A 144,179-nucleotide genomic window follows, 5' to 3' on the forward strand; every position below is an offset into this window, starting at 1 on the left:
TAAATTAAATGAAAAAAAAATTCACAAGGACATACATCTATGTAATCTTAGGTATGACACTTCAACATCAACCCTAATGGCGTAGTGGGTTCAGAACTGCACCTTATTGTCTTCTTGAATTTTCATCTTCTCCGGTTCTTCACTGTTCAAGGCAAATAGTGAGACGCAATGCCACTCTCTCCAAACTCACGACTCAACTCTCTAGCCTCCACTAAGGATGTAAATGGATGATCGAAAATCCGTATTCGATTTGTGTTTATATCTGTTTACTAAAATCAGTTTTCGAAAAATTGATTTTTGAAAAATTTCCAAACCCATTAATAAACTAATCGAATACAGATATGAATACTGTTATATTTGATTTGAATTTGATCCATTTACATACCTAATTTGCATGAATACCATTTATTGTGTACTCTCACATAACTGAAACTTGACACAAGGACCTAAGGTTCTATTCGCTACAAAATTTAGGCCACTATCTAATCTTCTCATGTGGTCAATTATTGACATTTAAAATAGAAAAGATACCCGAAGCAAGTGGGGTTTATGAACTTGGTTTCCCTGCATGAAGTGATCTCACTCTCTTCATATGATCGATACCATTTTGTCATAACCCATTGGTATCAAGGTTTTAGTCCACAATATCAGATTGGGTATCGATCACCTTTAAAATCAATACGGATCATGTTTTTTTGACTGTTGCATTAATACGATATCAACATTTTATCAAGGTTGATAACTAGCGATACTAATACAGATCGCCTGCGATTGATACCAATAATTCAAGCCATGATTGGTGCCGATCATTTCACGCGTGACTGTATCTCGATACAGCTACACATGGCGCCCAGTGAGCGGTTAGCGTTCTTTATCCCAATAAATTTTAATCCCTCTCTCACAGTTGGGCAACTTAAGAGTTAGTTTAATTAATCGCATGCATGTGCTGATATGCAGCGAAAGGGACAGCGATACGCACTGACAACCTTCCTCGTTTCCTGTTTTTCATGGTAGGATTAGAGATTCTTCGTCCCTTCGTCCTCCTTGATTGACTGATTTATATTTCTTTTTCTTCCCACCCAAACAGGAGGCTAGGGAGAAAATAAATAATAAATAACTCCCCTTTCCTCAGCCTGAAAAAACCGCAAATCTGCGGTTTTCGATTCCATTTTTTATATAGAAGATTCTCTTTACTAGTTTCTCTGCGCTTGAAACCCATACCTGTTGTCTCTTCTCTACAGAGAGTTCAGAGAAGATCAACGTAGACGTTTCCTGCAAAGAGAAAATCTCTCTCAGGTGATGAGTTGAAGGTGTTCCTATTCTTTTTCTCTTGATTTATGTGGTTGCAGAGAAGATTTGTGGATTTTCAGGAGTTCATTGAGAGGATCATTGGATGTGCTATGCAACACGGAGGACTAATTAGTTGATAACTCGAGAAATCTGCTTTGTGGAGGAACAATGGACCTCTAAGTATGACAATGTGTATGAGTCATCGTCAGAACATTTTTTGTGATGAAATGTTGAACTGAAGATTCAATAGTGTTGGAAATCTGAAATTTTGGAAATCGTGTATCCTGGGATTGACGAAGCTTGAAATAATATTTCCCCAAATCTGGTGGAGAGTGAAATGTGAGTTTTCGCTTGTTACGTTCTGCTGCTGTCTTTGGAGATAGAGTACCAAAATCGATTTTTTACTTTTTTTCTTTGGAAAAAAGTAGTACAGTTCAAGTTAGTTTTCGAGAAGGATCAACAGATAAGAGATCTTGAGATTTTCCTTATCTTTACCGCTTAGAAAGCTCCTTTTGTATCCCACCTTTTCTCTTTTTGTTATCTTTCGTCCGGGGGTGGTACAGATTTGCAGTGGAGGCTGTATTTGAGAGTTCCTGTATAACATTATTCGCTTGTAAGGTCGGTTAGAAAGCATTGTTGGGGAATCGTCTAAGTTTTCTCTCTATTAGGAAATAGAAGCTTTGGGCCTTCGATCGAGTGAGCGTGGTATGGATGTAAAAGAAGCACGGTCGTTGGCCCTGACCCCGACGTGGTCTGTAGCTACTGTGTTGTCTGTCTTTGTTGCTGTTTCCTTGATCGTGGAGCGCTCCATTCACCGCTTAAGCCATGTAAGTTTTCTCTTTTTTTTTTTTGGAATTTCCATTCTTATGCTCTCTATCTTTGTTGAATTGCACTCTTCCTCTGTATGGAACATTGAAAGTGTATTTTATTTGCCAAAAATATGTAGCACGAAAGTGTATTTATTTACTTCAATCATGGTTCAATCATGGTTCCAACGGGGAAACTGGTAGCTGAATTGAGCTCAATTATATGTACATATATTGTGCGTGCATATGTATATATATTGTGCTCCAAGTGTGATTATACCTTTGGTGGGATTTACTCTAGTGGATCCAGATTTCTGCCGTGTTGGGGAATCTAGTGTTTTTGAATTGCTTATCATTTGCATGACACAACTCACACAAGGGATCTAGATATGGAGATCTCCGATAAAGATAATGGTGATTAGATCGTGTAAAGGTTAAACTTTATTTTGCTATAATTAATTTGAGTCCCAGTTCCGTTTAAAGTTCTGTTGATTCCTCATGGCTGTGTCTTTTCAAAGATCAAGGTACCCTTTTTGGGAAACTTCGTGGAGCAATAGTTGCCTAGGTTTGCCTATGAATTGAACAATGTTCAGGTACCAAAGACCTAGAAGTGAATAATTTCATCACCATTTAGTTGCCTGGCCTGCCTATGCTTTTTGTCTGAGCCTCCTGTAGAAATCTTCCTTGTGGTTGTACCCATGATTTACCATTGTTATTTCCCCCAATAGGCAATCCTTCCAAGCAGGTACTTCTTAGGGTAGTTTACTAACACCCTGGGTAGCCCTCAAATTTTATTAATCAATAAATAATTGAACGAAATCCCCGGGGTGGGGGGGTGGGACATCCTACCTTACCCCAAACTGGTTAACCACCAAATTTAACATTATCAATAGTCAACCAATTTGATGATGGCCATGCTATTACAACAGATCAGATAGCCACTGTCTATTTGGGAACACTAAAAACAGGACTAGTAGGGGTATGGTTTAGGTCTTTAGAAGTATGTTCAGAAACTTATGTCAATGTAGCTTATTACTTAATCTACCAATCATTATACAGCATGTGCATTAACCCAATACATCACAGGTATGAATAAAAAATTTCAATTGCTGTAAAGGGAAGACCATATCATTATATAGCTTCTACATGTTCATGCATCTAGTTAGAGTTATTGCTGGAAGTCTGGAACTCCAAGGTTGACAATGTACTCCTTTGCTATACTTCTATATCTCTCTTTTACTCTTCTCCCATTTCATTGTAATGTTTGTCTTATTGTCATAGATTTTTATTTATTGCTTGCGTGTACAATTACGACATATCAAATGAGAACATAAAGGTCACTGGAGTTAGTATTTTCATTGATTTTGTGGTTTAAGATTATAAGAGGTTGAAGAATTGCTTTTGTTTTGCCCAAAAAAAAATGAAATACTTTTTTTTTGTGTTTTATTTTTGTGCTTTTACTGGTGCACCACAGTATATAAAGCATTGTACTTGAGATTCAGTTTTGTACTTCACGTGTAACTTATAATGTTCCATTGGTTCAGTGGTTGCAGAAAACTAATCGGAAACCTCTATATGAAGCTGTGGAGAAAATGAAAGAGGGTAAATGTCATGTTCTTGACAGATTTTAAAGCATCTTTTGACTTTTGTTCGGTGTTAATGAAAATTTGGTACCTGTGCAAATACGTTAATTTGTTTGACTTTTGGAATCCCTCTTCTGAACTTAATTTTTTTTTGGGATTCCGTGTTGCAGAGTTGATGCTGCTGGGGTTAATATCTCTTCTTCTTACTGCTACCTCGAGGACGATTTCAAATATTTGTATTGAAACAAAGTTCTTTGCTAGTAGATTCGATCCATGTTCTGCATCAGAGGTGGAAGCTTCTGAAGCTGATAATTCTACCCACGACCGTAAGCTGTCTATGGGTTCAATTCTTCATCACTCATTTAGAAGCATGCTGAGCAGCTTGAATCAGAATACCTGTAAAAAGGCATGTGATTCTGTTCGTGGTTCCATTTCTAGTTGTCGTTTCCCCTTGCATATGGAGATTCATGGGTTTATATGATAATGCTCAACAAAACAATGCTGTCTTATGTCAGCTTGAGTTTTCAATGAGAAGGGGATTTCCCACAAACGATTGTGCTAGCTTAAATTGTGATGGGCGGTCTTCGTTGAACCTCATGTACAAACCTTTTCAACTTCTAAGGACATTGGGATTGCATATAACCATATCAGCCGACCACCTCTCTTGATATTACCTTATTATCCATCTTTACCAAACCAAAAATCCTATCCTATTAATGGATTTTTTAAGGTAGTTGGATGCTTTTGGGAATTGGTTTGAAATAAAACTTTTTATTTGTATCTATAAAAAAAAAAAAGTTCTATTTGAATGCGTATTTGGAGACCTTGTTTGAGTGGATGGATAAGTTGAAACTTTATCTGTTATGCAGGGTCATGAGCCATTTGTTTCATATGAAGGCTTGGAGCAGCTGCATCGCTTCATCTTTGTGATGGCAATAACTCATGTATCTTATAGCTGCTTAACAATGCTTTTGGCAATTGTAAAGGTTAGTGGTAGTTGCATACTTGCAATCATAGTTTTAAATTGTCCAAACATCAGTGAATACGTTTCTGTTGAGATAACTATGCCTAGTTGTTGTAGATAGGGACGCTGATAGACACCTTACTTATTTATTTTGTTCGGGTTGTAATTTCATTATAAACAAAGTTGACCTTTGTCATTATTGACAGGTTGAATTCATTCCCCTAATCCTCTGATTCTCAACTTGGTATTAGAGACTAAAATCCTAAAAAGTTTTTTCTTTTCCCATCTCTAGTAGAGTTTTTTTTTTTCTTTTTCCACCGCCTGTGGGGCTATCGCCTCCTTGTCTAGCATGGTAGACTAATGACACACCATGCCTCATTGACCCTACTAACCAATTATGCCTTTTCACCATGCCTTCCGCCGCCTCTCTTCTCCGGTGAACACTATTCACTGCTGTCATTGTCTCCGCCATGTCTATAGAAGCGCCTCTCCGCCACGACCTTAAGTCATTGCGTCAGCCGCCGCCGCTGCCTTCGCCGCGATCCTTTGTTGTAGCACCTCACCGCTGCGATCTGCCCAGCGTAGCGCGGCCATAGCCGCCTTTGTCGCGCCTTTGCCGCGACTCCTCTTTCGTCTTAGTCGTGACTCTGCTGCGACTTCTCTTCCTCCCTCGCCGTGACCCTCTCTGGTTGCCACGCCTCCCGCAGCGACCCTCTGTCATCGTCGCCATTGCTATTGTGCCTTATCGCGAACTCCAAATCACTTTCCACTGTCACCACCTACTGCCGCGATTTCTCTAGTTGCCGAGCCGCATTGTTGCTACCCCTGTCGCTTGTGCTGCCGCCGCTGCACTCCACCGTGACTTCTCTGGTCCCCGTGCCTCACCGTAGTTGATGTAGATCACAAATCCTTATGTACTCGCAGTAACAAGCCCCAAAACCAGCCCAACAAGGTTGTGGGATTCGACTATTGTGAGAGGCAGCCTAGTCTGATGATGTGGCAAGTTTTTGTTGGTACGATGGGGCATCACCTAAGGCAGCCCCAGCCCAGAGGAGCATGAAGAAGATATGAGACCGAGACAGAAATTTGAGAAAAAAAAAAGAGAGTTACTGTTCACATGAACAGTACCCAAGTTACTGTTCACGTAAATAGTGATTTGGGGGCTGTTATGGATAGCTGGTGTGAAGATTTGCTACTGGATGTTGGTGGAATATTCTATTAGAAGCTGCTATTAACTTAGTTTCTATTTTTGTAATAGTTTTTTAGTTAATAAGTCTGGGTATCTAGTAGTTTCTAATTTTCTTTCTTTCTTTTTAGTAGTTACTGTATTTACTAGTTTCTAATTTTGTTCTTTATATGTTGGTTGAACTATAAAGCCTGGTTTCTATTTTCATCAGGTTTCTATTTTTAGAAGTTGCTTTTCTTTTAGAAGTTACTATTTCTTAAGTTTCTAATTTTGTAAGCTGACCTATTCCATTAAATAAGCAGCCCTTCTTGTCCTGCAAATTAGGGTTTTAGCAAGAACAAGTAAAATCTGATCTTTTACATCAAACGAACATCATCAGTCCATAAAAAGTATTCACAATGATGTTTGTGACTTACCAGAGGAGAGGAATAACCAACATCATCAATCAAAACCCATACAAAGTCAAAACCTTACGCACATAGGTCATAAAACAGAAAACCCTAGCATGCGATTAGGGCACTTCCGATAAAGAGCTTCCTTCTCCGATCACTTAAATAACAAAAATGATGGAACACTAGTTGTGCATTTTCAAGAAACTAGGGTTCTAATAGACAGAAAACAACATAGGTGGCTGTACAACAAAAGGTAGGGATAAAACCCTAACCACACTCAGAACAAGAATCAAGGAGTCCCAGATACTGAAATCAATGCTCAGATACCATGTAACAATAACAGAAATTGAATCAGTACCCGGTCATAAGAAAGAAAGAAAGAAGAGAAGAGAGGAGAAGGGAGAAGTCAAAGAGAAGAAGAGAAGATGAGAGAAAGGAATAGAACACAGCCCACGGTTTGAGTAATGGTCAGAATACTCAAATCTTGGGTTGGGAGGATCTATTTATAATAAATAAAGAAGCAATTACAGCCTAAACCTGGGTCCACACCATCAATGACTATAGTCACAATACTACCCTTAACTTAGAGAACCGACACACACAACCCCATAAGTTGACAATACATAATAGTTTTCTTATAGTCATTTCTTCCTTTCTTTGCTAAATAAAAGAAGATTTGGTCTAACAAATATATATGTCAAGCATGGTTCGAATTTGGTTTCGACTGAAATCGAAATGGAATGACTATTGAAATCACAATGTCAAAATGGACAGAAATTTGCTAAATGGTCCAAAATGGACCGAAATTTCACCGAAATGTTTTGGTTTTGACAGAATGCAGAATGAGGTCTAAATCCGAAATTTCAAACTTTTGGTGTCAAGTGTAGCAAAGTGCATTCTGGGAGGATATCATTCTCTCAAATATGTATCCATTACTTATGTTCCAATTCGCTAAATAAGTAACAGGAGTTTCAGTATCCAACGATCCATGATTTAACGTGTAAAAAAAACTTTATAAATTATTGTTATTAGGTTTCTCACATATTATTTTATATTTTGATACTGTTGCAGATCCATTCTTGGAGGACGTGGGAAGATGAAGCTCATATGGACCAGCATGCTTCATTAACTGGTGAGCTTTACGACTCAGCTTCAGTAAAGCCTAGCCCTTACAAAGATCGAGCTCTGCTCCTGGCCTGTCCCGTTTTTGCAAGCACATGTGAAAAAAACCTTCTTTTTGCTTGCAACCCATATCCAAGAAGTTTTGTTAGAAGGCCCATGAATGAAAACCCACCACTCCCATGAGCCCATTTTTGTGAGAATTATGGACCATGGATGGCAATGGAGTTGGTTAGATGAGACCCCAGTACCCCATCCTGCCCCTCACTGCACCTAATAATTGAATAAGACTGTAGTAACTGCACATAGATATGAGATGAGATGGATCACTAGGAATTGTAGCTGACTTCTATTTCATCCATTAGCAAACAATCCATGATTTTGTTGTTGAGACGCAACTGGTCCTGTTCTTGAATATGTTGAATCCAACATTTAATTACTACGAAAATAAAAAGAGAAATTATTTGGTAAAGCATGACTTTCTTAAAGTGATCTTGTATGACATTATAGATTTTCAGATGGGAGAAACAACACATGATATTGTATGGCATGTCATAGATTTTCAGATGGGAGGAACAACATGTGTATCCATACTCATAAAAATGTCAAAGACTACAGAAACACGCAAATGTAACTGTAGTTGAATTTTCTGAACAATGGGAATGAATCTTAACTGGACAATTTTAAGGTTTAACTTGTTTTGAATCCATAAATTGGACTACATGAAATCATAGTGCATATCCATGCTCTGATTAATCCACTTGTAGAGTTAATACTTAGTAGGTATTTTTGACTTATGAACTTCATGATTATTTTCACTTTTTTACCTCGGAGATGATATTCTGTTCTATTCCATTTTGTGTAGGAACAACAAGAGAGTCAATATTGCAAAGGCAATCTACATTTGTGAAGTTTCATACATCAAATCCTTTGGGAAGAAATAGTTTTCTTGTTTGGATGGTAGGTGGAAAAACTCTTCTCCTTTGGTTGCCTTTATGCTTAGCGGTTTTTTACTTTATCTGTGTTGCAATTTGTTATCACTTCTCAATTGTCTTTAATTTTACATAGGCGGGCTGCTTAAACTAGAACTTAAAAGTATAGAGTATAGTTCTACTTGTTATGCTAAGTTAATTCTTTGATTGATGTAGGCATGGGATACAACCATAGTTCAAAAACTTGTTTCGTCTTGGTCGAAATCTTGAATATTTCAAGTATTTCGGTCGAGTCGAAACGAAACGCAAGTTCGAATTGAAAAACAATGCAACATTTCAAAATTTTCGGAAATTTCGGTCATCTCGTTTCGGAAATTTCGAAAATCTCGGTAATTTTGGTCATCTCGTTTTGGAAATTTTGCTCATTTCGACATTTTACACCCACAAATGGCCAAGCAAAACTCATAGAAAAAATACCATATTTCAACGAAATTTTGGTATCTCGGAAATTTCAGTCAGACCGAAACACTGAAACGAAACGAAACGAGATTTTAAACCTTGGATACAGCTGGTGTAGCTATAACGAATATTTTAATAGAATTTTCAGATTTTATCTTTTTGGTATGGGTAACATCCTTATTGCAGATTGAACTCAATTTTTTAGTTGTGCATTTAAATGATTGTGATTAACATCTTAAGAGAACTATGCATCAATTTCAGCTCATCATCCATCAGTTTTTTGGTATGTTATGCTAATATTTATAGCGTCAACAATTCAACCAAAAATGTATAAATTAGCAGTAGTCGTATTAGGTGCATTTATGTGATGTTAGATGGGGACCCATTGTCTTAATTAGGTTTTTGATTGGTAAAAGATAGTTCCAGCTATTTGGACCATTTGGTAATGGGTACTCAAAAATAATTGAGAGGGAAAAGGATGATCTTAGTATTTGGGTTTGAGAGAAACATTAGGTTATGGAAGAAATTAAAGAACGGGAAAAAGTCTTTGAGCTGACGCCGTAGGTTACGCCAGCACTCTCTCTCTATCTCCTCCTGACACACTCTTTCCTCTCCATCCCCTATTGACGAACTGTCTCCCGCCCTCCATATTGGCTGGCTCCCAACCCCGCCAGGCCAGAGAACACTCTCCCTCAAAGAAAATAGGTCTAGCGTTGACGACATTTTGTGAAATTTGACATGAGTGCTTCGAAGAGAATCATAGGGTGTGGTCAGGAGATAATGGTTTTGTCTGTGGGTTTAAGTGGTTAGGCTGAAGGCAAAAATGGTGATGGTCTTGCAAAAAGTCAAGGTTTGGTGCATGACAAACTTAATGAGCTTGATACTAAAGCATGAACATTAATTGGTTGAGTGAATACTGTAAGACCTTGATGAAACAAGATTATGATACATTTCTTACTGAATCCTTTATTAATTCTTGAAAGCTTCATCAAGATTGAAAGCCTGGATTTAGAAATCTTTCATTTGGACTTTGAAATCAGCGATTTGAACATCTAGATATGAGCAATAAGACAGTTGGAGTTCTTTTTATTCTTCTTCCTTTTTTTGGCCCCTGTGTGTGGTGGGGCGGGGGGGGGGGGGGGGAGGGGGTTGGGCAATGACCAACGGTCAGCAATTTAGTAACTAGTAATTGATGACTTCACAAGAGGTGTTTTGAAAGCATTGAGGTGGATATTTGCAATCACTGATTTGTGATAGACTTATGATTGGGAACTGGTGACCTGTGACCAGACAATTCGAAGGTTGGCTTTGGGGGTTCAATAGAAGGGCATTGACCTAAGATCCCTCCAATGGAGGGCTTGGAAATAAGAGTTGTTAGTTGTAGAATTCTAACATGGGTTTTAGGGGTTAAAACTTAAAATGCCATTCTCAATTTCATAAGGAATTGTACATTTCATTCAATTGTTTTGTGGGTAAGTTTGGGCTTGATGGCTCTGCATGGCTCGGGGATTTTGTTTTTTACCCAACTTTCTTTAGCTAGACAGCAAAGAAGAGTAGTTTTCCTGCAGGAAACAGTGACTCCAATCTCCTTGTTGTAACCGTAGTGATACGAGGACCTGAAACCAGTACCTGCAATTGTGAAGAGAGAGGAGAGAAGAAAACGATGGAAGAGGAAGAAAAGATATCCTGAACAACGATAGATTCAGTCTACTTCTATTGTGGTACCCTATAGCTTTATTTATAACACAACAATTAGACTCTTAGTTGAAATCATACTAAGAGCCGCTGTCTAATTACAATAGGACGCAAAGTAAGAATTAAACTAACAATAAACTACTAACTACGCTAACCTATTTCACGATGGGACACTCCCCCTATAGTGACTAAATACTAAACAACTAATGTACCACAGGACAGTAATACTCATGCGGTACATATCTAAACACTCCTCCTCAAGCTGGAGCATATAAATCAAAGGCTGCAGCTTGGAATAATAAGAATAAATATCAACTGCAGAATTAGTCTTGAACATATATGGCAGTCGTAGACGCCAGTAAATAGTAAACACAGAGAGAACTTCATTTTGGTAGCAATATCAAGTCATGCACATCCGTCATCAGTAGCAGTAGTAGGAAAAAATTATTTGTATCAAATAAACCCAAACAAAAACGAACAAATTAAGTGGCAGAGAACACCAATTGCAATCCAAAATATCATAGTAGCATCAACAACGACAACACTATAAGCTCTTCTCAATGAAGGCAGGTAGTAAGTAGTAATCTCCATAAAGAAGACAGATAAAGCTGCAAATATCAAGGTGTTAAGTGTTCACCAAAAATAGGGCAGTAATGATGTGATTAGTGATCACATGAATAGATATCTGATTAGTAAAGATCAGATGCACTTATTAGTCCAAATAGAGGTCACAAATATAATTGCATATTTGCAGCATATGTCGCTGCGAACCATTGGTAAAAGTGCAGTATAGGTTACTGCGGACACTGATAAAAAAGCTGTATAGGTTACTACGAACTAAGTAACAACATAAGGTTGCTGGAAACCACAAGTAGCAGCATAAGGTTGTTGGGACCATTGATAAAATGCAGCATAGGTTGCTGCAAACCACAAGTAGCAGCATATTGCTGGGGACAAAAAATTAACACAACATACGGTTGCTGGGAACCAGAAATAGCAGCATAAGATTGTTGGAAACCAAGTGACACTGCATAAGGTTGCTGAGAACCAGAAATAGGAATCTTGTTGCTGAATACCATAAATGACCATCTTCATCAGATAAAATTGTTGCTAATGACACGAGCAGATGATGCAGCGTACTCACTGCGGGGTCTGGGGAGGGTCATAGACTCATAATAACATGAACAAATGATAATAATCTTCAAATAAGTAGATGACACGAGTAGATAATAGTCTGCAGATAATAATAATCTCCAATCTCCCCCTCATGTGTAGCAGTACACGCGGACAAGTAATGCAGAGGATGCACATAAAGAGCAACACTAACTGGCATCACGTAGGGTGAGCATCACATAAATCCCCACAAGAAAATCCTGATCTGAAGAGAACTCGAGAGCCATCAGTACGAGAAATCAGAACTGAACCTTTAAAAACCCAGAAATTGGGTGATTTTCAATAGCCAGAAATCCAGGTGTCGGATAAACACAAAACCAGGGTCGAGTGACCTCCAATAGTGGGGCAACCAAGGATTTAAGTATCGGTATCGGGTATCGTATCGGTCAGGCGATTTTAAGAGACGTATCGATACGTATCGGAGATACGTATCGATCGGTGCAGAAACGCATGAAAATGATCAAAATACACATGAAAATACACTTTTGGACACAAAAAACAATATAAACAAGCAATTTGTGTCATATATCATGCATATATACTAAGAATTGTGAATAATTAATAACCAGACAAGTGCGGCACTTTGAAATTGTTATAAAAGATTAAAAGATGAAATTCCTTACATGTAGAGTCACTCTATTGCCATGAAGAATGTCGGGGTGGATCAAAGTCATGTCTGTAAGGGTCTTTAACAATAGGAGCGACTAGGATGATGTTGTGTACTGTCTGAACATAAGCACAATACTGAGCCCAGTCAAAATACTGATGGTAGTGACTCTCCCACTCATAGTAGAATCGTGTGTATTGCTCTGGAGTAGCTAATGTCACGACAGCACTAGGTTGTGCTTGTGCTTGATTCTCTCCGTATCCATAACTTCCATACCCTACAGTAGTCAAAATACTGATGGTAGTGACTTAAATCCTTGGTTACAGACCCACGAAAATCTCTGCAGAACTCTTTAATCACAGATAGACTCAAGGATGAAATCTGATCTTCAGGCCTTCTTCTCAACTGGATTTTGATGAACTAATCTTTAACAACCCCAGCACTATTAACAGTACCTTTCTCCCTCTTTGGTAATGTATTATTTATGAACCCAAAAATAACAGTAACTTTGAATGCTTCACTGATGCCTGAAGTTGCAGGTTCAACAAAGAAATAGAAGGTAGGATCGATGGAGAAGAAATATAAGAAGAAGATGGGCTAAAGGGTTGAGTATCTCATTCAAACCTAGGCTTCTCATCTCAAGGTCTCTCACCTCTCAAAGGACTCTTCTGAACTGTTTCTCACAGCCATTGGCAAAAACCAAAATTCAAGCTTCAGTAAAGCGTTGGGAGGACTCTTAAAGGTCGATTACATATATAGTAAATGTAGCTAATATCAAAAGAAATTAAAACAAATTAGGAAGTCCCTTACAAGACACTATTGGGCCTTGTATACTTAGCAACCTAAGATAGATTATAAACTCAAAATAAAAAGCATCTAAATGCAAGATTACAAAATTAAAACACTTAAACTGAACCCCACGATCTGGTTTTGAGTGAACCAGTAACACCCTACCCTTTTGGGTTGGCCCAAAGGTCCACGAGCCTGGTCCACTTAAGTGGTAACATGGACCTGGCCCCTTAGGTTTCCTGCAGCTATATTCTGGCCCAGGAACCTCTCTACATCATGCTTGCTACTAGCCAACGTGGGGCAACAGTGGTGACACTGCATGGGCAATGTGCCGTAGATCTAGCCAACCTTCGGTGTGTGTTATGGGGGAGCAAGGGTGCTCCTTGGCCTATTCGAGTCAAGGTCCGAAAACTCGGGTCTCGGAGCCATCTCGGCCCAGCCCAAAATCGAGTTGGGCTGAGATCTCAGCGAGTTTGTGCATTTTTTTTTTTCCGACTCAGAAGCCCATCTCGGTGGGTTTTAGACCTCTTTTGGGTCTGAAAATCGGTATACAGCCTATTTTAGGCCATTTAAACACAATGGCATTATCAGATTTTGCAAAAACAAAATGCATATAGGACTTTTACTTAAGCAAAAGATTCAAGTTTTTGTCAAAAAACTTACCTAACCCTTGAAGAACAGCTTTTGAATTCGAATGTGGGCTGTTAGATCCACCAAATGATGTGATTTCAGCTCCTCTAAGTTCGTTTTTGGCAAAGAATTGAAAGCCCTCAAGAAATCTTACCCAAAAAGTAAGTTTAAATGTGTTTTTGGAAGGGTTTCTCAAAGCTGGGAAGAGCTTTTTTCCGCCAGGACTGCTAGAAATCGAGTTTTAGGTGAAAAGAATGAAATGGCCATGTGTTTTTTAAGTTAATGTTACGTATCGAGACGTATCGAGTCATCTCGATATGTATCGGTATGTATTGGTCGATACATATCGAGACGACTCGATACGTCTCGATACATATCGTTTTTTAAATATAATAAAATAATTTTTTTTAAAAACTCTCGACTGTATCGATACGTATCGATCGTATCATATCGTATCGGTACGTCTCGGTCGATACGTCTTGATACAGTCGAGACATTTGCATTTAAAAAAAAAAGATACGTCTCGGCCTGTATCGTATCGACCACGACCGATACCGAGACGTATCGGCCGAGACGATACGATACGGTCCGAGACTTAAATCCTTGGGGGCAACAATGCCCTAAAATCTCTAGTGGATCTGATGGACAGATCCTGATTAATTTATAAAGTCGATTCTATCAAAGTTCTGCAAAAAAACAGAGCATCACTTTTGCTGTTGGAAAAATCTGATTGCAGAAATTCTGAGGCTCTGATCAGCCCAAAAAGGTATTGAGTATCCTTACCAGTGGGTTCAATCAAACCCTGAAATGATAAGGGACTCTGCTGACTCAAAAGACGATGAAGGAGGATCTCAATTCTGCCAATAAAAATAAAGGAAACAGGGTGCTACCATCTCTGATTTGATATAAATTAATTCTTGTAGATGTATATCTTCATAAAAGACCAGAAGTTGGTAGTATCCTTCACGTAAATAGCATAACAAAGAGGAGATACTAGTTTTCCATTGATATAAACTAGATCTTCATAGTAGATGGTTGCAACAAAGGGTGGCTGCACACTACCAACCTGGGAACCCTAGTACAACTCTCAAAACAGATATCAAGGTGATAGTAGATATTGGTTACAGCTTTGATACCATGTAGTGAAATCAGGACCTGAAACCAGTACCTGTGATTGTGAAGAGAGATTAGAGAAGAGATAGACGGAAGAGGAAGAAGAGATGATTGATGAACCACGATAGATTCAGTCTACTTCTATCGTGGTACCCTGCAGCTTTATTTATAATACAACAATTAGACTCTTTGTAGAAATCCTATTAAGAGCCGTTGTCTAATTACACAAGGAACCAATGTAAGAATTAAACTAAGAATAAACTACTAACTTAGCTAACCTATATCACGATGGGACACTCCCCCTATCGTGACTAACTACTAAACAACTAATATGCCGCAGGACAGAAATACCCATGCGTTACATATCTTAACAGTAACCCAGGTTTCAAATACTCTCAGCGCTACTGTAGATGATACCCTGGTAGACAGGTTCCTGGGCCAGAAATATCGCCATAGGAACATAAGATGCCAGGTCCTTGAAACTAATTAAGTGGACCAGATTTGTGGGCCTTTGGACCAACCAGCCTTGGGCTGGGCCAGCCATGCGACTGAGTGTTTCTGGTTCACTCAAAACCAGATCGTGGGGGATAGTTATTTTGTAATCTTTGATTAGTCTTACTTTTTATTTTGGTTAAAAGCTAGGAAATTAAGTTGTTATTTAGTTTTCTTGTTGTACAAGTCCCAATATTGGATTGTAAGGGACTTTCTAATTTCTATTAGGGAAAAAAAAGGCGGTCTGGTAGCGTGCAGCTTACACCCAGACAGCCCACCCCCCCCCCCAAATGACTGCCCCGCCCCCCTACAAAATGAAAAATCCTCCCCTGGTCGCGTTGCCCCTGCACACGCTCCCAGCGCAGGGGCCACACAGCCTGGTAGCGACCTCTTGCTCTTTCTGTTATTTCCTTTTTAAACAAGGCAAAGCCAAGCTATGTGTATTGGTCTTTGAGGAGGCCTCCCCATGATTTAATGAAGAAAAGTTTCGGGTTCTTACCAATGTCTGTGTGAAACAGTGTGGTGAGAAATTTAGGTGAGAGTGAGAGACTCAAACCTTCTATACCCTTCTTTTCTTTGACTCCTATTTGTTTTCTATTTATTGTTCTGTGGATAACCTGTAACTGAGTGGAAATTGAAGTCCTAGAATACTGGTGGTATTGCTATCCAGACCTTTGAAGTTCAGGCCATCAAGTTCCACTTGACAAGATGACCTGACGATCAAGTCCTGTTGTAATTTGGGTTTAAGGGTATTTCAGGTATGCTTGTAACTGTTCGTTGTATTAAGGGTATACTTGTTATTTGCAGGCTTTTGGTGTATCATCTTCTTCACAGAATTTGAAAATGAAAACACCATTTTCTGGGAGGTAAGTATCCATGGTCCCTTAGGTTAACCATTGCTTAGTTAGGGACGACTTCACAATATTGAAGTGCAGTCTGCTCCCAAGGAAGTGACCTACCAAGCAGTTCTTCCATTTGGAGATTCCAGAGTCAAGAAGTCCCTGACAGGCAGAGGCCGACTATATTGTCACCTACAAGGGAAGGTGGACGAAGTGGAGGGGGTGACCCTCCCTAGTAGAGGAAAGAGCAGGCCAAGAAAAGAGAGTTCCAGGCCTTAACGCTGGTGGCAGGGAGGAAGGAAGGAAGGTTGGAGGAAAGGTTAGAAAGGGGGGGGGGGGAGGTTGGGAGAGGGAGGAACTGACGGGCAGGGCCGCCGGAGGGAGGTCAGACATGGCGGAAGCTACATCAGACCATCCAGTTCCGCATGGTGCATTTTCATCGTGATCTACTAGTAGTATTACTCTGGACTTAGGACTTAATCTATTAGTAGTATTACTCGGGACAAAAACTGTAAGGTCACCTTTTCCATCTCATTGTGTGTTTCAGGACTTGGTGACGGGGCGAACGATTGGTAGTGGTAGATTGAGTGGTGGTCTATATCTGCTCGAGGACAGTGCTCCTACAACTTCAGTTCTTACTCCAAAGACTCATCAATTGGATTCATTTGCTTCTGCTTCTGCTTTCGCTTTATCAGAGTCACATCGGTGGCATCAGCGTTTAGGCCACCCATCTCTTAGGACTTTATCTGTTGTTTTTCCCAGTTTATTTCAGAAGTGTAATCCTGATGACTTCTTTTGTGATGCTTGTGTCTTTACCAAGCATACTCATGTTGTTTACCCTTTTCCAGAGAATATGAGTACTGAACCGTTTGTTTTAATTTACTCTGATATTTGGGGACCTTTTCGGTGTGCCTCTATTTCTGGTTATTGGTATTTTGTGACTTTTATTGAATGTCATTCTCATGCTACTTGGGTTTATTTGATGCATCATAAGAGTGAACTATTTCATTGTTTTCAGCTTTTTCATTGTATGATTAAAACTCAGTTTAGTGCTGTTGTTAAGGTCCTCCACAGTGATAATGGTCGGGAATATTTTGAGGGCTCTTGTCAGTCTTACCTTGCTATTGCAGACATCATTCATCAGACTAGTTGTGTGGATACTCTTGCACAAAACGGTGTCACGGAACATAAAAACCACCCTCTTTTGGAGGTGGCACATGCTCTAATGTTTGAGATGTGTATCCCTAAACACTATTCGGGTGAAGCAGTTCTTACTACTGCCTACGTAATCACCGCATGCCTTCTCGTGTGCTTGGTTCCCAGTCACCTTTGGATGTTCTCCAACACCGGTCCTCTTTTACTCTCCCTCTGCGTGTCTTTGGTTGTGTGTGTTTTGCACGCAATCATTGCCTTGCAAGCAAACTTGACCCTTGGGGGCTCCGGTGCATTTTCCTGGCTATTCTACCACTCAGAAGGGCTATAAGTGCTACCATCCACCTTCTCGTAGGCCTGTAAACGGATCGGATTTGGCTCGGATACGGATCGGATGTAATCGGATTCGGATAATTCCTGGTCGAATATGGATACCTCTAAACGGATTCGGATGGATTCGGATGCGGATCGAATTCGGATTTTCGACCATCCATTTACACCTCTGCCTTGTGTAACCCGAACCTTCCTCCCCCTAGTGGATACAATTCACTCTCAATCCATAGTTTTAGATCATGATTCTCTTCTCCTCATAATCTAGAACCTGTTGAATCTTCAAAAACCCTCAAGATCGTTATTTACTTAATTTTTTATAATTAAGTATTCGGATTCGGATTTTTATCGGATTATTCGGATTTTTTTCCGGATATCTCTAATCAAATACGGATGCCCCTAAACGGATACGGATGTGGATTGAATTCGGATTTTCGGTTATCCATTTACAGCCCTACCTTCTCCTCGTCGTATGTTTGTCACTATGGATGTCGTGTTTCACAAGTTTGCTGCTTATTATTCTTCTTCGGCACCTCTTTAGGGGGAGCTTTCTAGTGACGATGTGCCCCTAATTGTTCCTCTTTACAGCCTCTCATTGTCTCTTCCTATGCTTGATGTACACCCTCTGTGCAGGGGGAGCAACCGAATACTGACAATGTACCAAATACTAAGCCATTTCAGGTGTTTACTTGCTCTCGTTCTCGCAAAGGTACAACAAATATTACCACTACTACTGCTCCACCTAGCCAATCGCTTCCCTCAAATCTAGGGCCACCTATTACCTCATTAGAACCTGGTAATCTTCCCTCTTCTAGTGATTTTGACTCTTTGAATTTGCCTATTGCTGTCCGTAAAGGGAAGAGGATTTGTACTCAACACCTTATTTCTCATGTTGTGTCTTACAATTCCCTTTCTTCTTCATATCGTGCATTTGTGTCTTCCTTGTCTTCTATTTCTATTCCCCACTCTTGGCAGGATGCAATGGCAGATTCGAGATGGAAAGAGGCTATAATAGAGGAGATGAGGGCCCTTGGAAAAAATGTTACTTGGGATTTAGTTTCTCTCCCTCCAGGCAAGAGACCTGTGGGCTGCAAATGGGTGTACATAGTGAAACAGAGAGCTGATGGAACAATGGATAGGTACATAGCTAGGCTGGTTGCAAAAGGATTCACCCAAACATATGAGATCGACTACCAGGAGACATTTGTACATGTTACAAAACTGAACATTGTTGGAGTTATCCACTCCTGTGCTATTAACTTGGGTTGGGAACTACAACAACTTGATGTTAAAATGCTTTCCTCCATGGCAAACTTGAAGAGGAGGTATATATGGAAGTTCCCCAATGATTCTCGAGCAAGTAAACTCAAGGGGCAAACCTATAAAAAGTAAAAAAAAAAAAAAAAAAAAAAAAAAAAGTAAACTCATGGGAAGGTGTGCAAACTATAGCTTGCATTATAGGGCTGAAGCAGTCCCCTAGAGCCTGGTTTGGGCGGTTTCATAAGGCTATGGTCACACCTGGATATACTCAAAGTAATGCTGATTACACCTTGTTCATTAAGCGGTCTGATGATCACATTATGGTTCTCATTTCTATGTTGATGACAGTGTTCTTACCTGAAGTGACTCAACTGAAATCGCAAAATTGAAATCCTATTTGGGATAAGAGTTTGAGATCAAAGATTTGGGGCAATTCCGGTACTTCCTAGGAATTGAAGTTGCTCGTTCTTCTAAGGGATTCTTCCTCTCTCAAAGGAAGTATACCTTGGATCTTTTATCTGAGAGTAGGATGCTTGGTTGCAGCCCTGTTGATACTCCTCTTGAGGCTAACACACATCTAAAGAGCAAAGATGGGGAGCCAGTAGACAAATGAGGTTGTCAACGACTTGTAGGACGGTTGATATATCTATCTCATACTCGACCAGACATTGCTCATGCTGTGAGTCTGGTTAGTCAGTATATGCATGACCCACACTCTACTCATTTAGATGATGTTTATCGTATTCTAAGGTACTTGAAGTCAGCTCCAAGAAAAGGGTTTTTCTTTTCTCCCCACAATCACATGTGTATAGAGGCCTTCACGGATGCTGATTGGGCAGGTTCCCCAGATGATCGAAGATCCACATCTGGCTATTGTTCCTTTGTAGGAGGACGTTAAAGCTTCAATGGATCGATTCTAATGGAAGATTAAAGAATTAATAGCAAGGATGAGGGAAAGGGGAAGAAGAGAAGAAGAGAAGAGAAGAAGAGTTGGGAGAGAATCGGTTGTGTGTGTTGAGTGATTCTCAACGCACATATTACTTCATTAATAAACTCTTGCAAATTACACAGACCTCCCTAGGGAGGTTAAGGGAAATAAAACAAGAACAAGAAAAGTACAACTTGGTCGTGTCTTATAACAGGACAATGACAGAAACCCTTATACAAGATATTCTAACAACTCTAATACTCCCCCTCAAGCTGGAGAATAAATGTCATACATTCCCAGCTTGCACAATAAGGTACCAAATAGACTAGGAGTGAGACCCTTGGTGAAGATATCTGCTACTTGATCACCTGTCTTCACAAAGGGAGTACAAATGCATCTAGAATCCAACTTTTCTTTGATGAAGTGACGCTCAACCTCAATATGCTTGGTTCGATCATGCTGAACCGGATTATGGGCAATGCTTATAGCAGCTTTGTTGTCACAATAAAGTCTCATTGGCCCTTCAGTTTCAAAGCTCAAGTCTTAAAGAAGTCTCTTTAGCCATATAAGCTCACATACTCCATGAGCCATGGCCCTAAACTCGACCTCCGCACTGGATCTAGCTACAACTGGTTGTCTCTTGCTCCTCCAGGTAACTAGATTACCACCCACAAAGGTATAGTACCCAGAAGTAGATCTCCTGTCAGAGACTGAACCAGCCTAATCAGCATCTGTGTAGCCTTCAATTTGCAAATGGTCATGCCTGGCGAATAGAAGACCTTTTCCTGGACAGGATTTCAAGTATCTAATGAAGCAATACACTGCATCCAGATGTCCACTCCTGGGAGCATGCATGAACTGACTCACCACTCCAACTGCATAAGAGATGTCTGGTCGAGTCAAGGAGAGATAGATTAGTTTCCCAACTAATCTTTGGTACTTGCTTGCTTCTATAAGAGGAGAACCACATTCATCACCAAGTTTATGATTCGGATCAATGGGGGAAGTGGCTGGTTTGCACCCCATCATGCCTGTCTCTTTCAGAGGATCCAAGACAAATTTCCTTTGGCAGATGTTGATTCCTTTCCTTGATCTAGATACTTCAATACCCAAGAAGTAAGAGTCCAAGGTCTTTGATCTCAAACTGTTTAGGCAAATAAGATTTCAATCTGTTTATCTTAGTAACATCATTCCTAGTTACCACAATGTCATCAACATAGACAATGAGAGCTGTAACTTTACCATTACTTGTCCTGATAAACAAGGTGTGGTCAGCTTGACTCTGATAATACCCATTCTTCAGGATGGCTTGTCTAAATCTCTCAAACCAGGCCTTAGGAGACTGTTTAAGGCCATAGAGAGCTTTCTTCAAGAGACACACTTTCCCTTCAGCTGAGGGACACTTAAAACCAGGTGGAGGTTGCATGTACACTTCTTATGCTAAATCTTCATGAAGAAATGCATCCTTCACATCTAATTGGTACATTGGCCAATCTTTATTGGCTGCCACTGAAAGAAGAACCCTGATTGAGTTATGCTTGGCTACAGGAGCAAAAGTCTCCTAGTAGTCAATGCCATACACCTGACTATACCCTTTTGCAACCAGCCTAGCTTTGTACCTTTCCACTGTACCATCGGATCTATACTTGATTGTATAAACCCATCTGCATCCAACTGGAGTTCTCCCCCTGAGAAGATCAACTAGTGTCCAAGTATTGTTCTTCTCCAGAACCACCATTACCTCAGACATTGTTTGCATCCATTTTGGATCCGATAAGGCCTCTGTGACATTTTTGGGAAAGGAAGAAGACTCAAAGGCAGTGGAAAAAGCAATACCTGTAGGAGAAATGGAGTCATAGGAAACAAATTGAGCTATGAGGTTAGTACAGACTCTCTTTCCCTTTCTCATAGCAATGTGAAGATCTAATTCAGAAGGAGAAGAATTACCTGACTGAGGAGGATGAGACTGAGGATGTGGATCCAAAGAGGCGTTTTGGCAGGGTTGTTTATACCATGGTTGCTTCCCTTTTCCCTTCAACAAACATTCACCTCTTGTGAATACGCCATCTTCTTTGAATCTTATTCTCTTGTATTTTTCTTTCCTGCTAGCATCACTACCACTGCTAGCATCAATATCAACAACACCATCAGCATCAACATCATCAACAACATCCACTTCTTTGTACTTTCCAATATCAAATAAGAATGGGGAAGTGGAGGTTGGCAAGGGAGATAGAAAAGGAATGACATCAGCATTCTGTTCACTGCTAGTACTCTCCCCCTGAATAGAATGTTGAGGGGAAGAAAAATAAGGGATAGACTCAAAGAAGGTGACATCTTTGGAGAGAAGTGGCCTTCGGGAAGGAGGATGGTAGCACTTGTACCCTTTGGTTGAATCAGAGTAGCCCAAGAAGATGCACTTGAGAGCTTTGGGATCAAGCTTGGTATGGGTTGATTTGTTGACATGAACATAACAAACACAACCAAAGACTCTTGGAGGCAAGGAGAAAACTGAGGATTGAGGAGAAAGAAGAGCCAGGGGGGATTTGGAGCCAAGGAGTGGAGCTGGCATCCGGTTAATAAGAAAGGCAGCGGTAAGAAGTGCATCAGACTAGAAAGTCTTAGGCACATGCATACCAAAGAGAAGACCCCTGGTGATTTCTAGCAAATGACGGTTTTTGTGCTCAGCCACCCCATTTTGCTGTGGGGTGTCAACACAAGCCAGTTGATGGATGATGTCATTATCAGTAAAGAACTGTTGGAGCCCCCCATACATGTACTCACCCCCCTTATCAGACCTAACAATTTGGATTCGAGTACCAAACTGAGTACTGATAAGTTGATAAAAATCCTTAAAAGCATCACAAACATCACTCTTTTGTTTCAACAAAACAGTCAAAATGGACCGAGAATAGTCATCCACAAATGAAATAAAGTAACAAAATCCAGATAAAGAAGTGGTAGGGGAAGGTCCCCAAACATCAGTATGAACAAGGGAAAAGGGTGTAGTAGTTCTATTACCACGATAAGGATAAGATGTGCTACAATGTTTAGCAAAAATACAAGATTCACACTGAAAAACTTAAGATGAAGGGAAAGAAGTAACAAGTGGGGGTAACTGTCTCCTCATAACAACAAAAGAGGGATGACCCAAACGTTGATGCCAAAGCAGTATAGACTCCAAAGTACTACGGTCACTCCGACCACAAACATAAGCTGCAGCAGTTGATTGAGCAGGTAACCGTGGTTCAAGAAGATAGAGTCCTCCTTTTTCAGTCCCACTGCTAATAACCCTCTTTGTCTCCAAATCCTGAAAAACATAATGGGAAGGAAAGAAAGTGACACAACAATGTAAGGATTTGGTTAGGTGACTCACTGATAATAGGTTAGTAGCAAAATCAGGAATATGAAGGACAGACTCAAGGGAAATAGAAGGAGTAACTCGCACATCACCCTTACCAGAGACAGAAGAAAGGGAACCATCAACAACCCTTACCTTTTCCCTGCCAGAGCAAATGGAGTAGGAATCATAGTATTGTGACATACTAGTCATGTGATCAGAGGCTCCAGAGTCAATAATCCAGGTGGGTGCAGTAGGAGGAGCAGACGAGACTTGCAGAGTTGAGGCAGAAGTAGTAGACCCCCCAGAGGTAGAACCAGTAGCAGACTTGCCAAGGTGAGACATCAGCCGGCGGAGGGCTGCAATATCATCTTGTGAGTGGGAATCAGGAGCCGGCTAGGGTCCAGGTGGCTCAAACTTAGATGTCACAGGGTGAGCCCTAGCTCCCTCTCGCTTGCCTCCACGGGTACTAGATGAACCACCACACATACCAGGGGGCTGTCCATGAAGATCCCAACACTTGTCCTTGGTGTGTCCAAGTTTACCACAATGATCACATTTAAATCTCTCACGGTGATCTCCACGAGGTAGCCCTTGGCCTTTCCCCCCACTTTTCCAGTCTCTGTGAGAACTAGAAACAAGTGCAGATCTCTCTGTTGATGGTGCAATATCCATAGTGGTTTTCCTGGTTTCCTCATCTTGCAAGCAGCTGCAATCTTAAAAAAAAAAAAAAAAAAAAAGAAAAAAAAAAAGAAAAGAAGAAGAAAAGTAGCTGCAATCTTCATCCAGAGTTGGAAAGGGAGATCTTCCTAAGATTTGTAGGCAAAGAGGGTCATACTTTGGGTTAAGACCACCAAGCAAAATAACGATCCTTTCCTTTTCTTGGCTCCTGTAGACCTTTGCTTGATCATCAGAATTGGACAACTGGAGGTTGTTATAGTGATCATATTCCTCCCACAAGCTAATAACAGAGTTGTAGTACTCAGATATACTCCTATCACCCTGCTTCATGTGGATGATCTTTTGGAGGATTTGATACACCTTTGTTGCATCTCCAACTCTATCAAAAACTTTGGAGACACTGTCCCAGATATCTTTCACAGTCTCCTTACTCATAAACCTCCTACCTATCTCAGGTTTCATGGAGAATATCAATCAAGTCATAACAGTGGAGTTCTCAGTCTCCCACTTGAGATAGCCTGGATCAGTTGTAGCAGGAGCTGTGATAGACCCAGTAATGTATCCCAACTTTCCACTACTGTGTAGGGACAACTTCACAGGACGGGACCAATCCAAGTAGTTGGTATTGTCCAAACTCACAACAGAGATTTGGGTGTTGGGGTTATCAAAGGAAGCCATGGTTGGGAAACCACTACTCAGGCTGTCAGCTGTTGTCCAGACACAGTAGACATAATGGGCAAACACTTCAACAATCAATATAGTGTTTTTGCTCAAGTGGGGAGTACACTCAACCCAAACAAAGGAGGCAAACCAATACACAAATAGTGCTCAATTAACCAAATCACTAGGCTGAGACCAAGCCTATAAAACAGCCTGCATACAGAGAGCAAAAAACTTGCATAACTCAAACAAAATCCTTCTAACAGCCAAGGAACTTCAGTTCATAACACCCAACAAGTGTACCAAGATGCACACATTCCATTCTCAGCAACAAACAATCATCCAATGCAGCAATCTTCAAAAAAAGGTCAAACAAGAAGCAGAAACAGAGCTGCTAATACCTGTACAGCAGCAAAAAAGGCAGCAACAGTCTTCCAATCTTCCACCTTCAAGAACAAACTCTTAGGGCTTCAAAACAGCACTCCCATGCGACTTGAATGAGTCAAGTTCCAAGGCAAACCAATCTGCTAAAGGCAGAATCGAATTTGAAATAGCCCACTGCCGGCGGAAAAAACTGGGTTTGCTTCCAATGCTTCACAAATGTTGGAAGCTAAGTACCCTTCCTCTCAACAACCAAGAGGTTAGGGGTCTGAGATAACATCCCTAGGCGATTCAAATGCACTAGGTCTCATTCCAAGAGATGGAGAGGAGAAGGAGAACCAAGGCAAATGCTTCACAGGCTGGCGGTAGCTAGGCAGGTATCTTCCAAAGCTTCAAAAACACTTCAGCAGCTCCTAAACTCTCTCCATATGGACTTGGTTTGAAGAATACTACTCCCAAGACTGTAAGAAGTATAGTATCTCACATATACAGCCTCTAATGGAACCCCCTTTACATTTATAGAGTTCCAAAGAGAGGAGAAGACAACTACTGAGCTGAGCCGACTCTCAAACCAGAGATGCTAGCTTTGATACCAAGTTAAAGCTTGAATGGATCGATTCTAATGGAAGATTAAAGAGTTAACAACAGGGAGGAAGGAAAGCGGAAGAAGAGAAAAAGAGAAGAAGAGAAGAGAAGAAGAGTTGGGAGAGAATCAGTTGTGTGTGTTGAGTGATTCTCAACACACATATTACTTCATTAATAAACTCTTCCAAATTACACAGACCTCCCTAGGGAGGTAAAGGATAATAAAACAAGAACAAGAAAAATACAACTTGGTCATGTCTTATAACAGGACAAAGACAGAACTACCCTTATACAAGATATTCTAACAACTCAACAGAGGAAACCTTATGACCTGGCGCAGTAAGAAACAAGCTGTGATTGCTCTTTCAAGTGCAGTGGCAGAGTTCCGTACCATGGCACATGGCATATGTGAATTGTTATGGCTGAAGGATCTTTTGCAGGACCTTAGTATTAGTTCCAATTCTTCCATGATATACTGTACTATGATAGCAAGTCTGCTATTAGTATTGCCCATAATCCTGTTCAACATGACAGGACGAAGCATGTGGAGATAGACCGTCATTTCATCAAGGAGAAGCTTGATCAAGGAGTTATATGTATCCCGTTTGTTCAGTCAGGTGATCTGTTGGCTGATGTTTTTACTAAAGGGTTTAATAGTAAGTTTTTTCATTCTATTTTGTGCAAGTTGGGCATTTGTGACATCTATGCACCAACTTGAGGGAGAGTGTTGTAATTTGGGTTTAAGGGTATTTCGGGTGTGCTTGTAAGTGTGCGTTGTATTAAGGGTATACTTGTTATTTGCTCTTTTTCCTTCTATTATAAATAGAGCATGGCTGTGCTCTCTTGAGAGTTGAGACACAAGTCATTATTCTCACCAATCCATTTCATCAAGTCCCACTGTTGGTAGAGATTTCTGCACAGAGGTTTGATGACTTATAACTCCAGATCAAATCCTCCGTTCCAGCCCATCTTTTGTGAGTGTAATACCCTTCAAGGGACTTATCTTCGATTGGCTTTTCAGCTCCATTCGAGGTGCTGAGTTACTAAATCTGTTACTATGTTTTTTCTGGTTAATTTCTCTCTTGTTCTGTCTGCTGATAGGACCAATTCTGGTCTTGTCTTGTTCCTCTGTGATTGGTTATCAAACCAGGGTACTAAGCTTTGTTGAGGGCTTATTAAGTTGTATACTTCGATATTTACTTACTGTTAAGATGAACTGTCGATTTCTGTTGCTGGTAATCTGCTGGTATTGTCAGTATATTGATCCTCCTGTAGAAGTGGTTCTTAGTTGAACTGGTTTTACATTACCTGGACCCTTTAATAGATTAAAACTGATCCTATTCTGGTAGGAAAGAGACTGAAGATATGTGGTGGCTTTTAATTTCTCTCCTACTACCCTAGGATATGAGATACACCCTTTAAACTTACTAAAGTACTCTAGGACCATTACCAGTTCTAGACATGACTTGATATAAACCAGAATTTTGAAAAGTTGCCCAAATAAATAATCCCCAAGCCTGAACAACAGAAGACCAATCTCTCACTTCACACACATAGTTCATCAGTATTCTCAAATGCAATTCAGTGATTCTGTCGTTTTTTCTTCACGTATTTCAGTTGTCTGTTGGACTGAATCTCATTGGTGTATAGTTGTGGGAGAATGACTCCTAACCCTCTTGTGCGACAGAATGTAGGGAGATGTAGATGCTTCCGCATCAATACCTCCACCCTGGAAAGAGTTTGACCTCAAATGTAAAGATTAAGATTCTAAATAAAGTAAGTGTCTAACAAAGTTGCTTCTTTGGACTCTTTGGATCTGAAATTGTCAACTAGTCAACTGTAGCAGGAGAGCACCTGAGCGCATTGGCCTCATCTAGCTCCATAGTTGCCTTGCCTTGACAACTGAAGGTAGAAGCAGAGGTCGATAATACAGAGTTACGCCTTTCTCTTCCTCCTCCTTCGACAGCTATAGCTGCTGGTGCTGTAACTTCTTTTTCATTGTCTTCTTAATTCTTCTCTAGCGTCAGTGGCATGGTGGCGAGACTGCTGCACTGCAAGCATCTTCGTCTTCCTCCTCTGTGGCGGTGGCAGCCTGGTAGGTGCTGCCGCTGCTTCTTCTTCATCTGTGGGCCTTGGTGCCTTGAACAAAAAAGTGGACTGTCGCCACTGGAACATGTTACATAGAGAGGCAGGGAGGGAGAGAGAGGCTTAGGTTTATGTCTGTCAAAGGGGAAGGGAAAGTGAGCATGCGACTCATACATCATGCCTCTGTCACGCATAAAAGAGAATATTTTCTTAGTGATATATTTAAAATATATAAATGGGTGTAAATAGTTCACCAGGGACTACGTCTAAACATAGTTCAAGATCTTGGTGAGATCTCGCTTTTAACTTGATCTTGTAGGATGTCAAGACAAAACGCCATGCGATACACATATGTCATTATCTCGCTCGCGATCATACCGAGATCTCGAGCTATTTCTCGTTTCGGTTCGACTCGGTAGAACCAGAAAGCTCATAATACACCATAACTTGACGAGATCTCGATTCGCTCTCACCTATCTCGCCTCTGTGAAGGTGAAACTCCATCTTTGGGTCATTTTTTTCATTTCTTTTGGCAAATCACACCTCCAACACCTCATCAAAGCTTGATTCATTAAAGATTGAAGCTACTAATCTCCTCCAAGCTGCATCTCAAGAACCTAAGGTAACTATTCATCTCAAAAACTATATTTTTCGTAGAAACATGATCTAAACTTGTAGACTACCAACTTAGGGTCCGTAGTCAAAGTAACATATTGGGTTTGAATTTGTAAAACTAAGGGTTCCACTGTGTTTAGAAGGCTTAAAATAGGGGGAATGTCAAGTTTCAGCGCCTATCTTGGCCATATGGCCACCGAAACCTACTATCGAGTTCAGGAAAAAAAATACATGATCTCGTTGAGATCTCGGTTTCGTGGCCTGGCAAAACCAGTGGCGAAACCGAGACTTAAAACCTTGCGTTTAAAACTATGCACCTTAACATGGATTCACCCATTTTTATAAGGATGCCTAGGCAAATGCCAAGATGCCTAAGCACCGAGCAGCTGGTCATCACATTGGCCTGCCTTTCCACCATGACAACCATGCTTGACACTTATGCTATTATTTTTTATTTTTTTTTTGGAATTCCTGCCATATCATGCTTTTGAAACAACAGTCTTGCTTTTGCTTTCCTTTTTTTGCATTTAAAAATTGGTGAGTATAGAGGTCCAACGTCACATGTCCAGTCATTGCAATAACTCTTTTATATTTCTACTATTAAGGACTCTTAAGCTTTGATGTTACCTTGCTAATGATGTCCCTTTTACACATCATGATATTTCGATGAGATCAAAACCTTGTCTAAAAAAGAATTGATTATTTCTTTTCTTGGACAGATTTGTTTATCTTTGCATAATCTTTCATTGTAGACAAACTAAAGGAGTTGATTGGAGTGTACACTTGGGAAGCCAAATTTGCTTGTCTATTTCTTTAAAACCTTTTCTGCAAGCCTGTTTAGGCAACTCATTGGAGTATGATCAAATTTGTCTGAAGTTGCATGTTAGCTATATTTTTTGTGTTGTTTTGCTTTTCAGAATTGCTCCATCTCTAGTTTCTTTTCATGCTTTCCCAATGCAGCATGACCCGGAAGGAATTGTTTCCTTCCAAAGCCACATGTGAAATTTTGAGACCTAATTATGTGCTTTACAACAAGCAAACAAGTGGCATGTGAAAAGACTGTATTTATGATGACAATCATTAGAGGTCAAGCTTTACAAATTGCATGGTTTACACCCTAAAATGACTATGAGGAGAAAAATTAATTTGCTTCCATTTACGTAATCAATTCCATAATTCATTGCTCTGAAATCCTAGAATCAGTTGATATTGATAAAGCTGCTCATTGTGCAGACTTGCTTCTTCCGGCAATTTGGACATTCAGTGATTCGTGCTGATTACCTAACACTCCGCATGGGCTTCATCACGGTACCTATTATTCTGAGACTTAAGAATACTAATAATATGCCACCTTATGTTTTTTATGAACATCTTTATGCTTTAAAGTCTGCTTTCTTCGCAGACACAGAATTCCGGCCTTTGTATGCTATGCTTCCTTGTTTGTCCATTCTATTACTTGTAAAGTATCATAGAGTTTTACATAAATCTCTCTGATTTTACATAATATAGAACAGAAAAAAAAATTTGTTTGTTCAACAGTATACAAAAAAAAGTTAAATAGTGTTATGTGTGTCTTGAATTCTTGTACCCGTTTCGATGATTGGCCCACTCCGACATTTTTGGTGGCGACCCGAATGGGATTTTTTCTGAGGTCTGTAATGGTAGGGGAGGGCTTGGGCCAATACGTAGTTGTGTAATTCTGGGAGAATGTGGAGTTCAAAATTAGTGGTCCTTCTTCAAACAAAGCTCAATCTACTTCAGTTCAGCTACCTACTTTCTAATGTAGAAGAGGTTCAAGTAAGAACCACTCTACAGTAGGATCGATGACTGGTTGCAACAGAACATCATAATAGCAATAAAACCAGAATTAGTTACTTAGGAGGTAGAAATCAAACCAGCCTGTAGAACAGTATCAAACTTAGGTTGAGTGAAGATGGAGGTGAAGGGATGCTACACTCCAAATTTTAGCCAAATGCATATAGAATAGCCAACTCAGAAGGAGAAGAATGAGCAGATTCCGATGGCTAAAAACTGAGATACAAAGATAACCAAAATCAGAAGGTTATGGAATATCGTGCAAACCAGCATTGGGTGTGGGCTCCAAAGTGGATCGAGTATCAGACTTGATGAGATGAGGCTTTGCTGCAAGTTTGGTTTAATTATGATGGTTAGAAGTGGAGATCTGAGTTGGTCTTGAAAATAGAAGGTAGGGCTCAGAATTAGAAGGTGATGGCCTGCAGAGCAATCAAGCCAACAGCAAGTGTAACGACCCCAGACTAACCAGACATAGCTGGGACCGCACAGGGTAAAACCATACCATACAGCAGCAATATGAATCAAAGATCCATACCAATAACACATCAGAGTATAATACGAGCGGAAGACCTGCAATTTATTTTAGGGTTATTTACAATCCGTACAAAACTGAGTAAAATCTGATGGCAACACACTAAAAAAACTTACTTAACAAAGTAAGTAGCATCTTCTATCTGATTCTTTAACTAACATTTCATATATATATATATATATACATTCATTTGATCCCAAAAAGTAAAACAAAATAAAACTTCTTATGATTCTTCTTTGACAATTCCCTTGCCCTTGACCATAATCTTTTGATCTACATATTCGATATACAACATAGGATGAGCTAACAGTTCAATGAGTGACAACATATAATCATGCTGAAGAAATAATTGGAATGGCTTATCAATGTGATAGCCCTCCACGATTTATTTATAATAGATATGGAGAAAGTTCCAGAATAGGAACAATTACAATAATACCCTCAAGAGTAACTAGAATAGAGAAAACCCCATGGGTCAACCATATAACACGGGTCGACCCATGTTACATTAATACCCATATTCCAACACTCCCCCTCAAGTTGGCGCATAGATATCAGTCATGCCCAACTTGCACAATAGAGGTTGAAAAGTTTTTCCAATCCTTTGGTGAACACATTTGCCAATGGTTCCCCAGATTGAGCATAGGGAACACAAACAGTCCCATTATCCAGATTTTCTTTGATAAAATGACGATCAATTTCTATATGTTTCGTCCGATCATGTTGAACTGGGTTATGGGCAATACTTATTCTTGATTTACTGTCGCAGTGGAGTTGCATTGGCAGAGTGATAGGAGTACTCAAATCTTGCAACAAGGTTTTGAGTCACAATAGCTCACAAATGCCAAGAGCCATAGCTCTAAATTCAGCCTCTGCATTGGAACGGGCCACCACTGTTTGCTTCTTACTGCGCCATGTAACACAATTTCCACCCACAAATGTACAGTAACTTGTGGTGGATTTTCGACAATGAGAACCAGCCCAGTCCGAGTCAGTGTAGGTCTCAATTTGTAGATGATCATGAGGAGACAATAAAACCCCTTTACCAGGGGCTGACTTAAAGTATCTCAAAACCTTGAATACGGCTTCCAGATGGTTAGAGCGAGGATCATGCATAAATTGACTAATAAGACTCACAGCATAGGCAATGTCAGGCCTAGTGTGAGATAAATAAATTAGTCGCCCGACTAACCTCTGATATCTCCCCTTGTCCTCTGGTTCACCATCAGTGTTTCGAAAAAGAGTATTGGCCTCAATGGGAGTATCCACAGGAGAACATCCTAAAATGCCTGTTTTTGAAAGAAGATCTAGAGTATACTTGCGTTGAGATAAGAAGAGTCCCTTAGAGGAATGGGCTACTTCAATTCCGAGAAAATAGCAAAGTATTCCTAGATCCTTGATCTCAAATTTCTTGGCCAAATAGGTCTTCAACTTGGAAATTTCTGCAGAGTCATTTCCAGTTACAACTATATCATCTACATATACGATGAGGAGAGTAATAACGCTGCCCCGTCTTACTGATGAACAAAGTGTGATTTGCGTTACTTTGTTAATAACCAAATGTCACCAGTACCTTCTGAAAGCGACCAAACCATGCACATGGTGACTGTTTCAGACCATACAAAGCCCGCTTGAGTTTACAAACCTTGCCATGAGTTGCAGCAGATGAGAATCCGGGTGGCACATCCATGTACACTTCCTCTAATTCACCATGGAGGAAGGCATTTTTAACATCAAGCTGTTGTAGACTCCATCCAAGGTTCACAACACAAGAAAGAATTACGTTGATAGTGTTCATCTTGGCAACAAGCGCAAAAGTCTCCAAATAATCTGTCCCATATGTTTGGGTTAAGCCGCGAGCAACCAATCTTGCTATAAAACGGTCAACAGTTCCATCATCTTTCTGTTTAATCACAAAGACCCATTTGCAGCCAACAGTCTTCATTTGTGGTGGAAGTGTGACAAGGTCCCACGTACCACTCTTCTTAAGAGCTTGCATTTCTTCGACCATGGCCCCTTTCCATCTAGCATCTGCAAATGCCTCTTGCCAAATCTGTGGTATGGAAACAGAAGATAAAGAGGAAACAAAAGCATGAAATGAGGGGGACAAAGATTCATACGAAACAACCTGAGAAATTGGATGTTGCGTACAAAATCTTTTTCCCTTCCTAAGAGCAATGGGTAGGTCAAGTGATGGATAAAAAATAATAGGAGGTTCGGATATAATATGAGAAGGATCCAAAGGAGAAGAATCTAAAGGATTAGAAATATTACCAGAGAAAGTCTCATTCGGTCCTAGATCAGAGGACAACTCTCGGTCTGGTATTGATGTAGTGGTGGACTTTAGTTGTCGTTCCCCTTTTTTCTATTGATAATACTGCTGACTAAAATATTTCTTTGGCTGAACCTGCTGCTTCCCCTGGACACCACCATCATCTAAAGGTACATGATAATCATCGGTGGGCTCATGAAGGGGAGGAATAGTAATTGACACATCTTCTAGAGTAGATGTAGACTCCCCCTGAAGAGGTGCCGATGAGGGATAAAAAGCCACAGCCTCATGAAAAACAACATCCATGGAAACAAAAACACGACGAGATGGAGGATCGTAACATTTATAACCTTTTTGTGTTGGAGACTAGCCAATGAAAATGCAGCGGAGACTGCGAGGATCAAGTTTACCATGGGCATAGTGGTTTCGAACAAAACAAACATACCCGAAAATTTTTGGAGGAATGATATAAGAAGAAGACCCCTTTAAAAGATCAAGGGGAGACTTATAGTCAAGGATCCGAAAGGGCATTCTATTGACAAGATAACCGGCTGTTAGAACAGCCTCGCCCCAAAAATGAGAAGGGACATTCATTTCAAACATAATGGAGCGAGCTACATCAAGAAGATGTCTATTTTTGCGTTCAATCACTCCATTTTGGGGTGGAGTGTCAACGCAACTAGTTTGATGAATGATACCTTGAGTAGCAAGAAATACTTGAAATGCCCCGTCTAAATATTCACGACCATTTTCACTCCGAAGAGTTTGAATGGTTGCCTGAAACTGAGTTTGAACCATGCTATAAAAAACCTTAAAACAAGAAAACACTTCACTTTTGTGCCTCATTAAATAAACCCAAGTGGTGTGTGTGACAATCAATAAATGTGACAAACCACTTCAAATCAGAAATAGAGGATGTGCGTGAGGGACCCCAGACATTAGAATAAATCATAGAAAAAGGTTTGGAACATCTTTTATTTGAACTAGAATAAATAGAACGAGCTTGTTTTGCAAAAACACAAGCCTCACATAATAAAGTTTGAGGATTACAATTCTGAAATAAACCAGGAAAAATTTTAGCTAAGGTTCCTAAAGGTGGATCTCCCGATCGGCGATGCCAAAGATGTAATTCAGATAAATGGTCAGCGGAAGTAGCATTATGAGCCTGTCTAGATATGGCTGCAGTACTAGAGGTAAGATCATCGTCAAGCAAATAAAGGCCACCACGCATTTTGCCAGTTCCAATCGTTCTCCCCGTCCCCAAGTCTTGAAAGACACAATGGGAAGGGTTAAAAATAGCTTTACAATTGAGATTAGATGTCAAACTACTGACAGAAAGCAAATTAGAAGTTATCTTTGGGACATGCAAAACAGAGGACAAGGATAAAGAAGGAGAGCAATGGATGGCTCCCTTCCTCGATACAGAGGAAAGAGAACCATCGGCTATTTTAATTTTAACCTTGCCTGAAGAAGGAGAATAATGAAAAAATAAATTTGAGGTACCAGTCATGTGGTCAGTGGCCCTGGAATCGATTATCCAAGGATGAGATAATGTCAAAGCAGAACAACCACCAAAAGAAATACCTGGTTTGGAGAAAACAAGGTTGGATTCAGAAGAGGGAACCATAGTCGAGGTAGAGGTAGATGCAGATGATGATGTGAGGGACCCAAAGTTGGTCATCGTACGACGAAATACAGCAAGTTCCTCTGTAGAAAGTGTGGTATTAGGAGATGTTTCGGTTGCTTTAGAAAGATTGGCCTGTGCGCCACCATGGCCACCATTACCACTACCACGATCTCGGCCACGGCCTCGACCATCACCACGACCATCAGACAAATCAGATGGCTGACCATGCAATTTTCAGTAATAATCTACAATATGTCGTTCCTTTCCACAATGGGTACATTTAAGAGGTTCCTTCTCAGACGAGGAACGTGTACCAGTATTAGAAGAGCCACCCCCAGAAGTAAGTAAAGCTGATCTCTCTGGCTGTGTGGGTGGTAATATAGTGGATCGACGAGTATCCTCCAATTGTATCATAGAGTAGGCTTGCTCCAAATTGGGAAAAGGGGAACGACTCAAAACCTGAGACCGAAGCTGGTCATATTCCACATTGAGTCCAGTCAAAATGGTGTATACTCTGAATTTATCCTCCCTTTGCTGAAATTTTGTAATATCGGAAGGGCAATCAAGTTGAAAGTTATCATACTAATCTGGCTCTTGCCATAGACTACGGAGTTCAGAATAGTATTGTGACGAAGTGAGTTCTCCCTATTTGGTTGCATGGATTTTATTTGAATATCATAAACTTGTGCATCATTCCCTACCTGGGAATAGGTATTTTTAGCAGCCTTCCAAATTTTGGCGACTGAGTCAAGCAGCACATAGCCACGGGCAATGGCTGGAGTCATAGCACTGAGAAGAAAAGACATAACCAGTGAGTTACTTGAACTCCACTTATCTTGTAATGGACCAGCATCACTTGGCTTAACAGTACCATATAGCCCCGTGAATCAATGGAGAGAAAAACTAATGTAGGCCAGAGTAGGTAATTTGTGCCATCGAGCTTCACTGGGCTGGCTGGAAAAGAGGGATAATCATGATGATTCCCTTGTGTAACAGATGGGCCAGTAGATGCTGTGGATACGTCTGAATTAGGCATACTGATGATAGGTGCGCACTATCGATCACAAAAATAATAAAGGAATAATAGCCCAAAGCACAAAGACGATGTGCAGAAAAATTGCAGGTATCGTTTTCTGCAAAAAGATGATTCTCGGTTTTGTTGTAGAAGACCTGGAATGAGACTGATCCTTTGTGGTGTCGATCTTAAAGTGCAGAAAAACTAGAGTGAAATAAGGTTGACGCTGTTGGAATATGTAATCAAGAATACCATGGGGGTATTCTGGTCTGGTCTTTTTTGGGGTAGTTTTATTCTTCTTATATTATTAAGTTTATGTCGGCTATGTGGGTTTTAGTCCCACATCGCCTAGTTTAGTCTCCTTGTAATTTCCCCTGTATTATAAATAGAGGGGCTTACCTATCAATGAATACAACACAATATTTTCTCTCATTCTCTCTTTCTAACCCACGATTCTACCAACAGACGCCAATAAAAAATCTGGAATGCCGAGAACTTCAAATATCGAGAACTTCTGTAAAAAAAATTGCAGATCGTGGCTGAGAATATCTTGTCCCAAAAAAATCTGCAATGTCTTCAATCTTCAAATAATGATCTCAATCTGTATGGAGATCATAAATAGGATAGAAAAAAGGAGGTAAGATCCAGGGCAGGTACTAGATCATTATTTGATCACCTCAAAGTACCGCCCCCATGAAACAATGGAGACTAGAGGAAAAAAAAAGTCTCGGTTGTAAGGTTGGGTTAGGGTTTTAAAGGAACTAGAAGAATCAATCTAAGAGGGATCGATCTTGAGGGGAAGAGATGGGTGAAGGAAAAAATCAAACTCAAGAAGGGAGATCGATTTTTTTTTGGAATTGGGATTTATTTCTTAGGTATCGGTTTTGGCTCTAATGCATACTCATTGATAGAATTTCAATGTCACAATGCATTATTAATCAAAACATTGCATCATATGCATAATGCATGACTGCCATCACTCCCACTTCATAATTCCTTTGGGAAGTATCTCATTCCTCCCCCCTACTAAATGAGATAACAACTCAGTATACATCTCACTTCCTCCCCCCCTGCCCCGCTAAGTGAGGTTTAATGCATGAACATGCAATTCAATACTTACCCCTTATAGGCTTATAGCAATACAAGCATTTCTAGTGGCATTCTTTCATTCATTTAGCTTGCACTCAAAGTTATTAAATAACTTGCATGCTAACATACATCATACAACATATCCAATTCATGCATGACCGCAGCGTATAGCATTTATTCATACAATAACAGTTCATTCTTGTGAGCATTCACAACTCAATATACAAACGTACTATTCAATCTGTTATTGATAACATGTCATTACACACATTCCATTCATACATCACAATATACAATAACCATGGATTATATAAATCAACTCACCTATACTGTACTTGTGAAACACAAACGTCAAGTATAGTTCCAACAAATGTGCCTCAAAAACCAATTCTTCTCTTCAAAGCTTTCTTCAACACTCTAACCTTTCCTTCTATTTTCTTTCTCTTTCTTTCTGGTTCAGCAGAACACTCTTTGTTTCCTTGTAGAGAACCCAATTCTCTTCTCCTTCAATCCTCTTTTCAAATTTCCTAATTTAACAACATAAACAGCAACTCCTCTCTCTTGTTTTTCTCTTCTATTCCTTCCTCTTTCCTTGCTAAGAATTCCAACCACTATTTTCAATCTCCAACTCTTTCTCCTTAGAATTTCTTTGTACAACCAGCTCCTTCTCTTTCCTTTCCTCTCTCTCTTCTCCTCCTCTTTTTCTTCTTTTCCTTGGCTCCACAGCAACATAGGCAGCTCTACACTTCTAGCAGCAATTCTTCAAAAGCTGCTCCTACTTCCCCTGCTTCTCTTTTTCTTCTTCTCTTTCCTTATTCAACCTTCTTTTCCTTGGCTTTAGAATTCCAGCAATGCAGTTCTCCCTCTCTCCTTAGTCAAACTAGTGGCCACCAGCTTCTACTAATACACCTCCTCCTTGTTACTTGGCAGCAGCCCAAGCCTGACTCACTCCATCCTCATCCCTTGGGTTCAACCGAACCCATGGCTGGACCAATGGTTCACTCGAACCAAACCCAAACCAAACCAATTATAATATTATACTATTATATATGTATACATGCATATTTCAAAAACTCGTTTCATTTCGGTGGAAATTTCGAATATTTCAGTCAAGTTGAAACGAAATGCAACAACGAATTGAAAAAAAAATGCAATATTTCGGAAATTTCGCTTATCTTGTTTCGGAAATTTTGGAAATCTCAGTAATTTCGGTCATCTTTTTTTCGGAAATCTCGCTCATTTTTTGCATTTTACACCCACAAATGGCCAAGCAAAACTCATAGAAAAATACCATATTTCAATGAAATTTCGGTTAGACCGAAACACCAAAACGAAACGAGATTTTAAACCTTTTATACATGTACATATATATATATATATATCCATTCAACCAATAATATCACTTCATTAAGAATCTTCTATTTCAACAATGCACATTAATATTAATAATATTCCAAACAATGTAACACAACTATGTAGTGTCCCATACCACTACACAGTCACAGGACAATGTCCAAAACACTCACCAAACAATAGTCTTCATCCCAAACTGGCTTCCACTAGCAATTCCTTCACTGCACCTGCCAACACAGGAATAAAGTTATATAAATAATACTGTGGGGCAAGGTTTAAAGTATCGGTATCGGGTATCGTATCGGTCGGGAGATTTTAAGAGACGTATCGTATCGTATCGTTTCGGAGATACGTATCGAACAATACAGATACGCATAGAAATGATCAAAATACACATGGAAATACACTTTTGGAACAAAAAACAATATATATAAGCAATATATAATAAGTGTCGTGCATAAACCTAAAATGGTGAATAATGTATAGCCAAACAAGTGCATTAAATTGAAATTGTTATAAAAGTTGAGGTTTCTTACATGTAATCGTGTATAGCCATGAAGAGTGTTGGATGATGCAAAGGATGATGTTGTTGCACTCTTTGATTCGTTTTTTTAGTTTAAAAGTGTGAAAAACCAAGATTAAATGCAAGATTTTAGACTCTTGGTTGAGAGTTTTCCTTCAATTTTTGTCAGATTAAGAGTTGTATCGAGTCTGTGAGTGAAAATGGCTTTTTTTATGGAATGTATCGATGGTATCGGTACGTATCGGTGCTTATCGGTATGTATCGGTAATGTATCGGTATGTATCGGCCAATACGTATCGATATGTATTAAACCAGCCACAGAATCTTTTATTGGACGTATCGATGGTATCGATACGTATCGGGCGTATCGTATCGTATCGGCCCGTATCGGTCGATACAATTCGAGATAGTTCATTTAAAAAAAGGAGATGTATCGGTATGTATCGTATCGGTATCGACCGATACCGATACGTATCGGTCCGTATCGTATCCTATCGGTCGATACTTTAAACCATGCTGTGGGGCCTTACATCAAGGGCTGGAATTAATATCGAGTGCAGCCCCAACAGCAGTGAAGAACTCCTCCAATTCTTAGCCTGTTCTGATCACTGGAATGGAGATATGAGACACAGAAGCTGCAGCACTAAATCAGATTGCAGGAGCAGTAGCAGCCTTCTATTGATGATCAAGGATGGATCCTGGCCTTCACAGAGGTATCAACAACAGCAGGTTTCACACTTACAGAAATGGTAGTAGCAACAGATCAATGGAAAGAAGTTAGACAGGGGAAGAAGGGAAAGGGATAAGGAGATTCGGCTCTCTCAGCACTAGTGGTTTTGGCTCTCACTAGCCAGGCCTCACAGCCCTTCATCCACACAGGGGATAACAGAATCTTCATGCTTCAAAGCAAATTGCATTCAACTATTCACATCGTTGGTGGGGGGGCCTCTGAGGGCATTACATATTTATAGGTAGCTATGCTTGTCTTTCAAGTAAGAGAAAATTAGAAACTTGCAAGAAAAAGGAAACAAACTAAAAATAGAAACCTCTAAATAAAAGCTAAGCCTACTTTCTAAATCTGAAATTAGAAACTAAACTGAGCTAAGGTTGCTTAATAGACAACCACAAAATATCTAAGAGAATAATTCTGAAAATAGAAACTAAACTAAACTCCTAATTCCCCACGGACAAAATTGACCCTTCTAAAAAAGTCTTCACATGATCTAGTTATGGGCCCCACTGGATTTTCTAGTTGCATTCTCACCAAGTCAAATATGGGGCTGTGACAGTATTCACGTGGGCAGTCACGTGAACAGTGTTTTGGCCTATTCTTCTTCATGTTTTGATGTACATCACTTTCACTGAAGAAGATGATGCTCAAGGGGATCGAGAAGAAGAGGTGTATAGCATTGTTAGGCATAGAGGAGGAATATTAGACCAACAAAAAAGTATGGGACTGCTGAAATTGTTGCTTATGCATTGTCTATTGCAGATACAATTGAAAATAGTGAGCCTGCAACATATTCTGAAGCTGTTTCTTCAGTTGATTCCACCAAATGGTTGTTTGTCATGAATGAGGAGATTGAATCTCTCCATAAAAGTCAGATTTGGGAGCTTGTCAAGCCGCCAAGAGGGAAGAAAATTGTTGGTCGTAAATGAGTCTTCAAGAAGAAGGAATCCACCTTAAGTGTTGAAGATGCTAGTTACAAGCCACAGTTGGTTGCAAATGGCTATTGTCATGTACAAGGAGTTGATTTTAATGATGTTTTCTCACCTGTTGTTAAGCATAGCTCTATTCGTATCTTGCTTGCTTTAGTTGTCATGCATGATTTGTAGTTGGAGCAATGTCATAACTCTATTCGTGTCTTGCTTGCTTTAGTTGAAGTACTTCTCATGTGTTTCATAATGCAGTTGTTTCTATGATGTATGCTATGGTTTGCACTCGTCTTGACATTTCACAGGCAGTCAGTGTGGTGAGTATATACCTGTCATGTCCAAGTAAAACTCACTCGGAAGCAGTGAAATGTATACTTCGATATTTGAAGGGGAACTCTGGTGTTTGTTTGGAGTTTGGGAGGAATGGTGACAATTTATATAGTTATGTTGATTCAAATTATGTAGGTTATCTTGACAAGAGGAAATCGCTCACAGGTTATGTATTTACTTTTGGAAGATGTGCGGTCTTGGAAAGCTACTTCACTGGCTACAATCGCATTATCTACTACTGAAGTGGAGTATATGGCAATGAATGTGGCAGTTAAAGAATCTATTTAGCTTGGATGTTTGTTGAGAGAGCTCAGTACTGTTGTCCACTATGATAGCCAAAGTACTATTCCCTTGACTAGAGATCAGATGTATCATGAGAGGACGAGGCACATTGATGTTTGGCATCATTTCATTAGAGAGATAATTGCTCAAGGCAATATCCAAGTGTTGAAGATTGGTACTGAAGACAATCCAATTGATATGTTGACCAAACATTTATGTGTTGGTAAGTTCGAGCATTGCTTGAACCTAATTGGTATTTGCTGCATTTGAGTTCAGCCCTTGGAGGGGCTAGTGGAGAAGATGAAGATTTCCACTATGTGTTTGCTTGTTGGAGGAGAATTCAAGCCAAGGAGGAGATTTGTTATGTGTGTCTCGAATTCTTGTACTTGTTTCGAAGATTGAGCCGCTCCAACATTTTTTAGGGTGACCTGAATTGGATATTTTTCTGAGTTTTGTGATGGTAGCAGAGGGCTTGGATCAGTTAAGATTTACAGATGATCGATCCTAGTAATGGAGGAAGGGTTTACAACATGAAGGAGAAGAAGAAGAGAGGAGAAGAGAGGAAGAAGAAGATAGTTGGAGAGAATCGTAGAATGTTAGAAGTGGCTACTCCTAGCATCCATTTACTTCGTTAAACCATTCTTAGGAAATTATAAGGACCTCCCTAGGGAGGTGAAAGAGAAACAGACATAAAAGTTAAAAATACATCTCTAGTGACTTGTGACATAGACATGTTCTAAAGTACCCCTAGTACATAAACTCTAACACTCCCCCTTAAGCTGGAGAATAAATGTCATACATTCCCAGCTTGGACAATAAGGTACTAAATATACTAGGAATGAGACCTTTGGTGAAGATATCTGCTACTTGATCACCTGTCTTCACAAAGGGAGTGCACCCAGAATCCAACTTCTCTTTGATGAAGTGTCGATCAACCTCAATATGTTTGGTTCGATCATGTTGAACCGGATTATGGGCAATGCTTATAGCAGCTTTGTTGTCACAATAAAGTCTTATTGGCCCTTCAGTGCCAAAACTCAAGTCTTGAAGCAGTCTTTTTAGCCATATAAGCTCACACACTCCATGAGCCATGGCCCTAAACTCAGCCTCTGCACTGGATCTAGCTACAACTGGTTGTTTCTTGCTCCTCCAGGTAACTAGATTACCACCAACAAAGGTACAATACCCAGTAGTAGATCTCCTGTCAGAGACTGAACCAGCCCAATCAACATCTATGTAGCCTTCAATCTGCAAATGGTCATGCTTGGTAAATAGATGACATTTTCCTAGACAGGATTTCAAGTATCTAATTATACGGTACACTGCATCCAGATGTCTACTCCAGGGAGCATGCATGAACTGACTAACCACTCCAACTGGATAAGAGATGTCTGGTCGAGTCAAGGAGAGAGATTAGTTTTCCAACTAATCTTTGGTACTTGCTTGCATCTATAAGAGAAGAACCACATTCATCACCAAACTTATGATTCGGATCAATGGGGGAAGTTGCTGGTTTGCACCCCATCATGCCTGTCTCTTTCAGAAGATTTAAGACAAATTTCCTTTGGCAGATGTTTATTCCTTTCCTTGATCTAGATAGTTCAATACCCAAGAAGTATTTCAAGAGTCCAAGGTCTTTGATCTCAAACTGTTTAGCCAGATAAAACTTCAATTTGTTTATCTCAACAACATCATTCCGAGTTACCACAATGTCATCAACACAGACAATGAGAGCTGTAACTGTACTATCACCTCTCTTGATAAACAAGGTGTGGTCAGCTTGACTCTGATAATACCCATTATTCAGGATGGCTTTTCTAAATCTCTCAAACCAAGCCTTGGGGCCATAGAGAGCTTTCTTCAAGAGACACACTTTCCCTTCAGCTGAAGGACACTTAAAACCAGGTGGAGGCTGCATGTACACTTCTTATGCTAAATCTTTATGAAGAAATGCATCATTCACATCTAATTGGTACATTGGCCAATCTTTATTGGCTGCCACCGAAAGAAGAACCTTGATTGAGTTATGCTTGGCTACAGGGGCAAAAGTCTCCTGGTAGTCAATGCCATACGCTTGACTATACCCTTTTGCAACCAGCCTAGCTTTGTATCTTTCCACTATACCATCGGATCTATACTTGGTGGTATAAACCCATCTGCATCCAACTGGAGTTCTCTCCCTGGGAAGATCAACTAGAGTCCAAGTATTGTTCTTTTCCAGAGATACCAATTCCTCAGACATTGCTTGCATCCATTTTGGATCAGATAAGGCCTTTGTGACATTTTTGGGAATGGAAAAAGACTCAAGGGCAGTGGAAAAGGCAATACCTGTATGAAACCCACCTCTAAATTGAACTTTTTCGAATTTGTGTGATTACAGGTTCTGGTTCAGTGTCCATGCTTGCCTCTATGTTGTGGGCTGCATCGGTGGTGGATTCGGAGCAATCTATTGACTTGCCTATGGAGGATTCTGAGGAGCCAGCACAGCTAGTCATCCTTGAATCTGAAGATCCTGCCGGGTCCCAGCACATCAGTTTTATATGCCAAACATTCTGGATCGAGCATATGCAGAACCTCACAATTTCCTAGGCTGGTTTAGGTAAGAATCTGTCTTTACATATAAGACTGTACTTTTAATAGTATATGGGGGCAAAAAGGGTAAATTTACCCTAGTGGGACCCACACCCTTTGTGGCCTAGGGCTGCCTGTGTGCCAGCATGCCTGGGCCCACATCTATGGTCTATTAGGTCTAAACCATAACTTAAAACCTAGTCTTCGGTAATTAACTATCTTTTATAATCAGTTTTGAGAAATACATTATAAAAACTAATTCTATTAACTCAAACAGCCCTTAGTACTAACCTTATATATATAACTACTTAGCCAAAAATCATTCTGTCCAATCCATAAGATTGATTCAGCTAAGGAAACCAAGGAGGAAAAAGGGAAAAGGAAGAAGAAGAAGGAGAGAGAAGATTAGGGTTTGGAAATTTCTTCTCAAGTTGAAGACTTGGAGCTTGGAGAGTACTTTGGTGGAAGTCTTCATCTTCAATACAGCAAGGGTAAGGTAAGGTGTTTACAATTCTGGAATCTCTTTCCTTCATCTCTTCTTCTTTGATTTTTCCTCTAAACCCATGGATTACCCAGCCCTATGACTTATAATTACTTAGGATGGTTGATTAGAGCCTTAAACCCTAACTTAATTAGACTAATTCCATACTCTAGGGCATCATCCCATACCATTAAAACCTTAAGAACTCGGTTCCAAATGGAGGCAGCAAAAGGGCAAGTGAAGAAAAGATGATCTATGTCTTCATGCCCGTTCCAACAGAGGCAGCATCTAGGAGAGACTTGCAAGTGGCGGTGGGAGAGGAATGCTTGAGTTGGGAGGTAATTTGCTAGGGCATGCCAAGTAGTAAAGCTCTGTCTTGGAATGTGACCTTTAAACCAAACCACTTTTTGCCAAGGACAAGGGGTCCCTCTGTGTCTGACCATGTCCCAAGCGGAGTGGGAGCTGAATGTGCCTGTGGTGGAGGGGAGCCATAAGATGGTGTCTCCTCTGCCTCTGTGTCCAGGTGGGATAGGGGGAAGGGAGCTCCAGAGATCCACTAGAGGGGGGGGGGGGGGCGAGAGAGGAACCAAAAGCCGTTGGTAATGATAGAAGCCACATGGATAAATCTGTCCAAGCCGGAATCATAGATGGCACGGTGGCTGACTAAAGAGGCTAAGACACCTGAAGGGTGCCAATTGTCAAGCCAAAGATAGGTCTGCGTCCCATCGTCAATTCTGCAAGAAATAGCACCCCTGACTATGTGTCTCACTTGAAGAATTCTGCGCCATATCCAAGAAGAATCAGGGCTGGAGCTGACCGTCCAAATAGAGTCTCTACGAAGAGGCCCCGCATACACCTGGGAAGTCCAAATGCTGGATTTGTTGATGATGAGCTTCCATAGCAGGTTGAGAGAACCAGCAAGGTTGACAACTTTAATCCTTCTGAGACCAAGACCTCCTTCAAATTTGGGGAGGCAAATAGAAGCCCAGCTCTTAAGGTGGAGGAACCTGGCAGAGTCCACACATTTCCAAAGGAAAGCACACATAATGGCCTCGGCAGCCTTGATTGTAGCCTTAGGGAGGCCAAAAACAGTTGCAGTCCTAGTTTTGGTTCCATATTGTTAGGGTTTTTACTTAGGATTGTTGCTGGACCTAATACATGATGTGTATTGATTATCTAGGCTGTATATCATCAGTTGGCGAGGTTAAGGTGTGAGTTGGAAATCTCTATTGCCTAGGTTGTATCTCTAACTCCAGGTAAGGGGATTTTGACTTTTATTTTATGGAGTGTTTACTGTTGTCTTTATGTTTACGCCTACTGCACCTGTTCATACACCATATTAATTGTTAAGGTTCATTTAGGTTTAAAGTCTTTTTCTTTGCATTAGATATATGCATGATTTTAGGATGCATTTCATATTGCATTTGCATAATTATTATGTTCTGTGATTGTTGTGAATGAGATGATGATGGAACTGAGTTACTACCTTCTTATTGCTTAAACATATGACATCATGATAGAATGTATATGGTTAGGTTATCATAAAACCCTGTGCTACGACCCTTGCCAACAGGGGTGAGGTGTTGGATAACCCGTGGCATGTCTGAAGGGTACATACCGGAATGTCATTCACTGTCCCAGGTCTGAAGAGTACATACCAGAATGGGAACAGATAGTAGGGTTAGCATTAAGGGTTCGTCGGGGTCATCTGTGTTCATTCCGGAACCGGCTGGTCTTCACCATAGTAGAGTGGTATTCCTGGGTGGCCGATGTTTGGTTTGCGGTTCCGGGACTGGGAATATCATGCCTACTACAGTAGTACTTATACCTCATGAGACTTAGAACTGTTGCTAGAAGCATCCTTAGTCTAGGTCATGCATCATGGACTATATACACATGCTTGCATGTTTTCCCTTGCTGGGCTCAGTGGAGCTCACCCTTGTGGATATCCCTCTTTTTTCAGATAGTGTGGCTGGTTTTGAGAAACCATATGATGGACTTTTTACCGCTTCGGACTTCCACACCGATGAGGGTCATACGGTGCAGGAGTTTGAAGTTCATGAGGCGTCCTGTGGATGTGATGTTTGCGCATTCGTGTGCTTTAGCCTAGCGGAGCAGGCTATTCCCTTTTTGTGTTTATATATTACTTTTGTGTAGTATAAGCTTCAGATACTGTTACACTTTTGTCTTGTATTACTGTTGCAAGAACTATAACGATGTTATGCAAAGTTTCAATCAATATAAATATCTAGTTATCACTTGATCTCTTTATTTATTGTTGTTATTATTACTTCTTATTCTCTTCTACTGCGATGAATTACTATGTTATGATGAATTGTGAATGGGAGTACTACACTTATGATCCTGGAAGATTGATTGGGTGCCAGTTGGCATCTGGTTACACCATGCCCTTATTAACTTGGCCAGGGTGTGACAATCTGTAGGAGAAATAGAGTCATAGGAAACAAACTGGGCTATGGGGTTAGTACAAGCTCTCTTCCCCTTTCTCATAGCAATGGGAAGATCTAATTCAGAAGGGGACGTATTACCTGATTAAGGAGGATGAGACTGAGGATGTGGATCCAAAGAGGGGTTTTGGCAGGGTTGCTTTCCCTTCAACACATACTAGGGTTCCTTTCCTTTTCCCTTCAACAAGCATTCGCCTTTTGTGAATACAACATCTTTGAATCTTATTCCCTTGTATTCTTTTTTTCTGTTAGCATCACCACCACTGCTATCATCACCACCACTACTAGCATCAATATCAACAACACCATCAGTATCAACAACATCCACTTCTTTGTTATTTCCAAAATCAAATAGGAATGGGGAAGTGGAGGTAGGCAAGGGAGATAGAAAAGGAATGACAGCATCCTGTTCACTTCTAGTACTCTCCACCTGAAGAGGATGCTGAGGAGAAGAAAAGTAAGGAATAGACTCAAAGAATATGACATCTTTGGAGAGAAAGTGCCTTCAGGAAGGAGGGTGGTAGCACCTATACCCTTTGGTTGAATCAGAGTAACCAAAAAAGATGCACTTGAGAGCTTTGGGATCAAGCTTGGTGCGGGCTGATTTGTTGACATGAACATAGCAAACACAACCAAAGACTTTTAGAGGCAAGGGGAAGACTGAGGTTGAGGAGAAACAAGAGCCAGGGGAGATTTGGAGCCATGGAGTGGAGTTGGCATCCGGTTAAGAAGAAAGGCAGCGGTAAGAAGGGCATTAGACCAGAAAGTCTTAGGCACATGCATACCAAAGAGAAGACCCCTGGTGATTTCCAACAAGTGGCGGTTCTTTCTCTCAGCCACCCGATTTTGTTGAGGGGTGTCAATACATGCCAGTTGATGGATGATGCCATTATCAGTAAAGAATTGTTGGAGCCCCCCATACATGTACTCACCCCCCCTTATCATACCTAATAATTTTGATCTAAGTACCAAACTGAGTACTGATAAGTTGATGAAAATCCTTAAAAGCATCACAAACACCACTCTTTTGTTTCGACAAAACAGTCCAAGTAGACCTAGAATAGTCATCCACAAATGAAACAAAGTAACGAAATCTGGACAAGGAAGTAGTAGGAGAAGGCCCCCAAACTTCAGTATGAACAATAGAAAAAGGTGCAGTAGATCTATTACCATAATAAGGATAAGATGTGCGACAATGTTTAACAAAAATACAAGATTCACACTGAAAAACATAAGAAGAAGGAAAAGAAGTAAACAAGTGGGGTAATTGTCTCCTCATCACAACAAAAGAGGGATGACCCAAACGTTGATGCCAAAGCATTACAGACTCCAAAGTACTACAGTCACTCCGACCACAAACATAAGCTGCAGCAGTAGATTGATCAGGTAACCGTGGTTTAAGAAAGTAGAGTCCTCCTTTTTCAGTCCCACTGCCAATAACCCTCTTTGTCTCCAAATCCTGAAAAAGACAATAGGAAGGAAAGAAAGTGACACAATAAGTTAAGGATTTGGTTAGGTGACTTACTGATAATAGGTTAGTAGCAAAATCAGGAACATGAAGGACAGACTCAAGGGTAATAGAAGGAGTAACTCTCACATACCCTTACCAGAGACGGAAGAAATGGAACCATCAACAACCCTTACCTTATTCCAGCTAGAGCAAATGGAGTAGGAATCATAATACTGTGACATACCAGTCATGTGATCAGAGGCTCCAGAATCAATAATCCAGGTGGGTGTAGTAGAAGGAGCAAACAAAACCTGCAAAGCTGAGGCAGAAGTAGCTGACCCTCCAAGATGAGACATCAGCCGGCGGAGGGCGGCAATGTCATCCTGTGAAAAGGAATCAGGAGCAGGCTGGGGTCCAGATGTCTTAGACTCAGATGTCACAGAGTGAGCCCTAGCTCCCCCTCGCTTGCCTCCACAGGCACTAGGTGAACCACCACGCATACCAAGGGGCTGCCCATGAAGATCCCAACCCCTGTCCTTGGTGTGTCCAAACTTTCCACAATGATAATATGTAAACCTCTCACGGTGATCTCCACGAGTTGGCCCTTGCCCTTTTCCCCCCACTTTTCCAGTCTCAGTGGGAACTAGAAACAAGAGCAGATCTCTCTGTTGATGGTGCAATATCCATAGTTGTTCTCCTGGTTTCCTCACTTTGCAAGTAGCTGCACACTTCATCGAAAGATGGAAAGGGAGATCTCCCTAAGATTTGCAAGCGAAGAAGCTCATATTCTGGGTTAAGGCCACCAAGCAAAATAAGGATCCATTCCTTTTCTCGGCTTCTGTAGACCTTTGCCTCATCATCTGAATTGGACAGATGGAGGTTGTTATAGTGATCATATTCCTCCCACAAGCTAATAACAGTGTTGTAGTAATCAGATATACTCTTATCACCCTGTTTCATATAGATGATTTTTTGGAGGATTTGATACACTTTTGTTGCATCACCAACTCTATCAAAAACCTTGGAGAAACTGTCCCAGATATCTTTCGCAATCTCCTTACTCATAAACCTCCTACCTATCTCAGGTTTCATAGAGAATATCAGCCAAGTCATAACAGCGGAGTTCTCAATCTCCCATTTGAGATAGCCTGGATCAGTTGTAGCAGGAGCCTTGATAGAGCCAGTAATGTATCCCAACTTTCTCCTACTGCGTAGGGACAACTTCATAGAACGGGACCAATCCAAGTAGTTGGTATTGTCCAATTTCACAACAGATATTTGGGTGTTGGGATTGTCAAAGGAAGCCATAGTTGGGACACCACTGGCTGGAATTGGTCCACTGACCTGAGAATCAGCCCCAGACATAGTAGACATACTGCTAAACAACTCAAGGGAATGCAAAATAAAGCCTTGTATAAATGGGGAGACACCTCAACCCAACCACAATAAGGAGAACAGCAAGCAACAGGCAAACCGAGAGCATACAATTGATGAAAAAACACAAACTAAATGCTTCCACAAACCAAACAACAGCAGCACATATCATCCAAGGCCATAACACTAATCAAATCTGCCACTCACAGTAGCTAGGAACCACACAAGATAGCACAGCCTCAACAAAGATCTTCAACAGAAAAAAATGAAAGAGAAAATACCCTGCTGGCAGAAACAGTGCAGCATCGTGGATGAGAATAAGGCTCTCAAACCTGCTTCATGTACCAATCGAGACCTTAGGGGCCTTAAAGAGGACCTCTAGGCGACTCAAAAGGGCCCAGCCCCAAAGCAAACCAAGCTGCCAATCCGGCAGAATCGAACAGCGAAGAGAAAAAGCTGGCGGAAATCTGGGCAGCAACCTTTGGAGCAGCACTCCTCGAACTGCTTCTCTCTTCAACCGAATGCTGGAGGGGTTGAAAAAACACCCCTAGACGATCCAAATGCACCAAACCTCATCCCAAAAGGTTGAGAGATGAGGGAGAAACGAAAAACAATGATACAGAGGCTGGCGGTAACAATGGTGGAGCTGCTAGAGCTTCAACTCTTCTTCATCAGTATCTGCAGTCCCTCCATTTTATATTGAATCAAAGAATGGAACTCCAAGGGATGTATTGCTTCACATTGTACAGCCCCTAATGGAACCCTAAAGGGAAGAAGGGTTCCAAGAGAGGTAAAAGAAACAAGGCTGATCCTAGCTGACTCTCAAACCAGAGGACCTTGAAGCTCTGATACCAAGTTAAGATTTACAGATGATCGATCCTAGTAATGGAGGAAGGGTTTACAGCATGAAGGAGAAGAAGAGAGGAGAAGAGAGGAAGAAGAAGATAGTTGGAGAGAATCGTAGAATGTTAGAAGGGGCTACTCCTAACATCCATTTACTTCATTAAACCATTCTTAGGAAATTACAAGGACCTCCCTAGGGAGGTAAAAGAGAAACAGAAATAAACGTTAAAAATACAACTCTAATGACTTATGACATAGACATGTACTAAAGTACCCCTAGTACATAAACTCTAACAGGATCGACCCGACTTGGAGGAGTATTTATTTGTCAAGTCAGAGAGTGAAAAATAAGATTTCGGGTTTTTTCGTGTTAGGGTTTTTTGGAGAGAGTTTTTGCCGACCTTTGGGTGTTCTTAAGAGATCTTCGTTGTATTTTGTTCCATTACATAGTGAATCATCTTAAGTTTTGCCCGTGGACATAACACATATGTTGGTGTGTGAACCACGTTAAATTTTTGTGTCATCTTTGCTCTGTTTTGTTTCTTTGTATTTCTTGATGTTTGTTTTAACAAATAATAAATTCGTAAGAATATCGGCATCAACCATGCCTTCTCTGTTTTGCTTTTAACTTTTAAGTAGGCTGGGAATGTTGTGCTTTGTTCCTTATAGAACAATATTCTTGTAAGTTTTGTGGCTGATAAAGATTTTTAGGTTATGTGAACATGGGTACCGTGTCAGATCAGAAAGTTTCTGAAATCTGGAACTGGGGAAACCATCTATATATTTGATATATATTTCTGTCACATTCCAAGATCATGCTAACAGGTGAAGGAGCCTATGTTTAAAAAGTTTGGCTTAGATTATGGAGAATACCTTTTCATGCTCTTGCTTTCTGGTCTTCAATATATATTCACTGTATTGGTTCAAAGGCAAGTCAATTGTTAGGAAATTAAGGGCCATATGTGCACATATATTTAGGTGTATTAGATGCTGGGTAGATCCATAGATCTGAATAGATTCTCACTCATATAGGAAGAGTACGTGTGCTAGCTTACATGTTTGTAAAGCAAGTAGTCATTTACTATAATACATGTTAGTAAAGTGAGTGAAAGGTACACATTTATGAGAAATTAAGGAAAGAAAGGAACTGTGATCTGGAAAGTGGAAACACACAACAGTATGCTATAACTAGGATAAGAGTAATTTGAGTATCTATATGCGATAGAGACAAATCTATTTCCAAAAACAATTATCTAGGGGTGTCCAGACACTCAGACACGTTTGACATGATCCAGGTGGCAGGTGCAAGGATCAAGATATTGGGACCAGGGATTGAATTTGTCCTGCCTGATCATGATCTGGGTTGGTTCAAGTAGCCAAGGCACACAGTGAATCGATCTATCTTGATCTGGATGGGCTGACTCTTAAAACCTTCCATGGATGGATAGATGAGAATATATGAAGGGGATATCTCGTACAAATCATAGATTTTTACTCACACCAGAGTCAACTCAAATCAAGATAATAAAGACTCGATGAGAAAATGAAGTTTTACCCTATAGTATTTTAGCAATGTAGACTTCAGATTTTATAGGTCTTTTTATGGGGTTCATATATATAGTTGTCAAGGCGTCGCCTAGGCGGGCGCCTTGGATGCCTTGTTGGTGTCGCCTTGATTTTTTACCCTATCCAACACCTTGGGTCGCCTAGACGCCGTGATAACTATGATATATACTACAAATTGTGATTATCATCTTTTTGTCCAATGGAATGATAAGATTTTTTAGCTGATCCCAAGAAAAAATTGTAGAACACAAACTATTCTTAGCTGGAGGATTTTTTAACCAGGGTGATAACTTAGAATCTTGCTCCCTCTTGAGTACCTCAAAACCTCCTACCCTGCCTTAATTTTTCTCCTACCTATCTTTAAGTCATTATTTTCTTTTGTTACATAGGTTTTTATTTTTTCTTCTTTTCTAGCTTTGTTAATTATGTTTGGATACTTTGACATGTTTTTCATGCCTGTATAATACAATATGCTATCATATACCTTTGTACCGGCTAAGTTCATGGGCTGGAAATAAGCGGACTTGAACCACTGACATCTGCCACAGGGTAAACCACCACCTCTCAGGCCTCCCCGACTTATTCTACTATAGAGACCAATGATAGACAATAACCCCCCCGAACACAATTTTCATTGTACTGGTGCTCTCCAAAGAGTAGATCTTCTGAAAATTTCAAAGGAAATTCCAACAATTTCTCCCGCTCCTTAGAAGTCCACGGAGACAGAGTTGATGGATGCTCCCATATCCATACCATGAGTAGTTGAAGCAAGTGAATGATTTGAATTAGAGTTATTTCATGGGATGACACACGTATATATTGAGCTTGTAATGGCACCTCGTAATTCAAAACTCTCTACGGCTGAAGAATGATATTGTTCTTGGGCCACCATAGAAAGGGTCGACGACGGAATGAACGACAAAATTTTATGATAGTTTTTTCATACACCTTCATATGGCTATATGGTTTTTTCATTTCCTGTTGTACCAGTGATTGTTTTCCTAACTTGTACTAATTTTCTTACCCCCCCCCCCCCCAAAAAAAAAAAAAAAAAAGAAGTAAATAAAATTGCATAGTATGTTAAAATGAAACTTACTATAACATTTGCAAATTGCTTGTAGTTTTCTTTAGTTTTGCATGGTAACACCATAAAGTGATATTTATTAGAAGAAAACATAACAATTTAAATTAGGATATCAACATTGGTTGGTATATCACTTTGCATGTCAAAACAGTGAGCTAGGAATTAGGATCGCTTTCCCCCCCCCCCCCCCTCTTAATATGTCATTAATTTGATGCCAATATATTTCCAACAAAGTTTTAATGGCCCTATTCTTACCAATATTGTGTTTTTCCTTTAGATAGCCATTGTTGATAAGATTCTCATAGTTGACCGCCTATTAACTCGATATAAAATAGTAGCTGACCTTTTGCATTATCTGTAAATTGTATGTGGAGTTGTTTATCTATGTATTTCTTTATCTCTTTTGAGTAATGTATATTGATATATTATCATCTTTTTAGTGTCAATTAGGCCAGACTTAGAATTTTATTTTATTTTTTGGTAGCAAATTATAGGTTGGTCAACTCAAGCTTTTGATTTAAGGGTTGGTTTCTTGGAGGTGTCACCCAATTGGTTGTCAGTGCTTCTTGAAAGAGATGACCAACTGAATGTTTGGGGGATGGATACGTAGCATTTAATTTAATTGTTGAATAGTCATTATATATTTAGCTTTCTATACCCAAGGAGACCAAGAGGATTGACCTCTTTTCTCTTTTAAATGATTGAAATGGGATGGTTCTTGGTAATCTTGTAGACTTATTGCTGCCTGGTAGTGTTTGTCTTTAACTAATATGAAACAAATGTGTCTTTTATGCGTATGCTCCTTCTTTCACTAATATTACCCTTAAATTTGCCACAGTATGGAAGTATTTACATTTTTTTTTATATTTTCAATGTTTCGCAGAACCACAACCTTACAGCAAAATTTGATTTTCACAGCTATATGGTTCGCTCTATGGAAGAGGAATTCCAAAGGATTGTTGGTGTGAGGTTAGCTACAACCTTGTTAAATTTGCCACTTATTTGGTTATTCACATGACCTTAAGAGATGCTACTAATTTAGTTTATTCTCATGGCATATGAGTCCATATCACTAGCAGAACAATGTTCAATTGCATTCTTTTGAGGTCCGACTCCTCTCCAATACTTAAGGAACCAATCATCTCAAGTTAAGAGAACAAGGAGATGGTACATCTTCTTATCCCAATTGGATGGCTGAGATTAAACGACCCTTTAAATTATTATTTAGATTTTTTATTTAAAAATCTAAATAATCGTTTAGATTATAGTTGGAATATGGTTCCTTAAGTATTGACGAGGAGCCGGATCCTTCTTTTTGTACCCCACAAGTTGTATGTTACTGTAGCTCACCCCCCCCCCCCTCCCTCTTTTACTGTTAATGCTCCTTTGTCGAAATTTCAGTTTTCTCTTATCTGATAAAAGCTAGCATAGAAATGGGAAACATTGTCAACATGCACCATTAACCACTCACTATAGAAGTATTTGATGGTTAATGATCTGAGAGATATGGGAGGAATTTTCAATATCATTTGTATTTTCTGTTATTTATGATCGAGTGACAATCTAATACGGAGTGGTTTTGTCCAGAAGGTAGAGTTCTTTTTGGTGGTTAATCTCCATTGATGTTCAGAGTTTTCATCTCAACTCAAGAATGGCCTTAATATGTGATTTTACATAGTTGAATCAAAATTCCTAATGTGTTTCAAAAGAAGATGGTACTTGATTGTTGGAGTTCACATTGGCCAAACTACAATTTAAAGAAGTTTCCAATTTATCCAGATGGTTTAGGTCCAGAATCGTGAATTTTGTTAGGTTTTTGGTCTCCATTGACATTTAATCTCTTGGTCTCGACTTGGCAACTGGCTTGTGATTCTAAGTTTTACCTAGTTGATTTAAACTTCTTTATTTGAATTAAAATAAGATGGGATCAGTATTTGGAGCTCAGGCTAGCCAAGTTACAAAATCTATTGTTATTTTTTCTCATTCCATGTTTGTAGGTTGGATGTGCTAAGTCTACCAAAAGATGGAGGATATTTCCATGTTGTAGCCCTTTCTTGCCTTAATCAGAACAGTTGCAACTTTAGCAACTACATATATTCTCTGGCTCCATCTGCAATTTGCCTGGTCAATTGTTCTGGGCAATCTACACATTTTTTCTGTAATTTACTGTTTGTTTTAGTGTTGATATTTGTTTGAACAGTAGAATTTTCTTCTGAGCTAACCAACTAAAATGCCTGAATGTGGAATGTATTGCAGTGCACCGTTGTGGGGATTTGTTGTTGCTTTTATGCTGTTTAATGTGAAAGGTATCCTACATTCCTACCTAATAAATTTATTTTTATTTCCTTTTGTGGGGAGTGAGAGGGAAAGGTGGTGGGGGTGTTATTTATGAGATGGTTATGAATACTCGCATGGTTAGACTTGATGTGATTATCACATTTCCAAATCTTATCCAATATTGTATAACCCATCAAACATTAATATCTTAATTTCCTCCCACAACCTTCCTTCTGCAAGCCCCTTTCAGTTTATGGTCTTACAAAATGCCACGTTTAGTTTTAGTTAACTTTATTTAGTGAACTCATGTTTCCATTGGTTTTGATATTGGTTCTGCAGGCTCTAATCTTTATTTCTGGATAGCCATCATTCCTATTATTGTAAGTCCTTGTTCCTTGATTAGTAAAAATAAACTTATAAAAGTAAGTCCTTGTTCCTTTGTAGTGATAAGTATGACAGACATTTGTGCAATTATTGTGCGAAATGTGATTATGTGAATCCATAAAAGTGAACTTATACACACCTTATATGTCAACATGTTTGGAGTATTTTAATTTTCTTCAAGACTAGAAGAATACAATTTGATAAATGAAAGCTGTCATCATACTAATCTTTAGTTTATTATATGTCAGGATTAATTAAGGTATCCAATTGTGGCATCTTTATCACCTCATATTTGTTTTGATTCCCTACATTATTGTGCAGCTTGTGCTTATGGTGGGTACAAAGCTACAACATATTGTTGCAACTTTGACATTGGAGAATGCAGGCATAAATGGATTCTTCGGGGGAACAAAATTAAAACCTCGAGATGAACTTTTCTGGTTTAAGAAGCCAAAATTATTATTATCCTTGATCCATTTTGTTCTGTTCCAGGTTGGTTTTTTTACTCTTTTAGAACAGTTTATTTTCTTCTGTCTACCAATGCACAGTAGGAAACTGAATTCATGTATATGTTCATTTTTTTTTTCTCTTTTTGGATGCAGAATGCGTTTGAGCTCGCATCCTTTTTCTGGTTTTGGGTACATTCTCTTATGGCACTGATTTTGTTTACATTTTGAAATATGGGAACTGACATTTTCCTGCATAATTTCTGACGAACTGAGATTGGTTTCTGTTAACAAAACAGGAATTTCGTGAATGGCTTGAATGATCAATGAGATCAGTCAAGCTCTCTATTTATAATAATAATAATAAAAGAGATTACAAAGGGAAACACTGTTCACAATACTATGCACGACACTGTTCACGATACTGTTCACGTGAACAGTGTCACAGCCCAAATTACAATCCTACCCTTGTTCAAAAGTACATAAATAAAGCATAAATAAAAAACCCAAAATACCCTTATAATATCGGGTAACACATCTCAACAGTTTCCTGATTTCTGGGTTCATAATGGTCCTTTTTTGTTAGAACTGTCAGACGATGGTGAATTTTACCTGAGATGATATCAAATCATCAAGACAACAATCCAAATAGGAAAATAAAGCTTTTAAGTGTAGGAAAGACAGAAGAAAGACAAAAATGCAAAACTAAATTCCTCATTTCTGGGTTCATCAATTATCATGGTCTAATTCTGCAAAAATTTGCAAAATATGATGAATTTGCCGGAGATGAAAGAAAGTAATAAAATCAAGGGCAGACCTCGGCGCAATGGTAAGGTTGCGACCTTGCAGTCGTAGGTTCAAGTTGGGAAACAAACTCTCTGCAAAGCGGGGGTAAGGCTGCGTACATTATGACCCTCCCCAAACTCCGCAGTGGCGGGAGCCTTGTGCACTGGGTACGCCCATATGAAAGAAAGTTTTAAAATCATTTTGCAAAGTAATTCTTTTTAAATGCAAAGATAGGAAAATATTTTTTTTTGGTAACTAGTTATTAGTTTAAATGTGGAATCTGTGGTTTTCATTTCAACCGTCTTAATTTATTTTACAGTGGCAGTTTGGGTACGATTCATGCTATATTAGGAGCCACTTTCTGGTCTATACCCGGCTGATTTTGGGGTATGCAGTTAACCCATTGACTTTGTAGTTTTGTAGGTTTGCTCATTTGGAGTCACTCCATCAGTTTTTCATCAATCACGCACTTCATTGTAATTTGTAGGTTTGCCGGACAGTTCCTCTGCAGCTACAGCACCTTGCCACTCTATGCACTGGTTACCCAGGTAATCCACTAGATAATTATGATCTTTTTCCTGAAAGAGGGGAAGGAAAATTAAATTATATTTAGGGAAATAAAGTCCCAAATCATTATGGTCACGAATTTTATTCATAAGGCTTGGTCATGATTTTTATTGGCTTAGTTGCACTAACAAAAGCATTCCTGCCTCTTCTGAATCACATCATTCCTAGATATTCTTTGGTCCTGACATTTCTACGTTGTATTTTCCATTTTTTGCCTCTTTTGGAATGAATGGATGCTATAAGGCTTTTTTCAAACATCCATGATGAATATCTCATAGAATTAGATCCATTCCTGATATGTAATTTCATTTGTCTCTGCAGGACTATTACTTGTAGATAGTTTAACTTAAATTTACTGGTAGTCATAGCCACTGTTGTTCAAACTTTGTTAATATAACAAAATATTGCCTATACATCCTGGATTTTAAATTGTACTATACGAAATAATGGCATTGATAAGATGAGTCATAATTATTTAATTTTAATTATTAAATAAATGGTTAGTATGCGAGCACGACATATATGAATAAGTGTTTACATACACTTAGGCACTAGTTCTCACCGAGTGTTGGCTGGCCAAGCTTGGCTAAATTTTGGCGGTTTGATTTGGGTCCAAATGTGGGTTATTTCTCCGAGCTGAGCCTATTATCTAGTTGAGGGCTATGCTGACAGTGGCCTGTTTGACATCTGGAATCCTATAACTTTACATGCCCCAGTGAGAGAGAGGAGGTTGAAGCTCTGCCCGGTAAAGGAGGTAGTAGGGCGATTTTTTATGTGAATGGTTGGGTTTGTGAACAGTAAAAATATGAAGGAACTTGGGTATGGCTTCTAAAGTCAAGGCGTGTGGCGATATGATATCTGCAAGCTCCGTTTTGTCTTGTGGCCTCATCGAGTTATCAGAAAGCTCCCTAAAGTGGGTTATGAGGGACTTGGAGATGCTTTCCAAGGAAAGAAAATTATGATAATAAGAAAAGAACATATGAAGGACAGTGGGACCTTGTGTAGAACCTCTTCTAATTCTTTCTACTTTTTATTTATGTAGCCAAACTTCCCTTGATAGCTGATACGTACAGATAATGATAGTGACCTCCAATGACTGAAATACCCTAAGAAATACGTTAAATTTTCAATTCTGTCTACCATATTCTAAGACAAAAGTACATGCGGCTGGGTTATTCTTCAAGGAGATTGTGAGGCTGCATGCTCCTACCACTATGGAGAGTGATTCATTAGCAAGAAGGGCTGTATTTCAGTGCCATTCATGCTTTGCAGCGTCCTGGGAGTGGAGTTGATTCATACTTGGGGAACGTTTTTTTGCGCGAAGGAGCTGCCTTAAGACTTGAACCCATGTCCGCAAGCCATCAGCTTAAACCTTTACCTTTGCACCAACCAAGTAATCATTACTGAAGAGGCGATTAAATTAAGTCTTGGAAACATGCATTTTAGCTGGTGAACATGTGATAAGTGCGGGATGTGACATTGTTGAGATGGACGACTTTACCTGATAGGGGTAATTTAGTCCTATTGTTTTATTTGTTTTATGTTTTATTTTTTATTTCTTTTCTGTATTTTTCCCTCTATCCGATCTCTATTTGGGATTCCTAATTGGAGGGGGAATTCCTAATAGGAATAGGACTAGGGGGGCATTCATACTTTGGTTATGATTTGTGGTTATTATAAATAAGGGGCTGGATGATCGATTCTGGTCATTTAAGCATTCACTCAGTTCTGGTTTTGGTAACATGCTATCAAAGCCGCCTTCTCTGATCTAGGGTTTTCAAAACCTTCCCCCTCCATCGATCTTCTCCACCACCCTTCTCCATCGATCTCTCTTCTCTTTCTTCTTCTCCCTTCCTTGGTCCCTTCCATCCTTCAAGGGCAGAACTAATGAGGTGATCCCATTATGATCTAGTTGCTGCCCTCCATCTCACCTCAAATTTTATGCCCCAAATTCTGTTCACGATAGCTGCTGCCTTCATCTACCTGCGATTTTGGACTGCTCTTGTTTTTTGGAAAATCAACCCTATCGAATGGGAGGTTGATTGTTCATCTTGGAGCATTGCTGGAAGACCTCTGGACAGCACCTACCACAGCTACATCAGCATATTCTGAAGACCCTCAAGTTCCAGCCTCTCTTTTCTCTTATCGATCTCAACTGTCAGGGTTTTGACACCATATCGATTTCTGTTTTTGGGCTACTTGCTTGGGGAGATTTTTTGAGGGACTGTTTCCCTATCACATTGCTACACTCGACCTGCTTATCAACCTCATCTGCTGCAGTTTTTTTGAAGATCTGATTCTTCTTAATTATTGGATTGATTCCTGCTCGGCTGAATTATGGGTGACTCAGAGATGACTACTGCTACTTCTGGAGGAGATGGTTAGATTAGGAATGACTTTCTTCCCTATGCTGTTGCCATTAAACTTGATGGTACAAATTATTTAATTTGGGCCAGGTCATTGTCCTTGACCGTGGCTAGTAGGGGACTCACTGGCCATCTTACTGACACCATCAAACAGCCTACTGAAGAAGGTGCTGCCCGTACTAAATGGGCTGCCAACGATGCTATGGTGATGTCATTTGTTCTGAATTCTATGACCACTGACCTCTCTAGTCAGTATCTCTGCCTTGACACTGCTACTCAGATATGGACTGTCGTCAAGGGAACTTATGGTCGATCAGGTAGTGGTGCTCAGGTTTATGAAATCAGGAAGACACTCCAAAATACTACTCAGAAGGAGATGTCTGTCACTAAGTACTATGCTGCCCTCAAGTGTTTATGGCAGCAATTGGACCATTATGCTCGGTTTCAACCTACTACTACTGCTGACATTACTGCCTATCACTCTTATGTTGATCAGTTTTGGGTCTATGATTTCCTGGCTGGCCTTACTGATGATTATGATCCTATTCGGGTACAAGTCCTTGGTCAGGTTTCTTTCCCCACTTTAGAGGAGACTTTTTCTTATGTTCGCAGTGAAGAGACATGAAGGGCTGCCATGATGATTACTCCCAAAGTTGAGAGATCAGCCTTACAGACTACTGGCTCCACCCCAGATACTTCTTCTGACAGTGTTGCTGCTACTACTACTGCCAAAGAGCCTGTGAAGTGTGATCATTGTTACAAACCATATCACACTAAGGCTCAGTGTTGGAAATTACATGGGAAGCCTGCTGATTTTGAGGCCAAATGTGGTCGTGCTAACTGCTAAGTCTAAAAACAAAGCCAATCACACTGAAAGTGTATCTCCAACTCCCATTGCTGATACTGATTTCTCTCAGGAAGAACTCCAGGCTCTCTGACGTCTGTTGAACACATTTGCTGCCTCTACTACATCTGCTGCCAATTCAGGTTCCTTCTTTGCCCGTACAGGTATTTCCTTTGCTGGTCATTGTGCATCAGTAGTTTCCACTCCCTGGATCACAGACTCCGGTGATACTGATCACATGACAGGTTCTTCTAGTCTTTTTAATACTTATTCTCCTGCTTCTGCTAAGGATAAAGTCAAAATTGCTAATGGGTCCCTCTCCTCCATCTCAGGGAAAGGATCCATTGGTTATTCTCCTTCTCTTACACTGTCATCTGTGTTGCATATTCCAAAATTTACAACTAACCTTGTTTCCATTAGCAGTATCACCAAATCCCTGAATTGTAAAGTGACATTTTTTCCCACTCACTGTGTTTTTCAAGAACTGGACGCGGGGAAGACGATTGGATCGGGTAAAGTGCATGGCAGATTGTACCTGCTTGATGGAGATCCTACACCTACCCAGGCTTTACCTTCTAGGTTCTGTCACCCGACATCTTTCTCTTCTGAATTACACAAATGGCACTCTAGGCTAGGCCATCCTCCTTTAGGTACTTTATCAACTTTATTTTCAGCATTTGTTAAAGACTGTAATAAGGAAGATTTTTTTTGTGAGCCTTGTGTCTTGGCTAAACAGACACGTTCAACTTATCCTATTTCTAATAAAAGATCCTCTTCCTTATTTCATGTTATTCATACTGATGTGTGGGGTCCTAGTAGGAAAGCTTCCCTTTCTGGTCATCGGTGGTATGTCACTTTTATTGATTGCTATTCTAGGTTCACTTGGTTCTACCTTATGCACACAAAAAATGAAGTTTTTTTCATGTTTTCAGCACTTTCATCAGTTGGTTAAGACCCAATTTAATGTCACTCTTCAAATTTTGAGGAGTGACAATGGGACAGAGTATATGGAAGGTCAGTTCCAAAAATACCTTGCTACCCATGGAATCCTCCATCAGACCAGCTGTGTCGACACTCCAGCCCAAAATTGTGTGGCTGAGAGGAAAAACCGCCACCTCTTTGAGGTGGCTATAGCTCTTCTGTTTGCTCGCAATGTCCCTTCCCTTTATTGGGGAGATGCTATCCTTACTGCAGCCTATTTAATTAATAGGCTGCCCAGTCGGGTTCTTCATTCCAAAACCCTTATTGAGCTATTACTTGACTCTTCTTCCTTTTTAGTCCCACCTAAGGTATTTGGCTATGTTTGTTGTGCCAGGGATACAAGGTCCCCTGGTAAACTTGAACCCCGTAGTCTCCGCTGCATTTTCTTGGGTTACTCTGCTACACAGAAGGGGTACAAATGTTATTACCCTCCATCCCGCCAACCTTTTGTCAGCATGGATGTCGTCTTTCATGAAAGTGTTTCATATTATGTGTCCCCACCTCTTCAGGGGGAGAGTGTTAGTGAAGATGTGCTGACTATTGACTCTCTACCTCCACTTTAGTCTGTTTACCACGAATTTGAACCAGTTCGGCCTGCCCCTAGTACTCCCCCTGAGTCAGGGGAGAGGTTCCTATACAGGGGGAGACTATCTCTATTTAGGGGGAGCAATCTACCCCGGTCCAGACTTCTATCCAGAGGACTATTAGTGAATTTCAGAGGAGGATTGATGACAGTACTGTGAAGACCTATGGAAGGAAACATAAGCAGGTTCAATCAACTGTTGCACCAGTACCCATCCAATTGCCGAACCTGGATCCAAAACCTGCCTCTCCACTTGGTAATGTTCCTTCGCTTGAATTACCTATTGCTCTTCGCAAAGGTGTCAGGACTTGCACTCAGCATCCCATATCTCATGTTGTTTCTTATGACTCCTTTTCCCCATCCTTTCGTGCTTTTGTTGCCTCTCTTTCTTCTGTTTGTATTCCTAACAATTGGCAGGAAGCTCTATCAGATGGAAAGTGGAAGGCAGCTATGATGGAAGAAATGGAGGCCTTGAAGAAAAATAACACATGGGAGCTTATGGTTCTTCCACCTGAGAAGAAAACCTTTGGATGTAAATGGGTGTTTGTGGTGAAATAGAAGGTGGATGGCACTGTGGATAGGTATAAGGCACGACTCGTGGCCAAGGGGCTCACTCAGACATACGGCATTGATTACTAGGAAACTTTTGCACCTGTTGCAAAGATAAATGCTATTCGTGTGTTATTATTTTGTGCAGTCAACCTTGGATGGGATTTACAACAGCTAGATGTAAAAAATGCCTTCCTAAATGAAGCACTGGATGAGGAGGTGTATATGGACATTCCACCAGGGTTCTCTTGTGACAGAAACCAAGGAAAAGTATGTAGGCTAAAGCGTGCACTATATGGGCTGAAGCAGTCACCTCGAACATGGTTTGGCTGGTTCCACAAGGTCATGATTTCTGTGGGCTATAAGCAGAGTAATGCTGATCACACACTCTTTATAAAGAGGGCTAGTGAAAAACTCACTGTTCTTATAGTCTAAGTTGATGACATAGTGGTTACTGGCAATGATGGTGATGAGATCAAACGGTTGAAGACCGTCCTTGTACAAGAATTTGAGATTAAAGATCTAATGAAACTATGATACTTTCTTGGGATTGAAGTGGCCAGATCTTCTAAGGCATTTTTCTATCCCAAAGGAAGTATGTCTTAGACTTATTGGTTGAAACCGGGTTGTTAGGCTGCCATCCTTCAGATACTCCTATGGACCCTATTGTTCGGCTCAAGGAAAAAGAGGGTGAGCCTGTTGATAAAGGCTGGTACCAAATACTTGTAGGGAAGCTGATTTATCTCTCACACATAGTTGTCACAGCGTCACGGCGATCCAAGTCGGTGGAGGGGTGTCACGTCGATATATCGACAAGTCGCCAGCCATGGCGTTGCCATAGCGAGCATGTCGACCATGTTTTATTTTTTATTTTCTCTATTTTTAATGTTTTAATAGATGTATACTCAAGCCATATTTTATTTTTTCTCTATTGTTTCTCAAGTTTTAAGAAGAAAATCAAATCGAAGAAGAAATCGAAGAGGGAAAGAAGAAATCGAAAGAAATCGAAAAGGGACAGTAGAAATCGAAGAGGGAAAGAAGATAGGAAGAAGACATCGAAGAAGAATTCGAAGAAGAAATCGAAGAGGGAAAGAAGAAATCGAAGACAGGAAGAAGAAATCGAAGAGGGAAAGAGAGACATGAAGAAGAAATCAAAGAGGGACGCCATGGCGTAGGTCACCATGCAACCTTCTCCAGTGCCAGGACGCCATGGCAGCACCATGGCGACGCCATGACAACTATGCTTTCACACACTCGTCCTGACATTGTTGTTGCCGTGAGTACTGTGAGCCAGTTTATGCATGATCCTTACTCTTCTCATATGGAGGTTGTTCTTCGTATCTTGCACTATTTGAAGTCAGCTCCTGAAAAAGGAATTCTTCTGTCTACACATGGTCACCTACTGATAGAAGCATACACTGATGCTGATTGGGCTGGTTCTGCAGATCGCAAGTCTATTTCTGGGTATTGCTCCTTTGTAGGTGGAAATCTTGTCACATGGCATAGCAAGAAACAAAATGTAGTTGCTCGTTCTAGTACCAAAGCTGAGTTTCGAGCTATGGTACAAGGTATTTGTGAGTTATTCTGGCTTAAAGGTTTACTACAAGATCTTGGTGTTCCTATTCGTCTTCCTATGATGTTGTACTGTGACAACAAGGCTGCAATCAGCATAGCACACAACCCAGTACAGCATGATCGTACCAAGCATGCTGAGGTGGATAGGCATTTCATCAAAGAGAAGTTAGAAGATGGGCTGATTTGTATTGCCTTTGTGACATCTGCTGATCAACTGGCTGATATTTTCACCAAGGGATTGTCTGGGAAATTGTTTCATCCCAATCTAGTCAAGTTGGGCATGATCGACATCTTTGCTCCAACTTGTAGGAGAGTGTTGAGATGGGCTACTTTACCCGATAGGGGTAATTTAGTCCTATTGTTTTAGTTGTTTTATGTTTTATTTTTTATTTCTTTTCTGTATTTTTCCCTCTATCCGATCTCTATTTGGGATTCCTAATTGGAGTGGGAATTCCTAATAGGAATAGGACTAGGGGGGCATTCATACTTTGGTTATGATTTGTGGTTATTATAAATAAGGGGCTGGATGATCGATTCTGGTCATTCAAGCATTCATTCAGTTCTGGTTTTGGTAACAGACATCATTGTAGGCAGATTTCAGTTACAAGAACTCTTAACTGACCCATAAAGAAGAGTTCATTTGAAGGCTGCATATGAGCATAAGCAACATGCTGTTGATCTAGTTCCTTCACCACCTAATATATGATTTTGAAGATGTTGAGATGCTTATGCGAACTATAGAAGGTGTATTCAGTTGGAAGAGTAATTATCTGTTAAGATTGGCTACTTTACCCGATAGGGTAATTTAGTCCTTTTGGTTTTGTTTGTTTTATCTTTTAGTTTTATTATTTTTTCTGTCTTTTCTGTCTTTTTCCCCTAGCCGATCTCTATTTTGGGATAACTAGTTGGAATAGGAATTCCTAATAGGAATAGGCAAGGGGGCATTCCTACTTTCATTATGAATAAGTTGTATTTTTTATTATTATAAATAAAGGGGGCTGGATGATCGATTTGATCATCTAAGCATTCAGATCTCACAGCTGTTTACATGGTATTAGAGCCTGTTCTGATCTAATAAACAGCCTTCTCAGTTTTTTTGGTTTTTTTCTTTCCCTTCCCCCCCATGGTTTATAGCTCTGTGTAGGGGTATTTCTGTCCCCTTTGTAATTTTCCCTTTATTATAAATAAAGGGCCTATCTGATCAATTAGATCATTTAAGCCATGCACTCAAGCATTACAATTTTCTTCCATCTTTCTCTTCTCTCTTTTCTTCTCTCTAAAGTAACTGATTACAAGTCCTAGGTTTTCTACATGGTATCTATTGTAATTTGAGATTATAAATACAAGCATTATGAGGGAGATTGATTAATTTAACAGTTCTCTCCTCTTCCTCATCTTCTTCTCTTTCTCTCTTCTTCCTCCATTCTCGGTTCTGGTTTTCTTCATCTATACTCTTTAACATGGTTTCAGAGCTGAAAATCCTATTGGTGACAATTCCCTTCAGGGGGAGATGACTCCAGTCCAACAAACTATTAGGGAATTTCAGAAGAAAATTAACACTCTAATCTCAAAACCTATCATAGGGGACATTCCAAATACAAGCAGCTCCCATCCACTACAGCACCAGCACCACCACAGTTGTCGACCCTGGAACCAGATCAAACCCCAAGTAACATATCTTCTCCTTCTTCTCCTGATTTACCTATTGCTCATCATAAAGGTATTCGGGCTTGTACCCAGCATCCCATTTCTCATGTTGTCTCTTATGACTCCCTTTCTCCATCCTTTCGTACGTTTGTCTCTTCTCTTTTTTCTATTCGTATTCCCCAAAATTGGCAGGAAGCTTTTACAGATGGAAAGTGGAAAGCAACAATGATGGAAGAAATGCAAGCCTTAAAAATGAATGATACATGGGAACTTGTGGTTCTTCCTCCAGGAAAGAAACCAGTTGGATGTAAGTGGGTGTTTGTGGTGAGGCAGAAGGTAGATGGCACTGTGGATCGATACAAAGCACGTTTGGTTGCAAAGGGATTTACTCAGACTTATGGGATCGATTATCAGGAGACTTTTGCACCAGTTGCGAAACTAAACACCGTCAGAGTGCTACTTTCTTGTGCAGTGAATCTGGGCTGAGAATTACAACAATTAGATGTGAAGAATGCCTTCCTCCATGGAGAACTTGACAAGGAAGTATATATGGACATTCCACCAGGTTTCTCTTGTGATAAAACTAGCGGGAAAGGTTATAAATTGAAGCGTGCTTTATATGGGCTGAAACAGTCCCCCCGTGCTTGGTTTGGACGATTTCACAAGGCAATGGTCTCTGCGGGTTATAAACAGAGCAAAGCTGATCATACCCTGTTTATCAAGAAAAATGGTGAAAAGGTAACTATCCTAATAGTTTATGTGGATGATATTGTGGTTACCGGGAATGACAGTCATGAAATCACCCAGTTGAAGACTTACCTTGGGCAAGAATTTAAAATAAAGGATCTGAGAAAACTAAAGTACTTTCTAGGGATAGAAGTTGCTCGGTCTACTAAAGGCATCTTTCTTTCTCAGAGGAAGTAAATCCTAGATTTATTGATCGAGACTGGGATGCTAGGGTGGCATCCTGCCGATACACCTATGGATGCTACTACCAGACTTAAAGAAAAGGAGGGGACACCGGTCAACAAAGGTCGCTATCAAAGATTGGTTGGTAAGCTCATTTATCTGTCTCATGCAAGACCTGACATAGCAGTATCTGTAAGTATGGTCAGTCAGTTCATGCATGATCCACATTCCTCTCACATGGATGTTGTTATTCGGATAATTCGGTATTTGAAGTCAGCACCGGGAAAAGGAATTCTTTTGTCTCCAAATGGTCATCTTCGTGTTGAAGCATATACTGATGCAGATTGGGCTGGTTCCTCTGATAGAAAGTCCATTTATGGCTATTGCTCATTTGTTAGTGGCAACCTTGTTACATGGTGTAGTAAAAAGCAGAACGTAGTGACAAGGTCTAGTGCTGAAGCTGAGTTTCGTGCTATGGCACAAGGTTACAAGATATTGGTACTCTTGTTCCTCTTCCCATGATGTTATATTGTGACAACAAGGCTGCTATTAGCATTGCTCACAACCCGGTTCAGCATGATCGTACCAAGCATGTGGAGGTTGACAGACATTTTATTAAAGAGAAGTTGGAAGGAGGGCTGATGTGTGTTCCTTTTGTGCAGTCTGCTGACCAGCTTGCTGATGTGTTCACTAAAGGCTTGCATGGGAAGGTTTTTCACCCTACTCTTGTCAAGTTGAGCATGGTTGATATTTATGCTCCAACTTGAGGGGGAGTGTTAAGATTGGCTACTTTACCCGATAGGGTAATTTAGTCCTTTTGGTTTTGTTTGTTTTATCTTTTAGTTTTATTATTTTTTCCGTCTTTTCTGTCTTTTTCCCCTAGCCGATCTCTATTTTGGGATTCCTAGTTGGAATAGGAATTCCTAATAGGAATAGGCAAGGGGGCATTTTTACTTTCATTATGAATAAGTTGTATTTTTTATTATTATAAATAAAGGGGGCTGGATGATCGATTTGATCATCTAAGCATTCAGATCTCACAGCTGTTTACATTATCGTTATAGGTTCTAATGCAGTGCTAATCCCGAACCAGTGAAATCCAGTGAGAGATCAGCTTGCGACAGGATCACTTGTATAGGGATAGAACCAGGTTTGAGAGAAAACCAGATAATTCAATTTCAATCATTCTGATCAGCCTGAAATTCTAGTTGAATCAACAATTCATGCAGTAGATCAAGTCTGTAAAATTTGATATGAATCTGATGGACAGATTTGAGGTAATGAGAGAATCCTTCTGAGGCTAGGATTCTTAAAACCCAGAAAACCAGGGAACTCAATAGCAGAAATTTTTTGCCTCTTGAACCGAAACTGAAATTCATATGCAATTGTGGCAAAGAAAATAAAAGACAGAAAATATTTGATCAGGAATCGCCAACTGATTTGCAGGTCTGGGATCATTCCCAGTACCCCAACCTTGGTATTACCGCCAAGGGTCCTACTCAATCACCACAGCGGGGAGCATTCTGAATCACTGCAAAAGACAAAAACCAAGCTTTCATTCATGAAATTCTTGTGCAGGGTTGTAGCCCCTCACAACCTTATATGAAAGAATCAAAACAGGACTTAAACTAAGCTTAAAATTCCTCCATCCAATAGCTTGTTGTGGAAGTAGTTAATTGACTAAAACTTTACATAAAACAAAGCAGCGTTAAACAAGGCTAGACTCATAGAGATCTATTCCAGCATAATTAAAACACTTAAAATTAGAGTGTCCCAGTGCATGAGGCTCCTGCTACTGCAGGGTCTGGGAGGGGCAAATGTACGCAGCCTTAACCCCTGCTTTGCAGGGGAGAGGCTGTTTCCAAATTAAAACACTTAAATATATATATTTTTTTGGTATAATTTAAAACACTTCAATAACAATTAAACAAAAAATGACTCTTACTAGCCTTATTAATGAGTAGATCCGTATTCTTACAGTTACCTCCTACCCATATTTTAGACCCGTTAAAGAGGCCTATTACAAAGAAAACCCATTGGACCAAAGGCCCACCACATATGTAACCTAACCCAAAGTCCATTTCTGTGTTTTATCTACATCACGTTCAACCCTGAGCTAAAGAATTCACTGAGAGCCTATCACCAGTTCAAGTCACAAATAAATGCATGGCTATTGTTGGAAGATAACATCAAAACTGGTAAAGCATTTAAAATGTTTTCCAAAATATGCTTTGTAATGATCCAATCTTTTGCTCTTACTGTCTTAGGATGTGTGATTCTACATTAAGAGTTTGAGAGTATCCTAAGAAGTTGGTAACTAATACTGAAAATTTTCAGTGTTCACACCGAAGGTCTCTTTCTTGTTTCCTGGTTCCACTTGGATGATGGGTTGATCCATACTTGTAGGGACTGGACTATTAATGTAGGGGGGGTTAGGCTGCAAGAGAACAACACTAACACTTCTACAGAAAATCAGGATCGCAATGAATTTACACACACAATCTAAGAACAGAATATGAGAAATTAAATAACTTGATAACCAGCAATCAGATGTGGCTGAAAATCAGGTCGAATAAAATAGGGATTCTGCTGATTATATGCTCCAAAAATAGGGCTGATCCAGCGGACAGATTTGCGGTAAACTCACAAAACCAGAATTAGAAAGTAACAAGAAACAGATCAAACTCCCAATCAGCTAAGCTGATGGACTTCAAATTTTAGACATAATTAACTCCAACAGCAAGGAACATAATATTAAAAGGAGGACTCAATCCAAGGGTTGCATTGTCCAGAACAGAAAAGTTAATCTCTGCAGCCCAAAATATAAAGTAACAATAACTGTATTCAAATCTCTTCTGAAATAATGGACAACAAGAATGTTTGATGGACAGAAACTATGGATTGAAAGAAACAAGATCAGTCAACACATGCAGATTTGAGACTTGTCAACCCAGTCAACAGATCAAAGAACTTTGATCTGCTAAATCGAGAATGGATAACCCAGAACAGAATCCTGCAGCAAAGGTTAGTTAAACAGCTGTGACAACATTTGAGTAAACCAAGGAAAACAACTGTCAGTTGCAGGATTACCTTGCTGGAATGTTTAGCAGAAAATATGAGAAAGAACAAGAGAAAATAGAATAAGATAAGAAGGATAGGGATAGGGAAGGGCCTCTCACTGTTGTTAACTGTCTCTCATAGTAACGGTATCACACAGCACCAGTACAAAGCCATTCCTTTTTTTTTTTCAACATAAAAACAGATGGGGCTAGTCCACCTTTTTTTGTATTTATAAAATGAATCAAATACAAAGATGGACTCTTCCATGCGTAAGCCATAGGCTGCCAAATCCAATCCAATCTAGATCCCCCCCCCCCTCTTTACAAAATAGAAAGTGAAAGAAATAGAAACTCCTAATTGTGAATTACTAACTAACAATTACAAGGAAATATAAAGTTAATTGAAAATAGAAACAAAATTATAGCAGCATTAAGATAGGATCTTCCTCGTCCCAATATCCCCAATGGTGCCCACAAGATTTCCTAGAGGTCTTCCTCGCACAAGGTGGATTCCATCCCCTGAAATATCTCCCACGTAATGCTGTCCATACACCACTGTTCATGTGAACAGTAACCTCCTAGAACTGCATCAACTATCCTCAACCAAGAGAGAATAAATGAATCCTGGCTGCATGTGGTTTCCCCACAGAATTTTCTTGGAGGCATGGTTGTCAGACCCGGGCTGCTCCATCCCATTAAACCGTCACCAGCCACTAGAATGAAATGAATCACCCTTCATTTACTTCTTCCCATTAACTGGCAAAAACTGTTTACCAAATTCTGTTTTCCGGAACTCAGCTGAGCTGTTTTTTCAACCTTTTGACCTGGCAAAGTTTTCTGGTTATAAATTTGAAATACAGACGAGTTTTTATTATGATTTCATCCAATTTGAAAGTTTTATCTAATAGTAGACCATTTGACCCAGGACGTGCCAGAAAAAACAGTTAGGTGATTGATTGAAGTCTGATTATGATAACTCTTAACTTTGCTCACTAACTAATACTGTCTGCTTGGTTGGTTAGAGAATATTTTTACTACTGTACTGGTTAAAGTGAGAATATCTAAAGCTGTCAGAGTTTGATGGCTATTGTGCAAGAATTGAGTTGTTCCAGAATCCTTGCAAATTAATAAATAGCACAAGCAAGCTTAACTATATTGCCCGAGGACAAAATGGCCTCTTAAGTGTATATAAACAAATACAAGAATTATATGTAGGGAATGATTGATTGATACAATGCTGTTGTTCTCTGAATCCTCCTTAAATCATTCCAAGTTTATTAGATAAACCAGTCGGATGGTTACATGTTCAAATTACAAGTTCTTTGTTGTATTTAAACCCTATAAACAAGATCTTTCATTAAATACGGTCGGTGCTTTTCAGATGGGAACACACTACAAGGCAGCCTTGATCCCACAGAGAATTAGAGACACAATCCATGGTTGGGGAAAGGCAACAAGGAGGAGGCGACGGCATGGACACGTAACTGATGATTCAACCATACACACGGAAGCAAGCACAAGGTTCTCCTGCCTCTCCATAGAGGAAGATGATCAGCTGTTGGTTAAGAGCCCTGCTGCTGGTGAGTACACTGACATTGAGTTGCAACCCATTGCAACTACGACAGCTAGTCCCTCTCCAGTTGCTAATGAGACTTCAAGTTTGGCTGGTATGCCTCTCTTAAAGGTCTCAACTTCTCTTTCGTCCTCAACCTCCGTCACTCTTCATCAAGGCAGAACTCCCAGATCCAATTCAATGCCAAGCAGGAGAGGATGAATGTACTGAGGATCGCCATACATCTTAAGAGTGCTGAACATATAGAGATTGTCCTAGTCCGTAGATGTACAAAGGAATTTATGTAGGAGCTTTGATGGTTTACAAGGGAAATTTTGTAGTGCTAGTTCACAGTTGTATAGGAAGGAAATGCAGTATGGCATCCATTGTAGTCTTATACAGGTGAAAATATAAGGACAAACTGGTGATATTTTGTAAGTTTATCATACTTGCATTTATAGCTGTATTCTTAAGAGACAACAAATGAAACGACTGGAAATATATGACTTTACTATCTGTATTTTGCATCAATAATGGACATGATGTACAAGAAATTGAGAATCATGTAAACTGCAATTTCTTATTCATGGTTGGTGCTTTCCATTCAATGAATGAATCTCTTTTTGAGTCAGTCAGGTGTAGACAACAAAAATTTACTTCAGGTTGTGAAGGTTTGCAGAAGTCTCTGATGAGTTTTGAGCTAAACAAAATTAACTTTCTGGGTAGAGAATATGCTTCCTGTGCCACCTTTATGAACACTGGGAGTTATAACCGGAAAGGAAATCGAGAACAGTTACTAGTTCTTCTTCTTGTCAGTTATTGAAGCTCTGCCTCTCTCCTAAACCTGGTCAGGTTTATACTCTGTTCAAAAACCCTTATAAATATAATGAAAACATTCATTTTGATTTGAAAATCTTTCTGAAATTAAATTCTATGGCTGTCATGTTAATAGCTTATGGTTGTAGAGAAAGCATGGACTCCGTGAACGTCACGCACCCTCAGAGAAAGAAAACCTAAACTAGAACCGCATTCCTTTTGCGTGCAGATGTAGATAAGTGTGTCTGACTCTATTGGTCATAGTTCCCTGTTGTTGCAGCTGGTGCTCGTTTGGGCGCGCGTGAACCAACCGAACAAACCCCTTCCATCACAGCCTTAATGAGTCTCACTGTCTCACATCATTAATTCTGTTGGGTTCTAAATTTGGTGGACAAGTTTCATCATCATCTACAAATATTAAAGCTCATATATCATGAGTTTTATGGTTGAGATAAATTAGTAAATATGATTTGTGGCTTATCAATGAAACCATCCAAAAAGGCCATCCTAATTACTACACATGGTTTGAAGAATTGGAATCGGTGGTGGATCAGAATGGATCAATTCCAATTCCAACCACCTCGAATTGAACCGATTTGTACGTACTTGAACCATGATCCTACTGGGCGATTTAGAGGCTCCCTAACCAGGTGCGCAGTATCCTCTAGAAAGGATTTGTGTCCCAACAGGGCAAGATTTTAAAAACAGGAGTTAGGTCGGAGTTGGGGTCGGCCTGAATCGGTCTGATCCAGCCGATTTTATGCTGTTTGGAGTTGAAATTGGATTTGGTTTTGAAATCAGGAAACGGATCAAGAATCGGTTCAATTCAAGTTGTAGAGTTGAGAAAATTATTAGGAATCAGCCAATAAAATTCTGATTCAAACACTAAGGATTTGGATCGGTGTCAGCCGATTCCCGATCCAATTCAACGATTTTTTAAATCCTGCAACGTGTTGACCCATCCAATCAGTCTAATGGGCAGAAAATGCATTTAAGCTGTTTTTCATTTGCTTGCTTGCCCACCTATGTATTCACCAGAAGAGGAGGGAGAGAGAGAGAGAGAGAGAGTTTGTTGGATATTCAGAGTTTGAAAAGAAAATATAGAAGCGACGCGGAAGGAGGAAAAATGATGCTCGCACCTCGGCCATGGCCGACAGTATTTCCTTCTCCTGCTAAAGTTAGCGGAGGTTTGAGCAGACCACCATACCTCTCCCAAAGTGCTGCTTTCGGTCACAATATTTTCTCCTACTATAACTTTAGTAGCAGAGCTCCTTCCAAGTGTTTTTGCACTGAAAATCAAAAGGAAAATGAAGATTTTGAGGTGAGGAAAGCATCCTTCTTTTAATTTAGTTGAAAATTTTCTTCATTGATTTTATCCCTTTTCGTCCACCCACTAATTTTCCGATCAGAACTTCGATTGTCATCTTTATCCAAGCAAAAAATCATTCTTTCTCGGCTGACAAACCCTTCTTTGGTTTTTTTCGATGATCTGGGTACTATACAAATGTAGATATATTGTTTTGGATCCCTCGAATTTGGCCAGAGCTTAGTTTACACAGGCACACACACCAAAAACATTTTTATACAATAATGAAATTGAGTGAATGCAGAAGCATAACATACTAAATTGGTTCCTGATGAATTGCATTGTTTCCTTTTCATAACAGGGATTTTGTGTGCTCTCCTCCCCCGATGCTCCATGGGACAGTGGGAGCATCTGGAGCACTATGGCTTTGTACTTCTTCAGTGTTCACATTCCTTTAAGTTTTGGTGGGTTGTCTGTTGTTGCTGAAATAATGCATCAGCCTGTTCTTGATCCACAAACAAAGGTGACTCTGACTGATATTCTTGCTCTTCTCCTCAGAAAAGAAAAATATATATGAAACTACAAACTGGCACTAACCATAGAAGTAATGAATAAATTATACAGAAAAGGTTCTAACTTTTGAAATAATAGCTCTCCTAGATGTGTCCTTGAGCCCACATGTATTTTGAAGCTCTGTAAACTTGTTTCATTAGATTACTTATTGTTTTGACACTATCTCTTTTTGGAACTAGACTATTGATCATTGGAAAATGAACCTATATGTGGTGCTAGATTGGTCATGTGATCTGATGGATCATCATGAAATATTTGTACCTAAAAGATGCTTTTAACTGTTCAATGAGGAATTAAAAGGTATAGTAAATCAATGGCTAACTATACTGTTGGATGGTTAGAACAGATTGTTAGATTTTGGGCCATGTCTTGTTGAAGAAAGAGGTGGCCTTATGAATGGTCCAAATTGATGGGATAAATGAAACAGTTTTTATTTCCTTCATGGACATTAGTAGAGGAGTACTTTTGTGGATTTTATAATGTCTTGCGGTTACATTTCTAATAACAGATGTATTTAAGTTTCAAAAACCTTAAGAATGATTACATTCAGACATCAGGACTGCCTTTTCTAACTGATTGCAGGCAACATCACTACTGCTGATAGAAAGTATGGAGTTTTGGGGGGCTCTAGTTCTATTAACGTACACAGCGAAGCCACAATATAAGCTTTCAGATTTGTTTGAAGCTGTCAAGTTTCCAAAACAAAGAAACTGGGTACATGCATCAGTCATGGGATTTGGTTTTCTTATTTTGTTAGTTTTGCTGACATCTGTCCTTGCTGACAAGATAATTGGGCCCAAGGTTAGTGAAATGCACTTGTTTCTCTCCCTCATGGTCATAGATTTGCATATTATTGATGATAAGTAAATTGTTTAGAGTAAAGTGAGAATTGTGTTGCTTCTGGTAGGAGAACTGATGTGGTTACTGATCTTCTCAATATCAAGGTGCCACCCTTGACCTGGCCGCAGAGATTGATATGCAAAAACAGATATGTTTACCAGTCAGTGGAAGAACCGACATAATTAAAATCAGTGATTTTGTTAGAACGACCAACTTGGACAGAATACATGAAATTAAAGTTCTAGTCTAGAGTAGTAAGGTTGACATAATTAAAATCTATGATGTTGTTAGAACAACCAACTTGGACAGAATACATGAAATTAAAGTTCTAGTCTAGAGTAGTAAGGGTTGATGGTTTTGGATCCATCAAACGTTGAAGTAGTAGGCTCAGTTGTGTGTGTTTGGACTGATTAATGTAATGGCCAAGGCTTCTTAAGCAAGGAGTTTTGGCAACCTTGGCTGAATCTTCTCATGCAGGCAGTGTGTCAACTCAATGAAGAGCTTGTAGAGAAGCTTCTGGTGTGTCATATGATTGGTAAATTCTATTAGAACTAAAATAATAGATTTTGTTAGATGGTTATGAATGCTTCATGGAGTTGAGTGTCCAGCAGAAATGAAACAATGTTTGAATGAACATTGTGTAGTTCAGATCGTGATGGTGGTGGTATAAATCACTGGGAAGGCGAGAATCAGGAATGAGAAAAAACTTTGGTGTGGCACCAATAAACGATAAGATCAATTAAAGTCATATGAGATGGTTCGGCCTTGCAACGACGATGGGTACTGTTGAAAGACACAGGGAAGGCCAAAGATGACCTGGGTAGAAGTGTTCAGGAATCAATGCTTGATTATAAGTTAACAAAATTTATGGCATAACAGGTTTTGTATGGTTGACACTAGGTAGTGAGTTTACTTCAATTAGACCAAAATGGCAATAAATCCTATGGTTTTATCATGCTTCATATCTACTAGAGCAAGACTGCAATTATTAATCCCAGTTTCTCCTATAATTGAAGGAGTTAGCTGGTCTGCTGTGAACTAACTTGCTCTTGCAGGTTCTGAACAACTCCATTCTTCAGGAGATCCTTTCGAGTGGATCCATATCAAGAATGGAATGCTTCCTTATCTATTGTTTGATCGCTCCTCTACTTGAAGAAACTGTCTACAGGGGATTCCTATTGAGGTCCCTCAGTACAACGATGAAATGGCATCACGCTGTCATTGTGAGCTCTTGCATTTTCAGTGCAGCACACTTCTCTGCTGCAAATTCTCTACAGTTATTCCTCATTGGGTGTATCCTTGGGTGCTCCTATTGTTGGAGTGGAAACTTGAGCTCCTCTTTGGTCATACATTCCCTGTACAATGCTGCAACTCTGATGGTAACCATTTTATCTTAAGCTCCATTTGTTTCCATGTAAAAAGGTGGAAAAGAAAATTTTTCCTGTAAAATAGGATTTTTCACTGTCTATTTTTATGTAAGATACGAAAAAAGGCATTGAAAAAATAGAAACATTTTATTTCATGTAAAATTTCATTTGCATGAAAAATTTTACAACAAAACAAACAGGGTCAAAAGAGTAGAACAGAGAAAATGTCAAGTTTAACGATTCAAAATGAGCGAGATGCACAACTCAAAATCTTCCTTTCCATGCAAAAGAAGGGAGATGTATCCATTTTTCAAACTCTCGGAGCATACTTCACACTAACTAAATTGCTTTTTCTCAAAGAGGTATCCAATGCATGAGGCTCCAGCCACTGCGGGGTTTGGGGAAAGTTATAACGTTTGCAGTCTTACCCCTGTTTTTATAGAGAGGGTGTTTTCAAACTCGAACTCCTGACCACTTGGTCACAATGGAGCAACCTTACCATTTCTTTTCACATGAGTTGAAATAAAAAAAATATAAGATTTCATGGCTCCCTTGCAAGATGGAAAGGATCACCCCACGCCTTCAGTGCTTTTTTTTTTTGGTTTTAATGAAAGTGTAATCACACAAACCCCACACCAATCCCAAAAGGTTAACAGACTTTTAGGACTGTGAAATAGCGGATATAACGTCTTCAGTGCTTTGCTCATAAGTGGGGCGAGGAAATGGAGATCTGAGCGATATATCAAAAGATTAGTTAAAAGGACTATGGAATGGAAAGAAAAGACCTGCATTCAAAAATTCTTCAATATCAGTAGCGATTCTATTCTATTTTCCTTTTTTTTTTTTTAATCATTCGCATATGGATGTCTCCTATTTATAAATCTATTTTTTTTATTTGTTAATTTATATATAAAAATAATCAAATATCAATTTATTTTTATTTTATATTTATGTTTAGGGAAAGAGAACTCCACCTGGTCGTGCATGCTACTCCTGTGCCTAGACTGTCACATCCCTGATCATTTCCATCTTTGTAGGGGGTGTGGCAGTCATTATGCGCGTCTAGCGCGGGGGCGGCGTTGCACAACCAAGCCTTTCTCCCTTATATTTATTTAACAATCCAAAAATTCACAACCTTGATGGAAGTTGACCATCTTTGACCCGAGTGCATTTGCTGATTTGCATCATGGCTTCTTATTATATTTTGCAAGATAAAAAAAAAGACCCAAAACAAACTACCCTGGGCGCACAGTTTGAGCAGGTGGGTCGATTCCAAATCCAAAAACTGGGAGAGATTTACACGCTGCTTGTTTATATTGGTATCTTATGCATAGGTATCCACATATGTATTGAGAGATGGATGAGAGGAGAGATTATGAAAGCGAAGTACACACTGCATACACCTCTTTTCCCATTGTAATTATACCAAGTGAGAAAGGTTCTCTAAGTTGTCAGGGGAGGATACGGTTGCAACCTCACTTTCTCTCTCCTCCTCAACTGAAAATACCTCGCTGCCCTCCTATGTGTGAGATTTTTCCATCGCACTTTATTGGTGCACTCTTCTATGCCTCTGCTTAGAAAACTCTCTCCCTTATATTAAAGTTCAATCAACTGTTTATAACCTTCAAAAAGGGATTTCAGTGTAAATCTCACAAGGATGAGAACCCTTTACACCCAAGGTATACATACATACATACATACATACGTATTTCAATATATAATTTTCTTTTCAGCATGCATAAATTTGCATTACATAAGAAGTTATAAACTTACAATCTAGTACTTTGATTATTTCCAAAAATTGGCCAGTCATATGATGGAATCAGAAGATAAGTATTGTTATCTTTATAAATTTTAGACTTCAAAATTGTTGTTTGTTGCTAGAAAGGAAAAAAAAAAAGGAGAATATCAATATGATAAAAATATAATTATCTATCATAATAAAATAAAAACAAAGGAAAAACTGGTCCCGGCGGGGCTCGAACCCGCGACCTTCGGCTCATAAGACCAACGCTCTAACCAACTGAGCTACGGGACCACGGGTTTTATAATGTCAACTTCTAGAAATAAGTACTAACTTTGTACCAAATAGCCTGATTCATAACCAAAATCACGTCCAATGCCCACTACTAAATCGGATCCACCACCTCCATGATGGAAGTCTACATGTGACATTGCTCCAAATGGTGTGATGGAGCCGGGCCTGTCTGTTTTATGCCCGTCCGATCCTTTGGGTCCTTGAGAATCCTATAAGTGGAGCAAAGCCCTAGTTAAAACTTAGAGAAGAAGGAAATCCATCATATAGATTAGGGGTGTCAATCGTTCGGTTTGGATCAATTTCACCGATTTCAATGTGAGAATGAGTGAGTTCAAAACATGTTCCAATAAAGGTGCATCGGTTTCAGTTCAGCTTGGTTTTAGTTTCTTATCAGTTTCTCTTCGTGGTTTGGTTTCAGTGTACCATATAAATATACTCGTAAGTATGAAAGAATTTGTGTTTTATTTTTTTAAATGAATTTTGGGCTGCTATTGGTTTCTTATTAGGTCATTTCAGTTTCGATTCGATGTCTTATCGGTTTCAGTGTAATTCGATTTGATCTCGGTGTCACAAATCACCAGCATGAAACGTAATCTAATAATCTAATAAGTTAATATCAATTTTGTTGGTTCAGGCTAGGTTTTGACACCCCTATTATAGACAAATCTGATAATTGGTGCGATCTCTCTACCAACTGTTTTGATATGCTTGAAGGTTGGATGCTATTTATGTGGTGAATGCTCCAACAACCTAGTGAGAAGATAGTGGTACGAAAATGTTGTTGAAATTGGTTTTACATGTAACCAAATCCCTTCGGTATTTGTTTTCCTTACAACCTGGAGCTAGCTAGGAATAATCGCAATCTATGTTTTTGAGAGATGGATTTAAAACCCTGAATCGGATCGGTCAAGATCAATGAGAAATCGATAAGAATTGTCTTAAATATGCTCTAATCCTAGGCTATATATGTGGAACGCATTCTAGGTCAATTTTGCATTCTTAGACGATAAAAACAACTATTTTTATCATTCGAGAATACAAAATCGACCTAAAATACATTCCAAGAATGCATACCAAACACAGCTCTAGTTTTTTAAAGGAGATCTGGATTAACCAGAATCAAGATTTGCCTCGTCTGTTTCTGATCCAATTTTGATTTTTGAAACTCCTGTTAGAAGGCATTCATTATGATGAGATAGATGATCATGTAGGCTCTCAAACTAAGTGCTTATGTCTTATGTTATCTAAGCATCATCATCTAGTTCATATGTCACTATTCACTCTTATCGGTTCCATCAAATTTAATAAGAAAGGGGTAATTTTGATTTCGTCAATAGGGATGGGAATATAATGATGATCCGAGAGTCCAATCACATTGTCAAATTACACTAAATATGCTTAATGTATCTTTTCAATTTAAAAAAAATCACTTTTCTTTTCACAAAAAAAAAACAAATTTTTAGTAGAAACTTATCACAAAAATACAATATATATTATACTAAAAAGGTAAAATATTAAGGTTAAGATTTTTTTTTCACCAACCTAGGTTACCAAAAAACTTTCCCAATACAAAATATGAGTTATGATGACAAATTTAAAACTAGAGGAACGGGTTAAAGTTCAGGCTAGCTATCATTTGAAGCCAAATCTATCTTACATTTATATAAATAAAAAAATTTTAAACAGGGCTATAAAGTCAATAGAGATAAGTTATCATTTGAAATGATCAAATAATGGCTGTGGTGGTTGGGAAGGTCTAATGAATCTCATCTCCACTTGCCATGACGAGGGACCTACTGTGGACATATCTTGAAGCCATTGTTAATGGCACTTGGGGCAATTAAAGAATTTTATCAAAGTGTTTAAAACTATGAGAGATAGGATTGAGCTAAGAGAGCAGACCTCAACACGATGGTAAGGTTGCTCCATTGCAATTGAGTGGTCGCAGGTTCAAGTTGGAAACAGCCTCTCCTTGAAGCATGAATAAGATTGTGAACATTATGACCTACCCTAGACCATACAACGATGGGTATATTGGTTTGGTATCTAAAGATTGTTTTCAATTATTCCAAAATTTTCATATACCATTGGCTCTTCGTTAATTGTATAATCCATCATGAATTACACAAATCATTATCTGAATTGAATGATTTACCCCCAAAAAAAAAAAATTTGAGTGAAATAAATGTCTTAATGGACCCCCTCTACTTATTTTCACTCCTTAATTGTAATCGGCCCATCATAGTGAGACCACTGGTTGCAATCAAACCCCTCTCCCAACCCCAACATAAAAGCTCAAATCTCCACTCAATTCCATCTCCACAACAAAAGAAAATTTAACTTTTGCATCCATATCATCATCTGATGGGATTTCCTAATTACTAATCTCTTCCAACAACAATAAAGAGGTGGGTGGTGAGAAACTTGATCTGAGAATCAATTATGCTTAATGAAGTGAGAAAGAAAAGAGGTAAACCAAATAAATAAATAATTAAATGGATTGATGTTTTCTGTGCCGTAGCGCAATCTACGGTCAGACACATGGTGATGCAGTAGAAGAAGGGCGGGTTAGATACCATTCTAATACAAACGACCTTGAATCCACAAGGTAAGAGAAAGGGACGAAAATGTTAATTTTCAATAGATTTCAGAATGATCCTTACAAACCCTAAAACGACCTTTTATAAAAGCGAATACAATTCAAAATTCAAAAATGGCGCTACAATTCAAATTTCAAAATTTTCGACTGGCTTTATCGCCATTGAAAGTTTGAAACGCGCCCGGATGACCAAAACCCTTGAAAAGCTCCTCGAGATCTTTGATTTGATATATGATTCGATCCATCTTATTTAATACTTTCAACCACTTTGGGTGGACTTTTTTTTGTTTAACCAGCTCAAGTATTTTTCTGATATTCCCTCTACATCACATGGACCTGCCATTTAAAGGGACACGGAGGTCATTCACCCACCCAATGTGTCTAGGTGCAACCTGCGCCCCAGCACGCGGCACAGAGAACATTTTCCCTAATTATATATAATTAATTCTTTCTTAAGAAACAAATCAGTCGTCGTACACTCATAAGTCCCTGGCCTTTCACCAATTCAAAAAAATTAATAAAATATCATCAATAGTCCACTTTACTTTCCCCACAAGAACTCTGGGTTGGTGAGAGCCCACCTGACAAATCCAATAGAAGAAAAAGAATCCATTCGAAGTAAAATATTAGTGAACTTCAACCTTTTCAAGACTACAGCTCAGTGTGGGACCATTTTAATTTTATCCTAGCTGGCAATGATTCATTTTCTACCTTTAATTTTAGGGAAAATTTCACAGACACCCCTTAAAAGTATCCAATATCTCAAAAATTAACCATACTTGGTCAAAATGACACAGACACCCCCTATTTTTATGAATTTATTTCAATTTAGTCCACTCCGTTACTCTCTGCAATTAAGTGTCTGTTAACTCTTTTTAAATGGTGAAATTACCCTTATCATAGTGAAATCCCTATAATACCCTTAATGATGAATTAATGATGTTAGAAGTTAGTTTTTTAAAAAGACAATTTTGCCCTTGTTTTTATTCAATCCTTTTTTTTTATTCCTTTTTTCTCCCCTTCTTCTCCTTCTTCCGCTTCCGCGCCGCCGCCGCCGCCGCCGCCGCCGCCGCCGCCACCCCCTCCAGCCCTCCTTCTCTTGCTCCCCTACGACCCCGCCACCACCCTCTCCAGTCTCCTCCGCCTTTTCATCTCTTCGTTTACTGTTTTTTACTTGCTCGAATGTCCCGTAACGAATTACGATCGATAACTTCAAAAACCAAATTCAACTTCAACTTCAGATTCTTCTCTAAAGATGAGCTCCGAACCCTAAATCTCATTTTTCTGGAATCACTCTCTATCTCTCTCATGGTTTCTTCTTCTTAGTTTTCAAATCAGATGCTTCTTCGAAGCTAGAGATTCAGCAGCAGATCAAGATGAGCTTCGAACCCTAAATCTCAGACCCTTTTTCTAGAATCACTCTCTATCTCTCTCATGGTTTCTTCTTCTTAGTTTCAAATCAGATGCTTCTTCGAAGCTAGAGATTCAGCAGCAGATCAAGATGAGCTCCGAACCCTAAATCTCAGACCCTTTTTCTGGAATCACTCTCTATCTCCTGCTTTCTTGATGAAAGAGAGAAACAGAAAGAGGAGGAGGAGGAGAGAGGTAGAACTTAGAAGAGGGAGGGAGAAACCACTTGTAATTCGAAGAAGGCGTTGTTGACGATGACGATGCTAAGGAGAACATCGGAGTTGCAGAGGAAGCAGGGCGAGGTTTCACAGAGATGGCATCGGCCGTGGAGGGAGCAAAGGAACCATCGGTGGTATCTGAAGAGAAAATCTACGGAGGATCGGCTCTAGGTTTTCCCCTAGCTCAGGGAAATCCATCCCTGTTCCAGACTTTTTTTCTCCTTGCCGCTAGTAATGGTCGTCGTAGCCGGAGCAAGTGATGGTCGCTGGAGCCGCAGCCATAGAGGGAAGAAGATGAAATGACAGTTTTGTCCTTTTATTTAAATAACTAAGGGGTAAAATGAATATTTCACCTTTGGGTACTAACTGTGCTTAACGTTTGGGATGTCTGTGATATTTTGACCAAGTATGGTAAGTTTATGAGATATTGGATACTTCTAGGGGGTGTCCGTGAAATTTTCTCTTACTTTTAATTTTTCAAAAATAAGAATAATTTCCTTTACACTTTTAGGGCTTTGGGTATTGGGCCTAATTAATAGGCCCATTAGTTTGCTGTTTCTTGTTGCATACGTAGTTTGTTAAACCTTTTCTACCAATCAGCCGAAATAAAAGGGTATGCCAGGTAGAAAGTAAAGAATTAGATTCCCACCCAACTCATAAGATTCTTGACTAATCGACTAATGGATCCATATTCTTGAGCCAACATGGACCCACCATAAAAGCCCAAAAAAAAAAAACAAGGACCGGACCACACCGTCAAGAGATTAAAATTTTTCTGAATTATATGGTATAGATAGATACTAGATTGGTTATTGGGCTCAGTAATGGGCTTGTGAAAAATTCAGGTGGGCCCATAGTTGAAGATGACCGTTGGAGTAACAAACGAATCCCCGTGATCAACTCCTACTTGTTTCTTCATCAGTTATCTTTTTAGAGAAAAAGAAAACTTTTCTAGTAATGTAAATCTACAGCTAATTCTTCTCAATTCCGTTTAAAAAGGGGTTTTAAAGAAAGAAAGCTAAAGTCGGTTCTGTTCGCTACAAAATCCCCCAAGTACTTCTGTGTTTGAAGTGTTTCTTGTTAGTTTTTTCTCTTCTTTCTCCCTTTCTCTGTTTTTGTGCTTCGCGTGTCTTTGACGACAATGGCGGAATTCGAGAAGCAGTTGAAAGAGAGAGCGAAGGAGCTCAAGTCTTTCTTTAAGAAGAGCGTGAAGATCATTGAAAGCTCTTGCAAGAAAGGCTGGCACAAGGTGAAGCATATCAGAGGTTGATCTTTTATGATCTCTTGGATGGATTACCCTTTTCGAAAAACCCTAGATTTCTTTTAGGTCTCAATGTAAATCTCTATTTTAGTTCTTCCGTGTTTTGGGTTTTGATTTTCTATGCCCCTTTCGTTTATTTGTTTACATACCTAATCTCTTTCTCGTTGGTTTATGAGTGTCTGATAATTTCTGGTTTCTGTAAGCCTCTAGTTGTCCAGATCATCAAATTGGATTCTTACGTTTATTGATAAAGTTTGATTTTTTTTAATAGTTTACTTTCTATTGTTTGGCGTACAATTTTGTTTATAGATTTTAATTTTGATGTAATGGCGTCTAAACGAGAAAGCATCACCGATTAATCGATCGATCGATCAAGTGATACTCCGATTAGTAAAAAGATGAATATTTAATTTTTCAGTAACCAGTCGCTAATGCAGGAGATTTGACTAGACCTTTACCTGTGCTGTGGATCTATAACTGTTCAGAAATCAGACTAAAACCCATGGAGGAGGTTGGATTTCTTGGATCTTTTTTGGCGATTGTAGTAGTACAAGTAGTCACAGAGTCTTCACTAAATTAATAAAAAGTTTTTTTTCTGGCGATTCTGCTCTTTTGAGACTTAAGATTAAGATTTTAGGGTTCAGGCTTTCAGCTGCGCCGCTGAGAGCATGGATATGTGGTGTATTTGGAGCCATTACTGTGATTTCTCTATCTTGTAACTTCTAGAGGCGGTCGTGGAGAGAGTCGTAATCTAGTAGTCTTCTATTCATAGTAAGGATGTCACTAATTGAGTGTTTTTTAGGTTCCTGATTGATAGGAGTCGTGGGCGTTATTTTTATAGTTTCCTTGTAAGAATAAATTGGTATAAGGGTTAATATTGTGCCGTTCTTAGTAGATTCCTTATTGAAGTGGGCAGGGATATGATCTATTGGGCTTTCGGTTGTTAATGGATTGCAACATTGTGATGATGTGGTACGATTTGATTGGATGGTTACACTAGGATGTAACAATTATTTTTTTTTTATGGATAAATTACATGTCAATCCCTAATTTTCAAATAAAATTCAAATTATCTCCTTATTTTTTTAAATACTCATCCGTCACCCTCTAGAGTAAAGGTGTTAACTTAAATCAAACCAAAAGATGAAATGGCATATTTAACCTGAACCATCCCTTTGTATACCAATCCATCCAACCGACCCAACCAAACCCATCTCTCTCTCTCTCTCTCTCTATCTCTCTATCGCAACTCAGCATTATCTGGTTTCCGCTTCCCACCGTGAGATTGCAACGCAGGGTCTCACATCGCAGACGTAAATTCGTCGAATTGATTCACTTCTACTTCATGCCAGAGATCGACTGATGTCTCTCTGCTGAAGTGTTCAGTTTCAGTTCAAACGCCTCTGTTTTCTGGTTTTTTCTTCTGATCAAAGATGGGTTTACAGCAGAAGCCTCAAGTAGATGGAGGACTAGAACTTGGGTTATTGCCAGAATTCCATTATGAGCTAGCTACGTTGAGAAGGATAAGCACCAATTAGAAGGACGATGGTGCCCAACGAGGGCGACCTTAAATGGGTGCCCAACAAGGAAAAAGGGAAAAAGGGGTTTCAGGCTTTCTTCACCGAACAGGGAAAAAGGGGTTTCAGACGGAAAGGGATTTCAGGCTTTCTTCACCGTAATTTAATCACATCTCAAAGCTTCTCCTCTGCTTCACATGGTATCGATCACTTTCTGATCGATTCTAGGGTTAATAATTTCTCTCATCTGGTTTTCATTTGTTTTCAAGAATTTATTCCCATAGAAATCTGCGATCTCTCAGTCTCTCTCCATAGTCTGTCCAGTTTGGTTTTCCTATTCAGACTTTTGGTAAACAAAATTTGACCATTGTCGCCAGAATCGGATTGTTCTTCATTGCTCTTGTTTGATTGCTCCCGCCTGCGGTGTTGGTGTTGGTGTTGGTGTCGGTGGGTTTAGGGGTATGGTTTTAGGGGGCAACAGAGATGGTGACGGGGCCGAGGATTGCAGGTGGGAGGGTTATCCAAGGAATCCGAATGAAGAATCCTATAGAAAGGATGGTGCAGAGCACCTGTGACCGACAATAAATTCGAAGTTCCCAACTAACCAGATCTCGAGTTTGATCCCACCGGAGCTCGGCATGTTGACGAATCTGAACGTTTTCTTTCTTCTCTCCGGTGAAGTTCTGCTTGAGATTGAGTTGCAGGTGTGAAGAAGAAGATTGAATTCGGGGTTTTCAGTTACAAGGGTAAAATCGGAAATCAACACTAATCAAGGGTAGTTTAGAAATTTAAATTTATTTAATTGGCCGACATCATCACTTAACCATATAAAACTAACGATTTGAGTATTTTAAAAAATCAGGGGTGTTTTGAATTCCCTTTGAAAAACAAGGGGTGACGTGTAATTTATCCTTTTGTTTTTTTCCTTTGATCTACTTGATACGTGTATGATGAATCATGATAACTCCATCCCCATGTGGTAGTAATGTCAACCAATGAACCGCACTAGTTAAACCAATCTGGCCCAACCGATTATTAATTGGGCCTATCTTGAGACACTGAGTAGTGTAGTAACCAATCGTCCTCGGTGTGTGTCTGTTGCCGGTCAGGTAGAATTTTTATCTTATGCTGTTACAGCATGGTGCTGTACTACATCGTGCGGCTGCTGCAGAGGTCATATGCACCATGTGGGGTCCACTATGCCACATGGCCTCTGTAGCACCACACGATGCAATACAGCACCGTGCTGTAACAGCAGAGGATAACGTCTCGGTCCGGTAACAATATTTTTTCTCTTCTTTTTACCTCTATTGATGTTTGATGATTCACGTTTTATATGAAACTACTATAGTTTAGATGGTACCTGAAATCAAATACAATAGAATAATTGAGCTTCATTTAAATGGATTAATAAACAAACAATCCCAATTGTATGTAAAATTATGGAAATGGATTTCCAGCTTCTAAGCATAAACATGTCCATCTTCTCTACCAAATAATCACTGTTACTTCTGTGTTCGGAATCGGACTGAAACTACACTGCAAGTCCTGAAAGTGATTAAAATGTCAAAAAATGAAAAATGAAACCTTTTTAGGGCTCCTCTTCCTCACTAGGGGAGAGAGAGAGAGAGAGATTACAAGCCCATCACGGTTACCTTAGTCCTTGAGCACTAATATTGGGAACGAATTGGATGTAATGAAAAAATTAGGGATATGGGCCCTTAGCCCATCAATAAATCTTTTGAGAAATTGATGGGCCTACATAGGTAGCCCATTAAAGAATGCCATATTATGGACCCATTGGCATGATTATGGACCAAATCTGCATACCCAATTGTAGCCCGTTTAGCAGTTGCCCGATTATAGGACTATTTAGCCCGTTTAGTATGAGCTCGATTATAGACTCGGTAATAGACTGTTTGTTTACAAACAGGAAAATACCTAGCTTATGAGGACCAATTACTTAAATAAGTTGACCACGATCTAGGGTCTTAAAGTGGTGGAGATCAATTAGCTAGCAGATACCACCGAGACTGACCAAGAACGACCGATTGACACCCCTACGGCATGTGATATGTTCAAAAACCATGTGGATGGATGTCTTGCCTTACGGTAGAGCTGAGTCTCGTTTTTAACTATTTTATATTTTGTTTTGGAAAGAGAAAAAAAGGTTAAGGAGCGTTAATACTCTAAAATAGAAATGTAAACAGATTGAATGTGATCGGATCTGGATATTCCTTGATTGGTTATGGATGCGAATCGAATTCGGATTTTGACTATCCGTTAACAACACTATAATTCAAATTTTCCTCCCCTGGTGAATATGATTCGCTCTCAATCCATGTCTCTCAGTTGTCTTAGCTCTTTTGTTCATTCTCTAGAACTTGTCGAATCTTTAAGAACCCTCAAGATAATTAGTTACTTAATTTTTTATTTTTAGTTAGATATCTATTAGATAATGTTCTGTATTATCTGAATTCATATCCAAATACCCGTTGACCGGATACTGATACCTCTAAATAGATAAAAATGAGAATCAAATTCAGATTTTCAACAATCCGTTTGCATCCGAGTCTTGAATAGTAGATGAATTTAGGCAGTCACACGCAGCGTACGCTACCCCTATGCCAGACACAGGGCATGCATAATGACCACCGGAGCCCTTGGAAAAATGGAAACGACCAAGGATGAGGGGGTCATTTAGCATAAGAGTTGCGTGAAAAGCAATTGTATGAGGGAATATGAAGGGTAAGGAGAAGAGAACAGGCCCAGTCGACACAGATTATTTTGTTTCATCAGCACTTGTTCTTTGTTTATGTGAATTTTAATGTCATTTTCATTTTTGGCTCCAAGTATAGAGCTTTTCTTGTAATTTCGTTCTTCTATTATGACCGGAGATCTCAGTTGCTCAATTTATTTCATTTACTCAGTCTTCTCTACATTAGTCCCTCTGATCAAGCTTATCACTTTGCTGGAAGTGTTGATTTTGCTCATACAATCTGTCCATCTTACTCAAGTTTGTTGTTTTATCTTTCAAGGCCCAGAGCTGAAAGCAGTGCTTCTGATTATCTTGATAGCGGAATTTCACCTAACATATGAAAGGGGTGTTAGCTGTAGTATTGTGTAAATATATTCTCCTTCCTTGTATTAAGTTTCCTTGTTTGTATATTGCCATATTAGATGGCATTGTTGTGTACTTCTGCCTTTGCACTCGAGGGTCAATCTACGTCTGGCCTGAGGAAACCTTTGCACACCTCTGTTACCTTTTGGGAGGCCTACGTCCCATAGAAACTATCTACTTGAGACTGTCCCTTGGCCCATAGGTCCTGAGTCTCCTGACACCAAGGATCAAGAACTTGGGTCTCGACCTGGTTGAAACCGAGTTTTAGTCAAAACCAACCGAAACCAGGTCGAAACCTGGTACTTTCTCCCATAGATGGGGAAACCTTGGTTGGAGGGGTTTCTATCGAAACCATGTCAAGATATGCCTTTTTCAGTCGAAGTGAGGTATTATATAGGCTTAGTTCAAGGTGGTTCAACCAAAGTTGAAACTGTCGAAACTGGTCAAAACCACCGATACATGGTTGAAACCTTGCACTTTTAAAAATCCACCTCCAACTAGTCTCGAAAACCTACGAAACCGAGATATCTCAGTGTTTTCGACAGGTTTCAATCGAATTCTTGATCCATGCCTAACACAAGGTTAGAATTCTAGTTCTTCCAGAGTGGGTACCCATCTCTTTAATGACATACAAACATCATTCTTAACTATTAACGAGGGGAACCACCATGGAATTCATCAGATCTGGATAATGCAAATTCTGAAGCAAGATAAAATGCCATGATTAGGTACAAGGAGAAGAAGATGTAAGGCTTGTCAGTTAGTTCTAAGTATCTTTCTAATACTTATGCAAAAAACTCTCTGATGTTTGACAGTGTTGTTGGCACCCGCACCCAAACCAGATCGACCGAATAAACTGATTGAACTGAAAAGCTAACCGAACCAGATAAAAAAAACAATCGAGATCAGACCGATATTAACCCAATATAAGAAACCCAAAACCCTTTTCCCAATGATTTTTTATGTATACATGTAAAACTGAAACAGGATCGGACACGATAGTAGCCCAATTACAAACTAATAACAAAAAAAGATAAGAAATCAGACCAGATCGGACCATATCGAACCAAAACTTCCATAACGGTTTGGTTTTAAGTTGGAATAGTAATAGAGCAAAACCGATTCAGCTCGATCGAAACCGGCCAAATGACATCCTTTTTTGTTTTTTGGGTAAAGTATACGTACCCCCCCTATAATGCACCCAATGTTCCTCGTACCCCTCTAAGCGGCTCAATATTTCACGTACCACCCCTCAATATTCCACGTACTACCCCTACTTTACCCCGCTAATGCCACTTAAGTCCTCACTAAGTGTTAAATGTTAAAAAATGACCAAACTACCCTTTCTTCTATCTTTTCTAAAATATGAAAAGATTTAATTGCCCTGACCTATTTGTTAAAATTTGAAAATACCAAAATGCCCTCATTTTCCCTAACTCATTACTTTCTTTTACATACCCAATACCACCACCACCCACCCACCCACAATTCACACCATCACCACCGCGAACGGGTTGGAAGGAGAGTGGGAGATAATAGGGGAGAGAGAGAAGAGGTGGGTGGTTTGTAGTTGTGAAGTCGGGGAGAGAGTTGCAAACGACAGGTGTGGGGTATTGCAATTTGCAATTCACAACCCAGAATCTAGATCCGCCTGTGAAAAAATCAGGTCTCTTCCTTGAACTTCCAATGTCCTAAATCAAGCTCCGAAGATGAAATCCAAAGCCAAAAACCTTGTCACTGAAATACCCTATGACTATACAATAAATTGTAATACACTATGGATAAAGCAAGACAAAAGGAGGTGGGTAGTTGTTTACCTTTTATTCAAAGAATCCCTTCCTGTACACTATTTCGTTCTTTTTCTTCGTCATGCTGCCTCAAAGAATCTTTGCTCTTGAAACCCAAAAGATTTGAGAAAATATCCTAAACCAGTAGAAATCAAATCAAGAAACCCCCCCCCCCGCCTTTTCCCTCTCTGTAACTGTTTCTCCTCCTCTCTCCCTCGTTTTCTCTTAAACCGAAAAATCAAAAACAAGAAAACCTTTTTTTCCCTCTGTTCAAAGTTTAAACCCCTTTTCTTTTTTGAAGAAAGCCGAAAGATGATGAAGAAGAATGAAGAAATGGGGAATGGTAAGGACTAGTAGTGCGATGCAACGAAGGTTTGGGAGGACAAAACTTTCTCGTCATTTACAGTCTTTTATTTTTTTGGATGTCTTTTTCTGAAATTATAAAAGAAGTGATTAGTGATTTTGGGTAACCGATTGACACAGATCAGGAACATTTTCCAAAGACGCCCAGACAATGGGAGTAAATCCTATTTCCAGATTCCTGGAGCACATTCATATACTTTCCCATATGGTCCCTGCCTTCAGATTTGCAGGTGAAGAGATTCTTTGGTTGGTCCTGCAGAGTGGAGAGATTCTTTGGCTGGAATTTCTGCAGGAATGTTTGAGCTGGACCCTTTGGCTGGTCTTGCAGAGTTGGTTCAAGGGTGGATGAATGTGCTCCAGGAATCTGCTCACACCCCAATGTAAATGATACAGAACTGTCGGAGAAGAAAGGGGCGGAAGGGCATGGTGGAGGTGGAGGTGGAGTTGGAAAAGGGTTGAGTACAAAAGATGGGCGGGCAGAGATCTGCTCCCCTATTATCTCCCACTCTCCTTCCAACCCGTTCACGGTGGTGATGGTGTTAATTGTGGGTGGTGGTGGTGGTGGTATTGGGTATGCAAAAGAAAATTATGATTTGGGGAAGACGAGGGCATTTTGGTATTTTCAAATTTTAACAAATAGGTCATGGCAATTAAGTCTTTTCAAATTTTAGAAAAGATAAAAAAAAGGATAGTTTGGTATTTTTTAGCATTTAACACTTGGTGAGGATTTAAGTGGCATTAGAGGGTAAAGCAAGGGTGATACGCGGAATATTAAGCCGCTTAGGAGGGTATGAGGAATATTGGATGCATCATAGGGGTACGTGTATTTTACCCTTGTTTTTTTGATGAAAAATGACACCCTTATTTGATAGGTTTGGGAATGGCTTGCTAGGTCATGACCCGTCAAATTTGGGGACTAGTCTCAAGTATGTGGCCCACCATGTGTAGAAATTTTGCTCGACTTTTAAAAGGTTTGTTCTTATATATGTTTCAAAAATTTTCTAAAACTTACACAATTGTGTATGCTTAGATATGTTTTAAAATTTCTTTGGTTTCTTCATGTGAAGGATAACAGATGGGAGGATGGAGCTTCCGTCCTTTCTAAATGAAATATCAACACCTGACATGTGTAACATGGTTTGAGGTATCGGTAATACTGTCCGATTTTGAGGGTGATCGATACCGAACCTTTATCCCCTAAAGTTCTTTGCCCGGTACAATTCCTACAGTTTTCTAACAAGGGGGGCGAAATGATCATTCCAACCCCTGACCGAACACACTGCCTGGATGGGGTCCACCCCCTATTGTTAGAGGACTATAAGAATCGTACCAGACAGGGAATCATAGACGATAAAAATTCAACCGATACCCGATCCGATGTCATGCACTAAAACCATGAGACCAAGACGAGTAAGAAGTTCAAGGAAAATGCAAAGATCCGTATCAAACACGTTTAATACATGTTTTCCGTATAAATCGTTTAAAAAAACGTTTCTTTATTTAAGAAAAAAAAATCGTATATTCGTATTCGCAACCCGTAACCGCCAAAACCCTTTCCCTGACCTCTGCTTGGTCTCTGCCGGAAACTCCCAAAACCCTTGCGACTTGCATCATTGTCGCCGTCTCCGTCTCCGCTTGCCGTCGCCAGCATTGTTTCAGCCTTCGCCGGACTCCCTGGCAACCCCTCTCAGTGAGGTTACTCTCTCTCTCTCTCCCTGAATTTCCCTTCCTGTTTCTGGTTGTGCAGGTTCTGCGGATAATGTTTGGTTTTCAATTGTTTAGCCTATGGGATACAGAAAGATCAGATTTTGTTTCGTTTTTTTTTTTTTTTTTTTTTAAAACTAAGATTCTTGTATACTGAGTATTGCTTGTATGATGAGATTTTTGTTTGGCCTATTAGTTTTCAGAGTATTGCGTGTATACTGCTTGTATGGCTTGTATACTAAGATTTTTGTTTGGCCTATGGGTTTTGAGATTATTGCTTGTATACTGAGATATTTGGCCTATGGGTTTTCAGGGTATCATGCTAGGCTTAGGATTCAGTTAATCTGCTTCTCTTCTTATTCATGCAGGCCTGTACATTTCATGTCATTAAGGCTGCATTTGGTAACACTCTCTGGAAGTGATTTCATTGATTTCTTGCTCACCCCAAGCATATTGTGAGCAGAATTGTGTTTGGCACATTGGTCTGTTTTTTTCTGTTTACAGAGAGCAATTCCAGTTCAAAAAGTACTCAGTGAGCACATTTGACAGAGCAAAAAATTAATGCTTTTACTGTGCCCCAGCATTTTTTTAAAAAGCGCCCTCTCTCCCATCGTCTTCCCCAATAGCGCCTCCCTGTTACAACTCTCGCTTGACTGATTCTTCATTGCCTCTGTATGCCCCATTGGGACTCAGGTTGTGGTGGGAAATCTTCATTGCCTCTGTATGGGAGATCCTTAGCGCCTGTAAGGTGATGGCTGTCAGAATTATCTTCTCACGAAATAGGAGCCTATATCTTTCCTCTTTTAACCTCTTTATTCCCAAATCACCAAAATCCATAGAATTGGTCTGTATATTATCTCAGCTTGTGCTTCAGATTTGGCAGCCCCTGCTTTTCGCTTTAGATTATCCCTGTTTCAGAGATTTTCTTCACAAACAATAGGATTGGATCCAAACATATCATCAGCAGAGGACGTGAATGAAATTTGCAGGATGCTGAGTGATTTCCGTAGCCTACATCACAACATAGAATCTGCACTTGCTTGTTTCTCAGGAAAGATTTCAACTGATTTGGTTGAGCAAGTATTGAAAAGGTGTAAGAATCTTAGTTTCTCTGCGCACAGGTTCTTTATGTGGCCTAAAAAATTGCCGGGTTTCATTCATAGCATAGAGAGCCACCACATTCTAGTTGATATTCTTGGCAGTAGTTAACAATTTGCTCTGATTTGGGATGTTCTTTCTGAGATGAAAGATAGAGGTCATGAAATCAAACCCAAAATTTTCTGGATTGTCTTTCGAGCTTATTGCAGAGTTGATTTGCCATTGGATGCCATCCGTGCTTACAAGAAAATGCAAGATTTTGGTCCTAAACCGAGCATTGATGATCTTGACAAGCTGCTCTTCATGCTTTGTAAGCGGAAGCATGCCCAAGAATTCTTCAATGATGTTAAATACAAATCCACACCAAGTGAGAAAACTTACAACATTTTGATGAGGGGTTGGGGTGAAATTGGCGACTCTACGGAGGCTTGGAAACTGTTTGATGAAATGCTTGAGCGGAAATATCCTATAGATGCAACTGCCTACAACACTTTGTTGGAGTGCTTGTGCCCAAATGGAAAGACAGAAGAGGCATATAAGCTCTTTAGGGAAATGGGGTCTCATGGCTTTCAGCCAGATGCTTGTAGTTACGCTATCTTCATTCATGCTTATTGCGAAGCCAATGATACTCATTCGGCCTTGCGGGTTCTCGATAGGATGAGAAGGTACAACTTGGCACCGAATGTGTTTACTTATAACTGTATTATCAAACTATTTTGTAAGAATGGTTGCGTGGAAGATGCTTATCTGTTGCTAGATGAAATGTTTGAGAAGTGAAACCAGATGCATGGAGTTACAATGCAATCCTTGCATTCCATTGTGATCATTGTGAAGTTAATCAGGATTAATAGAATGGATATAGACTCTTGTTTGCCAGATTCTCATACGTACAATATGGTGCTCAAAATGCTGATCAGGGTCGGAAGGGTTGATCGGGCAACAGAAGTTTGGGAGAGTATGGAGAGGAGGGGTTTCTACCCTTCAGTTTCAACATATTCTGTCATGATTCATGGATATTGTAAGAAGAAGCATGGACTTGAAGATGCATGTAGATACTTTGAGATGATGATTGATGAAGGGATTCCACCATCTCTTAGTACATGCGATTTGTTGAGAGACCGTCTCTTACAATTAGGATTATGGGAGAAGACACAGATACTGGCCGAAAAAATGTGGCAAAGCACATTATGTTCAATTCAGGAGCTATCAAGCACAATGGAAAGCAATAAGGCTACTGCAAGATTGAGATAATTTGGAAGTGAAAATCAATGTGTTTGACCTATTGAGATTGTGTGTAAACTAGATGTTTGCATAACAATCTTTTCAATGAGTAAATTTTTTAGGCTATAGTTGGATATCTCTCAAGAAGGCTCGTCATTTTTTTGTGCTATGCCCTGCCCCTAACACTCTGTATTGCTTTTGTTTTGGCCAAGCTCTTTCTGGCATGGATTTAGTACATGGTATAGGCTTCTATATGCATGGTTCATTTAAATGCCCCATTGTTTTATATTTAATATTTGATCTGGATATTTGGTCTAAGTGCAGTATTTGGTACTATGTATGGAAGTACACCACCCATGTGTTCATGCCGAAATGGATGCATGGTTATGAGGATGGCACAGACGGAAAAAAAAATTTGGGTGTTATTTTTATACATGTCTAGCAGTAGAGGATCATGCGTAGTCATTTATTTGGGTTGATGAGTACAAGCACGGATTACATGCAGACCACGACATCCATGTATGTCCTATGTGAGGCCTCTTAGTCTAGTTATTAGTGATGTGTCCATGCTTTATGTTGTTTCTTGTTGCATAATCATCTTATTCACATGAGTTCTTATTTTAACATGCATTGTTATTCACATGACTACCCGAATTTTATGATCTAATTTCAAATTAAAACAGCTGACCCCATTTAGTTGGGATAAGGCTATGTTGTTGCTGTTGTAATTTCAAATTAAAACTAAAGACATGGACAATATTGTAACTTCATTATGTACTTTTATGAAGCATTTTTCATAATTATTACCAGTATTCTTAGTCCAGTAGTGCGATATGTGACAATGTCAAATTTTTTTTTTTAAATATGGTAATTATATAAGTGAGATGTTACGGTGGCATTTTCGTAATTATGCCCTCTATCATTGGTCCAATGGTGCTATATTAGAGGTAACGGCAAATTTAATAAATATAGACGAGTGTTGGAAGTGATTCCATTAAAGTGCCTATCAAACGCCGTTCTATTTTCTTTCTATTCCAGAAACACTTTTTCACCAAGTTACCACAATGCTAATCTACTCCCTATAATTACTCTATACGAGTAGAATCAGGAAAAAGTACTTATGTACCAAAAGTTCTTTCTGAGAGCAGAATTGCTACCAAACACAGTCTAAGGACACTAGTGTTCAACTAATGTACTTCTCCTCTCTCATTCATGCAGGCCTGTAGATTTCATGTTAAGGTCACATCTCGGCTCCTCACATGGGACTTCCTTGAAAATTTTGATTTCAAGCAACAGTTTCCTACAGCGAGAAGGCATTGTTCATGCAAATCACTTGTTTGATGAAACCGTGGACAGAGACTTGTTCTCCCTAAATGCTCTCCTCAGTGCCCATGTTCGCAAGGGCCATGCTCAAGATGCATGGCTTCTCTTCCATCAGATGCACTGCATGCACCTCAACCTCAATGCTTACACTTTCACGTCCATTCTTGGTGCATCCTCAGCTCTTTCAGATGTGAAGGGAGGCCAACAGGTCTATGCCTTGGTCATAAAAACTGGTTCAGAATCTGAAACTGTTACAAAAACTGCCTTGGTTGACATGTACTCCAAGTGCGGCCTCTTGGGTGATTCGGTTCGTGTCTTTGAAGAGGCAAAGTCCAAGGATGCCAGTGCATGGAATACCATGATTTCAGGCTTCCTCCTCTATGGCCTTGCTTGGAATGCCCTTAAAGCTTTTGGAGCAATGTGGAAGAGTGGGATTCAGTTTACCAGCTTCACACTATGCTCTGTTCTGAAAGCGTGTGCCTCTCTGAATGCTCTTCAACAGGGAAAGCAGGTTCATGCTTTGGTGATTGTTATGGGTAATGATTTGCTTGTTCTTGGTACTGTTCTCATTGATTTCTATTCCAACTGTGGATTATTTGGGGAAGCCATGAAAGTCTTCTGCCATTTGAATTGCAGGAGAGACAATGTTATCCTTAATTCCTTGCTTTCTGGGTGCATTCGAAATCAGAAGTTCGATGAGGTGTTTATGCTTATCAGACAGATGAAACCAAATTGCATTGCTTTTACTTGTGTTCTTGCTGCTTGCTCAGAGAAATCAGATTTATCAACTGGAAGGCAGGTACACTGTTTGGCACTACGTCTTGGATTTGAGTTTGATACCCAGTTATGCAATGCTTTGTTGGATATGTATGCAAAATGTGGAAAAATATCTGTTTCTCATTTTCTGTTTGATCGAATCCCTTCTAAAAGCGTGGTTTCTTGGACCAGCATCATAGATGCATACGGAAGTAATGGACATGGGGTTGAAGCTTTTGAGTTGTTCAAAGAGATGGAGGAGCAGAGTAGTATTTCACCCAATCCTGTGACATTTCTTGCTATTCTATCTGCTTGTGGGCATTGTGGACTGGTGGAACAAGGACAAGAATGTTTTCTTCTGATGAAGGAGAAATATGGGTTTGATCTGGGTCCAGAGCATTATGCTTGCTTCATTGACCTTTTAGGTCGGGCAAGTCGGATTGATGAAGCCTGGGGTCACTTACATGATATGGGTGAGAGGGGCACTAAGCCTACAGGTGAAGTATGGGCAGCCTTATTGAATACTTGTAGAACTAATTTAGATATCAAGAGGGGTGAATTTGCAGCAAAACGGCTACTTGAGCTACAGCCAGAGAAGCCTGGAAATTATATTTTGCTTTCGAACTTCTATTCTGCCATTGGGAGATGGGATGTTGTGGAGGAATTGAGGGGTATGATGAGGGAAAGAAGATTGAGGAAGGAGGTGGGGAGTAGCTGGATCACTGTTGAATGCCATGATAAAAATATTGATTGCAATGGAATGGCAAAAAAGTTTATCTAAATGTGGTGTAGGCTTCATCTGAACCTCATCATCTTTGTACATGAATCACTGTATTGGTAAGCTTTTGGATCTTAAGCTCATTATAAGTTAATCATTTGAATGTTACACAAGCTTTTGGGTCTCTAAGAATCTTGGTAGTTGTCCTACACTCCTACGTCCAAATTTTAGAGGAAAGTAAGTAAATTTTGTCATTGATCTCTTGGTTTTTAGTTTATGAATCTCTCTGCTTGGAATTCTTGCTTAGCCCATTTGAAAACCCTTCACATAGTGGTAAACCACTTACCAAATCTGTCATATTTCTTCCATGGAATTAAAATCTGTGTGAGAAATAAAGAGAAGTAAAAAAATCCCTTGTATGTGGAATGCTGGATTCAGGATTTTTTTTTGAAAGTAATGAAGCCAAGTTGAAGCTTTGCAGTCTCTCACTGGTTGACCTTAATCACCCTGAGTGCCTGCATCTGGTGTTTCACTATCATGCTCTGCATCAGTTGATTCATCATCATCCAGAACATTTGGTATATTCATGAGCCTCTCAAAAAACTTAATCTCAAACATCGCTTCTATTGCATTTGTGCCTTCACAGTAGCATCCCGCAACCTGTACCCCTTTGATCCATCTGCGTAGTTAAGAAAAATATACTGCTTGGACTTTGATCCAACTTAGTTCTCCACACATAAGCATCCCAATTGAAAAAATGGAGACTGGAGCCCTATTGGATCGACTATATTTAGGGGTATCAATTTGGCCCGGCAAACCCAAGCCCGCCCTGAGCCCAGACCCTAGGCCTGTCTGGTTTTTCAATCTACAAGGCGGGCTTGGGTTAACCTTTTTCCTGGCCTTGGCAGGGCCGGGTTGGGCTTGGGCTGACTTTAACATTGTTAGTCTTAAACTAACAAAATGGGGGCATGTGTTAAACTTTTAAGAAACTCAAGGATACATGCAATTTCTCAAAGTTAAGGGGTGTTTTTATAATTAGGTGATACCTTAGGGGAGGTACATGAAAATTTCCCAAAAGTAAAAGATCTTTTATGTTAAATATTACATGTAATGTAGGATTAACCCATTTGGGGGATATCAATCAGGGAAAAGCGTTAAAAGATAACTATTTTTTAGGGAAAAAAAGGATTTTAGGTAGGTATCAAAATTCAAAACTCATAATGCGTGAAATCAATTTTTTAATGCTATGAAATCATATATGTACAATTATTACCAAAAAAAAATCATATATGTACAATCGGATTTTTAGGTGGGTATCGAAGGAACGGACTATACCACGTTACAAAGTCAATACCAGATCTGATTCGTGCAACCGCATCAGTATCGCTCAAATATTGGGATCAAGGTTAAGCAATACCTATACAGATTTGGCCGATACGGATGATCCGGTACTGATACCTCAAACCATGTTATAATGTCTACTTTGTGGAAAGGAGGCAATTTTCCTTCACCAATGGTCAAGGGAGACAAGGGGTTCGGATTAGGGTTGCAACAGGGGTCAGGTTGGGCCAGGCTTTATAGAACCCTAGCCCAACCTTGAATCCCCTTAGCTGGGCCCAGGCCTGACCCGACCTTGACTCAGGCCCTGAAAAATCCAACCCTAACCCGCCCTTAGGGTCGGGCCGGGCCGGGCTGACCCTGATTGGCCTTGATCATTGGGAGGAAGAAGGAAATGGGCCGGGGAGAAAATTATCGATTTTACGTAAAATAACACTATTATAAATGTAGGGAAAAAAGTTTTCTGTCCGAGAGTGTGGCCTACGCCAGCACTCCTATAAGTCTATCTCTCTCCTCCCCATGTGAAAAGACACCTCTGCCCCCTTGTTTTAAGGAGGAGAGAGATAGACACATGGGAGTGCTGGCGTAGGCCACACTCCCGTACAGAAAACTGCTTCCCATAAATGTATTATATCACTTCTTATCTTCATATATAATATATTATATAACAAAATGTTGTTTACATTTAAAGTGTATACTATATATATTATATCAATATATATTTTATAATATAACTTAAAACAAGGTAGGGCCGGGCTGGGCTAGGCTTAGCCCGAGGCCTCAACCTTGGCCCGACCCGACCCGACCCTGACTCAAGGCCAGAAATTTTTAGCCCTGACCCGTTCTCAGGACCAAATATCTCAGCCCAGACCCTGTTCAGGCTCAGGGTGGGCCAGGGTGGGTTCAGGCCGAGAAGGCCAAACTTGTACCCCTAGTTCGGATGGTGTGCATTATCGACTTTATGCTACAAAGGCAAAACATTTATGACTATTGATGGGTGTACGAACTTGCAATGAACCTAGATCGAAGGATTTAGTTCACAGTGCTTTATCCTCAAGATTCTGATATATTTTTTTTGTTATTATTTTACCCTCTGCTTTATTTACCATAGATCCAGTATCAGTCGATACGGCGAATCCGATCCTAGATTTGACTGTATTGGAGAAAATGTTTAAATTAGGTTCCGTTTGATTGCAAGGGGATTTAAAGGAAAAGGAAGGGAAGGGAAGGGAAGGGAAGAGAAATTTTGCAAACCTAAAAAATGAATTTTTGTAATCATTACCCATGTGATTGTATAAACTACTTAAATTTCTTACCATATCCAGTAAAGATATATTTTACACGTAATATTTATTTTATATTTTAAACCAAAGGGAAATGGATGCAAAGTAAAGTGAATTTTAATAACCAAATATGAAATGATTTGGAGTTTGATATATTGTCACATGGTGTCATATGGGATAATGATTAAAAAGGATTTTTTTTTAAATATGAAAATTTCACTTCCCTTCCCTTTAATCCCCTTGCAACCAAACAGAGCCTCAAATAATAGACCCAGTAACTAATCTATCCAATAATTGCCAGAAAATCTTGAACTTCTTGACTTTTATGAAGATCATGTGGCAGGATTGAGAAGAGGAGATAGAGAAAAGAGAACCAAGGCTCGTATGAGATGGGTTTAGTTTATATGATAGTAAATAAACAATAGGATACACAAAATAAACAAGAAGGATGAAACACTTCTTTATAAATATTCTTTGACCAATGATCTGTCCTTGAATTTGCTAAAGATTTGAATTAAATAACACTACAATAACGAATCGGATATTAAAAAAAAAATTACACCAACTAACCAGATCTTGACAGAAAAGTTTTTGATTAATTCTACTTCGAATTCATCGCCTTATTTTAGAGTTGAAATTAAAATAAATTTCATGCTGATAATATAGAGACCGTTTCTTACACCTTTTACATTCTCTCTCTTTTTTAACATTCTATCTCCCTCAATGAAAAATGCTTTGTACATTTTGTTTGAGGAGGGGTGGGTTGGGGAGGAGTTTTCGAAGGGGAGTGTTAGGTACTTTAGTAGTTGTGTTGTAGAATTCTTTTTGTGAGAGAATTTTTTAAACAAACAGCAGAGGAAGCACACTAATGAAGAGCATTGAAACAGTTTCGCACATAGAGGGGCACAGAGGTGCTAGTGTACCCTCAGCCACCAGCTAGAGAGAGATGGGGAGAGGTGTTATTCATTACCTAACAGTCTAAGCCTTATTTCATTCTTTCACTACAATCCCATGGGTGGGCTGATGGGCCAAGGTTATATCAGTATTGGTGTCTGTATAAGTCTTGGCTGATATTGATACCTTATCGGCCCAGTATCGGATGTAATTTCAAAACTAATCCACTTTTTTACCGATACATCCGATCTGTATCAGCGTTACCAGTACATATCCGCCGATACTTGAGTTTAAATGGACAAGCTCATTTGATGGGCTTAGGCCCAAAAGTTGAAATGTGGGCTTCTTTGCTCGGGCTGGAAAATCTGGTTTACCGACACCGACGACCGTTGAGCTACCTTCTGGACGTTTACACTTTCCAATACTTATCCAAAACACAGTTGGAGGAATCGTAACGGAATCCTCTTGGCATCTCCTTTCAATAATTTTTGCAAATTAAAATATTCAAAACGAAAATCTGTTAAAAAAAGAGTCGTTTTATTTCAGTTCCCTTCCCTCGTTCGTTAGTCATTTCTTTCTGCTCTTCTCCGCTAAAAAGAGTTCTTTAGTGATTCCTTTTACTGTAAGAAATCGAGATGGCTATGGCAGATTCTTGTTCATATATCGTTCTTCTGGGGTTTCGTGAGTTAATTTCGGGAATAGGGCCGCGAATTCGAGGGTTAGCTGAGGGCTTTACTATATGTTCTTCTGGTAGTTGTCGATTTAGGGGTTTCTAAGTGTTTTCAGATTTCAAGAATTTGGGGTTTTCTGAGCTTTTTTTGATCATCTCTGTTGGTTTATTTCTGGTTGTAGCTGGAGGTGAGAGGAAAAGTATGAAGTCAATTGTTGAATTGAACTCTTTCGATTCGTCTTCCTGATCCATTTGATTTAGGGTTCCTGGACTATAAGTTTTCAAGTTTCCTTTTTTGCTTCTTTCTTGGTTTCTGATAAGGGTTACTTGATTCTTGGTTCTTCAAGATCATTTCTGGGTGTTTGAATTCAAGAGCGGGAATATTTTGAATGGCGGGAAAACAAGAATTAGGGTTTGTGAAGGCTTCAAGTGTGAGAGAACTGGCTAACAAAATCACGCTTCGGAAAGTGCGATCCCAAGGCCACGAGTACGTCGAGCTGAGGGAAGACGGAAAACGCGACATCTTCTTCTGCATTCTGTGCTTCTCTCCGTGTTACAGCGAGGATACCTTGTTTGACCATCTCAACGGAACCCTCCATAAAAAAAGGTACACTGCTGCAGAAGTTACTCTTTTGCTTCCAAATCGATGGCCTTTCAATGATGGGGTATTTTTCTTTCATAATTCCTCTGAGCAAGATAAACAACTACTTATTTCGAGTCAATACAAAGATGGGCTATTGCTTTCTCACAAAAACTATAATCTTAATAATGGTAAGAATTCGAGTTCTTCCGAGGATAATCTGAGACGTGTTTCGAGGGGCAATGGTACTAATTTGAATCCTGATGGTAGGAATTACAATCTTTCTATACCTGGTGTTGTTATTAGAGATGAGATTTCTGTTCTAGAGGTGAGTTTTAACGGGTTTGGAGATATTTCTGCAAGAATCTGTGAAGGTGAGGGGTTCTCAAACTGGATTCATAGAATATGGTGTGCTTGGCTGGGGAAAGAGAGGGAAGAAGATCTAGGTGACATGGTTTGGGATCATGACTTTGCTGTCATCACTTTCCCTTACACTTGTGATCTAGGTAGAAGTGGTATATATGATAATTTTAGCACGTCGCCCCGTTCTAGTTCTCATACAGATACTGAGATAATATGTGAAGGCCCTAGAAAGAAAAGAAAAAAATCAGCCTGTTCTGGTGCTCAGACAGAGATTGAGACAGTTGAAGGCCCTAGAAAGAAGAGAAAAAAGTCGTTCTCTGACCCAGAGGATATCAGCAAATCTTTAATCAATCAATGTGGTTCTTCTCGGAATGGCTCTGTTGTTTCATCTAGTTCAACTTCAGACAAGATTCTTAGGCGGGAGATAAGACAGCAAGAGCGGGCAGCAGCTGAAAGAATGTGTGATGTCTGTCAACGGAAAATGCTACCAGGGAAGGATATGGCAACCTTGTTAAATATGAAGACGGGTAGACTGGCTTGCAGCAGTAGAAATGTGAATGGGGTAAGTTTATTTCCTGAGCTGTTATTTTGCCTCATGGTGATCTATGTGCATAAGTAATCTGCCTGAACATCAGAGGCTTTTATCCATTCCTTTGATCCCTTCCAACCCCTCGCTTTTGTTGTAGGCATTCCATGTATTCCACACTTCCTGTCTTATACACTGGATTCTTATCTGTGAGTTTGAAATCTGGAAAAATCAATCATCCAATTTGGAAACGACATGTAAACCTGGGAGAGAGAGCAGATCCAAATGCAGTGAAACTGAAACAGAAGATGGAAAGAAAACTCCAAGAGTACCAATTTCTTCTGTATTTTGCCCTGAATGCCAAGGTACAGGTATAAACATTGAAGGAGATCAACTGCAACAACCAACTGTCCCTGTTTCTCAGGTTTGCATATCACAAACCAGATGCCCACTGTATTTGGGTTTTTCTTTATTCATATCCATTATGTTCATTCGTCAAGGGTCTTTTTTTTGTTTCAGATGTTCAGTCACAAGTTACAAACGAGTGATAAACACAGGGCATGGATGAGAAGCCCTGAGATATTGCAGAATTGCTCTACTGGTCTTTGCTTCCCCTCCCAGTCTGAAGAAATGATTAAGGTTGCTTGATTAGGCTTTCTACTTTCCTTCTTTGTTATTTTGTAGTTTACAATACGATGGGGTTTTCCGGATTGTATTAACCGTGCTTCTTATGATCATTCTTTGTTGCAGGAAAAAGTTTTACCTCTGAAGTTCCTTCATTTCTATAAAGCTGATGTATAGAGCTTGGTACAAAGTTCCTCAAGACCCTATAAGGCTTCAATGTATACTTAGCATGTAATTCTTCCTCACAAGTAGCAGGAAAACGGGTCACCTTACTCACAAGTAGCTAGTAAGCAGCATATGTAGTTTACTTGGAGCATGTCTTCACCAACCTTCCTACTTGTATGTCCATTTATTCTCCATGAACTGCTAACCTCAGGTAGCATGTAGAAGTGTAGAACTGAGTCCTGTAACATTAGAGTCTCTTGCAGTGTCTTGTGGGCTTTGTGGCTTTCATCGAATGCTTCTCAAGGCTTATAACTTGATTCATCTTTCAGTATACTTTCTCCGTGCAACCAACATTGTATATTCCAGTGTCGGTGTAGATTACTGAAACAATCATTGTAAATGGAATTGGCGTTTGATGGTATGTTTGATTCATTAATGTTGTGGTTACTTTTTTTCATATTTATTTTGCCCTTGTTTTCTCTATATCATTACGATTTTAAGTTTTTAACGATGTTTCCAAAGACAACCCACTATTTTCTTCACTCCATTCATTGTTGTTCATTTATTGTTGTAAAGTGCACAATGTTGGTTAAGTAAATAATAGAACCATATTGAACAGATAAGGAAACCTAAGGAATATATGTATATTGTTACTATGTTAGGGTTGTTCCTGTCCCCAGCTCTTGATTTCATAAGTTTAAACCAATTGCTTTTGTAAACCCCCTCAATGACCTGCAGAAGATATGGGCTAATGGTTTTATTTTTCGTCGCCTATCCTTCTTTCCCTTTGTGGGTAATGGGTCAACAGTGCACATTACCAGCTGAGCAAACAGGCATTTTGCGTAATAGAGTGATGGAGCACTTTTGAGTTAATGCTTAAGGGGCGAAACTCAGATATACGCACAAATGATCAAGGGTGGACCTTGGTGCAATGGTTAAGGTTGCTCCATTTTGACCAAGTGGTCATTGGTTCGAGACTCTAGAAACAGCATCTCCTCAAAGTGGGGTTTAAGACTTGTAATATTGCCCCAAGAGCTGTGAATCTGTGATGGTGTGTAATGGTAGAGTTGCTATAAAAGATATTCTTGTAATGTATAGAGTATGAGAATGCCCTGATGATTATTACATTGTGAATCTGGAGGCCATCTAGATATCTAATGGCTCTCAAGTCAGGAGAAAATTGTAGGGAAAATTACAAGATTACTCAAAATTGGGTTTGGAGAGATTTACCAAACTACCTGTTACACCATATTTTCCACTGTAAATCATGAACGTACACGTGGACTCACCAGAAGATGAGATTTGGAAGGCACGCCAACAAAGTCCCATGTGCCTAACAGCTATGCAGGGATGGCGGTTAGAGATCCCCTCGAAAGAAAACTCCCACGTGGACCGGGAATCCCGGAGACAAAGGGGGACCATATCCCGAACAGAAGTACCAAAAAAACCGTGCGACAAGGGAAGACCACGGCTAACGAAGAAGGGACTACTGCAGATCCCCACCAACTATATAAATACAGGGCAAGCCCCTCATGGGGAGAGGTCAATTTGGTCTGTAATAATCGAGAAAGAGAATGTTATATTTGAGGGTCACTTTTCTATCTTTCTGCGGTTCCATTATTCTCCACACTTTTCAATCTACTGTAACAATTTAAGAACTGTGTTTGTAACGAGGATTCTCTCCGGTAGAAATTCTTGTACAACATTTGGCGCCGTCTGTGGGAACAGGAGATAGAAACCTGCAAAGATCCCACCATGACAAACACAAGAAATCAGGCAAGGGTCACACGATCCATCGCCGCCGCTGCTCCTGCTCCTATTCCCCCTCCGGGACCTTCAGTCGCCGGTCTGGGAGGAGCTCCACCAGCAATTTTCCATCAAGAAGTGCTAAATCATATCTCAGAAGATCCGGAGCCGTCGCATTTAGCTGAATCGCAGTCAAGATTTCCAAGAAATCCACCACGTTATGTGTCGGTGGAGCAATTCAACGCAATGCAAACTCACTGGGATGATAAGATCGAACAAATGTTGGAAATGCAACGCGGTCTTCTGCAGGGGATTCCTGTACCCCCACCTCCATTGTTGAACAGAGAAAGATCTTATTCTCCAGAACTCAGCGAAAACCACAGCAACGCAAATAATATTCGACGGAAGAACAGAGAGATACCAGGAGCCGCCAAGAATCAGGATTCACATATGACAAAGATTGAGCAAGCCTTAAACGATAAAGTCTTGGAACTCCAAAATCAACTGCAAGAAGTCATAAAGGGAAAGAACCTGGCCTCAATCCACAATTTCCACTTCACAACAGATCTAGCATTTACCGATGAGGTGCGGTCTGAACCTCTCCCAAAAGGGTTCAAGATTCCAACTATGGAACAATACACCGGCATTACCGATCCGGAAGATCACCTGGAAACTTTCAAATCCCTCCTGTTCTTCCAAGGCGCGTTAGACGCTATAATGTGTAGAGCCTTCCCCTCCACTCTGAAAGGGACAGCGCGTCAATGGTTTTCCCGTCTTCCGCCAAGATCTCTCTCTAATTTTACTGACGTAGGCCAGGCCTTCCTAGCTCACTTTGTGAACAACAAGGTACACAAGAAGACGACCACAAATCTTTTAGCTATAAAGCAACAGCCGGAAGAGTCCATCAGAAGTTTTCTTACAAGATTTAACAAAGAAGCCCTGCAGGTCCAAAACTTGGATCCAATGGTGAAGTTTCAAGCCCTGCGAAGTGGAGTCAGAGATATCGAGTTGAAAAAATCATTAATCATGGACGAACTAGGAGATATGTATGAATTGTTCTCGAGGTGTAAAAAGTATATCAACCTAGCTAAAGTACTTGCGGCAGAGAGAGAAGATAAAACTGAGAAGAAAACCCAAGGGATGAAGGAAGAAATCCCCCAAGAATCCGGCGTGAAGCGCAATCGAGATGATGAGGATAGAAAGAAAAGGAGAGATGATAGGAAAGCTTAGGTTCCTAGGGCCATAGATCGAGAATCTGAGCCAAAGTATACGGCCCTGACTCACCCTCGAGAACATATTTTGAACGAGATCAAAGATCAGGCCACACTAAGCTGGCCAGCCAAAATGGTTAAGCCAGCACATGAGCGCAACAAGAATAAGTACTGCCGATTTCACCAAGATCACGGTCACGATACCGAGGAATGTAGACAATTAAAAGACGAGATTGAGGCGTTTATCCAGAGGGGACATCTTGGCCGATTCGTCAAGAAAGAGACGAATGACCGAAGGACGGATTACCAAACTCGAAAACCCGAGAGAAGGCGAAGGTCACCACCCAAGGCCGATAAAGAAGAAGTTTCCTGAGGTAAAGGCCACATTGAGAATGCACCATTAAGAGAGATCATCACCATATTTGGTGGACCTGGCTTTGGGGGAGAAAGCTCAAACTCCTGAAAACAACATACGCGGAATGTGCTGCAAACCGAGACTATACTTAAGAAGAGGAAAACTAGCTACCCAATAACCTTCTCTGATGAAGACCTGGCAGATATACAAACGCCCCATAACGATGCTCTTGTGATCAAGATGGTGATCGCCAACTGCACGGTAGGGTGGATCTTGGTGGACAATTGGAGTTCAGTAGATATCCTATATTATGAGGCCTTTGAAAAGATGCTCCTGAAATCCGAGATGCTGAAAAGAGTGGAATCCCCTCTATGGGTTCAATGGAGCCCCAGTCCAGGTTGAAGGATTGATTGAGCTGCTGGTCACAGTGGGGACAGAACCAAAGCTCTCTACCGTGATGATGAACTTTTTGGTGGTAAAGGTGAATTCAGTGCATAACGGGATATTGGGACGCCCTGGTCTCAACGCTCTATAAGTAGTGGTTTCAACTCCCCATTTAGTCATGAAGTTCCCAATCGATCATGGGATTGGGGAGTGTCGAGGAAGTCAGGTGACGGCTCGTCGTTGCTATGAAGGATATATGAGGGCCAGGGGGAAGGAGCCGCAAATGAATCTAATCCATTTGGATGATAATCGAGATATCAAAGAGCCAGAAAGAAGTGAACCAGCTGAGGACCTGGCATTAGTGGAGATAGTAGAGGGAGATGCTACACGCCTTGGCCAGATAGGCGCCAACCTGACCGGTGAAAGGAGAACCGACCTCATAAACTTCCTGAGAACTAACGCGGATGTGTTCACTTGGTCTGCCGCTAACATGCCGGGGATAGACAGAAAAATAGCAGAACACAAACTTAGTGTCTACCCTAACGCTAAACCAGTATTCCAGAAGAGACGAACCTTTGTGCCAGAATGACAAGAGAAAGTGATTGAAGAAGTAACCAAGCTACTTGATGCAGGATTTATCGAGGAAGCCATCTACCCGGAATGGCTCTCAAATATTGTAATGGTCCCTAAGTCCAATGGCAAGTGGTGAATGTGTATTGATTTTACCGATTTGAATAAAGCTTGTCCTAAAGACTACTATCCTTTGCCTCGCATTGATTTATTGATAGACGCCACAGCAGGCCATGAAATGCTTTCTTTTATGGATGCATATTCGGGGTATAATCAGATCGGGATGTATGAGCCCGATATATTGAAAACTTCATTCATCGCGGGTAGAGATACATATTGTTACATCCGCATGCCCTTTGGACTAAAGAATGCAGGAGCCTCCTACCAACGCTTAGTAAATTACCTTTTTAGGCACCAAATTGGTCGAAACATGGAAGTTTATGTAGATGATATGCTTGTGAAAAGACTGAAAGCACGAGATCACATTACAGATCTAAGTGAGGCATTCCAAGTCCTAAGAGAAAGCAAGATGAGGTTAAACCCGACCAAGTGCGCTTTTGGAGTCACAATTGAAAAATTCCTTGGTTTCATGGTCTCAAGAAGAGGAATCGAAGCAAATTCGACCAAGATTAAGGCTATACTGGAGATGCATCCACCAGGAAGAGTCAAAGAGTTGCAAGAACTTACAGGAAGAATTGCGGCGCTCGAAAGATTTATCTCAACCTCGGGGAACAGATGTCTTCCCTTCTTCAAGACTCTCAAGAATCGAGCGAAAGAGCGGGGAACTAAAGGGCTCAAGCTTACCTTTGAATGGACTGAGGAATGCCAGATAGCCTTTATTGAACTAAAAAGATATTTGGCACAACCACCTCTTTTAGCCAGACCTGAACCGGAGGACATACTGCAGCTATATCTGGCTATCTCCGCGATTGCAATTAGAGCCGTTCTGGTCAAAGAAGACGGACGAACTTAGAAACCGATATATTATGTCAACAAAGTCCTCCTGAATACTGAAACTAGATATAGCAGTGTGGAGAAGTATACATACGCATTGGTTATGGCGGCTAGAAAATTAAGGCCCTATTTTCAAGCTTATACCATTGAGGTGCTTACCAATCAGCCTTTGAAGAAGATATTGGCTAAGACAGACCACTCAGGAAGACTAGTGGCGTGGAGCATAGAGTTAGGGGAATTTAACATCCATTACAAGCCTCGAACTGCAATTAAAGCTCAGTCATTGGCGGATTTTGTGGTAGAATGTACGCTTCCTGATGAGGAAATCGCTACCATCGCAGAACCCGAGGAGACAACGAAAGAATGGACGCTATATGTAGACGGCTCATCCAGCGCGCAAGGCTGTGGGGCAAGTTTGATATTAACCAGCCCCGAGGGATTTATTGTGCAATACGCACTAAGATTCAAATTCCAGACCACTAATAATGGGGCAGAATACGAAGCTTTAATTGCAGGATTGAAGCTAGCCCAAAGTCTAATGGTGAAGCGTATTACTGTACACAGTGACTCTCAGCTGATAGTTAATCAAGTCAAAGGGGGATATGATGCTAAAGAAACACGAATGGCCCAATATTTGAGAAAGGTTCAAGACTTGATGACGAACTTCAATCGTTTCGAGATATTACAAATACCTCGAGCACAAAATACATCAGCAGATGCCCTCTCAAGACTTGCCACCTCAGATTTTCAAGATTTGAGCAGAACCGTGTATCTGGATATACTAACCTCCCCGAGCATAGCACAATCCGAAGAAGTATTACCGGTGGAGATAGAACCTTGTTGGATGGACCCATTAATTAATTACCTCTAGGGGGGCATATTGCCCACCGATAAAGAAGAAGCCAAGAAAGTCAGGATGAGGGCCGCCCGATATATAATGATAGAAGGGACATTATATAAGAAGGCATTTGCAATGCCGTATCTATAATGTCTCCGACCATCGGAAGCAGAATATGTGCTTCGGAAGATACACACAAGCATTTGTGGACAACACTTGGGGGGCACTTGGGGGCATAGCACTAGCCCACAAGGTCATTAGACAACAATACTTTTGGCCATATCTCCGAAAAGAAGCATTAAATTTTGTTCGCAAGTGCCTAAAATGTCAGAAACTTGCACCGATCGTTCGTCAGCCAGCTACCGAGCTCACTTCCATATCTAGTCCTTTACCCTTTGTACAGTGGGGAATGGATATTTTGGGGCCATTTCCTACAGCGTCGGGGGGCAGACAGTTTGTGGTAGTAGTTGTAGATTATTTTACAAAGGGGGTGGAAGTAGAGACCTTAGCTACCATTTTCGCAGCAAAAATTTGGAAATTCTTCCTTCACTCTGTTATCTATCGATATGGGATACCGAGGATTCTTATTACCGACAACGAAAAGTAGTTCGAGCAAAAATTTAAATAATTCAGTGATCAGTATGAGATTCAGCTAAGAAAGACTTCGGTAGCACATCCCCAATCGAATGGATTGACAGAGCCAGTAAACAAAATATTGCTAGATGGGATAAAGAAAAAGTTGGAAAGCGCAAAAGGGTTATGAGTGGAAGAACTACCCAATATTCTGTGGGCATACCGAACAACTATAAGATTAAGCACGGGAGAAACACCCTTTATGCTCACATATGGTATAGAAACCGTACTTCCAATGGAAATCGGAGAAATTTCGTTTAGAGTCCAGTCATATAACCCCGAGGACAACGATGAACAGTTGAGGGCAAACCTGGATCTATTAGAAGAAATCCGAGAGTCAGCACGGTTAAAGAATGCGATGCATCAACAGCGCACAGCGCGTCATTACAACAAGAAGCTGAAGAGTAGAAAGTTTCATCCAGGGGATTTGGTATTTCGCAAGGTTGAAGCCTCAGATCCGATATTAGTGGGAAAGCTATCACCAAATTGGGAAGGACCGTATAGATTCTTCAAACGAGTAGCTCCTGGGGCGTATCATTTGGAAACCTTAGAAGGGACATGCATACCTTGGTCTTGGAATGTTGAAAACTTACGAAAATTTTATCAGTAAAAGGTCAGCTTACTGACGATGTTAAACTACAACTTTTGTAAATCTGTCATGATTCTCAATGGAATAAAATGAAATACAAGTCGACAATGAGCATACAAAGTTTCCTACGAATGGTGAGCTGAGGAGCATGACATGATCAGTGGGCATAATTGTCTCCAAAAGAAATGATGGTCATCCGACCATAATGGTGAGTTGTATCATAGGGGCGCTTCCCCAAAGAAATGATGGTCATCCTACCATAATGGTGAGTTGCACCATAGGGGCGCTTCCCTAAAGAAATGAGGGTCATCCGACCATAATGGTGAGTTGCACCATAGGGGCGCTTCCCAAAAGAAATGAGGGTCATCCGACCATAATGGTGAGTTGCACCATAGGGGGGCTTCCCAAAAGAAATGAGGGTCATCCGACCATAATGGTGAGTTGCACCATAGGGGGTCTTCCCCAAAGAAATGATGGTCATCCGACCATAATGGTGAGTTGCACCATAGGGGCGCTTCCCCAAAGAAATAATGGTCATCTGATCATCATGGTGAGTTACACCATAGGGGCGCTTCCCCAAAGAAATGATGGTCATTCGACCATAATGGTGAGTTGCATCATAGGGACGTTTCCCCAAGGAGATAATGGTCATCATGGCGAATCGCATCATAGAAGCACTACTAAAAAAAAAAAACCAAGGAAAGGCAAGAATCGCAGAAGTGCTGCTGCAAGACCGACGTGAGATAAGATAGAGTATCAACCATAAAGGACATCAGTGAAAATAAGAGTTTGCTTCGAAGAAAAGGAGGGGCATACAAAGAAAGCAGAATAAAGTAAAGCAATCTCTTTTATTCAATGCAATATTACAAGTATGAATTTACAAGCTCCATGAAAAAAGCCATTACATTCCTTGAACATTAGAGCGCAACTAAGATCATAAATACAGTTCATCTCGGAAGCAAACCCATCGAGGCAAAAAACTTGGCCACTGCAGTGCACAATCACACCGCCAGGAGAATATGTATAGGGGGAACCTGTGCAGAAAAGAACCGAGGAAGATCGAACATCAATAGTCCGAGCAGAAGAAATATATATTCACCTCGGTGATCAATACCAAGCTCGGTGCTGGACAAATGGCTCCAGCTGCTCCAGACACCCCCTGAGAATCCAAAGAAGACAACATCGCTAAGAGCGATCCACTCCCGAGCATGGTGAAGGAAACCAAAATACCCCTGTTCCTACTCCCCTCAAACCAGTGATGGAAAGAAACCAAAAAATCCTGGGAGAAAACAAAGGCATTTAGGGTCCTTCAGGAGCTTGCGAGATCCACGCCATCGATCACCAAATATGTTAACAGTGAAGATCGACCGCGAGAAGTCTTCTAAGGATTCTCTACCCCTCCAGAACACCCTTCCTTCTTCGAAAAGAAAGAGAAAGGGAGATATCTCAGAGAGGTACCACCACAGCCTGACGAATCAAAAGACGTTGCATGTCGATTGAAGATCGAAGTTGTGATGAAAAATGTCGATTGAAGATTGAAGCCGAAAGGAAAACTTCTGTAAGGTAAGAATCCTAGGGTTTTATGTCCTTCATGAGGGGGAAAACGTCCATGATCAAGATGGTACTGAAGATATAGAATCTCCGTGAGATGGCGATAACAACAGCAAAATAGAGCCATTACAGAGTAAGAGATTCCTCTCCAGAACTGAAGACGTTAGAAAAAAATCTTTCACTATATACAAGGCAAGGCGACGGTTCGAGATAAAGGAGGAATTTAATATGACAGCTATCCCACGTTCAAAGAAGTTACGCTTCAAGCCACGTGGCCCAATCCTAATGAGTCCGTACTACTCCCATCGCTAGAAAGGGTGCGATTTCCAAAACGATGATTCAGTTCGCCCAACAGTTCTGATAAGCATAAAGCCATGAGAAGCACTGGTTAAATAGGGAAAGCAATAAATGAAAGCTCATCGAATCTGCCAAAAATCTTGGAAAAGTGAGATATCCATTATTAGGGACCACAATGCCAAAATGAAGTGCAAGGGTCATCAGAAGCCAGAGAAATAATACAAGGTACGCAAAATATCACTATATTTTTGGTGATCTATACATATAATTACAAATATCTGAGACGCAAAAAACAAAATAAATCTATGAGTTTAGCTCGGGACCCGATGGAATAGGAGGCAAAGGCCCAGGAACATTCTGCAGGGGAGGAAATATAGGAAGGGCTATAGACAAAGGGTCAAGCATTATCTCCTGAATAGGAATTTGAAAATCCAACCCTATTTCTATCTTGTCCCATTCAAAATCTGGAATAACGTCCTTTAACTGAAGGAACAACCGATGAGCTCCTTCTCTCTCCTTCTCCCTACAAAAATGTTCGAAGGCTGGGGAATCAAGCATATGAGTAATTGTCAGGTTCGGTGCAGCCCGTCTTTCAGACCATACATAATCACCAATGTTATCCACAATATCCCGAGCATAGTCTAACCTTGCTGCCAAGTCATCCTCCTAACGTTCCAGAGCCTGAAATGTCTCCAATTCCTTTTTTAATTTTTTCAGCTCTTCCTTTAGCCCCTTAGATTCTGCTTGTAACCCGGACTGACACTTCTCTAGAACAGTATTGGCACGACTCAATATTTCCACTTGAGACTCTAGCTCCTTCTCGCGCTTCAAGATTACTCGAGGTAACGCATTCGGTGAAGAGACAAGCTCCTAAGTAAAGGAATGAGCAAATTATGACAAAACCCGATATATAAATATAATGAATAAACAAGTAGAAAGGAAAAGACTGACAAAAAAAAATTTAAAATCCTTTCATTGAATTATAAAAACAAGAAAGAAAAACATTAAAAATGTTAAACATTGGAAGCATCATCGGGGATCTCAGTAGAGGTAGAAAGATTAAAGGTGGGGGAGGGGATACTCATCCCTCCTTCAATAAAGGGTTCTGACTGATGTTTAGGAGCAACATTCATAGCAGTAGCGATAGTCACCTCAACAACGTCACCACTCGTAATCACATCAGAACCAACCTTGGCCCCTGGGTACACAATTTTGGGAGGAACATGTTGAGGAACTTGAGAAGAGGAAGGAGGGACCTCTGGCTGTCCTACCGAAGAACCAGGCCTGAAAGTACTAGATTCCAATCGTTCGATCATCATGTCAATCACTCAAATCCCCTTGAACTTAAAATCTGGTTGTCTTTCTCTCACTTGCTTCCATAACGAATAAGCAGTATTCATTAAAGCTAAGGAAGCAATCCCTTTATGCATCTCCTGACATGCCTCTGAAAGAAGATATTCTTTGACAGCTCGAGCTTTAGCTGTAGACATTTGCTTTTTCATTTCATCAATCTCAGCCTGCTTGTCTTCAAGTGCTTTTTTCTTTCTATCTATCCTCTTCCTCCCCTTCTTAAGAGCATTTTTTGAAGAACTAGCCGACGCCTCGGCCAACTTCAACTTCTCTTAAACTTCTAACAATGATTTTTCTGTAGAATCCTTCTTGGCTTTGGCTATTTTCAACTTGCCATTTAAACAAATTCGTTCACTCTCAGAAAACTCGAGAGACCTCATCATCACTATTAGATCTTCCTCTGATTTTTTATATACATCAGCCACGCTCCTCCTACGTAGCACTAGCTCAGAAATATAACCCAACACCTGAATGACATTAAACCGAGGTTAGAAAAAATATATATATATAGAAAATAAGGAGGAAAAGAATAGAACAAAAAACTCACCTCATAACTCCGAGCAAAAGCAGACTGCTCTAACAACGTGTCAGGCATCCCAAAAAGTAAAACTTGATCCTCCAGAGCGATGCCTTTCAAAACCCACTCCTCGGAAGCAGCAAGATCACCAACCACCTTTTGATCCTTAGTAATGGACCATTCTGGGTGGAACACTCCAACGTCTGCTTTCCCTTTACCTTTATTCTTCCCAAGAACACTAGGAAGATCGGTAGGTACGACGGAAGACCCACCGGCATGATGATCAATTATCCCTGTTGAAGATCCAACTTCTAGGGGTATTGACTCCACGGTGAGATTGCCTCCTTCTGTCTGGGAGGGACCCTCAATCTTGGTATTCCGGGAAGACGCAGGAGAAGGTCGTAGTAGCACTTTCTTGGAGAGACCCTTATCTCCCAAGGAGGAAGACGTTTTTCTTTTCTTACCCCCACACACCTCTGGATGCTCAAAAACCTGGTTTCCATCAATACGAAGATCTTTCTCCACAATGTGGCTAGTCAAAGAGTCCAAACCGAAGTTCACTGCAACATACACAAAAAAAAAAGAATATATATAATATATCACAAATAAATATAAAACAAGGCAAGATAAATCTTTGTCTATTATTCATCAAACCTCCATTCCCGAGGCACCTACCCAATTCTAGCTCACCCACATCTTGTAAATCAACAGTTTCACCCTTGACCCGATTCCCGTATGCCGTTATAGCTTCAAAACTAGCTTGATCAATAGAATCCAAGGGAATAATCTTGTTCCCCTTTCCGGTATTGGGAAAACCCCAGTTAATAGGGCACCCCGGTCCTGTATGGACTACCTAGAAAAATCATTGCTTCCAGCCATGGTTAGATGTCGGAAAAGACCCAACAATAGGGACACCACCACATTGACGAAAATAATACCACCCAGGGTGGGTACTCACATGATTTAAGGTGAAACATTTTATAAACAAACTTACAAAAATCTGTCTCTTCAATCGAAGACATTTGATTTGGAAAGCCCCAATACTTCTCCAACCATTAGGGACCAATTGACAAGGAGAAATTTGATAATGCCTAAGAGGACATCCCACAAAAAGTGAGAGCGCATATCGAAGGCTAGCCTTGAAGGCATCCAAAAGAAGACCCACTTCCCCACGACGGGGTCGATTCAGCCTCTCTTCGGAAGATTTTTCCCTATGGTAGGATCCAGTAAACACAACGAATCTCCATGAGATTGAAATCGGAGATAACATAAGAAATTTCACCCACACCTTTCCCTATGGTAGGATCAAGTTGTGGCTGTTTTATCCGATAACCTCTCCTTCCTAAGTGTCTCATAGAATCCAAAGTAGAAACATTAGGGGGAATCTCGGAAGCATTCCTAGGTGTAAATATTGAAACCCTAGAAATCGATTCTTCTGGTAAAGACGTGGAAGAAGAGATTCTTCGATTTTCTTCCTGAACAGAACCATAATACAAATTCACGCATTCATCCAACAAAGAAGCAACCTCAGTGTCTTCCACTCTTAGAATTTTTCTTTTATACTTTCCCATTTTCCTAAATGCAAATAAAAGCCAAAAAAAACTCAAATTGAAAGAAAAAGGAGAAAATATCAAGCGTATACTCACTTGGATTAGAAGAGTCTATGCTCAGAAAGGATGTAAGAAGCAGAATAATATCACCAGATTCAGAAAGGGCCTCCAATCGAGAAGGTTCAATGGACAATGAAGTACGGGATTTAGAAAGTCCTTAGAAATCCTCGCAAAACTTTTTGGCTTGAACAATAAAGAAGATTAAAAGACCTAGACTTAAAAGTAAGAGCACAAGAAAGGATAGAAAAATCTAAAATTGAATTTTACAACTCCCTGATAAAGACTCTCAAAAGGCGCAAAAGGTTGAATTCGTTTTTGCTCCCACGTGTTAAACATAGACCCTTAATATAATATTCAAAATATAAGGTACATTATTTTCATATGGATAAATAATATATTGAAATTATAAATAAATTAGTTAAATTTTATCAAGATTGTATTCTCTTCATCTTAAATATTTAATAAGGTAAAGAGAATGGGGGGCAAATGTTACACCATATTTTCCACTGTAAATTATGAACGTACACGTGGACTCACCAGAAGATGAGATTTGGAAGGCACGCCAACAAAGTCCCATGCGCATAACAGCTGTGCAGGGATGGCGGTTAGAGATCCCCTCGAAAGAAAACTCCCGCGTGGACCTGGAATCCCGGAGACAAAGGGGGACCATATCCCGAACGAAAGTACCAAAAAAACCGTGCGACAAGGGAAGACCATGGCTAATGAAGAAGGGACTATTGCAGATCCCCACCAACTATATAAATACAGGGCAAGCCCCTCATGGGGAGAGGTCAATTCGGTCTGTAATAATCGAGAAAGAGAATGTTATATTTGAGGGTCACTTTTCTGTCTTTCTGCGGTTCCATTATTCTCCACACTTTTCAATCTACTGTAACAGTTTAAGAACTGTGTTTGTAACGAGGATTCTCTTCGGCAGAAATTCTTGTACAACACTACCTATTCAATGTTTGTCTTTACTATAATACCCAAACAAAAAAGCCTATTTCAAACCTACCCAAAATAGTGTATTTTTTTCTTATCTATATACTTTTTTAACATTTTTGCCCTCAATGTTTAATTCCTCGTTCATCTTCTTTTTTTTTCTTCCAACCATGGTTTAAGGAATGAGTAGTATCGGATCACCCTTATCGGGCAATTCATATCGGAATCCAGACGGACAAAACTTGGCTGCTACCTGGGTTGCAGCCAAGTTCCTGCTGCCCCAATCATAGGCGTGGACTTGAAATTCAGAAGGATATTTTGGAAAATATTAAAACCTAAAGGGGTATTTATGAACCCAAAGGGGAAGGGAATTATTCCAAGTTGGTGCCTACTATTGGGGGTAGCAGGAAGATAGCTGCAACCCGGGTTGCAACCAAATTTTTTCCTCGGCGGACGACAAAACCAAATCCAGGGAGATCTTGTATTGGTGGATCATTACAAACTAAGGGTAAAAATAAAAATAAAAATCCGATTAGAAAAAAAAGGGTAAATCCGTTCGTTCCAGTCCGATTCGGGGCAGTCTGGATCGGTATCAACCAAGATTGATCCCAATACTGATTTACTTAAATGGTGCTTCCAACACGGCCATGCCCTCTTCTTCTTTCTTCTTCCTCTGCAACCCCTACAATCCCTCCAGCCCCACCCCCTGTTCCCCCTCCCCACCCCCTGTTCTTCCTCCAGTCCCAACCCCTTGCAATAATCGCTAATCGAATCGTCTTATGTCAATTACCAATTCAAATCAGTTGGAATTGGTCCAAATTATTCAGAAAACTGACAAGAATCGGCAAGATTCAATGGGAAACATCTAAATAGGGCCTAAAGCATCAATGGAGATTAAGGAAAATAAGAAAACATCATCTCCCCACCCCCAATTTCATCCCTGGATGTAAATAATCATGATGATGAGATCATCTCTGTTACTCATTTATTTGATTTACCTATTTTCGATTTTCCTGTTTTGTTATGCGCAGGATCCGACTCTAGAGACCTAGGATCTTTTGGATAGGCATCTTGCATTTTGTTAGATGGCAAATTCGTTTTGATCACTACAAGTTCAATTATCAATCATCATGGCCTAGAGTGGACCCATAACTTTTGGGAATTATCACAGGGCTAGCTTTTGCTGAGAAGTTAGGACTAAAGGTGAAAGAAGTTTGGTGCTCCCACAGGTTGTTGCCCGGACTTCTTCCAACTCCATCCCAATCCCCATGGCCATGGGAGATGCTAACCTATTTTTTGTAGATCTCTGCTAAGTCTAAAGAAACCACATATCGGCCTTTCAGAATGATTTTTTTTGTTAATCATCCTCAGGTTTTGGGCCCATAAAGCCTGTGCGTCACCTTTTGTTTATAAACTCTGTACAAATTTGTCATCGATTTAATATATATTTTCTTTATTTTCTCATAAAAAAAAATTAATCCCTAAACATGGTAAAACTATAATAGAAATTCATGTACAAATGAAATAGTGAAATCACGAAAATGTCCCTAAGGCTAGAATAAGCCTATAAAAAATATAAAAAAAAATTCATGAAAATAAGAAAATAGTATGGAAATCCAAATCCGTGGTAAAACATAATGAAAACACGAAACTTCTGCAAAAGGTGAAAGAAAAAAAAACACGATTTAACTAGTGAAACCATAATCTAACGGCAAAAACCCTATTCTAAGGGTAAAACCAATGGGAAGAAGAAAAAAATTTACAAGGATATGCAAATCACGATGCAAACAACATACAAATATGCAAATATTTGGATCTATAGGGGTGTAAATTTGACCCTATCGGCCCGAGCCCGAACAGAGCTTGGGCTGGATTTTTCAACCCTGAGGGTAGGTCAGGGTTAAAAATTTGAGGATCGGGTTCCGGGCCAGGGTTGAGACCTTGGGCTGAGCCTAGACCGGCCTTGTGTTTGGTTATGCTTTACAATTTACATTTTACAAATTTTTATTTAATTTTTAATTATCTATTGGCATTCCCTTTATTTGTGATGAACTTGTTTAAATATTGGATTAAGTGAGATGTGACATCTCAATTTTCAAAATATTTGTTTGTATTGTGCAAAACTGTAAGATATCATCTCACCAAGGACTTTCATTTTTGTAGAATTGCGACGCAAGGTTGTGTGTGTTCAAGATGCATTGCCAATCATGTGTCTCATTTATTTTAATGCATAGGAGGACACAAACGGGAAAAAAAATTAGGGTCAGTCAAGGTCAATCAGAGCTAACTTGGCCTTGACAAAAATCAGAGTCAATCAGGGCCAACCCGGCCCAGTCTGGCTTGATCAGGGTCAATCAGGGCTGGGCTAAGCCCGACAAGGTTGTGCCTGGTCTGAGATATCCCAGCCCGACCTCAGGGCCAGATTAGGGTTGGGCTGAGCTAAGAGGACTTAGGATTGGACTGAGATTTTAAAAAAGCACGACCCAACCCGACCCTATTTCACCCTTATAGATCTATATGCAACCTTACACCAAAATATGAATACAAATATATCTATGCTTGCATAACACATGAAACAAAAATGAAGAAAATAAACAAAACGGGTTGAACATATAGAAACCATGAAGACTGCACAAGAAATCTATATGAAAAACATTTATGCAATGTGAAAACTATGTCTGTGAAAAAACAATGCTAACTTGTATGCATGTGAAGACATGGACAACATGGCACTAAAGATGGAAGGACCAACAAAAGAGATATACATGATACTACAATTAAATCAATCAACAAAATACAAGGTTCAACACACATTTTGGGTGTGTATGACCACAACCTAGAGATCGAGGTAGGATCATGCACATCTCTCTTACATGAAAAAATAAATGACTTTTGAATTGTGTAATTCGAACATATGAAGCCTAAGATATAAAAGTTTGAAGCTTTGAAAAATCTCGAGGTGGTTCAGATCCAACTCAATTCAAAATGCAACTAGCCCGATCCAAATAGATCCGACTATAGTGGAAACATTTGACATTCGACACCATATGATTAAGTCAATGTTAAAAGAGTTTGATTCGACACTGAACACAAGTCAATTGACATGTGCTTGACATCAAATGAACTTCAACAAATGTCGAGCATAACGAATTTTTATCCTCTCTTGTTACAACACGGTGTTGTACTACATCGTGAGGCGGCTGCAGAGGCCATGTGCATCATGTGGGGCCCGTTGTACCACATGGTCTCTGCAATGCCGCACGATGCAGTACAACACCATACTGTAACAGGAGAGGATAACGATTCCGAACATAACCCATCCTCTGTCGAGTTTGTCTTGGCCATTTAATTTGTTGATACACACTGGTTTTTGTTCAACACTTAGTGCCTTTCTCTCGATGTTGAAGTTCAAATTTAGTGTCAAACCGAGCCCATTCGATGTCAAATTATGGGGTTTTCCATAATTATGGATTCTTCATCTTCAGGAATTTCTTCATTATCAAAAGCTAGGGGCTATCCTTGGAGGCCAAGAACCTGTTCATTCTTGCTTGGCCCCTAAGACTCCTTGTTAACGTGATAATTAAACCACGTTATTAACTCAGATTTGATTGGCTAATGGGGTTTTGTTTTACCCTCTTTTGGCCATTGATGTTGATAATCTTCTTCTCATCCAAAGTGGACGGTTGAGATGGGATTAATGGATCATTTGATGTGTTAAGGAGATGGGGGCTCTCCTAAATCTGTAAATAATATAGCGTCCCCTCATGTTTTAGGGAATCATTTGACAAGTTGACTGTCATTGAAAGAGAAATTGGAAACCTTAGTTTTCATATGGATTTTGGGTGCTTTGGTAACAATGTTAAGCTTCTCTCCTAAGTCAAAAGCATCCATCCCCCAACCCTCCAATCTCGAGATTGATTAACTATGTAACATCCACTTCTTAGTTTTGGTTCCTTTTACTTTATTTTAATTTCATTGTCTTCTTTTCCACACACTTTATTTGCTATGAAAACCAAGGACTATATTGATCAACATGAACTATCTCCAATGTAGTTACCACTCAATTATTATTTTGATTAAGTGGCAAATTAATCTCATTTTTATATCAAAATTTAGTATGATAAAATAATATATCATTTGTACACAAGTGGTCTTTTGGGGTAATCTTTTGAGGGTATTTTGGTAATTTACTTGAATAGAACCAACATGTCAAAGATGTGGGGAAATCCCCTAAATCGACAAATATAACATCCTTCGTCCTAGCGAGACACTCATCATTGTCGAAGCACCCTCTAGGGTCACAAAATGAGGTGTCTACAGTCGTCTATAGGATTCCTAGTAGGTCAAAATGATAAAACTGCCATCAACACGGTAAATATGATGCAATAGGACAACACTACACGACTCTTAGGTCCTAGTTGGACAAAGGGGTTTTGTTGGGAGTGGGGGAGTGAACAGTGAGGGAAAGTTGCCAAACTTTTCTAAAAGGGAAAGGAAAAGAGGACGCCACCCTGGTCGCGCAAGGCATGCCAACCCTACGCCCTGACACAGTGGTGCATGAAATGATCGCCACACCCCCTGGAACCTCGAAGGCCGGAAATAAACATAGGTGTGGCGAAGTTTAGCTCATCTCTAGGGAGCCCAGCACGCCCAGGGTGCCGCACACATCTCTAGGCATGCGTTGAAGACGATCCTGATCCGGTGTGGCGGTCATTTCACACACCCCTGTTTCAAGGTGCAGGGGTGGCATAAATGGTGCGTTCGAGTGACATTATTTCTCCCTTTCAAAAAATAAGGGAAAGTGAGGTTTTTGGGTATCATGGGTGGGAAAGTTCTCAAACAACCTTTGCAAGTCAGATTCTCCTTGTCAGTAGTATGAAATGATTGCCACACCCCCGAAGGCCGGAATTGATCATAGGTGTGACAGTCATTTCACACACCCCTATGTCAAGGCGTAGGGGTGGCGTGTCTAGTTTCGTAAACGTGGTGCACTAGACATTAGTTGGTAGTGCAACACACTTGAGAGGATGAAAATCCACGAAAAAGGAAACACAGATGGAGGGGACGGGAAGTCCGGTCATTTGTTTTTTCATTTTAAGTTGATTCATTTGCCGATCCGGAACCGATTCCTAAACACACCAATTCGATACGGACCGATCCAAAGCCCGATTTCGTGTTTTCTAAACCCTGGACGGGATCTTTAAGACTCTTAAAACCGTAGTAGGTTTCTTGGGTTTTAGAGTATCAGTCTCGAAACAGGATTGAAAGAGCGCGAAAACGGAAAATATTGTTTTGTTGTTTTCTCCCACAGAGTCCCACTGTCCACTCAACCACTCGTTCAGTCATCCAATTTTATTTCAAGATTATAAGAAGGAATAATACAAAAATTTTCCTTTGCCTTTTCTTAATTTTATTTATTTATTATTGTGTGTTTAAATGATATGATATTTTACCGATTCTCTGGCTTAAAGGCGCTCTATATATACATGAAAAGAGAAAAAGATTCTCGTACCGTCGCTTGTCTCTCATTTCCTTTCCTTCTCCAAGAAGGAAACTGGGGGAGAGATCGTTCGCGGTTCTATTGCCCACAAACTCGTCCTCTGAAACCCTAGTTCCAAGTAAGCCTTTCCGTTAATAATCAATCGCTTTGTGTCGCTTCATATTTTTTTTTAAAAAACCTGGTATAATCCTTCGCATTTGTCGTTTGATTTCAAGCCATTACTAAATATAGCGATTGTTTTAGAAATGCATGGATTTAGGTCCAATTTCTTACTTAGAGATTCATTTTTTAGTGTTTTGGGTCCTTAAAATCTCTGTCTGGCATTATCTCAATTGTTGTTAGGAAGTTTGAAATGCGTATGCACAGTACATACAATTAAGGGGACTGAAATACCAACAAATTCCATCTTGAGATGGAACAATCTGATGTAAGCCCATGAATTCTGTTGAAAAGGACGCCCAGAAATATAACATATATCAAATCTGTATATCCACCCTCCCCATTTTGTAATCTTTAGATGAAGATGAACATTCTTTTTGTTTTCATTGCACCAGCTTAATGTGGAAGGAAGCAGGTGCCAACAAAATCTATTCTATTTTATTCAACATTGGGGTTGACAAATGATGCCAACCAGATTTGATATCGGTTTGGTGGTTTCAAGCAAATGGAAAAAGTACTTTGAAATCTGATGTAGCATAGCAATCAGCAAGGTTGTAGAGGTTTGTTGGTCTAATCAAATTGGGGAAAAAAGAAGAAGAAAGTGACATTGATGGAATCTCAAGGCTAAATGAAATACAAATAGATGGCAAGGAATAGAATCTTAAGTAGCAGCAGAGCATTTTGTCACTTTTCTTCAGACTTCATTTTTGGCGGTCAAAACTTGGGGTGTTGCATGATTTTGTTGTTGTTTAGGTCGTTTACTTTCTAAGGAGTCCAAGATATTGTGTTGTGGAATTTATATCATTAATTTATTGAAGTGGTGTTAGTCAATCTTTTCCTCTCTCTGCGATTGCAACATCCTTCCTTTTATGGTATCTTTCTGGAATTAGTCTCTGCTATTCAGTTGAGTTCTTCGCCGAACATCTTCAAATGAGACAGTCAGAGACAGAGAGACAGGAAAAACCCTCTCAGTGAATTTAATTCAGGTTTTGTTTCTTCTCCTTTCATTACTGTTTCTCAAAATGCAGCTTCATATATCGCCAAGCTTGCGCGATGTAACTGTGTTTCCCGGTAAAGGGGTTAGGGATTTTTTCAAAGTAAAGGTCGGATTTAGAAGGCTTTCGTATCGAGTGGTCTTCTATTTTCTTTTGTTCTTGACTTTCTAGCTTCGCTTTGTGTTCTTCTTGACGACAGTAGATACTATTGAAGGTGAAAACAACTGCTCCACCATAGGTACAATTTTGTCTTCCTGTACTCTGTCTCTCTCTGAATGTAATTTTCTTTTTAATAAAATAGTTTGCAGGTGATTCAGAGTCACTGCCAAATTTAGGTTTCCAAAAAAAATCTTTACTGGCGGTTCTGCGATTTTTCTTGTTCTCTTCTTCCCTTTTTTCCTGCAAATATTTTTTTTTAAAATTTTTTAACCTATACTCTGTTCTGGCCATAACTAGTAGCCCTTCTTAGTGTGATCAAACTCCTTCAAGAGCTATCTAATAGTTCTAAAGTTTTGCATGAAGGACATGCTCCCCTAAGCGATCAGAAGCTCTATAACTTTGGTTCCTGAAATCGATTCTATTGTGATCACACACAGCCCTCCATTGTTGGACCTGCAAAGTACTGTCGCACACTCCGATTTCAGAACTCCTAATCTAAATACCACTCGGTCTTCCGGAGGTCTTCAGGGTTAGATCAACTCTATAGTCCCATGCAATTCTGGTTCTGATATCTCTTAACTATTGGAGATCGATTCACAGGACTGCAACTTTTCATTCAACTTTCTAAAATTGTTCCTCGTCATTCTGAGTTTTCTTGTTATTTTTCTTCCATTTTTCATTACTATCCTCCTTATAGATCAAGCTTGGTGGCTAGTTTTCTTTTTTATTTTTTGCATCCTTTGGTCGAAGCTAAAACTGGGATTTTCAGGGATGGCAAGGGCTACAGTAATGCCCTATTCAACAGTTATACTATGTCAAAAAAAAAATAAAAAATCTAAATGAAGGACTTTTAGGGTTAATGGCGATAAGGGATAGGCGTGATAGCAGAAAAAAAAATATGAGAGAGAAGAGAGGGAGAAGAGGGCAAAGTTGGCATTTTCCATTGAGTATTATTTAAAAGGAGATTAGGAGAGGGCAAAGTTGGTATTTTACATTGTATTATTTAACACCGTCCACTCAGGGGGTGCGATTGTATAATTTAGAAACACAGGGGGTCGCTTTGTATTTAGGATAAACCTCAGGGGGTCGCAGTGTAATTTTCCCTTTAGGAATTTATTTCATTTATTATAGGGATTCATGCTAGCTAGTAAATTATATTAGAGTAGATGGTCAAGAGTTCTTAGTAGGGTTATTTCTTACATAGGCATGTAAGAGCAAAAGCTTGGATGGTTCTTGTTATCTTTAATGGTATTGCAGAGATTATTCTTTCTTATTTTGTCCCTATACTTGTTGGGTTCGAGGAGCTTGGGTGCTACTTCGTTGATTTGATGCCAAATTATTGCTGATTTGCTTTGTTTCCTTTGTTGATTCCGCCTACTACACTTCTCTATCTTGTGTCACCCAAGATTAGCTCCCAAGACACGTAGCCGTTATGTAAAATAAAAAAATGTTCCAAGCTGGCAATGAAGAGTACCAAATGTTAGGCCCAAAATGACAATAGATAAGAAGATAACTGACTGTTGGTTAGTTGTGGCTAAACAAGAAGCACGTGGTGGGAATGATCTTCATGGAAATGAGGTTATTGATGGTCAAGATATTGTTTAGGGCTGTTGGTCATACAAAGGCAGCCATCTTAGTTGGGATTGGAGAATGCCAAACTGGGGCATACGGCAGTCTCTTAAGGAAGCTCGTGGTTTGTTTATTTAATATCTCATTCCTTGCTGATGACTGTTGTTAATGTTCCACTTATACAATCTTTTGTATGTCTTGTATTGATGTGTTACTAAATCAATTGAATGTATGTTGGTTATCAGTTTATTATGTCAGGATGTTGTATAACTTTTATCCATGTCTCTATTAGCTTGTCAGTTATAGAATAATGCTTCTTTGTATTTTCACACCTTTGTAATCGAAACTTTCTTTAACCCTTCCTATTGTCACTTATGCTATGGACAAAGTTGCATTTGTCAATTAAAAAAATAGTGTGAATGAACTTCTATTTAGCTGGTTTAATTCCTAGAATGTATAGTGACATTTTTCTTTTCCTCTTCTGTGAAGCATATTTGACATGGATACACATAGTTCATACGTCACAGAGTCTGATGGTAAAACACAGGCCTTGGAACACTTGTATGATGCCTTTGGTTCTGTGATTTCTATCAAGGAAATTGCCAATGCTTATTGCAAGGCAGGTTGCAATGCAGATTTGGCTGGGGAGATTCTTTCTGGATTGATAGGGAGTAGCTCTAATGATCCTAATCATGCCTCTAATGGTAAAGCGAGGGATACAAATTCATCAGAACCATTATCTGATGAAACTTTTGAGAAGTCAAGTCGTGCTGTAAAGAATTATAAAGCAGCAAAGCCGAGAAAGTATTCTGTCTCTATGGGTACTGTTTCAAGTGTTATTGGTAAAGGGTATGTTAAGCCCGCACCTGTCCAAAGTGGATCTTGTAAAGTTACCAAACCATTGAAATTGGACTTTAAGGAATTGGCAATGGATGAGCTCTGGGGGGAAGATGTTTCATCAGATTTTTCAGCAAAGAATGATGCTATGTGCAAGGATGTGGAAGACTTTCTATTTCAAATGCTTGAAAATGGGTTCCAGCTTGATATGAATCTGATTCGAGAAGTTCTTGGTAAGCATCATTCTCTAACATTTTTACCATTTGAGCTACTTGAAATTGCTACTTTGTTCTTTGTCCATTGTAGATCGACCTTAAATAGTGGTAAAAATGTCCACATGTTCCTCCAATAATCTTCTTTCAAGGTTGCAAGTTTCAACTTTATAGCTCTTATGCCACAACTTAGCTTTCTTTTATTTGAGAAAAACCAAGAAATACTTAAGAGGCTTTTATTTGTGGAGCAAGGCGAGCCATGGCACTAGCATTGACAAGGTCCATTGTACATGTTACTGTTAGCAGAACCGTAGGTTAGAAAGAGAGAATTAGATAATAGAATGAGTTAGATTCATTGATAGGTAAGCCCCTCTATTTATAATAGAGGGGAAAGTTACAAAGGGACTGAAATAGACATAATTACCCGTAACTAGCTGACTCTATAAGAGCAGCAACTTAATCTTAGTATCATAAGAATAAATCTACCCTAAAAGGACCAGAATACCCCCACGGCATTCTGGATTACATATTCCAACACTCCCCCTCAAGCTGGATTATACATATAAGTAAAGGAGGAGGATCCAACTTGAGCTAATAAGAAAAAAAAAAAAAAAACTCCATAATAATGCTAACACTCCCCTTCAAGTTGGCGCATACAAGGCACTAATGCCCAACTTGAACAAAACGGGAAGAAACAAAGTTGCAGTAGAGTCCAGCTTGACAGATGAATGCAGCTCCCAAATAAACCTTTAAGAACTTGAAAAATAGATCTTAAAAAACCTGGGCAGACTTGATCAGCAAACCGGGACTGGAATGTCTTCCAAAAAAAGGTAGCTTTCACCAATCTTCTATAGCTGTCCAGTGATGAATCTTTGACTGATCATCTTGAAGATAAGCAACTAGGGCAACAAGTAGCAGAAACAAATGAATCAGGCAGCAGAAATGATCAACCTGACTGTAGATCCTCATATAGGCACTGTAAATCCTCAAATAGGCAGGCAATAACTAAACATCTTCAATACTCTTTCAACCCAATAATGAAGGATACCTAATAGCAATGGTGGAGAAGACTGATCTTCTATATTTTGCACCAATGTTCCTGCAAGTTCTGTTTTTTGCAATGGCTGCAGGTGTATTGTACATAAGGGTAATGGAAAAGTATAATATTCCAGAATTTAGAGTAAAAGTAAGAAAACGGAGATGATGTAAGAAATAGTGTAAAAGTATAATATTCCAAAATTTTCCAAAAGGTGCTAAGGGTAATGGAAAAAGAGGAAATGACAATTTAGAGAATACCATAAACTTCCAAAGTGGTTATGGGTATATGCCAAAGGTATGGTATGGGAGGTGGTGAAGTGAAAAAAAAGACACAAACAGTGGGATAATGAATCATGGAGAAAAATAATGCAACATATAAATTGTCAACCATCTTCAAACGATCAAACAAACTCCTGCAGAGGAGAGACACCAAACTCCAATATTCAAGTCTGATAAGTAAACAGATCTGATTTGAAGTAAGGAAAGACTCCATCCAATCTTCAAGGCTTGATCAATCTTCTAACACGGAAGAACTAGTGTGTAAAACTCCAATTTGTAAACTCCCACATGCTAAGTAGAACTGACAAAGATATCTGGGCAGAATTGATGTAATAAACTTAAAAAAAACTGGGATCAGATTTGAATTAGTGAACAATGCTAGGATCAAGCTCTCAAAGTAAGCTGAATTTGAATCAGTAGAGAAAACTTCACACAACTGAATAGGTTCGTAGTTGCAACTAATAACTATGGAACACACTGTTGTAATCCCAAATAAATTGATCTCCAGGGTAGTAGATTCGAGTCTTCAACAATGAAAGAAATTCGATCTCCAATAGTAGGATACTCGGTCTCAAGAACAGGGCAGCTGTAGTCCTCATAAAGGCAACAGTAACATGTCAACCAGTCATGTTTACAAAAGCCAATCAATAGAACCAGCAAGGTATGTAGTAAAGCTCAATAGAACAAGCAAGTATAAGATAAATAACCCAACAGATCCATAAGTAGTTGAAGCAGCCAGCCACATAGGAACCAGTAAAAGAATAGGTTGATAGTTGGAGAAATCGAGCCATAAGAGTGAAACCTGAATTTTTCCAAAAAAAAAAACTCCAAGAATGATGCTGAAATTTGGGTTGAATACTCCTCTGGTATGGATAAGACTCCCCTCAAAAAATTAGCTTGATAGGACAGCCCTAACCCTAAAATTGATTTTAGTCAGGGTTTTAGAAAACCCTGAAATTGAGATCGATATAGGGAAAGGGGGCTTCAATTGCTGATGTAGACTTGCAATAGATGCTGATTAATATTGCTTGAATGGGACCTCCAATGTGAACAACCAATCTCCAGTTAGAATGAGACTTGATCTTCAAGAGGGAGAGACACCAAAAAGGTGCAGAAAATTAGGGCAGCAGCTATTGCAGTAAATAGACCTTCTTCAAGCCATGAATTGATGAAGTAGAGTGTCTCTTTTAATGTTAGAACCACCTCCAAAGCACTACACCAGTAGCAAACATCCCTATCCCAAAAATCGATTTGTATAAGGGTTTTGGAAAACCCTGAAAAGTAGAGATCGATTGGGGTAGGGGTCTTCAAAAAAACTTGGAAAGGTGCAATATTGAGGTCGAGTGGAACTTATAATAGTGGAGAATCACCCTTAAAAAATCAGTAGGAACAGAAAACTGTACCCCTAAAAATCGATTGGAGTCGGGGTTTTGTCAGGGTTTTAGCAGGCAACCAAATTAGAAGGTTAAGGAAGCCTTGCTGTAAAAACTAATCCAGTCATCAGAAAGGGCCCAAACTCAGGTCGAGTAGGGCTTGTATAAGGAGTAACCTGTGTAAGAAATCTCAGCCTGATCTGATGGTGTGATTGTGAGAACCAGGGGTTGATCCAAAGTAGAAGGTGGAGAACCAAAAATAGAAGGTTAATTGTTTGGCCAGATCTAGCCATTGGAAAGGAGTGAAAGTGGGGTTGATGGATGCTGGTTAAGGTTGCAGATGAAGCTCCAACAATGAATAATCAGCCTTCAATAGTGGTAGAGATCTGATCTTCAAAAAAATCTGGAAAACTCCAATATCGCAGAGATGGTTCCAGCAACCATCGATCTGAAAAAAAGGTAATGAAAATAGGTAGGATGGAGGGGGAGGGCAGCAACTAAATCATTGGTTTGGGTTTACCTCATTAGTGTTGCCCTCTTACAAGGATGTGAGACAAAAAACAGAACCAGGTGAAACCGAAAAAGAGAGAAAGGAGGGAGAAGTCGATTGAAGAAGAAAAGGAGGGTTTTTTCTTTCTTTCTAACCTAGATCAGTCTTGGCTCTGATACCATGTTTGCAGAACCGTGGGTTAGAAAGAGAGAATTAGAGAATAGAATGAGTTAGATTCATTGATAGGTAAGCCCCTCAAGTTACAAAGGGACTGAAATAGACATAATTACCCCTAACTAGCTGACTCTATAAGAGCAGCAACTTAATCCTATTATCATAAGAATAAATCTACCCCAAAAGGACCAGAATACCTCCACGATATTCTAGATTACATATTCCAACAATTACTTATCTAGAAAACCCTGTCACTGCAAGCGTCAAAGCCCATAAATGCCAGGACAGGCATTTTGAGGCTTATATATATTGTAAATGCCAATTAGTGCTCCAAGAAAAAAGTACTTTACATTTCCATTAATTTGATTATAAGGATTTTGTTCTGTCTGAAAATACTAGGAAAAGCTAATGTTTTCCTCATAAATTGTTGGTGGATGTTAAATATAGGTACCGAGTGGTACATTGGAATGTAACTCAATAGAGGAAGATTCCCCTATCGAGTTACATTCCAATGTACCACTCAATACCTACATTTAACAGTGGGGATAGGTAGGATGAACCCTAGGTTCAGGCTAAACATCCCTCTGACAGGATCCCAAGTAAACCCAAAAAGTCAACCTTCTCAGATGAAGGTCAAACTTTGACAGTCAATGACAAATAATTATTATAGATGTCCTTCAGAAGTTAGAAGTATAGAACTGATCCTATGGTTGGATTGAAAGTAATTGAAGAAAGTTCAAATCTGAAGTGGAATTTAGAAAATAGGAAACTCTACTTGATCAAAATCTGGAAGTCCATCACTCTGAAACTTAAATCGAAGTCCCTTGGCTCTCTAAATCAAATCCCAAAGTACGAATTTTATCTAAAAGCTAGATTGAAAGTAATTTGAAAATCCAGATCTGATATAGAACACAGGACAGAAAAAAAGAGAATTTTTTAATAACTTGCAAAATCAAAACAAAACCTCAGATCAGGGAGATGCCCTGGTCGAAGGACCCTCTTGGGTGGTCCTAAAATGACCATAAGAGAAGTGGTGAGGAAGGACATGCATAGTCTAGGTCTGGTCCCAAGTATGACCTCGGACAGAACCTATTGGAGGGCAAGGATCCATGCCGCAAACCCCATTTAGTTGAGATTTGCCTGCGTGTTGGGCTGTCCCTCTTTCCTCTTGCTACCTTCCATCTTTGTTTTATTTTCTTTTATTTCCCATCTCCCATTTGTCCTTTTCCTTTGTCAGTTATCATCTCTTTTCCCATCCCTCTTCTCCTATATTTTCTTCACCTTTTATTTTTGAGTATAACTATGGTTTCTCTATTTTGTTTTGTTTTGGATCCATGTAGCCAACCCCATTAAATTGGGATAAGGCTGAGTTTGTTGTTGTTGTAACTAACTAAGCCTAATCCCATATGCCTATTTTCTACACATGTTTTAGGCCCATTACAATGAAAACAAATGGGATCAAAGGCCCAACACATACATAACCCAACCCAAAGCTTATTTTTAATAAAATAAGCCCTTTAGGTGACTTATCTACATCAAGCCATCAATTTTCCTCTGCTTGAAAAAACTCAACCTCGAATTTTGCAAAATGGAGGAATCAACTTTGTGTGATGAACATCCGTCTTTAAACCATAACACAACACTGACAGCTCGTGGATGTTAGGAATGTAGTCTTCAAGGCGTGGAGCTTTCTCTTCAAAGAACTTTGTTGGCATGACGAACTCTATGTACTCAATCTCTGAATCAGCATCAACCTTGAATGTCATAACCATAGAGTCCTCAACTTTGGGAGCCTTCTCATTGAAGAATTGAGCCATGAACTCTACCTCTTCAAGAACAACATCGTGTATGTTGCCGATTTGTGGAGTGTTCTCAACCACTACCTCATCTTCCACTATTTCAGTTTTGTTTGCCATAGTGGTCAAGGCATTGCCTAGGCGTCTAGGCACGTTGAGCGTCTTGGATGCCTTGATTTTGGACCCTCTCCAATGCCGTGGGTCGCCTAGATCCCGTGATAAGTATGTAATATCTGCTTTGATTTCTTCAACGTAAACCTTTTCAGTGGAATCTTCTATTTATTGATCTTCTGCCTTTGAAGCTTCAAGCACTGTTTCTTCCATGTCATCAGCAGTTGCTGGAACTTCCTTTACGTTAACCTCGACTTCAGGTTCTCTTGCTTTGAATAGAGGTGATGGTTTTGGGAAAATAGGACTTGTGTCATATGAGACACAGTCGATCTTTATTTATAATGAGGAGTGGAACAATCTAGAGAGGTTACTGGATAGAAATACCCCTATGGACAATTCTACCCTTTAAACCCCAAATTACAACACTCCCCCTCAAGTTGGAGCATAGATATCATGCATGCCCAACTTGCACACTAGAGGACAAAAAATTTTACTACTTAACCCCTTTGTAAACACATCAGCTAATTGTTCGACAGATTTTACAAAGGGAGTACAAATTAGCCCTTCTTCTAACTTCTCTTTGATAAAGTGCCTGTCGATCTCCACATGCTTTGTGCGATCGTTCTGAACAGGGTTATGGGCAATGCTAATGGCTGACTTATTGTCACCATATAACATCATAGGCAAAGGTACAACGATAGCCAAAACCTGTAATAGGCCTTTAATCTCCATCAGCTCGCAAATGCCATGAGACATGGCACGAAATTCGGTTTCAGCAGTTGATCGGGCAACCACAACCTGCTTCTTGCTATGCCATGTGACCAAGTTACCCCCAACCAATGTATAATGTCCAGATGTAGACCGTCTGTTGTCAGGAGAACTGGCCCAATCTGAATCAGTAAAGGCCTCGATTCGAAGATGAGAATGAGGCGAGAAAAGGACTCCTTTACCTGGGGCTGCCTTCAAGTATCGGAGTATCCAAATTGCAGCTTCCCAATGAGAGGAGTATGGGTCATGCATAAACTGGCTGACCATGCTAACAACAAAGGTGATATCAGGTCGTGTGTGGGATAAATAGATCAATTTTCCCACTAGGCGTTGGTACTGTCCTTTGTCCACAGGTTCACCTGTTTGACTAGATAAACAAACATTTGCTTCAACTGGTATATCGGCTGGTCTACATCCCAACATGCCAGTCTCAGTCAGAATATCCAAGACATATTTTCGCTGAGAGAGTAATATGCCCCTGGTACTCCTGGTAGAGTGAGCCACTTCAATGCCCAAGAAGTATCGCAACTGTCCCAGGTCTTTGATCTCAAATTCTCGACCAAGATATGCCTTGAGGCGTGTTATTTCCTCAGTGTCGTCGCCTGTTACCACCATGTCATTAACATAGACAATCAAAACTGCGATCTTTGACCCAGTGTGCTTGATAAAGAGAGTGTGGTCAGCGTTGCTCTGGGAGTAGCCAAATGAGATCATAGCACTATGAAATCTGCCGAACCAGGCCTGAGGGGACTGTTTTAGTCCATATAAAGCACGCTTGAGTTTGCACACCTTGCCAACAATTGCTTCACTAGAAAACCCAAGAGGAATGTCAAGATACACCTCTTCTTCAAGCTCCTTATGTAAAAAGGCATTCTTGACATCTAGTTGTTGCAATGTCCGTCCAAGATTGACGGCACATGAGAGAATGAGCCGAATGGTGTTCATTTTTGCAACCGGTGCAAAGGTCTCCTGATAATCCAGACCATAGGTTTGTGTAAATCCTCTAGCCACCAGCCGAGCCTTGTAACGATCTATGGATCCATTTGCCTTCTGCTTAACAACGAACACCCATTTATAACTGACAATCTTCTTTTGGGGAGGAAGACTCACCAAGTCCCATGTATTGTTCTTCTTCAAGGCTTGCATTTCTTCCACCATTGCTGCTTTCCACTTGGGGTCTTTAAGAGCCTCCTGCCAAGTATGAGGAATGGAAACAGAAGACAACGACTATACAAAGGCACGAAAAGAAGGAGACAAACACCCATACGAGACAGCCTTAGAGATAGGATGTAGCGTACAAGTTCTAGTCCCCTTATGGTGGGCAATGGGAAGGTTAAGGGAAGCATCGGGAGAAGGAAAATCTGAATTACTGGGATCTGAAATAATGGGCTCAGAAGGATCATTACCTGATGTAACCGGATCTGTTGCAGGGGATGACGGTTGACTAGGTAGAGTTGGTGCAGCTGTGGTAGGCTCTATTTGCTGCTCACGAGGTCGACGATTGTAGACAATGTCAAAAGGAACAATTGGTTGGCGACCATGGACTGGAGTATGACCATGGACAGCATCAGTGCTATCCGAATTCTCCCCCTGAATAGAAACAACTGCAGTAGGATGTAGAGAAGAACCTTGAGGCATGTCATCACTAAGTACCAAGGGCTCCTCTTGAGGAGATGCCAGAGAGAAGTAAGGAGCTGCCTCATTAAAAACCACATCCATAGTGACTTACATACGCCATGTGGGTGGGTGGTAGCACCGATAGCCCTTTTGAGATGGAGAATACCCAACAAAGATGCATTTCAGTCCCCTTGGCTCCAGTTTGCTAGGATGTTGATGGTTTCGAGCATAGCACACACATCCGAAAACCTTTGGTGGGACAATGAAGGTTGGTCGATCCTTGAAGAGCTTGGAGAGGTGAAGTAAAATTTAGCACACGAGTGGGCATCCGGTTGACCAAATAGGCAGCAGTAAGGAAGGCTTCGCCCCAAAAATGCAACGGCACATGCATCTCAAAAAGCAATGAGCGAGCCACCTCAAGCAAGTGGCGGTTCTTCCGTTCAGCCACACCATTTTGGGCAGGTGTATCCACGTAGCTAGTTTGATAGAGAATGCCATGAAAATTAAGGTATGCTCGAAACTGACCATCCCAATATTCCTGCCCATTGTCACTATGAAGGATTTGGATGTCGGTCTTGAGCTGAGTCCAGACCATGTTGTGGAAGGACTGAAAACAATTGAACACTTCATTCTTGTGTCGCATCAGATAGAGCTAGGTAACCCGAGTATGACAATCAATAAAGGACACAAACCACCGAAAACCAAAAATAGATGTACATCGAGTTGGACCCCATGCATCCGAGTGAATTAACATAAAAGGGGTTGGACTTATTTTTATTCGAAACAGAATAAGTAATACGGGTTTGCCTGGCTAAAACACAAGCTTCACAAAAAATATCTTTCGAACTACATACAGAAAATAAAATAGGACAAGATTTAACTAAGGTCCCCACAGGCAGGTGACCCAAACGCTTATGACAAAGAAGAAGAGACACTGAAACATCAGATTTGGTGTGATGAGCTTGGGAAGATGTGTCCTCATCGAGCAAATAGAGACCACCACGAGCCCTACCAGAGCCAATCGTTTCCCCCATTACCAGATCCTGAAACAAACCGTATGAAGAGAAAAAAAGGACTTTACAATTTAAATCTGTGGTAAGACGATGAATGGAAAGTAGATTGGTAGAAAAATCAGGAACATGTAAGACATTATTCAGTGTTAAAGTAGGAGTGCATCGAACGGATCCTTGTCCAGAGACAGAGGAAAGAGACCCATTTGCAATGCGAACCTTGTTACCAGAACAAGGAGAATACCGGGAAAAAAGACTAGAATTACCGGTCATGTGGTCTGAGGCTCCAGAGTCAATAATCCATGGACTAGGAGCAGCAGACACACAACCAGCAAAAGATATACCTGAAGAGGAGGAACCTGGTAAAAAAGTAGAGGAGGAAGCCGTGGCAGGATTGACAAGGGCAGGTTGATCCAATTTTGTTACCAAGTGGCGAAGCAGCATAGTGACCTCATCTGGCATGGAAGGAGCAGTAGAAGGAGCAATAGGGGCTGGTGAATCAGCCTTGGTAGTTTCAGACACGTGCATATGGCTTGTCACGGCCATGGAGTTTCCAGCAGAAATCTTTGGTGTGTGTCTCTCGACCACAATAGTCACACTTGATAGGAGGCCGATCAGAAGTAGGGTGATTGGTGGACTTCTGGTTACTTCCCTGAGATGGTACAGCAGGACCAAAAGTAAGGGCTGATCGCTCTGGTGCAGAAGGGACAGAATGTGGAAGCATAGCAGACAGATCGGCGAGTATCCTCCAGTTGTACTAAGGCGTAGGACTGCTCCAAAGTGGGAAAAGGTTCACGGCTGAGAATCTGTGCATGGAGCTGGTCATACTCGACCTTAAGGCCAGCCAAGAAATCATAAACACGGAATTTATCCTTCCGTTTCTGAAATGCAATAACATCAGCGGTGGTGGAGCACTGAAAGTCATCATAATAGTCCAGGGATTGCCAGAGGGATCGCAACTCGGAGAAATATTGAGATAAGGTTCGATCACGTTTCTTAGTCGTAGGAAGCTTCAGTCATAGTTCATAGACTTGAGCATTGTTACCGACTTGGGAATAGGTTGCCTGAGCCGCCTTCCAGATCTTGGCAGCAGTGTCCAAGAGCATATAACCATCAGCAGTCTCTGGCTGCATACTGTTGAGTGTTGAAGAGAAAGGACATAACCAAGGAGTTGGCGGAACTCCATTTTTCTTGTTCAGTTTCAGCAGTGGGTTTTGGCTTAGCACCAGTGAGATAGCCACAATATCCATGAGCATCAATAGAGAGGTAGACTGACTTGGACCACTTTAGATAATTTCCCCCATCTAGTTTAACAGCACAAGGGGGAACAGTTGGGTAATGGTGACCTCCATCCTCTCCATAAGAAGCAGAAGATACCTCTGAACCAGGCATCTTAGATTGGATAGAAGAACCTAAAGAATCGATCTTGTACAACCGATAAAAACAGGATCAGAAAAAATCGGTTCCAAGGAAGTTGGGAAAACTCGAGTCTAGAAAGGTGCAAGAAATCGAAGATAAAACCTGCAAACAGAGATCGGTTTCAGGTGATATCCTGAAAAAATTGATAGACACAGGGAAACAATGGGCAGAAAAAATCGATTCCAAAAGCTGTAAAAGAATTGATTAGAAAAAGGGGAACCAGAAAAAAACGGTGCCAGTCAGATCAAAAATATATTCGATGAAGTCTGGATCCCATCAAAGAGTAAGAAAAAAGGATTAGGTCCTTCACAACATTAGTGTAATTGAAGGAACCACAAAAAAGAGGGAAAAAAGGCCCTCGGTAGCTTAGAAATGAGCCACTGAGGTGGATAGATTGTGAGAGAGGGCTGCGGTAAGAAGGGCTGCTGCTAGAAGAAGATGGGAGGCAGAGGTGTTGCGCTAGACTGTGGGAGGCACTGACATCGAGGAAGGAAGAGAGGCTGGATTAGGGTTGATTCCCTAGGTCAATCTTTCCCGCTCTGATACCATGATGGTTTTGGGAAAATAGGACTTGTGTCATATGAGACACAGTCGATCTTTATTTATAATGAGGAGTGGAACAATCTAGAGAGGTTACAGGACAGTACCCCTATGGACAATTCTACCCTTTAAACCCCAAATTACAACTTAAACCCAAATTACAACAAGAGGTGCTATAGATGATTCTGGAACACCAAAACGTCACTGCACTCGAGCCATTTGTTTATTCAGGGATTCGTTGCTTTGCTTGATACCACTTGGTCAAACAGACTCTTGATTATATCAGCCAATTGTTGCATTGAAACTTGATCTCCTGTAGGGTTAGTACTTGGAGTAGCCATAGCTGTGATACCAATTTACTATCAAGGGTAGGTAATGCAAGACTAGGTTAGGGTTAACCTAGTCCCAATTACCCACAAGACAAATAACCAAATAGCAGCCAAAACACTGCAACTGCAGGTCTGAAACAGAGGTTTAGCATCAGAAAATTGCTAACTCCAGAACCAGTAGTTCCCCAACTCGTATGGGACTGATACTCCTAACAAGTAAAGGGTCCAATAGGGGTGATGAAGCCCTAGAAATCTCAGCTTCGATTGATGGCTGAAGAGGGAGATACCAGCAAGTCACTAAAATAGAAGGTAAACTCAGAATTAGAAGGTGATGGCCTGCAGAGCAATCCAGCCAACAGCGGGGGCTGGTATTGGGATCAAGTGGAGCCCCAACAGTAGTGAAGAACTCATCTAATTCTTAGCATGTTCTGATCACTGGATGTGGAGATATGAGACACAGAAACTGCAGCACTAAATCAGATCACAGGGAGTAGCAGCAGTCTTCTATCGATGGGTAATAGCAACAGCAGCCTTTGAGTGTTCTTCACAGTGGTTGCAGCAGCCTCAAGGAAACCAGCACACAAAGGGTTCGAGTGTGAGGGAGGGAGGTTAGAGGAGAACAAGAAAATAGAAGGTAGGGGATAGGTGGATTAGGCTCTCTCAGCCAGGGTCCTTCAGCCCTTCATCTCACTCAATTTGACAAGGAGAATTCAGTGCTCAAAAGCAATTTTTCATTCATCTTCTTAAAATCGTGGGAGGCTTCTACAGCCTTTACATTATATAGAGGGCTATGCTTGCACTTCTGTTTTTTTATTTGGTGAATATAATATATTACCAAACCCCAGGGGGGCCGGAAGGAAAAAGGGGGAGGGGATATACAAAGAGGAGGAGGCAAAGAGAGGGGGGGGGCAGCCCCAAGCTAACCTACGCAGAGGTGGGAGCCTGCAAAATAGAAAGGTCAATACCCCAGGACACAACAATGTTCCTGTTCCTTGGGGTATCAATAACAGATCTATGAGGGATAAAACTGAGCTTGGATGAGACATCGAAAGAGATGGCTTTCCAAATCATATCAAAAGATCTAGAGTTGGAAGTCCATCTCCTAAGACTCCTTTCCATCCAAATGTGGTAGATAGTAGAGCCAAAGACAAGCTTTCCGACAGTGTCACATAGTGTGTTTCCAGTGAAGGTCATATCCAACCAGAGCCATTCCCTATCAAAGGCGAGGGGTCTCCTGCTGCAAGGCCAGATGGAAGTGAGGGCTTTTTTCTAGATGGTGGCGGTAAATGGGCAAGCAAAGAAGAGATGGACCAAGTCCTCGGAGCCATTCCAACAAAAGATGCAAGAGGGGGAGACAAGGATGTGACAATGAAGGAGTAAAGCTTGGGTAGGGAGGCATAGGGTGAGAGATCTCCAGACAGTGAAGCTGTGGCGAGGAATATGGCCTTTGAACCAAACAAGCTTATGCCAAGGGACAGGGGAGCCAGGGGTCCTAGAAAAGTTCCAAGCCGAACTAGAGCTAAAGAGGCCGTTGGGAGAGGGGAGCCAAATAACCTTATCCGTTTGAGCTGGGAAGGAGGGGGAGGAGGCGGGGGGGAGGGATGGCCAGATCTGAGAACGAAGGTGGGGAGAGGGGAGGGAGGGGAGGGAGGGGACCAAGAGCCGTGAGAAATAATGACTGAAAGGGGGGCAGATTTAGGAATGCCAGAGTATATCGTCCTCGGCCCGAAGACGTTGAAAAGGACACCGAGGGGATGCCAAGGATCAAGCCAAAGGGAGGTGGAGGATCCGTTGACAATGGAGGTGGAGATGGCTCTAAGGGCGAGGGGGCGAAGGAGGAGAATCTTACGCCAGATCTAGGACGAGTCAGAGGGGATGGGGACAGTCCAGAAGGAGTCCGTTTTGAGGAGATGGGAGTGAACCCAGTTAACCCAGATGGAGTCATGCTTAGAGGAGATTTTCCAAATGAGCTTTAGGATGCCCGCGGTATTGGAGTCGTGAATGCATCGAATGCCCAGGTCTCCTTCAGCTTTGGGAAGACAAATGGATTTCCAACTGATAGGGTGTAGAAATTTAGAAGTTTCTTTACCTATCCAGAGGAAGGCACAGAGAAGGTGTTCCATGGCCTTGATAGTGGCTTTAGGGATACCAAAGATACCACACCAGTATATATAAGAAGCTTGGAGGACAGATCTGATGCATTCAAGTCTGCCAGCATAGGATAAAAGTTTGCCTTTTCAGAGCTGGAGACGCTTACGGATGTTGTCGAGCATGGGGATGCAGTGATGACTGGAAAGCCTAGTAGGGATAAGGGGAATAACGAGGTATTTGATAGGGAGGGTACAGTTAAGATTGAGATTGAGAGTGTAAGTAGAAGAAGGAGAGGAAGAAGTTGAAGGAGGAAGTAGAGGAAGAAGAAGAAGAGGAGAAGAACAAGGAGGAGAAAGAGTTTCGGTTGTAAGTTGTGTATTGGGATTTCTCCCTCCACACCTATATTACTCAAATATGATATCTTGACATATTACATTCAACCTCCCTAGGGAGGTAAAGGGTAAAAAGAAAGAAAAAGAAGAAATTACATAATAAGGAGACTAGTTAATAGCTAGTCCCAGAAATACCCCTAGTACATGAGAACTAATAACTCTAACACTCCCCCTCAAGATGGAGAATAAATATCATGCATTCCTAGCTTGCATAGAAGAGAGCCAAACTGAGGAGAGGCAAGAGCCTTGGTGAAAATGTCAGCTAGTTAATCACCAGTCTTAACAAAAGGAGTGCAAATACAGCTAGAGTCAATCTTCTCCTTGATGAAGTGTCGGTTGACTTCAATGTGCTTGGTTCTGTCATGTTGTACAGGATTGTGGGCAATACTGATGGCAGCCTTGTTATCACAAGAGAGCCTCATAGGACCTGCAGTGCCAAAACCCAATTCCTGAACAAGTCTTTTCAACCATATAAGTTCACACACTACATGAGCCATAGCTCTAAATTCTGCTTCAGCACTGGATCTAGCTACAACTGGCTGTTTTTTGCTTCTCCATGTAACCAAGTTACCTCCCACAAAGGTACAATAGCCGGAGGTAGACCTCCTTTCTGTGATAGAGCCAGCCCAATCAGCATCAGTAAAACCTTCCACTCTCAGGTGGTTGTGCCTGGAATACAACAGACCTTTCCTTGGGCATGATTTCAAATATCTAAGAATACGATACACAGCATCTAAGTGACCACTCTTGGGGGCATGCATAAATTGGCTCACTACTCCCACTGCATAGGAGATATCTGGGCGTGTCATAGAAAGGTAAATAAGCTTCCCAACCAGCCTCTGGTATTTTCCTGCATCAACAAGAGGAGAACCACAATCTTCTCCTAGTTTGTGATTCTGCTCAATAGGAGAACTTGCTGGCTTACATCCTAACATCCCTGTCTCTGTCAACAAATCAAGCACAAACTTTCGTTGACATATGTTGATTCCTTTCTTAGTCCTTGATACCTCAATGCCTAAGAAATACTTCAAGGGGCCCAGATCTTTGATTTCAAACTGTTTAGCCAAGTAGCTTTTCAGTTTATCTATCTCAGTCATGTCATCTCCAGTGACTACAATATCATCAACATAAACAATGAGAGCTGTGATGGTGCCATTGCCCCGCTTGGTAAAGAGAGTGTGATCTGCTTGACTCTGGGAATACCCATTCTGAAGAATAGCTTGTCGAAAGCGTTCAAACCATGCCTTTGGAGATTGTTTGAGCCCATATAGTGCCTTCTTGAGGAGGCACACCTTCCCTTCAGTTGAGGGTACTCTGAAGCCCGGTGGGGGTTGCATGTACACTTCCTCTTCCAAGTCACCATGAAGAAAGGCATTCTTCACATCTAGTTGATATAGAGGCCAATCTTTATTGGCAGCCAGAGATAAAAGAACTCTGATGGAGTTGTGCTTAGCTACTGGAGTGAATGTCTCCTGATAATCAATCCCATAGACCTGACTGTACCCTTTGGCTACTAACCTTGCTTTGTATCTGTCAACAGTACCATCGGATTTATATTTGATTGTATAGACCCATCTGCATCCGACTGGGACACGTCCCTTGGGAAGATCAACCAACTGCCAAGTGCCATTCTTCTCAAGAGCTATCATCTCCTCAAACATAGCTTGTCTCCACTTTGGGTCAGACATAGCATCAGTAACATTCCTTGGAATAGAAGCTGTAGAGAGAGCAGTAATAAAGGCAATACTTGTAGAAGAAAGAGCATTATAAGAGACAAACTGGGTTATAGGATTAGTACAAGCTCTTTTCCCTTTTCTAACAGCAATAGGAAGCTCTAAATCAGATAGAGGAGAATGAGAGTCACCTGATTGAGAGGAATGCGGATCTGGATCCAAAGAGGACTCTTGTTAGATCTGCTTTTCTCTGTTATGCAAGCCTTCACCCTTTTTGTAGGTAATGTGGTAATCCTTCTCCTTACCATAATCATTCTCAACCACCAATTCTGTATTCACACCTAATTATGATTGATCACCCATATTACCTACATCCACAGTCACCACAGTCTTGTGTGTTCCAATGTCAACCATAAAAGGGGAGATAGGGAGAGGAGAGTGAAGGTAGTCAGCAGCCTGTTCACTCCCACAATGCTCCCCCTGAAGAGGATGCTGAGAAGGAGCAAAGAAAGGAATAGATTCAAGGAAGGTGACATCCTTGGAGATAATGCACCGACGAGAAGAAGGGTGATAGCACTTGTAACCCTTAGTAGTTGAAGAATACCCAAGGAATAGACACTTGAGGGCTTTAGGATCAAGTTTAGTGCGAGCAGGTTTGTTAACATGCACATAACAGACACAACCAAAGACTCTAGGAGGAAGAGAAAAAGCAGAAACCTTGGGAGATAAAATGTCCAAGGGAGATTTGAAATCAAGAAGTTTGGTTGGCATGCGGTTGATGAGAAAAGAAGCTGTGAGAAGGGCAGCAGACCAGAAGGTCTTTGGGACATTCATGCCAAACAAGAGACTACAGGTGATCTCCAATAAATGGCGATTTTTCCTCTCAGCAATCCCATTTTGTTGGGGTGTATCAACACACGCTAGCTGATGGATAATGCCATTATTAGAAAAGAAGGTTTGGAGGCCACCAAACATGTATTCACCCCCTTTATCGGAATAAACAATTTTGATCCGAGTGTCAAACTGAGTAAGGATCATCTGATAAAAGGTTTGAAATGCATTACAAACATCACTCTTATGCTTCATGAGAACAGTCCAAGTAGCACGAGAAAAATCATCAATAAATGACACAAAGTAACGATAGCCAAATAAAGAAGTAGTAGGAGAAGGTCCCCAAACATTCGTATGCACAATATGAAAGGGAACAACAGTTCTATTACCATGATATGGATAAGAGGAACGACAATGTTTGGCAAACATACATGGTTCACATTGAAAAATATGAGAAGGAGCAACAGAAGAAAATAAGTGAGGCAATTGTTTCCTCATTACAACAAAAGATGGATGGCCAAGACGGCGGTGCCATAACATAACAGACTCCACAGAACTATTATCATCATGTCCACACACATAGGACTGAGCTGTGGGCAAAAAAGGATAAAAAAGATACAGGCCTTGTTCCTCACGTCCACTACCAATAATCCTCTTCGTCACCAAATCCTGAAAAAGACAATGAGAAGGATAAAAGGTGACACAACAATTCAGAGATTTAGTCAAGTGACTCACAGATAAAAGATTAAGAGTAAGGTTAGGAACATGAAGGACAGCAGTAAGAGAAATAGACGGTGTAACAGGGATACTGCCCTTACCAGAGATGGAGGAAAGAGAACCATCGGCTACCCTAACCTTGTCCTTACCAGAACAACTGGTATAGGAATCATAGTAATGGGACGTACCAGTCATGTGGTCGGTGGCACCAGAATCAATGACCCAAGACTGGGTTGCAGTAGAAGCTGAGGTGGAGACCTGTAAAGCTGAGGATGATGAAGAACTGGCTACTGTGGATACAGGAGATGTGCTCAGCTGTGACATAACTCTGCGAAACACCGCATCTACCAAAGTGGAGTCATCCTGTGGAGCATCTGTCTCAGTCATCACAGAATGTGCTCTAGCTCCCCCTCTACGGCCACCACGACCACGAGTGCCAAGAGGGCGACCATGAAGAGACCAACACCTATCCTTGGTGTGTCCTGTCCTCCCACAATGATCACATTTGAACCTGTCGCGACCAACTCCACTAGCACCAATTGGCTCCACTGCCCTATCTTCAGTACGGTTAGGCCCTTGGCCTCTACCACCCCCACTGGTGTCTCGGAAGGAACTCATATTGAGGGCTGACCGCTTAAGAGATGGAACAGATGTTGGTGCCATAGTAGTACGTCGAGTCTCCTCACTCTGTAAGTAGCTACAGACCTCACTAAGAGATGGAAAGGGAACCCGGCCTAAGATCTGAAGCCTAATTGGTTCATAGTCAGGATTTAAACCACCAAGTAAGGAGAAGACACGCTCCTTTTCAAAGGTCCGATGTACTTTGGCTTCATCCTCTGGGTTAGTCAACTGGAGGTCCCTGTAGTGGTCATACTCCTCCAAAAGACCAAGAAAAGCATTGTAGTACTCAGAAATGGTCTTGTCACCTTGTCTCATTGAGTTAATTCTCTGGTGAAGCTGATAAACCTTGGCAGAGTCACCCACTCTGTCAAAGGTCAAGGTGACACTATCCCAGATTGCCTTGGCGGTTTCTTTTCTTATAAATCTTCTCCCAATCTCAGGTTTCATGGAGAAGATTAACCAGGTCATCATTGTAGAGTTTTCTGTCTCCCATGTTCCATAGGCAGGTGAA

At 40.2% G+C, this 144,179-nt stretch overlaps 4 protein-coding genes, 1 non-coding gene and 1 pseudogene across 8 annotated transcripts; 5 read left to right on the forward strand and 1 right to left on the reverse strand.

Moving 5' to 3' along the window:
* Positions 1-1,822: 1,822 nt before the first annotated feature.
* On the forward strand, positions 1,823-71,462 carry LOC122640640 (MLO-like protein 11). Of its 2 annotated transcripts, XM_043833857.1 has the most exons (15): positions 1,823-2,117; positions 3,641-3,698; positions 3,850-4,085; positions 4,549-4,665; positions 7,293-7,353; positions 8,206-8,300; positions 29,320-29,394; positions 53,301-53,386; positions 54,674-54,723; positions 55,034-55,074; positions 55,400-55,570; positions 55,681-55,716; positions 56,630-56,697; positions 56,798-56,858; positions 70,772-71,462. In XM_043833857.1, the coding sequence occupies exons 1-15, from the start codon at positions 1,998-2,000 to the stop codon at positions 71,162-71,164; spliced, it is 1,668 nt and encodes a 555-aa protein (XP_043689792.1). In that variant the 5' UTR covers positions 1,823-1,997; the 3' UTR covers positions 71,165-71,462. The 2 variants fall into 2 exon arrangements, with proteins under 2 accessions (XP_043689792.1, XP_043689793.1); XM_043833858.1 differs by lacking the exons at positions 7,293-7,353; positions 8,206-8,300.
* A 1,349-nt stretch (positions 71,463-72,811) lies between these two features.
* On the forward strand, positions 72,812-76,086 carry LOC122639439. Of its 2 annotated transcripts, XM_043832303.1 has the most exons (6): positions 72,812-72,825; positions 72,880-73,079; positions 73,426-73,587; positions 74,220-74,438; positions 75,533-75,874; positions 76,052-76,086. In XM_043832303.1, exons 2-5 carry the CDS (start codon positions 72,885-72,887, stop codon positions 75,872-75,874), a joined length of 918 nt encoding a protein of 305 aa, XP_043688238.1. In that variant the 5' UTR covers positions 72,812-72,825; positions 72,880-72,884; the 3' UTR covers positions 76,052-76,086. The 2 variants fall into 2 exon arrangements, with proteins under 2 accessions (XP_043688238.1, XP_043688237.1); XM_043832302.1 differs by lacking the exon at positions 76,052-76,086 and having other exon boundaries at positions 75,533-75,898.
* A 1,722-nt stretch (positions 76,087-77,808) lies between these two features.
* Positions 77,809-77,882, reverse strand: TRNAI-UAU. Its single transcript has one exon. It is a non-coding gene; the product is annotated as a tRNA-Ile (tRNA).
* A 14,790-nt stretch (positions 77,883-92,672) lies between these two features.
* LOC122638654 lies at positions 92,673-94,489 on the forward strand (annotated as a pseudogene).
* An 884-nt stretch (positions 94,490-95,373) lies between these two features.
* On the forward strand, positions 95,374-97,042 carry LOC122639697 (pentatricopeptide repeat-containing protein At5g66500, mitochondrial-like). Its single transcript, XM_043832600.1, has one exon. The coding sequence runs from the start codon at positions 95,413-95,415 to the stop codon at positions 97,039-97,041; it is 1,629 nt and encodes a 542-aa protein (XP_043688535.1). The 5' UTR covers positions 95,374-95,412; the 3' UTR covers position 97,042.
* Positions 97,043-101,462: 4,420 nt separating this feature from the next.
* Positions 101,463-103,615, forward strand: LOC122639698. Of its 2 annotated transcripts, XM_043832601.1 has the most exons (4): positions 101,467-102,668; positions 102,793-103,056; positions 103,152-103,271; positions 103,383-103,615. In XM_043832601.1, the coding sequence occupies exons 1-4, from the start codon at positions 101,553-101,555 to the stop codon at positions 103,431-103,433; spliced, it is 1,551 nt and encodes a 516-aa protein (XP_043688536.1). In that variant the 5' UTR covers positions 101,467-101,552; the 3' UTR covers positions 103,434-103,615. The 2 variants fall into 2 exon arrangements, with proteins under 2 accessions (XP_043688537.1, XP_043688536.1); XM_043832602.1 differs by lacking the exons at positions 103,152-103,271; positions 103,383-103,615 and having other exon boundaries at positions 101,463-102,709; positions 102,752-102,942.
* Positions 103,616-144,179: the final 40,564 nt, after the last annotated feature.

Source organism: Telopea speciosissima, chromosome 9 (genome assembly GCF_018873765.1).
Source record: "Telopea speciosissima isolate NSW1024214 ecotype Mountain lineage chromosome 9, Tspe_v1, whole genome shotgun sequence".
Taxonomy (NCBI): Eukaryota; Viridiplantae; Streptophyta; class Magnoliopsida; order Proteales; family Proteaceae; genus Telopea; species Telopea speciosissima.

Bases quoted from the DNA above. Each gene is read 5' to 3' on its own strand.
- LOC122639697 (XM_043832600.1), top strand. From the start codon at position 95,413: ATGTTAAGGTCACATCTCGGCTCCTCACATGGGACTTCCTTGAAAATT.
- LOC122639698 (XM_043832601.1), top strand. From the start codon at position 101,553: ATGGCGGGAAAACAAGAATTAGGGTTTGTGAAGGCTTCAAGTGTGAGA. The intron at 102,669-102,792 runs GTAAGTTTATTT...CTTTTGTTGTAG, and splicing joins GCAGTAGAAATGTGAATGGG to GCATTCCATGTATTCCACAC. The intron at 103,272-103,382 runs GTTGCTTGATTA...TCTTTGTTGCAG, and splicing joins AGTCTGAAGAAATGATTAAG to GAAAAAGTTTTACCTCTGAA.
- LOC122640640 (XM_043833857.1), top strand. From the start codon at position 1,998: ATGGATGTAAAAGAAGCACGGTCGTTGGCCCTGACCCCGACGTGGTCT. The intron at 55,075-55,399 runs GTAAGTCCTTGT...ATTATTGTGCAG, and splicing joins TAGCCATCATTCCTATTATT to CTTGTGCTTATGGTGGGTAC. The intron at 56,859-70,771 runs GTAATCCACTAG...GGTGCTTTTCAG, and splicing joins TCTATGCACTGGTTACCCAG to ATGGGAACACACTACAAGGC.
- LOC122639439 (XM_043832303.1), top strand. From the start codon at position 72,885: ATGATGCTCGCACCTCGGCCATGGCCGACAGTATTTCCTTCTCCTGCT. The intron at 73,588-74,219 runs GTGACTCTGACT...AACTGATTGCAG, and splicing joins TTCTTGATCCACAAACAAAG to GCAACATCACTACTGCTGAT. The intron at 74,439-75,532 runs GTTAGTGAAATG...TTGCTCTTGCAG, and splicing joins ACAAGATAATTGGGCCCAAG to GTTCTGAACAACTCCATTCT.